At 47.1% G+C, this 141987-nt stretch overlaps 8 protein-coding genes and 1 non-coding gene across 19 annotated transcripts; 7 read left to right on the top strand and 2 right to left on the bottom strand.

The window, feature by feature from the left end:
• Positions 1–15948: 15948 nt before the first annotated feature.
• On the top strand, positions 15949–17986 carry LOC120692807. Its single transcript, XM_039976202.1, has 2 exons — positions 15949–16326; positions 16749–17986. The coding sequence occupies exons 1-2, from the start codon at positions 16054–16056 to the stop codon at positions 17655–17657; spliced, it is 1182 nt and encodes a 393-aa protein (XP_039832136.1). The 5' UTR covers positions 15949–16053; the 3' UTR covers positions 17658–17986.
• Positions 17987–20532: 2546 nt separating this feature from the next.
• On the bottom strand, positions 20533–22302 carry LOC120687260 (growth-regulating factor 3-like). 2 transcript variants are annotated; one of them, XM_039969246.1, is made up of 3 exons: positions 21750–22302; positions 21396–21511; positions 20533–21272 (listed from the first exon to the last, which is right to left on the bottom strand). In XM_039969246.1, exons 1-3 carry the CDS (start codon positions 21858–21860, stop codon positions 20909–20911), a joined length of 591 nt encoding a protein of 196 aa, XP_039825180.1. In that variant the 5' UTR covers positions 21861–22302; the 3' UTR covers positions 20533–20908. The 2 variants fall into 2 exon arrangements, with proteins under 2 accessions (XP_039825180.1, XP_039825179.1); XM_039969245.1 differs by having other exon boundaries at positions 20533–21275; positions 21750–22292.
• Positions 22303–23132: 830 nt separating this feature from the next.
• LOC120688899 (rubisco accumulation factor 1, chloroplastic-like) lies at positions 23133–24771 on the top strand. Its single transcript, XM_039971251.1, has 2 exons — positions 23133–23288; positions 23990–24771. The coding sequence occupies exons 1-2, from the start codon at positions 23133–23135 to the stop codon at positions 24494–24496; spliced, it is 663 nt and encodes a 220-aa protein (XP_039827185.1). The 3' UTR covers positions 24497–24771.
• A 1448-nt stretch (positions 24772–26219) lies between these two features.
• LOC120690707 (pentatricopeptide repeat-containing protein At5g14080-like) lies at positions 26220–30086 on the bottom strand. 3 transcript variants are annotated; one of them, XM_039973474.1, is made up of 6 exons: positions 28509–30086; positions 27896–28429; positions 27600–27735; positions 26931–27017; positions 26704–26811; positions 26220–26618 (listed from the first exon to the last, which is right to left on the bottom strand). In XM_039973474.1, the coding sequence occupies exons 1-2, from the start codon at positions 30043–30045 to the stop codon at positions 28122–28124; spliced, it is 1845 nt and encodes a 614-aa protein (XP_039829408.1). In that variant the 5' UTR covers positions 30046–30086; the 3' UTR covers positions 26220–26618; positions 26704–26811; positions 26931–27017; positions 27600–27735; positions 27896–28121. The 3 variants fall into 3 exon arrangements, with proteins under 3 accessions (XP_039829408.1, XP_039829409.1, XP_039829407.1); XM_039973475.1 differs by having other exon boundaries at positions 26220–26621; XM_039973473.1 differs by having other exon boundaries at positions 26220–26811.
• A 7733-nt stretch (positions 30087–37819) lies between these two features.
• Positions 37820–44389, top strand: LOC120690839 (actin-related protein 7). 2 transcript variants are annotated; one of them, XM_039973683.1, is made up of 8 exons: positions 37820–38134; positions 38233–38445; positions 39381–39522; positions 42201–42445; positions 42657–42840; positions 43718–43785; positions 43860–44040; positions 44119–44373. In XM_039973683.1, the coding sequence occupies exons 1-7, from the start codon at positions 38057–38059 to the stop codon at positions 44010–44012; spliced, it is 1083 nt and encodes a 360-aa protein (XP_039829617.1). In that variant the 5' UTR covers positions 37820–38056; the 3' UTR covers positions 44013–44040; positions 44119–44373. The 2 variants fall into 2 exon arrangements, with proteins under 2 accessions (XP_039829617.1, XP_039829616.1); XM_039973682.1 differs by having other exon boundaries at positions 37844–38134; positions 43860–44036; positions 44119–44389.
• Positions 44390–49617: 5228 nt separating this feature from the next.
• On the top strand, positions 49618–52250 carry LOC120690761 (E3 ubiquitin-protein ligase AIRP2-like). The gene is made up of 5 exons (XM_039973554.1): positions 49618–49953; positions 50139–50280; positions 50393–50459; positions 50550–50772; positions 51737–52250. Exons 1-5 carry the CDS (start codon positions 49892–49894, stop codon positions 51948–51950), a joined length of 708 nt encoding a protein of 235 aa, XP_039829488.1. The 5' UTR covers positions 49618–49891; the 3' UTR covers positions 51951–52250.
• A 538-nt stretch (positions 52251–52788) lies between these two features.
• TRNAI-UAU lies at positions 52789–52862 on the top strand. Its single transcript has one exon. It is a non-coding gene; the product is annotated as a tRNA-Ile (tRNA).
• Positions 52863–56832: 3970 nt separating this feature from the next.
• Positions 56833–58917, top strand: LOC120693183 (atherin-like). Of its 7 annotated transcripts, none has more exons than XM_039976605.1 (4): positions 56833–57220; positions 57321–57449; positions 58312–58385; positions 58493–58917. In XM_039976605.1, the coding sequence occupies exons 1-4, from the start codon at positions 56931–56933 to the stop codon at positions 58528–58530; spliced, it is 531 nt and encodes a 176-aa protein (XP_039832539.1). In that variant the 5' UTR covers positions 56833–56930; the 3' UTR covers positions 58531–58917. The 7 variants fall into 7 exon arrangements, 3 of the variants coding, with proteins under 3 accessions (XP_039832539.1, XP_039832540.1, XP_039832538.1); XM_039976606.1 differs by having other exon boundaries at positions 56834–57220; positions 57330–57449; XM_039976604.1 differs by having other exon boundaries at positions 56834–57216.
• A 2031-nt stretch (positions 58918–60948) lies between these two features.
• On the top strand, positions 60949–61341 carry LOC120688901 (ethylene-responsive transcription factor ERF096-like). The gene has a single exon (XM_039971252.1). The coding sequence runs from the start codon at positions 60949–60951 to the stop codon at positions 61339–61341; it is 393 nt and encodes a 130-aa protein (XP_039827186.1).
• The last annotated feature ends 80646 nt before the right edge of the window (positions 61342–141987 follow it).

Consider the following 141987-nt stretch of genomic DNA (forward strand, 5'->3'; position numbering starts at 1 on the left):
GCAACCAATGAGGTACCATTACCATCATTTCTAAGCATAATATTTGCATCAATTGAAATAGGCTTAGAATTGTTACCTAGGGGACATGAATTAGCCATGTGTCCCCTTTCCCGGCATAAGTAGCATCTTCTTTTTTGTTGAGCCTTTTATTCCTTGCTCATTTGATGCTTCTCATTGCCTTGCTTCTCATTGTTTGCTTGAGCCTTCTTTTCAAGCTTGTTTGGGCAACCCGAAGCTAGATGCCCCAATATTGCACAACTATGGCACTTGATGTGAGCAACCTCCTTCATCTTCTCTTGAATCTTGTTCTTGCTCACCATCTTAACATCTTGAATATGCATTGGATGCCTTGCTCTTTTTCCACCCCTTCTTATTCTCTTCTTCTTCATCTTCAAGTCATCAACTTGATTTTCATGGTTGATATTGACTTGATCTTGGGGTGCCTTCTCTTGCTCAACTTGTGGCTTTAGTTGAAGCTTCTCTTGTTGCTTCACCAATTGTTTGGTTGGGCACATTGAGGTGAGGTGACCCCAAGTGCGGCACTTGAAACATTTGACATGTTTAAACTTCTCTTCTTCCTTCTTCAACTTGAGCTTTTCTTTATTGGGGCAATTATTTGCAAGATGTCCCATCTCATGGCATTGAAATCACATGAAATGAGAGAGCTTTATTTCTTCTTGCTTATTCATCTTCTTATTATATTTATTCTTGACCTATTTCTTGCCTTTTACTTTGCTCTTGTTGGAACCAATACCACTCATGTCACCGAAGCTTCTTTGATTTTTTATTATGCTTTCAAGGGTGACTTTTGATTTTGTCTACCTCTCTATCTTGTTGCTCAAATACTTCACTTCATTTTTAAGCTCATTGTTCTCCTTCAAAAGGTTAGTCTCACAAGACATAGAAGTAGAACAAACATCTAATTGTGAAGAATATGGCATAGACAATAAACTATCACAAGAGATGGATACATGCTTCTTGTCTACATCACAAGGATTAGCAATATTTTGCAATTGATCATTTGATCTATGTGATGAGCTCTCACTAGTTTTAATTTATTTATTAAAAAGCTTATTAGTGAGTAAAGCATGATCTTGCACCAAGTTCTCATGAGCAATACTAAGCTTTTCATGAGTCAATTTTAGCTCCTCATGTGAACAACTGATGACATAAAGTAGATACTTTTTTTGTTCACATGTGTCTTTGAGAAAGGATATTTCTTTTTCCGATTTGGTTGTTTTAGCTAACACTTTCTCAAATAGTTTGGTCATGCTAGCATATCTACTCAAGAGCTCGTCATATGAATCAAGATAAATCACATTGTAATTTAATACCTTTGTGTCACCTTATGACAAGAAGCAATGTGCTGATGGAGATGAGCTTGAAGTAGCAATATCATCCATGCATGAACCAACTTAATCATCAAGTGTGCTTGGAGTAGAATCATCATTTGTAACACTTGAATCATCACCATCAATCTTGTCAAGTGAGCTTATTGTAGATTGATCATCATCATCACTTGACCATGAGGTGGAGCAAACTTCCATAACCACCATATCATGGATGTGCTCATCATCCTCATGCACTTCCCCCTTGGGCTTATCATCATCATCATCATCATCATCATCATCATCATCATCATCATTGGAGGCCGCCCCATATTTCTCATTGAGATAACTCCAAATCTCGTGGGCGATTTTCATGTCTATGACCTCACAAAGTATGCAATCATGCAAAGATCTAAACAAGATGTTAGTAGCTTGGATGTCTAAATCTAGGCATTTCTCTTGTGTTTGAGTTAGATTTTCTTCATCCAACACATGAGAAAAACATACATCTACCATCCACCACATTTGAGGGCAAATAAACTTAAAATTGCATATCATCCAATTTCTCCACCGTGTAAAATGTGTGCCATCAAAAATGTGTGGACACTCAACATCTAGCCCATAAGTCGCCATCCTTTCGGGTCGGTGAGGACCACAAATGAGAGACCACAGCTCTGGTACCACTTGTCGGGTCAAGATGGCGGACTAGAGGGGGGTGAATAGTCCTTTCTAAAACTTAAAACATTGCCGGCAAACCGAAACGAGTGCGGAATTAAACTAATCAATCTAGCTAAGACTACACCCCTCTATCTATAATTTTCACATTACAAAAAGATTCTAATTGAGCAACTAAGGTGTCGGGCTAGGTAGAGCTCACTACACAATTCTAGTTTGCAAGGTCACACAAGCCTATGCATCTAGTATTCAAACAACCGGGGAGCTCCTACACATACTAGTATGCAAAGTTCACAAAAACTAACACAACTAGTAGTTCTCAAAAACAATGCTACACAAGCCGAACTAGAGAGCTCAAAATTACTTAGCTACACAAACTAAGCACGACAACTAATTGAGCTACACTATGATCTTTACTTCTATGCTACACAAGCAAGAAGATGATTAGCAAGCTACACAAGCTAACTAATCACTAGAATGACTACACAAGCACAAGATATATATGAAAGTAAATACAAGGCTTGTGATTTGGAGAATACAAACCACCGAGAAGAGTAGACAAAGTTGACACGATGATTTTTATCCTGAGGTTCACTTGGTTGCCACCAAGCTAGTCCCCGTTGAGGCAAGCTTCAAGGTTGCCGCCGATCCTCTTGCTAGTGGTGACTCTCAAGTCACACTCTCCCACGTCGAGTGCTCACACCGAGCTCTAGCACATGACCTGGCCGGACCACTTGTTGCTCTTTGCGTCTCGCTCAACTAGAGTTGCTCTTCGCGACTACCGTGGGATGAGCACAATACCCATCACAATCACTTCTCTGGAGCACCACACAATCTTCTTGCGGGCTTCACAACGGAGACACACCACCAAGTCGTCTAGGAGGTGGCAACCTCCAAGTGTAACAAGCACCACCAAATCCAACGGCTATATTCTCAATAAATGCTACTCATAGTCGACCATTACAGCCCGGGCGGACGGTCCGCCTCACAAATGGCGGATGGTCCGTAGTTCATTTGGACACCCCATATAGAAAGACCAAGTTTCTATTCCTGTTTTAGGATTTAAATGCGGACCGTCCGCCCCCAGGGGCCGGACGGTCCGCAGTTCATTTTGGACCACCATCCAGAGCCAAAAACGGTTCTGTTCGAGCTCAAACAAGACAACGGCGGACCGTCCTCCCCCCAGAAGCGGACCGTCCGCAGGTACATTTCCAGCAGAAATGAACCTCGGTAAAATGCTCATAACTCTTAGCTCTGATGTCCAAATTAGGTGATCTTGAACTCTATGGAAAGCTTATTCAGAGGGCTACACAACCCAACTGAATATTTGATCAAAAACACAATAGATCAAAGTAGTATTCCACTCCAAGAGCCAACCTAGTTACCGGAGAACACCAAAAAGCCTTTCTTGCTTCCCCAAGTTGATAAACATCAACTCCAATTCTTTCTCCTTTGCAAATGTGCCAACAACACCAAGTGAACAATACCATGTGCATGTGTGTTAGAATTTTCACAATAATTTTGAAAGAATTTTCACTTGATCTCACCATGCCACTCGATCCTAGCAACACCGCAATGTTAGATCGCTCAACTGGCACTAGATGACCGATATGCAAATAAGTTTGCCCCTCTTGATAGTACGGCCATCTATCCTAAATCTGGTCATGCACTTCTCTACACAACCTTTGACCAGTGAAATGAAATGTCCTACAAGTCATACCTTTGCCTTGCACATTCCATTTTATCTTCCCAAATTGTTGATGCCACACAAGACCAATTTCCTTCAAGCCTTTTGATCATCATCATGAGTCAACACTTGGCTTGATCTTCCTTGAATGATATGATCCACTCAATATTATCACATGACCTCTTTGGTCCATCGATCTTGACCTTGCTTGCTCTCCACCGTCGCATCGGTCCATCGGTGCCAAGTCTTACCCAAGCTTCACCGCCTCGCGGTCCATCGCTTCAAAGTCTTGACTAGCCCTTCACCATTGCAACCGGTCCATCAAGCCAAGCCTTATCTTGATCTTCTCCACTTTGGTCCCATGACTCCATGTCATGTCTCATATGCAATGAGTTCCTCCATCACACTATATGAGCATATTATCAACCCTTAGCCATTTCTCCTCCATGGCATATGTTGCTCATACTAGTGTCTTTGTGTGGACTAATCACCTATGTATCTCAACATAAACACTTTTTAATCCATCTAAGTTGTCACTCAATTACCAAAACCAAACAAGGGCCATTCACCCGTCCGCGCCGCTCACCCGGGGAAAACCCTAGCCTCCCCCCACTCCTGTCCTCGCGCCTCCGCCCGCGTCTCGAGTCATCCGCCTCCTCCTCCTCGCCCTCTGCCTCTTCTGCCTTGCCTCGCCTCCTCCTCTCTGCCGCCGCCGCCACTGGTGGCCTGCAGCCACAGCCATCTTGTTTCCTCCCCCCCCCCCCTCGCGTACCTCCTCTCCTCCTCGTCACCTTTATTCTTCCAGATCTAGAGCTCCTCATCTTCTCCCTATCCGGCCGGCAGTCCTCCGCCGCAACTAGCCTCCCCGGCACGGCACGACTCTTCCTCTTCTAGTCTTGTGCTCCTGTGTCCTGTCCATCTCTGGCTCGGCCCTCTATCCTAAAACCCTAACCCTAACCCTAGCCTGTTGAGGAACCAGAGCTCACTGGCAAATATGGTGCTCCGGGCTTGCACTTCTTCGACCTCGTCGGCGACTCTGGTGCTCCGGACTTGCAGGTTTGTTCACCCTCCTCCTCTTTCTTGTTCTTTCTTTCTTTTCTTTGTTGATTTCTTTCTGATTGTTCTTGATTTCTTTCCTCAGTGCCATTGAGCAACCAAACGATGGTGATGGCGGATGACGGCCACTCCATGACCATCAACGATGAGATTCGGTTGATGCGGGGGGTCGGAGATGATGAAGAAGACCTCCTCGCAGGGCAGGATGAGCTCTTTGGCCATAGTGCTACTGCGCCTATCGACCTTGATGGTGATGGTGATGGTACCAGTGCCAGTGCTGGTGCTGAGCACGAAACTGAGAGCACTGTCACTGGCATTGGCAAGAGGAACCGTCCATGCACCTCTGATGTCTGGGATGAGTATGAGAAGATCTACAGGGTGGTGGATGGTAAGAGAATCCGATTCCAAGCTAAGTGTCTTCATTGTGGTAAGGTCTACACTACTCTATCTACTTTTGGTACTAGAACTCTGAAGCGTCATATTAAATCATGCTCTGTTTGGAAGCAAAAGTCTCGTTCATCGCAGTCCTTGCTTCAGTTCAACTCAGATGGTAGTGTAGGTCACTGGGAGTACAGTCCCGAGGTTGCACAACTTTGTTGTTTGATTGCTAGACTTGATTTTCCTTTGGGGTTTGGTGATTCTGAAGCATTTGAAGAGTACATTAAAGTTGCACATAACCCTCGGTTTGCTACTGTCTCATGGCAAACCACCACTAGAGATCTTGTCAAGTATTATGCTGATCGTCGTAGTAAAATTATGGAGACTTTAGCTACTGCTTCATCTGTTGCTTTCACATCTGATATTTGGTCAGGTAATGGTAAGGAAGATTACCTTAGTGTGGTTGCTCATTTTGTTAGTAGTGACTGGCAATTAGAGAAGTGGATGTTAGGGCTGAGGCTCATTGATGTTTCCCACAGTGGTGAAAACATTGCTGAGCGTGTGCTTGCTGTGTTGGATGAATTTGGTTTAACTGAAAAAGTGGTATATGTTTTTTTGGACAATGCATCTGCTAATACTACTGCTATTAACATTTTATCTCCTAAAATTTCTAGTTATGTTGGTACTTTGTTCTTGCATCAGAGATGTGCTTGCCATATAATTAATCTTATTGTGAAGTCTGGCTTGAAGAGGATATCCGCTTACCTAGAATCATTTAGAACAGCAATCTCCTTCTTGAATTCTTCTAACCAGCACATTGCAGCATACAAAACCTATTGCATTGCTGTGAATGAGCGTCCAACCTCACTGGTACTGATTACTCTCCTTACTTAACTGAGGTAAGAGCTGAACTTTCTACCATGTTTAACAAATATGATGAGAAGTTTGGTGCAGTGAGATTGCAAAGGCCTTCACAACCAGTAAGCTCTGGTAAGAAAAAAAACTGTCTGGGGTAAGATTTTTGGTGGTGATGATCATGGTTTTGCTGGTGCTGGTTGATCCAGTTTTGGTAACTCTACACCCACTCCATCCTCTCTATCTAGAAGAACTTCTGTCAGTGCATTGTTGCAAGCAGCAACAAGTGGTGCTTCTCTTGGTATTACTTCTGAACTATCTTCCTACTTGGACAGTGACACTGCCAATCAGTTTGATGATGATTTCAATATCTTGAATTGGTGGCAAGAGCATAAACACACCTATCCAATTCTTTCAATCTCAGCTAAAGATGTTTTATCTGTGCCTGTGTCTACTATATCTTCAGAATCTGCATTTAGTCTTACAGGCAGGATCATCGAGGAGCGTCGCCACCAACTGGCTCCAGAAACGGCGGAGATGCTCTCCTGCATCAAAGACTGGGAGGCTGGTGATGCAAGAGCACAACATTCTGTGAAGGACAAGGAACTTGAAGCTGCTTTTGATTATCTGTAGCTTGATGTGTAACTGATTATGTATTCATGTACTTGTTGGACCTTGGAACATTTGAACTATGTAATAATGAAATTTTAATTGAGCTGGGCTGTACTCTTTTCCTATCTAGGGTTTCTCACAAGGTGTGAGTTTTACCTAGATAGGTTTTTAATGAGGCAGCCATTGCACCAGCTCAAACTTTGAAAATGTGTTCTGTGTGCTCTGTGTGACTATGTCCTGTAATCCTGTTATGTGGGGAAAATTTGAACTTAGCATGTTTCTATGAACTGATAAAGTTGTGGCTTGCTAGTTGTAGTCAGTAGTGTCTGGGTCGGCACTAACCCTATGGGTTAGCCGTGCTGATGGGCCGACACGGCATGACTAATTCTTAGTCGTGTCGTGCCTGGGTCCGCGGCCATGCACGCAGTGCCGACACGGCACGACACAACTAACTAGTCGTGCCGGGTCGTGTCGTGCCTGATTCGTGCCGTGCCGGATAGGGTTAGGGTCGGGTTGTGCCGTGCTGGCCCATTTGGCCATCTATAGTGGCGGAACAGCTTCTCCTTGAGGACCATGCACTCCGGTTGTCACGCCGTCGTGGCGCTGCGCGAGGCAACTAGGCAGCAGCAGACGTGCCCATCCTCCTTGTGATGGAGGTCGACCTACGCATCGAGCTCGCCATTGAAGTAGGCCTGGCCCTGGACTGGCAGCGTCCACCCCCCCCCCCAGGTCCCGCCACGCGCCATCGCCGGTGTCCAGCGAGTGGGTGCCCCAGTCGGTGGACATGGGTGCAACACGTACGAGGCGATGCTCTTCTCGTGGCCGAACGGGGGTAGCGCCTGCGCGGTGTACCACGACCACGCCATGGCCGGATCCCATGGGCCATGGCTCCTACTAGTCGGTCTTGGGTTCCCACGCCAAGACCTGCATCCACATGGTGGGGTACCGATAGGAGCCGTCGTCGTCGCGGACAAATGTTGCTAACAGGGCGTACAGCTTCCTGCCGACGTCCATGGCATCACGGAGGTAGCCGTCCGGAGGAGGCGGGCCGACGGTGAGCGCCGCGGTCCCCGCGTCGTAGACGAGGAACGGGGTGCCCGGTCGCGGCTGCAGTCCGGGTTGGTGGAGATGAGGATGCTGGTGCCCAGAGAGAGGTGAAAGACATGGGCGCACCGGGCTGTAGCCACCCTTCCCGTCATCGAGCACCAGGTACAGGTACTTCTTCTCTGCACAGTCCCTGCATCGCTCTTCGTTCCGCTACCGCCGCTTAGACGAAGAAGACTCCATGACGATTGATGACAATACTACTACATACTACCCACGACCGAGGAGAGAGATCTCCAGAAAAATGGATCTTTTGGGGGGGGTTTGATTTATAGATCGAGTGAGGCAGGAGTGCAGGCAGAATCCAATCAAAATCGACGAGACGAGGAAACATCGATTAGAATTCCAGGCGGTTCGGTTTGGATTTCGGGGATCCTACCGCCCGGACGTTCGATGGAAAATTTCTCATCGGATGTTCCGTGAGAATTTACTAATGTAACATCAGACATCATCTATTGCAACATACGAAACTATATGTAAAATTGACTGTGATATCTGATTCCGAGATCTAAAATTCTCACAGCAACATGTACAGCATGTCTCATGCAACATCCACTCAAAATGGTAACATATAGAAATAATATTTGCAACATTGATGCTTACCTTTTGGAACATTCAAAATTATATATTACAACATCATAAATCACAAATTGAAAACATCGAATAAAAATCGATCACCCGTTGCAACAGCATAAATAATCCCCTGCAACATCCAAAAACAATCTTTGCATCATCTCAGCTCAGCGCCCTACAGCTGCAACCCGGGGTGTGCCCAGCCGCGCACAGCGCGGCGCGCAGGGGCGGCTGTGGCCTCACTGGCGGCAAGGGGTGGCGAAACGGTAGGGGCTGCGCAGGGACGCGACAAGGCTCGTCAGGGGGGTCGCGGGGTGAGGATACTCGGCAACGAGGACGTTCCAGGGACAGCTGACACCGGCGGCGGAGCTCGTCGTCGGAGTAGGTCCTACAAGGCGGGGAAACGGAGGGTGGGGGCTCAAATCGGTCAAGGAGGACGAGGGGAAGTTGTAGCCGCCAGGAATTGAGGAGTGGCTCAGCGGAGACGGCGGATTTGATGGTGGCCCCTGTCTCCGCACCACAATGGGGTCATGGTAGCCTTTGCCGGGTGGGGCCATCGCATCGGTGGGAAGCAGGAGCATCGGTCGGAGGGGAGCAAGAGCACCGCGAGGTCGCGGAGAGCCGCGTGCGCTGGGCGCGGTGCGTGCGGCACAGATTCAGGCGGCAGGACGGCCGGGGACGAAGCTGGAAGCGGCATGGAAGCAGGCGGGGTGGGGTGGGTAGCTAAGGGGGTGTTTAGATGGTGAAAAAGTTTGGGTTTTGATACTGTAGCGCATTTTATTGTTATTTGGTAGTTAATGTCCAATCATGGACTAATTAAGCTTAAAAGATTCTTCTCGTCCAAATTAGTTAAACTGTGTAATTAGTTATTTTTTTCAACTGTATTTAATGCTCGATGCATGTGCCCGAAAATTCGATGTGACGGATACTGTAGGAAGTTTTTCACCAACTAAACACCCCCTAATTTAATCAGTAGGATTAGGGTCGGTTTGGAAAGTGGTACGTTGATGCGTCCGAGGGATGGGACGTCCAATCCCTAGCATTATTATTTGAATTTTGAGGTCTCCCAGCAAAACAGGCGAAAGTAAGGGAACTAGCTGGCTATATACGGGCTTGATGACTCGATTTGGATTTTGGAGTTCTCCCACAAACAGGATTCTTCCTGCCTTGCATTTGTCATTTTCTCTTCCTGCCTTGCATTTGTCATGAGGAGAGACGCTCAGAAATTTCATGCGAGTATCCTTGAACAGAATGCATTAATTTTCTCAAGTTGCAGTTGTATTCCAGGCGACAGCGAAGCGCGCACCGGGGGCAGGCTGTAGGATGCGGTGCAACAGCCAACAGGTAGGCGGCGTGCTTTTGTGGCCGCGATGTGGCCACACGTATGGGTGGGCATTCGGGTAACCCGAAAATTTCGGGTCGGATTTTTCGGGTTTTGAAAATTTCGGGTTTTGAAAATTGTTATCCGAAATTTGTCCGAAATATTGAAAACCCGACATTTCGGGTACCCGAAAATTCGGGTTTGGGTTCGGGTAACCCCGAACTACCCGATCTTGCCCAGAACGAAAACTTCACCAGCACTGGCAGGGGCGGGGCGTCGACGGGCGCGGCGCGGAGACCGGCGGGGGCGGGGGCGTCGGCGGTGCGGCGCAGCGCGACACGGAGACCGGCGGGGTCGGGGTGTCGGCGGCGCGGCACGGAGACCGGTGGGGTCGGGGGCGTCAACGGCGCAACGGGGAGACGGCGCGGCGGCGCCAACTTCACCGGCGGGGGCGGGGCGTCAGGGGGCACGGAGGCGACGCGGACACCGGCGAGGGTAGCGGCGGCGGCGACTTCATCGGTGAGGCCAGGGGTGGGGCGTCAGGGGGCACGAGGCGAGCTCGCGAGGAAGCGGTCAGGCGGGGCGAGTCGCGAGGAAGCGGTCAGGCGGCGACGCTCGATCGATGCTCCGAAGCTCCAAGCCTGCGTGGGGGGCTGGGGGCTAGGGTTAGCAGGGGGAGGATGGGCTAGATGCCTGGATGGCAAGGTAAGGTGGCTAGGTGGGCTGGGCTGATTGCAAATTATTTGGATTGGGCTGTTGTTCGGGTAGTCGGGTACCGTGATTTGAAACTCGAATTACCCGTAATAATTTCGGGTACTGTGGGTTAGAATCCGAATTAGCGTTCGGGTTTTTCGGGCTCGGGTTTTTCAGGTACGGGTTCGGGTTTTTCGGGTTCGGACTTCGGGTTTCAGGTAATCTGCGCACCCCTAGGCCCACAGGCGTGGCGCGAGCGTCAGCGTCCTCGTATGCATCCAGCCGGCGGGTGGCGGGTCCGCACTCGGGTCACAGCGGCGAGCCGGCGGGTGGGGTCGCGAGCTCACACGTACGCTAGTGCCAAAATTCAAAAAGTCAAGGAGTGTGCGGCTGCATGGCATCCAGCAACCGCCGAAGTGCGCGTGGCCATTGCCGGCTAGGGATGAAAACGGATGGGAACGGGCGGAAAAACCCATCAACCATTTCTGTTTCCATTTTTTATTACGGAAAATGGGAGCGGGAGCGGAATAGCCGGGTACGGGAGCAAAAACGGGATATAACGGTTACGGAAATGGGCGGGAACTGAAAAATCTACTGGAATGCATTATTAATTAATCACTATTCATTGTGCATGAATATAACACGGCGAGGGAGCCCGAGCGGCGCGTGCAGGCAGCAGGGGCTGCACACACATGCACGGACGATGGGCTCAGCCTGCATACGTGCGTGGTGCGGGCCGAATGAGCCCAACAAAGCGGGAGCAGCAAAGGGCGAGCAGGCGGCCTGGTGCCTCTTGGGCTGGATCTAAATGGCGCTGCGCGGCTCGCAACGTTTGATGTGCAAGGAAGCAAGACGGAGTTTGAACAAAAAAACGAGTTCAGGCCCATGAACCGCATGTGATTTTTATTTGGAAAAAGTGTACTTTTCTTCCCTCAACTATCGCAAAAGTCTGATTTTCCTTCCTCAACTGTAAAATTGAGTATCCAGCCTCCTCCAACTATCAAAATAGTTTGTTTTACCTCCCTCATCAGTTTTATAAGCGGTTTTTATATTCTTTCATAGATTCTCTATTTTTTCACTCAATTGATGTAGCAAACATGGATAAAATTATAATGATTAGCAAAGTGGTAGAGGAGAGTATAGAGAACCCAATTTTACAATACTTGAATTTGAAACTCAAACAGAATTAAAATTTGAAATTTTGAAGGAAGAAAGAATTCAAACTTCAATGAATTTTTAAAGCATCAAGATGAGCTCCATATTTAACAAAATTTGAACTGTGTGATACATATTAGAGGTGCATCAATAGAGAACTTTTCTGAGTATATATTATATAGCAAAATTTTATGTTTCTTAGGAAGCATTAAATTTGAGCCAAAATTATTTTTTATTTATTTTTATAAAATTTAAATTTTACTCAAAACTTTGAAAATTTGATTTGTACATATGCAAATTCTTTAGTCTAAATTATGTGAAAATAAATAAAAAGTATAATTTTTTCTCAAATTTGACCCTTCGTAATAAACATCAAATTTTACTATAGATCCTATACTCACAAAAATTCCGTAGTGATATACCTCTAACATGTGTCACACAGTTCAAATTTTGTCAAAGGTGGAGCACTGGATCTCATCTTGATGAAATCTTTCTTTCTTTAAAATTTTAATTTTCAAATTTCTTTAGGTTTAACCTTTGTAGAATTGGGTTGTTTGTACTCTCCTCTACCACTACGCTAATTTTCATAAATTTTGATTCATGTTTGCTCCCTCAATTCAGTGCAAAAAAAAAAAGATAAGGGAGAAAAATCTATGAAAAAAAATAGAAAACTACTTGTAGAACTGCCGAGGGGGGGTAAAACAAACTATTTTAATAGTTCGGGGAGGCTGGATACCGGATTTTGCAGTTGAGGGAGGAAATCAGACTTTTGCGATAGTTGAGGGAGAAAACGTACATTTTTTCCTTTTTGTTTTGTTTCACTTGCTCTCCGGGTCATACGCGATCCAGCAAAGGAAAATGGTAGTTCTATCTCGCCCCGTCATCTTCATCTGAGGACAACGTGAGATGGCATGATCCATATCATACTTGGTTGGAGTGGGGATAAGCTGGTCATGTATGATGTTTGGTTGGATGTATGGTATGGTCATATATCTTGTTTTAAATTATCAAATTAAATAAGAAATATAATTTTATAATAAAACTGCAAAAAGTTCCTATGCAACTTAATATGACAAATAATTTATAAGTTCCTACACCAAAAAAATTAGGAATGTTAGTTGTTTTTATAAATTTTAGAAATTGTTTCAATTCCTTACAAATTCAAACAAAGTTTCAAAGGAGCCTATTTTAATGCATTTTACTTTAAATTTAACAAGGGTTGAGTGTTCTTAAGCAAAATATGGGTTCGTCTTGGCTTGTACTGTGCAAAAAAATCAAAATTTCAAAATTAGAGGTGGTTTTGAGAAAGAAAGGATGAGATGATAAAATAAGGAAAAATAACCCCCCCCCCCCCCCTATCGGCCCACCTATCAGCCACCTACCATCCTCCTATACTTTCTCTCCCTCATGGTGGCAGCAGTGGAGATGACACCCTCCCTCCAAATTTTGGGTAAAAGACTATCTCCACCCTGTTCGGCTTGGTCGAAGCGGCTGGGCTGGACTGGGCGTCGCACCTACCTGTCAGACTCTGCATGCAGCGACGGGGCAGTTGGGCGTGGCAGCCCCAGCTAGCCATTTCGAGCCAGCCGAACAGGCTGAGATACTCTCATGAAGATCTTGCCCCTAGTCGATCCCAAACCAACGCAAGCAAAATTAAGGATTTCTCGTCATGTATTTGAATTCCAACCAAACATGCGGTTACCGATTAAACCTTAGCACATCCTCGCGCACCTTGAGATGCCATCTCACCACCGTTGGACAAGTGTAAAACGCTGGCAGGGCGCATTTAGCAGAGGTAGATCGTTTAGGTCGTACATTTAGCCAACAAGCACAAAACCTTAGGTGTGAAAAATAAAAACCTTAGGAAAAATCAAGATAATTAAAAAAAGAGAGAGAGAAAGTGATCTATGAATATTTTAGATGGGTCATGGAAAACCTTCATAGGTAAAAGTTCATGATAAGAAAATTGCAGCAGGAAGAAAGAAATAGCATCTAATAGCCTCATCACTTCTACTATATTCATGCTAGTATTTTAAGGACATCAAACGAATCGAGATATAGAATGAAATACAACGTGATATGTATTCTTTATTCATCTAACCTGAAATTTGATTAAATATTGCTTGACATTTAGGTAAAGAATTAAACTTATATTTTCTATCCATAGTATAATTCTAGTAATTAAAGATACAGATCTAATTTGAAAAATAGAAAGGAACTTAACATATTGATACTGGCTTTTATATTCATCCATCTTGATACTTGAATAAACATTAACTCTAAACCCTATTTGAATATTGATTTAATGTTCGGTTAGTATACTAAATAAAATAATAACACTATCTTTGTTTAAAATGTTAGTTTTCATGTACTTGCATAAATTATGAATTATGTTTAGTCTAGAAATAAAAAATAATAATTCTTATTATATATTGAAGGTGCGTGAAATCCGAACTCGGACTCGAATTCTAACGATACAATAATTTGCACATATTCAAGTACATTTGAATCCATATGGTATCCATTTCCACCCAACGCTTGATATCGGCATAGAGCTTCAATTCGTTGCCTTGCACCAGTGACGCGAGCGCTAAGAGCACAAATCCGAACTCAAAAGTATTTGTAAAATATCACTTCTTTGTAGTGGTTTGCTTTATCAATATAAGTTTTTTTTTCAGAAACAACTTAAGTTTGACTATGTTTGCATAATTTTTTTGAATAAAACGAGTGGTCAAATTTAGTGTCAAAAATGTCAAACGAACTCTAATATGGAACGGAGGGAGTACCACCTATTCCGTTCCGTTTCTTGCTTCTGATACCGTCGCTGAGCGGCGGAGCCCACACGGCATCACTAGTATTGACAGATCCCGCATGCGCGTCAGGGACACTAGGACGGGGGCGGAGCAGCGCCCACACCACTGGCCACAGGCAGCACGCAGCAGCCAGCGCACCAGCGCAGCAAAGCCAAACCCAAAAGAAATACAGAGCCAGCCAGCCGAGGGAACCAAAGCCCACCGCCCATCTCCCTCTCCCCCCTCCTCCAGTTTCCTTCCGCCATTTCCCTCGCGTCCTCCATGGCTGGCCGGCTCCCAAATCACGTCACCCCACCGTCAGGCACGTCCACGCCATGCGGATCCGGAGGAGCGCTGCCCGCTTCCTCAGTTTCTGCCTCCTCCGCCGCCTCCGCCGTCCCGCCCCTCGGCGCGGCGCCCTCTCGTTCCTGCCATCGCCACAACTGGCGCTGTGTTCCGCGGCTCCACGCCCGAATCCAGACTCCAGAGGCGGGGGCGGCCTCTCGAGCCCGGATATACTGCCTCGCCCACTTGGAGCATTGAGTAAAGGGAAGAACCAGAACAGAAGGGCCGGCAGGCGAAGAAGAACGCATGCAGAGGTCAAGCAAGATATGAGCAGGAGGGAAGGGGCGGCAAGGGTGTCAGGTGTGAGCTGCAAGAAGATTAGAAGAACGAGTACTACTTGATGCACAATTAGATTCGGGAAGAAAGAGAAGGTGCTGGTGGCGCCATGGCCAGGAGCGTGGAAACCCTCCACCAGCTCCAAGCCACGAAACAAGTACGGCAATGACTTGAACGCGATCGAGGGCTTCTACTACGACTGCGCCAGGTTTGCTGGCCTGGGTTCCGCAGCAAGAGGCGCTGCAGGAGCAGCGTGGACGGTTCTGTACCTCAAAAGCAAGAAGAAGAGGAGGATTCCATTTCCATCAGAGGAGGAACAGCGCCGGCGTCGAAACATGCTTCTCATGCATCCCAGTCAGTCTGAAGCTGACAAACTCGTGATGATGATTTCAATCAGGCTGCAGCTCGTGATACTGCGGCGATGACATTTCAGGGATCGCGGCCATGCATCGACGCGGATAGCAGCGACGACGACGACCGCGACGGGATTGGTCTCGCTGATTCGCTGGCGTCAGCAGCGACATGGATGGAAATGCCGCATGGTGTACTTCCCCAAGCTGCTAGTAGCTAGCAATGGCGGCATGCAGCAAGAGGAAGATCCGGAGCAAGCGGGGGAGGAACGAAACCCGTGGAGGCGCGGTCGTCGTTCTTAGTCTCTGTTGCGACTTGCGAAAGCGCGCCTACGTACGTGCTCTCACATCCGTGGTGTAGAAGAAAAGCTAGCTAGCTTTGCTTCGCCGTTTTGCCGTTGACTTGTCGCGCTGTTTGACTTTCAGATTCTTTTTTTTTCTGCTGTGCATGCTCGATAGCTGTTCCTCCTTGCTATTTTTTCTGGTTAAGTACTGTGCTAGCTCTGCTGCATCTTGAGGTCGATTAGTACCAGCTGAATTCCACCGTGTTCAGCTTTCGAGCCAAGTGGATTCAGACCAGGCGAGTTGAAGATATACAGAGGAGTGTCGATTCGCTCCGTCCGCCCACGACGAGCAGGGCCGCAGGCAACAAGCTAGAAGCGCACCCGCACCACGCCAGTAGCAAACAAGAAAAAAAAAAGAAAAAAGAAACACCCACACCTCTCTCTCTCTCTCTCTCTCTCTCCAATATCTCTCTATTCCACCTCCGACTCCCCAGTCCCAGCCCCGCGCCTCCACCAAAAATCCGAACCCTAGCGCCCCGGGGGCCGCCAGATCCCCGCCGCACCCCGCCATGCGGATCCGCAAGAGCGCCGCCCGCCTGCTCGGCTCCGCCTACTCCGCCTCCACCTCCGCGGCCCCCGCCCCCGGTGCGCCGGCCCCGCCCGAGCTCCTCCTCACGACGCCGCCGCCGCCGCCGCCGCCGCACCTCGCGGCGTGCTCCCCGCCGCCCGAATCCAGCGGCTGGGGCGGCTACTCCGGCCACGCAACTGCCTCCGGGGAGGCCTGCGAGCTCAGCCGCTCGCCGTGGGACCTCATCGCCGAGCTCTCCCTCTCCGACCCCCAGGTCAGCGCTCCCCGGCCCCTCCCGCTCCCCTCGCTCCCTCCTCTCGGTTTCTATTCCGGGTCTCTCTGCGAGGCCCATGCTACGCAAGCTCGCTGCGCTGGTCAGGCTCCCGGCCTCCCGCCTCTCGCCGCGTCCCCCGCGCCCGGCTCGTGCATGCCTCTAGGGTTGGCCGGCGGGGCCGAATGGGCGGCCAGCGGGCGCCTCCGCCCGCAGATGCCTGCCTGGTCGGGGTCCACGTCGCCTTTGCTACCCTTCCCTCGTGGTAATTTGGGGGCGCCGCCGCTGCTAGGGTTGGAATCGCAGGAGCGGCGGCCGGGTCGAACCCTAGATCCGCGCCGCCCCATTCCGGGGCTATAGCGCCGTATCGGGTAGCGTCTGCTCGTGCTGCTGTCTCGATTAATTAACTTGTCTCATTCGATTAGGAGGAGGACGACCTCGTCGACAGGTACTTCGTCCATGTCAGGACTCGCGCGAGCTGGCTCTTCTCGGCCAGCATGCCGGTCTCCAACGCGAAGAAGGTGGCCGCGGCTGCCAGGGAAAGAGCCAAGCGGCGGCGCGATGAGGCGAGGAGGGCGCTGAAGAAGGCGGCAGCGAGCAAGGAGAAAGGCAAGAAGGAGGATGCCGCGGCCTGGAGCAAGGCCAAGGTGAAGAAAGAGGAGGGGGAGCAAGTGCAGGCGGCGCGGGTCTGGAAGTGCAAGAAAAACGACGGCAAGCGGTGGCACTGCCACCGGACAGTGAGCCAGCCCAACACCCTCTGCAAGTACCACTTCGTGCAGAAGCGCTCGTACCTGAACCCGGACTACGAGTTCCCCGGGGTGTTCGAGCCGGAGGAGGCCGCGCCGGCGCCGGTTCCAGCCGCCGCCTCCAAGCCCTCCAGCAACAGCAAGCCACGGAGGAAGAAGCCCACCAGCGACTTCAACGCAACTGAGGGCTTCTACTACTACGCCGGCTTCGGCCCCTTCCGCAGCAAGAGGCACTGCAGGAGCGGCGGCACGAACGAGCCTGTGCCTGTAAAGCAAGAGGAGGAGGACAACGAGCCTGCGCCTGTAAAGCAAGAGGAGGAGGAGCAAGTGGCCGAGCATGCTTCCCCTCCTGCCGCAGACCAGGCCCGAACCGCCGAAGATGCCAATCGTGCCGCTGCGCCTCATCACAACGATGTGTCTACCTGTGACGACGACATTGCAGGGATCGCCGGCGTCGACGAGGATTCCAGCAACGACGACTACGACGGGATCGGGATCGCCGGCAGCAGCGGCGGCGGGAAGAGGAAGACCCCGTGGAAGCGGTGGAGGAAGCCCGTGAAGGCGAGGTCGCTCAAGTCCCTGATGTGATGGTGAATGATCATCAAGCAAGCAAACCCCTTCTGCAGGTGGACAGCAGGTTGGTTAATCAGCTAGCTTTTGGCTTAGCTTAATTCTTCCTAGCCTTTTCATCCGTCCGGTTTCGCTGGTGACTTGGTGTACAAACTGTCTGGTGGTGGGGGGCTTCTGCCATCTTGATTTTCGCCTGTTCCAATCTTTTTTGCCATCGAGCTGATTAGGGCAGTTTTTCTTCATGTTAATTCGGTGTACCAATCTGCCGTTCGCGTAGAGATCCATGTATTTGTGGTGTTGGGCTGGCTCCTCGAAGGAATAATGCGAGCTTGTTTCCCTGCGGTGTCTGCGAATATGGGTTTCGTTCCGTACGAGCGCGTCGCAACTGTTTCTCGACTAATTAAGCCGGTCGTTACATGCATGCTGGTCAAGTTACGCCGGCGGGAACAGGATTAAGTAGTAATAAGTAATAGTATATAGTTACACGCACGTGCCCGGAGGATTAATTTGCTTTAATAGAGCTCGCGTGCGCGCCCACCCGTTGCTATATTTGCCGTGTTTTCGATTCGATTGGATTCGATGCGGCCGGTCACGAATAATCATCACACGGACGGGTGGAGTCGGCTGCGCGCCGACCCAACTCGCTTTTCGCTCCAGTCACCTAGCTTCGGCCTTTTGGTTTTGCAACAAAACTAGCATGCACATTTTTCGAAAAGAGAATCTCGCATGCATGAAGTACTAAATAAAGTCTATTTGTAAAAATATTTTAGGGATGGGTATAATTTTTCGCGACGAATCTAATGACAGTAATTAATCGATAATTAGATACAGTGATGCTACAGTAACTATCCTCTAATCGCGCGTCAAAGTCCTCGTTAGATTCTTCAGAGTCACACTAGCGCGAGTTCTGAAATTAGTTTTATAAACTGATTTTGTTTGACACCATAATTAATAGTTAAAATTATTATTATTCCTAGCCCGCTACAATTGTTGTAACGCCAACCAATCAATGACCTTCGTCGTCAATTACTATGCCGAAGGGCAGCCCGCGGCCTCGTGGAGTCGTGGTCTCGTCGGCGTCAGACCAGAGGGTAGACGAGTCAAGAGAGCCGGTGAAGGCCGCGCGCATCCGTCGGCTGTCAAAGCGTGGGACTGGGCCTGGGGATGCTCGGGCTCGGCCCGCAACTGTACCCCGCCTGCAGCGCTCCGGCAAGATGAAAAAAACTCTGAGTTGACTTTTCTTTTCCCGAATAACGGGGTTGACTGCTGCTGTTGAGGCCGCGTTTAGTTCGCGAAAAATTGGGTGAAAAGCCATTGTACCACGTTTCATTGTTACTTGATAAATAATGTCCAATTATGAATTAATTATGTTTAAAAAATTCATCTCGTGCTAATCAGTTAGACTGTGTAATTAGTAATTTTTTTCAACTACATTTAATGTTTTATGTATGTGTCGAAAGATTCGATGTGACGGGTACGGAAAAATTTTGGGAACTAAACGGGCCTGAGTAGCACTAGCACCAGTAGTAATCACGCTGCCGTACTGTTGGCCTGTAGACACTCCAGGTGGCTGCGATCCGAGCGCACGACATGGGAAAAAGGTCGTCCTTTGCGCGGGGCGGGACACGTGAGGTACCCCTGTACCGCACGTGCGCAGCAGCACCGCAGCTCCATGACTGCGCTGGCCATGGGAGTGGGACCGAAGGAGAACACGATCCTCGCGTACAGCTTGTACCTTGTAGACCCTGGCCAAGTGGCCAGTCGCCCGCCAGGCCGCGACGCGTCTCCGTTCGCGCATGCCTTCCACCACTCGGCTGCACGTTCCGCAAGCACGCCAGGGAGAGGAGTGGCAGCACCAGCGCGCGCACGCTGACGCGGTGGCGCTTCGTTCGGTCGTCGCCTCGCCGCGCCATCCTGGCGGCCACACCATGTCGGGACGGTGGCACCGCCTGCCGCGACAGATGCATGACCAGCTAGGTAGGGGCGCCTGCATTGTGCTCGCTGGCACGCTGGTGGTCTTGGACGAGCTGTATCGTGGGCGGCCGGCTTGCTCTAGCAAGAATGTGACTCCCATATCCTAATAAGTTGGATGTGCTCGCACCTGCACACCCGTAGCTGCGTAGCGACGCCTGGTTGTCGGCGTGCCAACGCAATGTCTAGTGCAGGTGCAAGCCTCTAGTTATGGAGCTGCGCAGCAAGTTTGTTGCTTGTTGGTGTAGTAAGCAACTACCTAAGCATGCATGGTGTTCAGCAAGCAGATCTGCAGCCGCTGGGAACGCCTGCCGGCTGGTCCGTTCGGGAGCTCTCACGCGCGCAGGGTGTTTAACGAGCCACGCCTGCTTGTTTGGTCCATGCCCATAAGGTGTTTGATGAAATACCTGTGAGGATCCATGTTGGCATCTAATCCCACGCCTTCACGATAACGGCACCTTATTTTGCGCCCCCCCCCCCCCCCACTTTGCGTACAGTAGCGGCACGTGATACTGTTAGCAATACGCAGAGCAACTCCAACAAATTGGTTTTCCCATTTTCTCTTTTTCATCTTATATGGGAATCCTCAATCACAATTTTAGTTTATTGGGGAGATGTGCTCTAGCAGATTGATTTTTCTATTTCCTCTTTAATTCATGAGTGACCAGGATCTTCTCATACATGTGCATGTGGATCTTGTGGCTAGAAAAGAATGGATAGAAAAAGAGAAAGTGGAATTCCCCCTTTAAAAGGGGAGAAGGGAGGAAAATAAAGGGGAAAGGGAAAAAGAAAATTCAATCTGTTGGAGCTAAATTTTTCCCCTAAATTCCTTTTATGGCTAAAAAGTGAAGAAAAAAATCAATTTGTTGGAGTTGCTCATCCTTTGTGAATCTTAAGCCTTACGGAGATCATCTAGATGTAATTTTTTTCCCTCGACTCCACCGCACTCGGCAAAGATATCATACTATAGTGCCAGAGCAATTAGAAAAACCTCGAGAAGAACGAGGCGCAGCCAATGATCAATTCCCGATTTCTCATTGTCTGCTTTCGCATCTGGTCCTGGATTCCCCCCTGGAAAGGCATCACGGCATTCGCCTTCCAAAGTTGCAATCGCCTGCCGTCAGAATCAGATGAACACTAGAACTACTAGTACTACCAGTAATACTCCTATATCAGCATCAAAATCGAGGAGGATTTGTGGACGCGACGCGAAAATGCAGATGCACCTACGCGGTCGTGTCAATCAGTTGCAGTCGGAAAAGCAGAGGAGTTTCCGGAGCAGAGCACGACGGCCTTCATCACGCCGCCGGCCCAGGCCCGCCGCCCCTCGCCCGCTTCCGGAACCCGCCGAAGAACCCGTCGTCGTCGCCGCCTCGCACCACCATCTGAGGCGCGTCCTCCTCCGCCGAAGCCGCAGCCTCGTCCTTGGCTGCTTGGGGCAGGAGGACGCCGCCGCCGCGGTGCTGCTGCAGCAGCTGCTGCTTGTGCTTCTTGGGCCTGCGCTTGCGCTTGCGTGTGGACCACGCGATGTGGCGGTCGCAGAACAGGTACCCCGGCACCGCCGCGCCCTTGCAGCGCCACCGCTTCCCGTCGTTCCGGCTGCACCGGGCGCCGGCGTCCTGCGGCTGCGGTTCCGGCTTCGGCACGTCGTCGTCCATTGCGCTGCTGCGTGGGAAGGCGCGGGGGAAAGAAAAAGCGATTTCTCAGCTACCCGGCCCACCCCAAGATCTCGAAAGGACAGACACCTGAACAGAGGAGAAGGGGGTGGCTTCAGTCCACACGCACCTGCCGTCGGACGCGGCGGCGGGGACCCGGCCGCCGTCTCCTTCTTGGACGCGGACCCCGGCGACCAGGATCACCCGCTTCTCCTCCACCTCTTCCTCCTCCTCACGGGATCCCTCCTGCGGCAGGAACGGCAGCCAAAAGGGTGAGGCGAGCACGGCAGGAAGTTGGACGACGATCACACACCACCCGCATAACCAGGCTCGGGTGACGAGCGGGATCCCGAGCCCCAAGAGCCGATTGGGAACCAGCACACGTCAACGCTCGCAATGAATCCCCCCTCGCGCCGGCGCGTGCGGTGGAGATGCACGGCCACGGGGCGGCAGTAGCAGGTAGCGGTAGCAGCCGGCGTCTCACCTCGGGCAGCTGCTGCAGCAGCGGCGGAGGAGGACGCGGCGGCGAGGCGGCGAGCGCCGGCGCGGGCCCCGGGTCTGCGGCCCTGGCCGGGGTGCGCTTCCGGATCCTCATGGCCCCCCACCCCGGGCTGGCGGCCCCGGCGCTCCCGCTGCGCTCCGGAGATCGCGCCCGCTGGCCGCTGCTCCCTTGTCCCAGCCCTCCCCTTTCCCTTTCCCTCCGTCTCTGTTCCCCCCACGCGTCTCGCAGGGCTTGGCCGCTCGATCTGCCGCACTACTAGCCCCTGCCCGGTAGACGAGACCGTCCGCGCGGACCCTTTTCTTTCCCCGTCCAGACTCGAGGCAGGCAGGTGGAAATTTCCCCGATCTGTCCCTCGGTTGGGCGCCCCCGTCGCCGTCGGATCTTTCCCGCGGGCTCCGGCCGTGCCGTGCGCGTGCGGGCTGCGGCGAGGCGGCCGGCGAGGGGGCGCGGAATGTTCCGTCGGGCCGCGGCGGCAGAGAGGATCTGGGAGTGGAGGGAGGAGAGCCGAAGAGGACTGGTCGTGCGGGAGAGGGCGCGAGCGACCCGAGTCGTCGGTTGCTGGCTTGCTGCTGCTGGCTTGCGGCACAGCGTTCCAGTCGGTGAACGTGTACGTGACCGTTTGGTGATTCTGTTGCCGGGGGACCGGCTTGGCGGCCGCCTTCCCCCCTCTTTTTTCTCACCCCTCTGCCTTTCCCGGGGAACGGTCTGTCTGGTTGAATCCGGGACAATACACACTGAATTGGGACTGATGAAAAGAAAGAAAAAAAAAGTACAGCACCGAAATCTTGTGGAGGGATGCCTTTCCTCCTCGTTTGGGTGTAGACAGTGGGAACCGGTCCGGTTTGACCGGTTACCGGTCCGGACCGGTTCCGGTTTCGGCCGGTACCCAACCAGCCAAAATTTAAAATTTAAATTTAAATTCAAAAAATGAAAATTTTTTAAAAAATTTCTTAAAATACTTCAAGTTGCGATTAATCTAATGGTATCAAATTTTCTCAAAAATTTGTTCATTTTGTATAGTTTGCGGGGATTTAAAGTTAAATCAAAAAAGAAAAAGAAAAAAAATGGGCCGGCCCATTAAGTCAAACCGGCCGGTAAACCGGTTGCACGGGAGCTTTTGAATTTGGATTTGAATTCAAACCGGCCAGTAAACCGATCAAACCGGCCGGTAAACCGGTCGAAACCGGTTGCACGAGAGCTTTTGAATTTCTTTGAATTTGGATTTGAATTCAACCGGTTCCGACCGGTAATCGGTCAAACCGGTCCGGTAAACCGAAACCGGAGCCCGGCGGTTACCGGTTACCGGTCGGGAAATAAAACGGTGGGTGTAGCGCGAACCATACGTGCGATACAAAAGAACGATACATGCGCGGCGTGGCCCGTCCGTACCACCGCAAGCGTACGCGGGAGCGCGGCGGCCGCGACCGGGCATCTCAGACCCCGGCGTCCAGGCGCGCGGCGCCGACCGTCGCGTGGCCCTCGAGGACGCGCTGGTCGGCGCAGCCGCCGCTTCGCCCGCCTGTACAGCGCCGCCAGCCGCCGCCGGAGGCGCAGCGGCCTCCCCGGGAACCTGCGCCGCGGCCTGCCGTCGCCGCCGAGCCTGGCCACCGCCATCTTCCTCCTCCCCACGCCCTTCCCTGGCAGCGCCGTCCACGGCGCGCGGCGCGGGACGACGTTGCCGCCGGATACCATTTGCCGCAGGGCCTCCCTCATGTCCTCCGATCCGCACACGAGGCCGCGGCTCCCTTGCTACTTGCTAGTGTTGGGCATTTAAGGGCTCTCGTTTTTCTCTTCTTTTTGGATGATTGCGTCAGCGGTCAGGTGACGAGATAATGCTAGCCAATCATGGAAATTGGGATTAGCGGGTTGATTCGTGGGTCGATGTCGAGGTGGTTTGGCTGCGGAGGTCAGCTGCGCTCTGTTACTGACAGCAACTGTGCATCGCTGCATGAATCATACATGCACCAGTGTGAGACAGGTTTCATCAGATCATGTTCTGAACCTCTGCTACTTGAGCTGAGCAGATGCTTCGTTTTCTCTGGGAGGATCGATAGTGTACGGTCAAGATCGCTCGAAAGTACATCTCGAAGCCCACCGGAGACGGACAGGCTGGGCTTTGCCGCTGCGTCACGGCATAGTGGGCCGGGCTCGCTTCGCGGTTTGGGTAGCCCACGATTCGATTTTATCGCACGCTGGAGCCGCCTTTAAGCCAAACCCGATAGCGATGCGCCACCGCGTCGTTCCGCCGCCGGGCCACCCACATCGCCGCGAGCGCCATCCTGCTCCCCGGCGGCGGCAGCACGGGCGGCCCCGGCGACTGGAAGCTCCCCTTCACCCCGCCCCCGATGGCGCCGCCGGGCCTGCTCTACCAGCCCTTCCACCCGCCGCCGTCCCCGCTGCCGCCCAGCTACCGCACCCTCGACCTCACCCAGCGCCTCGAGGTCCTCCGCGACCGCATGGGCCGGTGGTACGAGTACGCGCCCCTCATCGCCGCGCTCTCCCGCAACGGCTTCACCCCGTCCTCCATCCAGGAGGCCACCGGCATCTCCGGCGTCGAGCAGAACTGCCTCGTCGTCGCGTCGCAGGTGCGCGACTCGCTCCTCAGCGAGACCGCCGCCTTCCCGCCCGACCTGCTCCCCTACTTCGACTCCCTGGGCGGGCCCGAGCTGCTGTACGAGCTCCGCTTCCTCAACGCAAATGAACTGGTTCAACAAGTTAAAAGTATTTGATTAATCCGTCATTTTCAGTAGTAAAGCTAATATACATGCACTTTAGAAATCAACAAATATTTTGGGAAAGAAAAAAAATCGGAAGAAAAAAATTGATAGAATGAACACGCCGAACACATCAGCTCTATCTTCTGTTGGGCCGCTAGATTGCTCGAGTGGCCTGTGACCCTGCCGAAATGTCTCCTGTGCTCTTTGTCTGGCCGGTGGGGCTGCACAACAGCACGCACAGACACAGAGGTGCTCATGCAGATAGACCAACAGTCCAACAGGTAACGTCTAGTAGCTCTCAAGTTTAGTCCCACCTCGTCACGGAGCAAAGAGTAGCTCAAATGTGCTATAAAAACAAGCCAGACCACCTGGACAATGCATAAGCGGCCGCGCTGGGCTGGCAGCTTCGTGGGCCTGTGGGCTGCAAGTGCTCGCAGGATAGATGCAAATATAAAAACGGGAATACATACGGGAAAATTCCCGTTAAAATGTGGTAACCGAAAATTCGGTCAGGAAATTACCCAAACCGCTCCCGTTCCTGAATTCGCCGGATTTTCATGTATATTTTCCTGATTTCGTTTTCCCCTGTAATTACGGTATTTGATTGGTATATACGATATATGGTTTCGGTCGGTATGGAATTTTTCTGTTCCTAATTCATCCCTAGGCATCACCACTGCCGCCGAGGTGTTGATCATCGTCCGGCCGCCAGTGGCGGACACAGTGGGTGGGCCAAGGCATACCTAAATTTTCAGTCTAAGGCCTAGGAAAAAAATTCATAGCCCAGCTCTCCGGCTACGGGGACGACTCCGCTTCTTGGTGGTTGCGTCGTCCGCCGTCCGCGGCGTCTCCGGCTCTCCGCGGGATTGGCCAGAGGCGAGCACATTGGACGCGGCCTCCGTCCTCGGCGTCCGGCCCTCCACGGCTCCGCCCATTTGCCCGACGCCGCCACGCCAGACACCCTGCAGCAGCCGCATCTGCATCGACGTTGCAGCACGCCGCCGTTGTTTAGCTTGGCTGTGTGGCGCCGGTGGGCCGGCGGGCGGCGGCACTCCCTTCTCACCGTCGCCACAAGCACGACCTCTTCCCTCCACGGCTCCACCCCTCCAGGCTCGAGCTCCACATATTTTCTTTGAGGTGGATGAAGATGATATAATTGAGAGTTTCATGAGTTCTAGAAACCGTAGGCCAGACAAGAAGTAGCATGGTAATAATCTGTTAACTTTCCTATGTAAGTTTCTTTTTCATTTGAACTTAATATGTTTGAACCATTCGCATTATAATTTACGGAACCTTGGTACTTAATTGTTGAATTTAAGATATGCAATGTTATTTACCGAATTTTAAGAGTTTTTTACTGAATTATATAAGATAATATACCGTTTATATATGGACAATATACCGAATTGCAAGTGAAAAATATCACGGCATACCCTTTACTCAAATCCTAGGTACGCCACTGCCGGCCGCCCAGGGACGAGGACGACATGATCAGCGATGAGTGGGACTGATCTGGAGGGGTTTAGGAAGGGTTTCGGAGATGTTAATCAATTTCTTCATTGGTTAAGTTTTCCCCCTCCTCTTCAGTCTTCACACGTACAGTTGATGAATAAGAGGAACGAATTGCCTCCTTGCTCTGGTACATGTCATATAGGAACATTCTGTAGTCCCTTAGCCTTGCATTGCTGGCTATTGTTATCTCTCAATTTTTTTTTGTGGATATTCTCTCATTATATTAGCTAAATATAATATGATCATATACACTCATATTACATACTGAAAATATGTTTTTACCTGTGTTACAGTACTCTGCAAAACCTTAGCCCAATAGCCAAATGAAACAACATGCTGGTACAAGGCGTAGACATCTAAATTTTCAGTCAGGACTCAGGACATAGCCAGGGTTACGCTCTCGATCATAACTTTGGGTCAGAGAAAGCAGCCATCTTCAAAGGCCGTCAGCGGCAACCGAAGGGGTGAAAGTTACAGGTCCTCTTATATAGGTCATGTTCGCTGTGCTGGTGCTGGAGACTGTTGCTGGAGTGGTGTGAGAGAAAAACACTGTTGGCTGGCTAGTGGCTGGAGGCTGCTGCTGGAGTGGTGTGAGAGGAAAACACTACTGGCTGGCTGGAGGCTGCTGGAGCAGAACAGAGTCATAGTGTTAAGATATCCCAGTGACCACCAACTAGGCAAATGATGCAGCATCAAATTGACCTCACCTCGTCTTTGATTTTGAGGTCTCCTTCACTGTTGGACTGTCTGCCTCTTATGGATGGGTTGGTTCTTCATGCCCAGGAAGACAGAAGGTGCCCAGTAAGCGCCCAATTCTACATTCATCAGAGACTATTACGGATCAATGCAATTTGGGCTTGCTCACCCTCAAGTGTGACTTTAAATTGCGCGCAAACATAAAAAAGTAGGAGTTTGCTGCGCCGTCTGTGCCAACCTGATGAAGAGCTGTGGAAATATATCACTCTCAATGCCAGGTGATGAAACTGTACATAATATATTTGATAGATTCGAGGTTAAACAACTGCAAGGAGAAAATGAATTTATCAGGGCAATAATCATGATATATATAACATTTGTGAAGATTAATAATGTGAGTTACACAAATCATACAAGAGAAGGCCCGTGGAGGATGTAACTAGAGTTAAGCAATTCAATGAGTCTATTCAATGAGTCTAAGCCATATACTAAGGTAATACTTTCACAGCAGTCTCCAAGGATACTCCAAGGAAAAAAATTATCATTTGAATCGTTTCAGTTATTGGTAGATTCTTCAGAAGACACATTATTGTTCTACCTTACAAATGCACGGTACTCGGAGCCCAAACAAGCAAAAAGGAGAAGGGAGATCACATAATTATAGAGAGGGCCTCGACTCCAATACACAGATGATTTTGGTAGTATTGATGGAGATGATAGGTAAATGAAAATAAAAGAGCATATCCAGTTTCAATTCAATGTGCCTCTATAAGTATAAGCTCAATTTTTCTGTGTCATTACTTGCACAAGTTTTTTACTGGATTTACTGGTACAGGTGACACGTAATAGTAGGGAAATATAAAATGTACAGAAAATAAACAAATGTTGTGGTAAGCCAAGTATGTACCAAGACATAAGAATGTGTTCTATCAGATGAGCCTAACAAACTAACAAGTAACAACTACTGGACCAGTTATTAGTGACCCATGATTGCAGAGACAGATGAAATCCACCAAGATGACTGCAGAACAGCAGTTCAGGACCTGCAACATGAAGAAACAAATATGAGATTGATCATATCTCCATCTCATGGTATAATGCTCACAATTGGATGCAGTTTCTTCGAACACGCACATTAAGATACCTTGTTGCTAAAAACTAGCAAAAAGAGGACAAAAATGACATGTTACATAAACATTATACCTTTTCTTGTAAGGAAAACTGCTAGGATACGATGTACACTTTCCAGTGCCTTATGTGATATGGCCATTCTGTGATAGGCATAAACAGAGAGGCTGTGATACTTCATAACTGTAATATAGACCTTATTTTTGTAATACGGGTTTAAGCCTGAGCAATCCACATAATATTGTCAATCATTCTTTCCTCATTTGCAAGGTGGATGTATTACTCATCGAAAAATTTCAATTCAAGCATACACATTTTGCATCAACTTCATCCATGGGTTTGCATCATCAACAAGCCTCTGTGAATGTAGACACTGTATCAACTTTGTCACATGTTGAAGACTGGCAGATGTGGATAGAGAAGCCATGAGCTCATTCATTATGTTCTGAAAATTAGAGCTGCAGTTGCTCCTAATCCATTTTAGGTGCTTCATGACCATTTCTACTTCTCCAACATCTGTTAGATTCTTCAACAAGATGACATGTGAATTCAAATTATCAACATTAGATGGAACAGAACACATAATGCTCAATGCTGCTTTGAAATTACCTGCAAAATATTATGTCATACAAATTGTTCAACGAGATATAAAAAACAATCTGAGCAGCAGCCAAAACGTCATTTATACCTTTTTTGCAGAGTGCAAGGATAAACATATTCAGCACTGAACTAGCCACTTTAGCATCCTGTGTCAAAGATCTCTTAAAGATCTCCAGGGCCTGTTCATATTTATTTTCCTGGCACAGCATAGTGATGAGGGATGTGTATGTTGCATAATCTGGAGCCACTCCTTTTTGGAACATATGATCAAATAGCTGTTGGACCTCTTCACTTTCACCCATTTCTGTTAACTTTGTTATGAGTATATTGTATGTATGCAGATTTGGGCTACACCCACTGGTGAACATCTCATCCCACAACTTCTTGGCCGGCCTAAGAAGGTCATTTCTACATAGTGCTTCCATGAGAGCATTATACGACGAAATGTCAGGTTCTAGTCTCTTTCTTTTCACCTCCTTGAGCACATCATATGCCTCCCTAACCTTGCCAGCCTTGCCCAAGAATGACACAACCAAATTGTAGTCCCTTGCATTCTTACAATACCCTTTTTCCAGAAGCACCCTGAAAACTTCCCACATCTCGTCACCCTTCTTGCTCCTGCAAAGGTTCTCGCAAAGGTTCACAAGCACCTCAATGCTTGGAAACCTCCCCTTCCCCATCATGAACTTGCAGAACATGGCAGCACTATCAACATCAATGTCAGACACTGAACCGACCAAAACATTAAGCACATCATCATCAATCGGGAAATCGCCCAACACAACAGCCTCTGCCATCTCCTTCGCCTCTGTAACCAGCCTGTTGGACACCAACTCAAGCACACACTCCCTGTACTCAGCCTTCCTCGGCGCGACCCCGAGCTTCCTCTTTTGCTTCAAGATCAATCCTTCCTCCTCCACTCTCCCCGCCACCCTGAACTTCTCCGCCACTATCCTGTACGCCATGAAATCCGGCTTCCACCCGCGCAACCTCAACTCCTCCAAAGCACGCCAAGCACCCTCAATTCTCCCCTCCCTACACATACCGTCAATGACCATTGCTGCCACCACTGACCTGTTAATCCGGCTCCCCTGACGGCCCACCACATCCACCAGCCGCAGGACCCCGGCCAATCCGTCATCTTCCCTGCCCAAGGCCTTGACGAACACCCCGAACCCGACGGTGTCCAGCTCGACGGCCCCCGCGAGCATTCTGTCGAGCACATTGCGCGCGTGGGCGAGGGACCCGGCTGACGACGCGAGCGCGGCGAGCAGGGAGTTGCAGAGCGGCGCGGGGAGCGGGGAGGTGGGATCAGATTCCGGGAGGAGTCTGAAGTGCGCGAGGGCGTCCGGGAGGCGGCCGTGGCGGAGCAGCGCGGTGGCGGCGAGCGCGCGGGTGGCCGGGGGAAGCGGGAGCCGCGCGGCTCGGGCGCGGGAGAGCGCGGCGAGGAGGGAGGGGAGGTGCGGCGCGACGGACGCGAGGTGCGCGTGGAAGGCGTGCGGGCTGGAGGCGGGCGCCGCGGCGGCGGGAGAAGGGCAGGGCGTCGGGTTGTGGGGACGAGCGGAGATGGAGATGGCGCGCGCGGCGGTGAAGCGAGGGAGGAAGGCGGAGGGCTGTGGGCCCATCGTGGCAGTATGCAACTGAAGAATTGTTGCAAAACGACGGCGCTACGGGGATGATTGGTTTCCCGCATCAACCAGGCTCGCCGGGTGCCGTATCAACTTGTTTGGTTATCTGCACGAGGCCGTGGACCTGGCTCTACCGGTGCAAAAAACGTCCTCGAGCCTGGCTCTGGAGGAACGCCAAAATTGATCGTACGTGACGTGCCTGGCTGAGGCAATGCAGGTTGACCCGTAGGCAGACAAACGAAAGAAGCTGGATCTGCTGGTGAAGCAGCTAACCAATCAACTTCTCTGATTGACCTGCACGGGTGGAAACCTGAACCAAACAAAAGCCTGGTGCAGCGCCGGCCAGGATGGCGGGCGTGAGGCAGGCTGCCGAGAGCAGAGAACCAATCAGCCCTACGCGACTGGGGGTTGATTCTTCCACCACCTCGCTCTCCTTCGGCGAGGCTATTCAACGCGCGCGGCTGTCAGCCGAGGCGTTGCAGAAGTTCCCCCGCTCCTGTTCATCTTCTTCCTGAAGCCAGGGGAGAGGAAAGTGGCCGCCGGCGAGCCAGATGAGGGGGAGGGGGTGGCCGACGAGAGCTGGGAGGTGGGTGGGGCGGTGAGGTCGCCGGCGGCCGGGGTGGTGGCGGGAGGCGGCAGAGCTTATGATTCCAGGTTGTTAGGGGTGGGGGCTCCATGGTCACCGGACTTAGAGGAGGGCCCCGTGGCGGCGGCGGCCCGGCGACGGAGGCGGTTCGGTGGGCGGTGCCGGCAGCGGGGGCGAAGAGAAGACGGTGCGACGGTGGCTGGGCGGCACGGAGGCGATATTGGTTAGCGTGGCGGCTGTAGAGGGCGGCGGCGGTGGCGCCGCCGAAGCCAGGGGCGGTGAGGGCGCAACTTGCTTTTGCGATTGAACGGTTTCCAATCGCAGAATGCGATAAATAGACGCCCTCTCCTTCTCTCTCGGCTCTCGCTGCCACGATGGGGTCAAAATGGTATTTCACATATGAACTATATCTCACATAACCGACACTCTTTTGAGCATCAAAACCCCATAAAACTAGCACGTAACATTTGCATAAAGTGCCTAATTCACTGCATAATTGATGCATTTATAAATATACAAAAATGAAACAAGGAGTAAAGTTGGACCCCACAAACCCCTCGACAACGCACGAGAAGGTAATAAATGCACTAGCTTGATAGGACATGCAAACGCACCCCCTACCCGACAACTAAGGTAGGGGGTGCCGCCCACGAACCGGTGGGAGCACCCCCGATCAATTGGAACATCATGACACCATGACTGACATCCACGGTCGTGCCCCCTCCCCCCTACTGAGTCACCCTTCGCCGCTAGGCGTAGGGCAAGAAGGACGCACTGGGTTAGCACTTAGCAGGCCTCGCATCGTGGGAACGGGAGCAGTGATGGACGGCCGACCCTGTGTAACGAACATGGCCCCATTTAGGCCATTTCGAATGATTTTGGTGATCAAGTGACAACACAATCAATGGGACTAACGAGTTTGCAAGATCATATTTGTAGGATTCTTTAGATCCCTTGGATAGTGTCCAAGCAATATCCGAGACGTCCAATGCATCGTCGAGAAGAGATATCCAATGCACCGTCGAGACGGGATGTCCAATACACCGTCGAGACGAGGTGTCCAAATGACCGCTATGACGAGTTGGACAAGTGCAACAAAGAAACATAGAAAACTCAGTGAGTTCGGATAATCTGAATACCCCTTGGTCGGATAAACAGGACAATACACTCGGATTGTCCGACCCTTGAGAATGTGCGTCGGATTTTGAGTAGTAGCATTCTACAGAGAGCATGTGTTTCAAGGGCTGAAAATTGCCTATGGGATCGGATTTATCCGACGGTGAGAAAAAGAACGTCGGACAAAGGCTCGGGTGATTCTGCAGAGAGCATATTTTCTCGAGTTGAATTTATTGCTTCAGGATTGGATGATCTGACGCTGTCAAGGTGGACCGTCGGACTAATGGACAGGAGCAATGATCAGAGACGTTGGCTCAGAATTCAATTATGACGGTTGGTTCGGATGATCCGACGTATGGTTTGAAGACCGTCGGACAAACTGGTCAGACAAATGATGTTAGCAATTGGTTTGAAAGTTAACGGCTACCGTGGAGAATACAGTGGGGTCGGATGATCCGACGCCCTTGGTCAGGTACCGTTGGATTATCCGACGCTTACGCAGAAAAAGGCATAACGGCTACTCAACGGCTAATCTGAGTTGGTAGCCTATATAAGCGGCTCTCTCCGGCCATTTTGGAGTTGCTAGAGTTCAGATAGACCCTAGACACATTGAAGAACATCTCCAAGCCAACCAAAGAGCAAATTGATTACATCCTTAGGTTTAGTGCTAGTTTAGCTCTTGAGTGAGTGAGAGAGAAAGGATTGTGCCTTGTGCCTTGGTTCTAGGAGAGAACCACATCTTGTACTCGGTGTGTCGGCCCCTTGGAGTCTTGGTGGCTCGCCGGTAACATCATCGACCCTCCGACTTGGTGTGGAGCGGCGACGACATCTTTGTGCGGGGTACGTGGAGACCCTCACCCTTCTTGGTGACGCTCCTTAGTGGAACCCGGGGCTAAGGTGACCGTGATTGTGTTCACGAAAGAGACTTGGTGGCCGAGAAGCAATACTCTTTGTGAGTGCTTCAACAATATGGATGTAGGTGTTCCTTTGTGGCTAACCAAACCACGGGATAAATCCTCGTTGTAATGATCATCGGGGTGTCCGACCCTAGAGGGGGAGGGGGTGAATAGGGTCACTAATCGTTTTCTATCCTAGGGCTTAATCTATTTGCATAAGATAAACCTAACACGTCCTATACATGCTAGTTATGACTAAGGTTTATCTATGCTACTCTCTACTTACCCCTAAAAGACTTGCAACCTATAGCCAATCCTAATCAAACTAACTAGGAAAGTAAATGCACGCAAGATAGAGCAAATGCGGAAACGTAATACGGTAAGTAAAGAGGTAAGAGAGAGAATATACAAACTCCCGTGAAGACACAAAGACACACGATTTAAACGTGGTTCGGTTAGGACACGAAGTCCCTCCCTACGTCTACGGCCACTTGTCCCACACGAACAAGTGTGATGCCAAGTCTCTTCGCTTGATCACCGTCTTGCGTTTGCCACCAAGGCTTCCGGCAAGCAAAGGCTAAGTGGCGCCAAGTCACCAAGACAAGGCCACCGCCACCGTCTCTCTCAAAGAGTCACCAACGGCACCGTCTTCACTATTGGAGCTTCTCACCAAGTGGGGTCTCCTTCCCCACACAAAGTGTCATTGCCGCTCCACACCAAGTCGGAGGGTCACACGACGAGTACACAAGATGCTTGCCACAACAAGACTTTCTCTCAAGCTAGTTCTCTCAAGAACTAAGCCTAATCAAGCACTAAGCACTCTCATAAGTGTGCTTAAGCCTATATGATGTACAATGAAGCTCTAAGATGGTTGGAGATGATCTTTAACTCTTTTATGCTTCCATAGTCTACAGCAACCTCAAATGACTCGGCCTTGGGGGTATATATAGGCAGCCTAAGCAAATAAAGCCGTTGGAGAAAAGCTGCCAGAAAAACACTTAACGCCGGTTAATCCGACGCACCTCCAAAAGCTATCGTCGGTTCAACCGGTGATACTAAACTGCCCGCCTCAAAAACTAGCCATTACGTGTACGGGCAATCAACCGATGATGCGTCGGTTTAACCGGTGAGTGTAGTTGTCCTGTGAACTCTGAAAAACCAACTCTCTGGACAACTGCACCGACGTTCACCAAGACCCAATCGTCGGTTCATCCGGTGTATAGACCTTGCCTCAGCTTCTGGGTCCATTGCACCGACGTATTCAACTTTCCTAACGTCGGTTCAATCGGTGAAACCAGAATTCCTGGTGTGCTCCAAGTCAATGCACCGACGTATGTAATTTTCTCAGCGTTGGTTCAACCGGTGATACTAAAATATCTCTGTCTTGATTTCTTTGACTTGGATTTCTTCACGGTCTCTTCAATTCTTGTCCTTTGGACCGAAGAGGTTTCAGGGCGCTGCCCTGAGACCCGCGAGGGGTGGCTCCCCCTCGACCCCCGTCCGCACCGTAGGGGCGGCCCTTCGGGCTTAGCTACGCATATCTTCTCTTTGTCATCACTTGAACCTAAAAGCCTAAGAATGGTCATCTTAACAATCATATTAGTCCAAGTGTTGTATTGTCTATATCAATCACCAAAACATTATATTGAAATATGGCATGAGAGACCATTTTCGTTACACTTGTGTCAAACAGTTTGTTTTCTCTCATCCCTCCTTTAAGCTTCCGCATTTACTCATTGCAATCTTGTGTGTCTTTACTTTCATAGAGTAGAATCTTGATAGGATTGGCCATATGTTGTATAATTTTTTTGGGATGAGGGTTTTTATAATAGAAGAACACTAGTTGCACATCTAGATAGTATGACTTAGTTTATTTTATGTGCAAATAGTTGGAGCTTGAGGTTAAGATTTTTAGTTTGCCTAATTCATCTCCTCTTTCTCTTAGTCTACGAGCACCCGATTTCTTTTAGCTCGCAAAGGAGGATGACCTTGCCGCCCCCGACGGACTTGGACGGGCATGTTGCAACTTGCAAGGCAAGTATGACGATACCACGTCCTGCCACAGGGATGATGGACAGGACCAAAGGCCATGTCATGTGGCGTTGTAGATTGTGCGAATAGAACTTGGTTCCCGAATGCGATAGAGAGCAGCTGGCCGAGGGCCCCGACAGGACACGTGTAGCACTTCCGACCTTTTCACCAGGATGTCAACCATGGGGTGAGGCATCTCTTCTTCTCGCAATGTAGCACAACCCACCGAGATATGTGAGGTGAAGTTGGGCCTTCTCTCTCTATGTTTTGCACAATCTGAACACACATTCTAACTCACTTGCAAGCGCTCCCGGTTGTAAGCACTCAGTACTCAAACGCAAGAACACGAAGCATGCCAACCCCATACTAAACATAGGGCGATGGCCAGCGCCGATCTAAATCTCTTACTTCTAACTGTTAGTCATTAAGCTAAGAAGAAGCATGGCGCAAATTTACTAGCCGGTGAACAAAATACCGACAATGCTCGCCCGAGTCTCTGATAACGACTCGCCCTGCCCCAAACGAAGAACCATGCACTGGAATTGGCCTTAGGTTGTACTCCCTCCATTCCAAAATAATGTAGGTCGTGTTGGCAAATGTAGATACATAGTTTTTGTTATGCATCTACATATACGCTATGTCTAGGTATGTAGCAAAACCTATGAATCTAAATTTGCCAAACCGACCTATAATTTGGAACGAAGAGAATATATATGTAATCCAGTAGCAGCCTATAAGGATATCTCCAAAAGACTAGGTATATTCCTAGCTAAAAATAGATTCCTAAACTAAGGGGTAAACCAACAACCTAACTAAAACTGGACTCTTCATATTCAAAAAGAGGCCACGTCATCTCCCGAAGTGTTGCTGCGCCGCCCCCTCATGATTTGGTGCGCCGCTGCGCCTCGCAATTCATCTCCGACGTCGCGGCGCCGGCGACTCGCCCTCTCTGACGCTGCAACACAGAAAGAAACTGATGAATTGTATTGATTTCAGTTAAGGGATCAAGTATTAACAATCCCTAATCACCACTAGTGTTCCCGGATCAGCTAACAACATGAGTTTATAGGGCGCCACTAGATTCTCTAAGACCATAACAGGAACCTACAACCACAAGGTGGGTGTGCAGAGCACAGATCTGGAGCTGGAAGTTGCAGAAATTCTCGGGGCACGACCGCACGAGAATGCGGAGGAGGGCGCTGCTGGAGATGGCGGGAAAGAGGAGGAGGGCACGCGGGAGATGGCGGGAGGACGGCGAGGGCTTCGCCCTCAACAAATTTGGCTAGCGAGGCCGTACAAATAACGAGTGTGATGGTGAGGAGAGGTGCAGGCTAATTTACGGTGACCCATCAGTTTCTGTCAGTATGGTCAATTTCCGACAACTACAATCATACCCTTTTTGATATATATGCACCCACCAAATTCATTCTCTTTTTAGGAAATATTTGTGGTTTTCTAACAAAATTTTTTGGAGAAACTTTTTAAGGAAATATTTGGAGAGAACCGGAAAACTTTAATGAGAAAAAATTGAAAGAGAAAATTTTAAGAAAAACTAAAAAATTCGGAAAAAACTTTTACATCCAATATAAAAAAGTGTTCACTGAAACTTTTGTAGCAAAAAAATACGATTTTTTTTTGCAAATTGTTTTGTAAAAAACTTTTGCCGCAGAAATAGAAAAATATTGCAAATGTTTCATGAAAAACTTTTACATAAAAAATAGAATAAAAAATCAAAACGTCGCTTCATCTGGGGTGGTCGCCGTCGCTCCCCTCGGGGAGCGCACCGCTGCCGCTGGGGAGCTCGCCCACCGCTGCTCCCCTAGGGAGCGCATCGCCGCCGTCGCGGAGCTTGCTCAAAGAAGGGTCATCACCTTCCTCCTGGGGAGCGCGTCGCCGCCAGAGAGCTCTCCCGCTGCCTGCCCCTCCGCCGACTCTGAGGAAAGGGGATTGTGATGAGGAAAGAGACGAAGGAGGAAGGGGAGGGAATGAGACGGAGAAAAAGAATGGAGAAGGGCTGGATGAGGATGGCTGGACAGGAGAAGATAATGATTGGTTGTGGACCCCACACATATGAATCGGCTCTGTGCCTTTACGGATCCCGAGCGGTGGAATTGACCGTGAGTTCCCAAACGACCAATCACCTTAGAACCAGGATTGGGAGAGGTGCAAGCCAAGTCTGTTGGAACCCTTTTTCACCACCTAATTTTTATTTTTATCTGTCTAGATTTTTTACCTAGTCCTTTAGAGATGCTCTAGTAGGCTATGTTACACAGATACCGGTATGGGTATCGAATACGATACGTATCGTGAATACACACTTTTCCAAAAAATACTGATACGGGATACAGCTAGGATAATTAATAATTATATATAAATTTCATATGGATATTCAACAACAGATAGGGTTCACATATAATTTATCATTTTGTGCCATCTCGTACTACCAAAACAACAAAAGAAAGGAGAAAATGGGGGCATTGATTCCGAGCACTAGAGCAGAAGGCGCAAAACATGGCGAGGGATAGCTGCCCAGGGAAGAACTTACTTGTTTTGAAGGGAGGGTCTCGCCGACCACCGATGTGGATCCAGAGAGCGATAGGAGAAGGTCGGGAGGTCGGGCGAGAGGGAAAAACACAAGCACAACATTAAGACGGCTGCTGCTAAATCACAAAGGGGAGTAGTAGTCTCAAGTCTAGTCTAGAGTGGACTAATTGGGTTGATTACTGCTTTGGACCGTATCCCATCTCGCTGAACGCTTCGCGACAGACGCGCTTATTCCTATCGCAGTCGCGGACAGAGTTTATTTTTCAAACTGAAACGCGGCTTACGCGGAATGCGAGAATATCGGCGCTTATCTCCATTTTGCCTATCGCGCGGCTGGTGGCCACGGAAATAATAAGGGCCTAAGGCTGACCACAGCGGAGGGAGCAAGAGCAAATTTGCTCCCTCCTCGTTTCCCACGCCCTCTCTGTCTACAGTGCCAAACAGTGCATCTACAATGTCAAACAGTGTATTTGCTCATTCATTTGTTTCTTTCACTGTGGACGGTCTAAGCCACTTTTGCCCCGGGCCGGGCCATTTGCAGCGATATGCAATTCCACAAACGCCCTACGAAGACGGGAAGCATACCTATACGTTATCATCCTTCCGTCGACGCGTTCTCCCTGCAGTCGCCGCAAGATCTTCCAAGCTTCGTCCTCCTCCCTTCGCTTGGCTCTGGGTCGCTGCTCCGAAATTCCCCAAAACCAGGAAAACCCTCCTCCCTTTTCCCGCGGCATCCACTCTTTCAAAATCCTCACGCATCCGTCCTAGCCTCTACGCCCTCCAGTCCTAGCGCCTCGCGTCGCCTCCGCACCCTAGGGTTTCCCCGCCGCCGGCCATGGAGGCTGTGGTCGTCGACGCGGGCTCCAAGCTGCTCAAGGCCGGCATCGCGGCGCCCGACCAGTTGCCCCCGCTGGTGAGACCGCGGATCTCTTGGCCGCCCCCCAGCGCGCTATTCTCAATTCTTTTGGTGAATTATTTGACCTTCTAGTTTTCCGTGGGTTTGCGGCTCAGGTGATGCCGTCGAAGATGAAGCTGGAGGTCGAGGACCAGCAACTCGCGGACGGCGCGGTGGTGGAGGAGGTGGTGCAGCCGGTGGTGCGCGGCTTCGTCAAGGACTGGGACGCCATGGAGGACCTGCTCAACTACGTCCTTTACAGGAACATTGGCTGGGAGATTGGGGACGAGGGTCAGATCCTCTTCACCGAGCCACTCTTCACGCCCAAGGTGATGGATCTTCCTGCTCAAATCCATCTTTCTGAGATGCTCTGCATAGCAGGCTTGCTGATGGGGGCAGCTTGGGTGGACAACCGTGCCCCCACATTGTTTTGGGACAAGTAAATGTGGGTCTGAATGTGCTGAATTACTAATGGACTTTTGAACTGGGGCTTATGTTTTGCTTGCCTTAGTTATTAATTGGTATTCTGGACTTGTGATTTGGTTTTAAATCTTAATTCAAATCATAAACTGAGTAGCATTTATTTAGTATTCTTACATGCTCATTTAATAGTTTCATCTGAAATCATGAGCTCTTAATTAGATGGCCGTGCCATATGCGTTCCAAACTATGATGTAAAACCTTTTGCTTTGATGGGATCATGGTAGTTTTTTTTCTTACCTGTGCTGAGTTGATGGACCCCAGTACATTTCGTGGCTGCTTCAGGCTATGTTCTAAGGTCAATGCAGATTTTAGTATTGTATTGGCGCCCGTTGAAGCTTAGTAGAAAACTGTAGCTCTAGATTGAATTTGATATGCTTCTAATGTAAAAATTCAAACAAGCTGATTTACTCAATACTTTTGCTCAAGATGAAATCAGTAGTTTAGCTGCATCTGTGTGCCAATTCTAAAGTAGCATTAAGTAATGGACTAATAGACTGCTTGGTGGCCTTTCTGGTGTGATGTTCTATAGATGCTGATAGTATAGGACTTGAAGGCATCGTTGCAGCACATGTTTGGATAGTGTATGATGCATCTCTTAAGCAATCTTTGTACTTCTGGAGCTGCAAAATAATATCTTCTACAGTTCTCCTTTCTTAAAATTTTCCCATAGGACATTGTTCATGTTTTGAGCATGTTTTATGCATTGCAATATCATTAGCAATTCGTTTAGTACTTTTAAATTTGATTATAATGTCCTCACACCTCTTAATGCTCTCTGCAGACTCTTCGCGAGCAATTAGTGCAGCTTATGTTTGAGAAATTCAACGTTTCAGGCTTTTATGCCTCTGAACAGGCTGTATTGTCACTCTATGCTGTTGGACGCATTTCAGGATGCACAGTTGACATTGGACATGGGAAAATAGGTAATATCACCAAATTGTAGCTTCTACTTTGGATGCTTAAGTTTTATATTTCAGTTCTGTTGATCCCGCACATGGCTTTTGGTTGTGCAGTGATAGTCCGAAGCTGTTAACCTTTTGCTTCTTTTATTTTGTGCGTGCTCGTTTTGTATTTTACTGTTTTTAGTGTTGTGCGTGTTCATTTTGTGCATTTTATGCCACTAACATAGTAGTCTCATAAATCAATCATGGTTTGTATTTTACTATTTTAGTGTTGTGCGTGTTCATTTTGTGCATTTTTTTCAGGCATAGTTGTGTTTCATTTCATTTACCTAAATATTGTTTACATTTTCTACAAATATCTATTGTTACCCCTCGTTGACCCATGTTCTAGACATTCTTAAAGTTAAAAATAACCAACATTTGTTTATCAACTTGGGTATCAGTTAGGAGCATAAATGAAACTAAATGTATTAAATCGAGTTTCTGACATGAGGCTATTTGAGGGAGTGGTGCTTATGTTGTACATGGTGATTGAAGATATGGAAATGTTGTGGAGTTGTTTCAAAATGAGTAAAATGCACCAGAGGTCCACCAGCTTGTAAGGGAGTGTCATTTAGGCCTAGGAACTCCAAAAGTGTATTTTTAGGTCCATCAACTTGTAATATTTTTAGGTCCATCAACTTGTAATATTTTTAGGTCCATCAACTTGTAATTTGTGTCATTTAGGTTCATAAACTTTGAAAACATAGGTCCATAAACTTTGAAAGTACATTTTTAGGTCCATAAACTTGTAATTTGTGTCACTTAGGTCCATAAATTCCGAAAGTGCATTTTTAGATCCATGAACTTCATCCATGAGCAGTCGTGTGGCCACAAACGCGCATACAAAGGTCGCCTCTATATCGTCGTCCATGAAATATCTTTCAATCCCTCACCGAGAACCACTTTGGGTTGACCCAAGTCTAACATCGTCACAAGATTTTTCGCCACAACACCTGGCACCACCATATTCGGCCACCCGCCAATGTTTTACAGTCGTCTAGTCGGACCTAGTCGCCATGGCACCGATAAGATGATTAGTCGAGATTAGTCGTCGATCAGGCCGATTAGTCGAGCCTAGTCGTCTGTATAGTCGTCCTATCATGCTAGGACCGATATGATTTGTATACTATACATTACATAGTGTATATCAAGCATGAACACCGCAATGATGGTCAGTTGGTCACTCACTTGTGAGATTTGGGTGACACCGGGTCTGAGGCACATGCATTTGTGCATATATACCTAAAACCTAATGGGTCTAATGCCAGCCCAGCAGCCCAACCACAGTTGACGCGGCCCATTACTGCAAATCTAATCGTTTTCCTACCTAGTCGAACGACTAATCGCGACTAATCGACGACTAATCGGACGACTAGAATTCTAGTCGCTCATACCTAGTCGTTGCTCCTTATCGGTGCCAAGGGAACGATAAGCCTGACTAATTGCGACTAATCGTGATTAGTCGGACGACTGTAAAACATTGCCACCCGCGCCATGGTGTACGTAAAATCCCCTACCATGATACACATGTTGTTGAGTCCTGTTGTGAACTCCTTCACCTTTCCCAAGTCATCAGCCCCTCCTCTCCACCCATATTATGAGGTCGTATCTAGATCTAAGCTCAAGAACTCACCAATGGCCTCCAAAATAAGTCTTTCATCCCTCCTCTCTCCTCTCACTATGCTCTTGATTCGAAATCAGGGCTCAAATTTCACCCTTCTGGTAAAACTCCAGCATTGTGTGGGCACCGTGTGGATTCATGTTGGTGCGATATTAGTGCATGAAGGCTAGGTGGAGGGGTATGGATCTAGGTGACACAAATTGCAAGTCTATGGACCTAGGAATTGTCTTTCAGAGTTTGTGGACCTAAGTGACACAAATTACAAGTTTATGGACCCAGAAATGCAATTTTGAAGTTGATCGACCTAAGTGACACCCTCTTACAAGTTGATGAACCTTTGGTTCATTTTACTCTTTTAAAATATTACAAACTTTATTAGTTTTATAAATATATCTCAAGATAAATGAAATGACAAAATTGGATTTGAATGACGAGCGGATGCTTGGAGCAATTCTATTTCCTTAACAAAGGGAACAGATTGTTTTATTAAGACTCACATCTAACAAAATAACAAATATCATTGTGCTATATATGCTCATATGAAGAAACAGTTTATTAATCTTAAATACTGTTCCTGCCTAAAATCTTGACTTCTTAGATGCTTGCAACTCCCAATGTGTGCATCTAGTTATATACGCATACGCTGCCATTAATTCCATCAGCTCAGCAAAGGAGGGATGACTAGAAGATTTTTGGTTCAGTTATGGAAATGTAACTGCATAATTGCTATGTAGAACTGTTTATACCTGCATTTATCTTGTTGTTGCTATTCTGTTGGTCTTCTAAAAGGTCTTATACAATTTCATTTTTGTTTAGTGCGGAATAGTTGACTACTTACTAAAAGACAAGATACGTAATGTACCTTGAATGGCTACCTTTTACTGAAGTAGACTCTGCCTATATTTTGGTTCAGTGTTGGCTGTTCAGTGCATGATTTGCTTCATTAACTAGGATTTTCTCTCACAAGCACCCCATTTTATATTGGCCGGCAAGTAACACTGTTGAAAAAGATTGTAATTTCCTTTTATTTTACCAGATATCGCTCCAGTTTGTGAAGGAGCTGTTCAACATGTAGCATCAAAGAGATTGGAGATTGGAGGAGGTGACTTGACAAATCTGTTTGCACAAGAACTGAAAAAATCTAATCCATCAGTAAATCTTGATACTTCTGATGTTGAGAGGCTGAAAGAGCAATACGCATGCTGCACTGAAGATCAGTTGGCCTTTGAAGATATAGAAAGCTCATGCCAGCCAGAAAGGCACACTCTTCCTGATGGGCAGGTTGGTTAGAGTTATTCTACATTGCTTTCGTGTAAATTTTGTTTGGTTGTGCCAAACATACATATTGGTCCTCTGTTAACTTGTGATATTGACTGTGTACATAAAATGCTCCATAATTGTGTCCTTTATTTTGTTGACCAACTTGTCTTGGGCCCAAATATCATAATGAATTTATGCAAGCTAATCTATTTATAACCACTTCTTTCTTCAGGTTATAACAATTGAAAAAGAGCGGTATATTGTTGGTGAAGCTTTGTTTCAACCAAGTATTTTGGGTTTGGAAGATTATGGTATCGTTCACCAGCTAGTTACCAGTGTCTCAAATGTTTCATCAGAATACCATCGGCAGCTGCTAGAAAACACCATGTTATGTGGTGCCACTGCATCGATGACTGGTTAGTTATCACTTTCCTATGCTCGATGCCTTCTTTTCTTGATGTGCACCTTTGGGGGTGTTTGGTTCCTTGGCTAGCCTGGCCTTTGCCTTGCAATGTGAGTGAATCCTTGCCAGACCAGGCGAGTGAGATTTGCTCTCCCGTATCAGCAAGGTAAAACCTTGCCTGTGCAGGGCCCGAGGCAAGCTTGCCATCAACCCAAACTTGTAGCCTCATCTGTATCCTTGCTTGGCAAGGGTAAATAGTGTCCAGCAAAGGATCCAAACATACCCAATGTTTTCTTCAATCTTTTCTTTTACATGGTAAATGCATGTCGGTTAGGTAGAAAGGGTAAACATATCTTCAGTTTTGATGTTTCGTGGATGCTACATATGTTTACTAGTGGAACGTAGCATCATTGGTGTTGAAAATCTGCCCTATGCAAGAGCTGATTGTGTATATGCCCTATTGTGTAAGTGTGTAACCTATGCTCGGCTTATTCTGGTACTTCAGTTTCCATGTTCTCCTGTTTGAGAAGCTGTTTGAACTTTGAAATTCATTTGGTTGATATGAAACTGGAATCTGTTATAGCACTTGGAAATATCTTGTACTTCTGATATTATGTTTAAGTTTAGTACGTGGATCACACTTTAAAATATGCTGGTCAAATAATACTTGGTGGCTGAAACTGATTGTAAATGTTGTAACCAGCAGTTTGTTACACAACTTTCATGACATTGTTCCAGCTTTGCATGTTGAAAGGCTTTCTCTTGCCTAGTTGTGTATCAACTCAAACATCTTCCCGTCTTTACATAACTAATACATCATAAATTCTTGTTTTTGTTCAGACTGTTCTGTAGAGTAACCACTCAAGTTCATATTGCTTTCCTTTTTCAAGGTTTTGAAGACAGATTCCAAAGAGAAGCAAATCTTTCTGCTTCAGCAATTTGCCCATCTCTTGTAAAGGTAAGCTCCTTGCCACTAACCTGAAACTCCACCCTTTTCGTACACTGCTTGACCATTGCTAACTGCTCCAACAGCCCCCAGAATACATGCCTGAGAACCTAGCAAGGTACTCGGCCTGGATGGGTGGTGCGATACTGGCCAAGGTTGTCTTCCCTCAGAACCAGCATGTCACCAAGGGCGAGTATGATGAGACTGGCCCATCCATTGTGCATAAGAAGTGCTTTTAGAAACAGCCGCCTTGACTTGGCACGGTTGGTGCGCCATTTGCTGCTGCCGCTCATCTCACTGATGCGCTTTGTGTATGCGACTGTAGTTCATACCTGATTGCTGCAGGTGCTGATGCTGGGATCTACAACTTACTGCACTGAGCTCACCCCAACCTGCAGTGCCAATGCCCTTCGGCGCTGCTGTTCTCAGCTTTTCGTGGTCTTTTCGTGCATCCGGCCCTCTGGCCAGGTGAGGTTGTATTGCCCCTAGGTTATTTGGAGTGCAGTAGATTGTAAGATTAACTCTATTTGTTTGGTGTTGTAGCCAATTGTTCAATTGTACCTGTAGTATCAGAAAGTTTCCTAAAATAATTATTTGCAATTTGCATCATCATCCATTATCTGTTTAGCTGCTAGTAATCCCTCTATCCTAAATTATTAGTCGTTTTAGCTTTTCTAGACTAGATTCACAAGATAGACTAGAAAAGCTAAAACACTAATAATAATTGGGACGGAGGGAGTACTACTATACTAGGAAAAGAGTTAGAGTTGCTTTTAAGACACGCATGAGACACATCGACTGGTTGCTGGACGCATATAATTTTATATAAGATGATGACGTGTTATTAAATTGTAGTTTAGGTTTTGTCTCTTTTCTTGCAGCAACATTAACCTATGAATTGTCTTCGGAAGATACCAAAACCGGGGGCAGGCTTGGACTTTTGGCGCACAGGTTTTTGACCTTTTTTTTTTCCTAGACGGCGTTGACAAGGTTCAATGTTTGGCGGAATTTTGTACTAGTTTAGGTTCTGCTGTTATGTCGTGCAGCTAAACAAGCGGTCAAAATCCATTTGCCAAGCCGCCAGACTGATGAAGACCCCTCGCCTGTCTCACCGAAACTAACTACCATTCCTCCGCAGATGTTACCATATCCTTGGCTTATATTAGACAGTAAAGCCGTAACGGTCGAAACCGTGCACAAAACTAGGGGTGAGAACGATGGAAATGAAGTTGTTCTGTCATTTCCTAAACGACATCTTTCTCAAGGAGGTGATAAATGCCGGCAACAAGAACAGATACGAAAAGAGCATATGATCAGGAAAGACAGAAAACCCAGGGCAATAGACGGCGCTATAGCGGCGAACGATGCTCCCTCTCTGCTGTTCTTTTCCCTCACCTCTCTTGTTCATTATATCTTTCTTCTTCCCTTGACACAACAGCAATACACCATACCACCCCCGCCACAACCCACCTCTACCGCCGCCGCCTGTGGCAGGTGGCGACCTTGGTGTCGACCGTGTTGCCCACTGTCCGCCAGACCGCCACCGCTGCCTCTACCCAGCTACCCTGTCCGCTTGAGTTGCCGTGCGCCCGTTGCCAACCCATCCCACTAGAGACCTGGCGTCGTCGTCACCGCTCGGCCTCACCATCCATAACCCGCCTCCACCTCCCGCGACTATCCGTCTAAATCCGCTGGTCATTGGAACCCAGTCTGACACCACCATCGGTGACCTTGCCGTCGTGCCGCTCCATCCATCGACCTCCATTGCCGCCCCACAACTTTTGCTCACATAAACATTAGAGTGTTAGCCTAAACGTTAAACGGTGAACACCGACCGTGTAGCAAATAGTCGGAATACATGGCCTTATAAATGGTCGAAACAGTTTTATACAGTTTTACACGGTTAATCGGCCTACACGGCTACCCATCGAATAGCGTTTATACGCCATGTAAACAGTGTAAACGGCCGTGTAGGTGAACAGTGAAATATTATTACGCTATAAACAACATATATTGTCAAATTTTCATGTAAATATGATATGCCTACCGTTACTTACATATTGTTCTTGTCGTGGCTCAAGGAGGAGGGCCACAGCCGGGTGGCGTAGTGCACCCGCCTAATCCCAAAGGGTGGTTACTCGGGAAAGTGCAAGCGATTCCTCAGATCTACTCATGAAGCAAACACACAAGAACACTCAAGGATTTAGAGTGGTTCGGGCCGCCGGAGCGTAATACCCTACGTCCACTGAGAGTTCTATTGCTCTTGTGTTCGTGGATGAGTCTATCCTCTGCCTCCCAGTCTCTTTTTAGACTTGAGTCCTTCTCTAGCGGGCGTCCCCCTTTTATAGCGCAAGGAGGACGCGTACACAAGCGTTGGACCCCGACAGGTGGGCCCAACAAGGATGTATAGTTTACCATGAAGAAAGACATTAACAGTGCTTTGTGAATCTCTTTCCGAATACGCTTCATCGCCATGTAGACTCTCTGACCGAGGGGGGTCTTCACCTGTCCCATCGGCGAGGCGCCCGTTGAGGCGGTGTAGGTTGCGGCGTAGACTGTTGGGTCTACCGCGTAGGCGTTATGATACTCCGTCGCCGAGCTATCGTGTCTAACTGGCGTTGCAGACTGACGCACGTGGCGTGGGTGGCACCAGCGGCTGCACTGTGCGCCTTGGTAACGCGCGATCAACAGTACAGCCTGGCAAAAGTCACATCGGGCTCTGCTGTGGCAGAGCGCACTTAACGCCTCCCACATTGAATGCGGTAGGTGAGCGAATCTTCCAGAGGAAGCCTCGCAGCCGCGCGCGTGCCTGCGCCTGCGGATATGTGGCGGCTCCGGACCCCCCCAGGCGGGGTGACTGTTCCCTCTCCGCTGAGGGGTCCGGATAGTATATGGGAGTCCGGGACCCGTGGGAGGTCCGGGGCCCCCGGCTGTTTTGGCTGAGCACTCCCTTCTCCGGGACACGCGGCGTCACCGGACCCTTCCCTAGCAAGGAATGGGTCTGGGGCCGCTGACTGGGTGAGAAGGGCTTTGAACCGCGGGGGTCCGGCTGCTCAGGCCGTTAGCGCGTAGTCAAGGATAACTGCGAGGTTCTCGCCTAGACACAGTAACACCTCTGGGACACGTGGTGACACCGGACCTGCCCCTGAGCGGGAAGCGGGTCCGGGACCGTTGGTACGGTGAGATGGAGCCGGACCACATGGGTCCGGCTGTTCAGCTGCTTAGGGCGTAGTTACGGATAACTACGCGAGTCTTGACACAGCAAGAGGGGGTACACTAGTCCAGAGGTACCGACAGTTCTGGTCTTTCTTCCTCTCCTCTTGTAATCACAATGATACCGACATAACTCACTAGTACACTTGGAAGGTACCCCAAGAAATCGAAGCAAGAGTTTGTTAATTGGTTTAGGCGAATCCTTTGTGGTTGAGTCCAAAAAGAGAAAAAATATTGCGAGAAATTGACAAGGTAAGATTTCCATTTCTTCTTCAAAAGAAGAGTTCCTTTTGATGCAAGAATTGTCTTTCCTTGATATCGAACATAATGTATAAGAGGATCCATAAAGAACCATATGGTTTTCCGAAAAAAACCTAGGTACATTACCCCAAAATGTTCCATCTTCCCAGAAAAGTGGATTCGTTCCAGAAGATGTTAATCGTAAGCAAGAAGATTGTTTATGAAGAAACAATAAGAAAAATTCATATTCTGATACATAAGAGTTATATAGGAATTGAAATAGTCTTCTATTTTCTTTTTTAAAAAGAAAATAAGATTTCATTGAAGTAATAAGACTATTCCAATTCGAATAATAGTTGAGAAAGAATCACAATAAATGCAAAGATGGAACATCTTGAATCCGGTATTCAAGGAGTTGAACCAGGATTTCTAAATGGATAGGATAGGGTATTTCTATATGTGATAGATAATGTAAATGCAAAAAATTATCTTCTAAAAAGGGAAATATTGAATGAATAGATTGTAAATTTTGAAACTTTGGTATTTCTTTTTCTTCCGAACAAGATGGTTGCCCTAGCGAAAGTGGGATTTCTACAACGATCGCAAACCCGTCAGATAGAATCTGAGAATAAAACTCTAAATAAAAATAATTGCTGTGATCTATCCCAATGAAAGAATGATTAACGGTAACTACGAACATCGGTATTGAGCCAGACTCGAACTGTTTGTGTTGAAGTAAAAGAGAAAAAAAAAATCAAAGTACACTCCATACTCTATTTCTACCGTGGAAATGATCCTCCGCTGCTTCACGAACTTTCCTACGTATACTTTAGAAAGTGGTAGTACCGTATAGTTGCTATATTTTTTTCTTTCAGTTTTTAATGAAGGACGTTGCTACTAGCTTAGCTCTTGTATCATTCTCTTTTGCGAGTAAGTTTTTGAATACTTAGGATTATTAACTTACCACAATAAATTGGTCTTGTTTGGCAGTACATTTACATGACCGGCCGAAATACTCCTCGAAACGGAATCTCGCTTGTCCCCTTGCTGAAGAAATAGCCGTCGCTCAAAGCTCCGACCTAATCTCATTCGACGGCCAGACAGCCAGCGATAAGCACGCCAACCAGGCCCTACTCTGCCCGAGACGTCCCCATCCCGGGCCCCACGGATAATGCCGCAACGGGCCCACCCGCCCGGGCACTCCCCACCTCCTATCCTAGTCGGCTAGTCCCTCCCCCAAGTCCCGAACGAAAGAAAACCACCGGGCCGGGCGGCGCCTCACGGAAAGCAAAGCCCACCGGTTTCCTTCGCGCGGCGTCAGTGCGTCACGCGCGTCACCCCCGCCGCCGCCGGGCTGGTGGGCCAGTCGGTCAGCCCATAAATATCCGGGCAACTGCCAAGTCGGCCCGGAGCCCGGCGGGCCCCGCGCGTCCGCCCCGCCACGTCCCCAGCAGGAAGCGACCCGCGCGACCCGCCGCGTACCTATGACATCAGGGACCCACGACGCTCCGGCCCCACGTCCCAGGGACGAGCGCTCGTGTCCTCGGGTGCGTTGGGATGCGCGCAGGCCCCGCAGTCGCCGCCGCGTGGGCCCCACCCCAGGGAGGGAGCACCGTTCCTTGTCGTCGCTCTCGGCCCCGGCCCCCGGGCTGCTCTTACCGGCGGCAGCAGCAGCCAGCAGCAGCGAGCAGCCCACAGCAGCCCACCGAACGGCAGCCAAACAGCCCGCCGAACGGCAGCAGCAGCCAGCAACTGCCGGAAGCAGCCCGCTCCCCAACCGCCGAACACGGTGAAAAGGGGGAAGGGGAGTGGGACTCTCTCGGGTGGGGTGGGGTGGGGTGTAGAGATGGCAATGGGTATCCGATACCCGGATATCCGACGGGTTTTACACGATATAAAGGTGGGTATTGAATGAATTCTTCACCCATGGATATGTTAACGGGAATAATCCTCTACCCGTCGGGTAGGCGGGTGCGGGTACGGGTGTGAACTACCCATACCCGCGTACCCATGGGTAATTTATACCCGCAACAATCATGCATAGAACATAATAAATTAGATCCATATATGTATATATATTCAAAAAATTGATCAATTTGTTTGTTGCAATGTTATTAATTATTGTCTTCCTCTTATTTACTTATATTTGATGATTTGTGATTGTATTTATATCATATATTTATTAGTTTTGTGTTATTTAATATGTGCATAGCGGGTATCTAATCGGGTACGGGTTACCCATCGGGTTTATTTTACCCGATGGGTACGGGTATGGGAACTATTTCGTACCCGCACACGGGTATAGGTATTGTAGCGGGTATAATTTTTTTCGCGGGTACGGGTATGGGATAGAACTACCCGGCGGGTATCCGTTGCCATCCCTGCTGGGGTGGGGTTGGACCTGGACCCGGGAAGAACAATCCAGCGAGCGAGAAAAAGTGGGACGAATCCAATCCAAGCCAGAGCGCCGAGCGCGAGCTCAGGGAAGGCAAACCGTTCCGGCCCAATCCAGTCCTGTCGGATCACCGAGTCGCAACGAGGGAGGAGGAGGAACGCGGCGAGCCGGCGAGGTTTAAGCAGGGTTTGTCCCGTCTTGTCTCCTCCCGTGCGATTCAGCTCTCGCCGTGGGAGGAGGAGGAGGGGTCGCCGGCGGCGGGACGCGCCGATGCGGAAGTTCCAGGACTCCGTCAAGGCCCTCGAGGCCGACATCGAGCACGCCAATGCGCTGTGAGCCCCCCCCCCCCCCCCCCCCCCCCCCCAGAAACTTCTTGCCCCTCCGTTGCTTGCTAGCGCTAAAGCTGGAATCTTTCTTCTTTTTCGTTATCATTATTACTTGTTCTTGCGGAAACTTTACCGTTCGGTCGCTGAGTCGCTCGCTCGCTCGCTTTTGCCGGCGCGGCGCTTCCTTCCAGGGCGTCGGAGTTCCTGAGAGACTACGACGGGTCGTTCATCCAGATGCGGATGGCGTACAGCGCCGTCGCGCATTTCCTCGTGCAGTGGACCGACTGCAAGCTCGCCGGCGCGCTCGGCCTCCTCAAGGTCATGCTGTACAAGGTCTCGTCCCCCACCCTGTGTCTCCTGGCCTCGCTTGATTCGAATTTCGATTTCACCACCGCTCGAGCTGATTATCGATTGTTGAACTGCCGCTTCTCCGGTGACACGACAGGTGTACGCGGACGGCTCGTCGGCGCTTCCCGACTGGGAGAGGGAGGCCAGCATCAGGGAGTTCTACGGTAATCGACCAACACCCCCTCTGTTCCCGTCAAGCCATGGGCAATTTGCTCGTCACTGTCGATTTCTGACGGCGTCGCGCGGAATGGCAGGCGTCATATTCCCGTCGCTGCTGCAGCTGCCAAGCGGGATCACCGAGCTGGACGACAGGAAGCAGAGGAGGCTCTGCCTCAAGAAATTCAGGAGCAGGGACGAGGAGCTCTCGGAGGTGGACACGGAGAGGGAGCTCGAGTGCGGCATCTGCCTCGAGGTCAACAGCAAGGTCGTGCTGCCCGACTGCGCCCACACGCTCTGCATGCGGTGCTTCGAGGATTGGTATGAGCTCTATTGCCCTCTTGCTTAAAATCGTTGGCTGTAAGATCCATTACCATTGCAGAAGGGCCACCGTTTGTCGTTACTGACTTACTGCAATGGCACAAAATTTGGCGATGTGGTTATATCTAGCACAAAAAATAGTGCTCAGAGGTTCCGGAGCAGCATTACATTCTGATGAATGTTGTTTGAAGCTTTGGATTGGGACTATGGAAGGTTTGGATTTGGTGAAATCTAACTGCTTTGCAAAGTGCTGTTGTGAATGACGCAACCCTGGTCGGTAGGCTGTCACTTCATACCCTTATTAGTGTCCGATGGTCTCTTTAGTTTGCTATATATATATATATATATATATATATATATATATATATATATATATATATATATATATATATATATATATATATATATATAGTTCGTTGATAGAATTCAAACTTCTTGATGCAACCTGCAGCGACACTGCCATTATTATGCTAGGAAACTGTAGGAAGCTTTCTAGTATCAAATTAGTAGTCTGTTTCCGAGTTGGTAACTCGGTACCACAATGACCATCTGTACTTGAAGCATCACTTTCAAATTTGGTTGCATGACTCTCATCCTAACAGCTAACCTCTGTGCTCTTTTTTGTTTTATACCGTGGGTTTATGTTTACGATGAGTAATCGAGTATAGTTGGTTAGTAACAAACGGAGTCGTTTAATAATGTGATGATATGCTCTGTCAGTGATTCTGCCATTAAACTTATCTCATTGTTGAGTCAGGAATTCAGGATAAGCTTCACTTTCTTGTGTCAATATTTAATCAACAGCAGATACTTTGCACTTTGCCTTGTCATCAAGCACGCAAATCTGTCCTTTCCCCTCAAATCTATCGTAATCCTTCACGGACTTATCAAACCGTGTAATAAACTATGATAGCTGATCATCCTAGCGGTGGGCCATAACAAAGCTCGCTCACTCTCATTGCAGGAACGCCAAATCCAAGTCCTGCCCGTTCTGCCGCGCCTGTCTGGAGGAGGTGAAGCCGGGCAGCCTGTGGATGTATACCGACGACAGCGACGTTGTGGATATGGATACCTTGACAAGGGAGAACATCAGGCGGCTATTCATGTACATAAATAAGCTGCCCCTTGTAGTCCTGCATGTAGTTGACCTTGACATTTACCAGTACCGTATCAAGTAAACTTGACTGCTCCTTGTTCATAGCTTCATACACCAGCTCTTCCTTTCGATTCCATGGCCTGTCAGTGTCATGTATACGGCCATGATAGTGCACGCAAAGAGCGTAGAATGGTCTGTTAATTTTAGAGATTGCCAGATTCAGCCATTCAGATGTGTTGCAGTACTCGCGCGTGGTGGTGTTGTGGAGTGGTGGAGAGGTCTGTTACTGTTAAGGTCCCGTTCAGGAGTAGAAGAAACACAGCAATAGATTAGGATTGCAAGTGTAAAATAGAGGAATGAAAAATACGGGAATTTTATAGTCGATCTTGTTTGGATGAGTACATTAGGTGGAGGAAAAACACAGGAATCTTGCAGAAGAAATGGTAAATCACATTTGTTAACCATTATTTGCAGAAAAAAACACATTTATTAATTATCAAGGAAAAGCATTGGCATGTTAGCAAACAAAACCATAATACCACCCGTTACTTGTTAGCTTGTCTCACTGCTGTAGTCGTTTTCTTTTTTTGAAACGAACTGCTGTAGTCGTTTTCGATGCGCAGCACCGCTGGTGCACAGTGGTCCTTAAGCAGTGCACTAGCTGCAGCGAAGCTCGTTCTGCTTCCATCCTACGCGACGGCAACAAAAACAAAGAGGTCGGACTTTTTCCCCAGCTGTTTTCCTGTGAAATCAGCATGGTAGGAAACTTTCCCCATTGTTCCTAAGAAAGAATCTTCCATTCCTAGTAAAAGAAGAATTTTCCATTCGAAAGGGATGAACAGTACATTTCCCATTAGGATTTGATTTCCTCCAAAAAAATTTCAATAACTAATAAGGTAACATCAGAAGCTCAACAGGTAGCTCCCGTAGCTCAGTTGGTTAGAGCGTTGGTCTTATGAGCCGAAGGTCGCGGGTTCGAGCCCCGCCGGGAGCACTTTTTTGTGAAACGATATTTTTGGCCTTTTTACCTCATAACAATAATTTTCAAAAAAAAAAACCTCACAACAAAACAGAGATGCGCTTGTTCAGTTGTCACTTGTCATCCGTTGCCGCCTTGCCGAGCATTTTTCTGATCTCGGCTGAGGCTTCAGAGTGGAGCCACATCTACATCGCTAGTGCGCAGCGCGTCAAGAAAGCTGCCTGCACTCCAGGGCAAGTGCACATGGCCAAGAGATGGGTCATCCCATTCGGTCCATCTGTATAGGCCGGCCCACGAACGACGATGGTTGTTTCTCTTTTTTTTTTCTTCAGTTTTTCATGTTCCCATAATTGTCCCGTGTGATTAGGATTGACAATATTCTTTTCTTTTTATCAAGGATTGACAATATTCTGCTTCGTACACGCTGAGTCATTCAAAACAGAACACTCACTAGTCACTTGCAGAGCATCCTCTTAAACCCATATCCATGCCAGATTCACATCAATGGCCTTCAATTCTGCGAAGGGTGCGGTTCGGAGACCGCTCGTCCAGCGTGAGAAACAGGTCCAGCAGTCCCATAAAAAAAGAAACAGGTCCAGCGGTCGAAGTCGAACCGCCCTGTTGGTACAACTGCCCCGTCAGACCCATTGCGCTGCAAACTGCTGCCTGCCCACGCGAAATGGGCTTTGACCTAAATGGCTCTCTCATGCATACAATTTCTAGGACATATTGGTTGCACAGTATTCTACAATGGAAGCTATTTTCCATTGGAAGCGGTGGCAATGCCAATTTGCACCAAGCATGATGGCTACTTTATTATGCGCTATGCACTTAATTTATTGTTCCTTTTTTTCCTTTGGTTCATCATGAGCTAGTATATTTTTTGTAGAGTACTCCCTCTGTCCCTTTTTAATGGTCGTCGTCGGTGTACGTGCCATAAATTTGACTCGATTTATAGAAAAAACGTACAACATTTGTATCTCCAAATATTTTTTAAAAAAAACTAGATTAAAAGATCTATCTAATTATATTAATTATGTATCATAAATATTAATATTTTTTATATAAAATTAATCAAAGTTATTTCTCGGAAAGCGAAAGCGACAGTTATTTAGAGACGAGGGAGTAGTAACGAACATGGGCTTGCCTGCTCCTGCAGTCATGCTCGAGATGCTTCCGAATCCGAAGGAACAGTACTTCTACACCAGAACACGATAAGTTCCGTTGGTCGTCGAGAGGACGGAGCGATTTCGCGCCGGCAATAGATTTCAGAATTTGTGTTTCAATTCATAAGTCTTTCAGCAGTAACGCGGGGTCAATTTGAGTCATTAGCACACTACCAGAACGTGGGTTAGGGTTCCAAATTCCAAATATAGAATGCTTACGAACCTGCTTACCTAGCCATAAACGGGGGAGTCCACAGCCGCATCCATGATGACAACATCATTGCCAAGTAGTCCAGCTGAGGAAAAGTCAGTCACGTCCGTTCGCATCGCCAAAGCGATGGCTAGATGTTAGAGCCCTAGGCACAGGGTCTATAGTCTATACTAACAGTGTAGGTAGTGTACATATAACCAAATTCTAATGATGTAGTATCTAGGCCTTCTCATCAGAGAAGAAGAAAATGTCTCTTGTTGTACTTAACATGTTGCAATTAGTTTTTAATTCGAATCTCGATCTCTTATATTGTATCTATAACGAGTCGCTTGTTCTACCTTTCATTTCCAGCTTGTATAAATCCTATATAACCGAACAAGGCCTTAATATTTTTTAGGACCGGTATCGTCTAGTTGTATCATAGAGAGAAATTGGATATTAGTTAATTTCTATATCGGTGGCTTCTTTTTATGGATATTAATTTATATTAGACCTTATTTTCACCCGTTCAAAAAAAATTAGTGTGGAAAAAACTCTATGGTATAAAAGTTTACACACACTACTTAGTGTCTTTCTTTTCGGGAGACAAATTTGGGAAAAGCACCCCACATGTTCCTTTGATTTCACCCATATCTTGGTGGGGCCTTTGTGCAATTGTGATGTTGTTTTGCATCATGGCCAGAAAAAGGATTCGCATGATGTTTTCATGCAGTCCCCGATCGCTGTTGCTGTGTTTGCGAGTGGAGGCAGACGACGGCATGTGTGCCTGAACTGCTATGCTGAATCTTCGTCATATCTACCATTTCTATATATGAAAGCCCCGACGCTCCGCGCCGTCTCAGGCAGGCCACGTCGGCCAAAAAAATTTTGCCCGTCCGATCATGATCCGATGGTTACGGATGAAAGGGAATCTTGCTATTTCAGAATACTAAATAAAATCTATTTACAAAATCTTTTGTATGGATGGGTTGCAAATCACGATACGAATCTAATGAGCATACTTACTTCATGATTAACTCATAATTAGTGAACGGTTACTGTAGTATCATTGTATGGCTACAGATGAAAGTGAATCTTGCTATTTCGGAGTACTAAATAAAATATATTTACAAAACCTTTTACACGGCTGGGTTGTAAATCACGAGACGAATCTAATAAGCATACTTAATTCATGATTAACTCATAATTAGTGAACGGTTACTGTAATACCACTGTATGGCTACGGATGAAAGAGAATTTTTATATTTCGGAGTACTAAATAAAATCTATTTACAAAACTTTTTGCACGGATGGGTTGTAAATCACGAGATGAATCTAATGAGCATACTTAATTCATGATTAACTAATAATTAGTGAACGATTACTGTAGTACCATTGTATGGCTACGGATGAAAGGAAATCTTGCTATTTCGGAGTACTAAATAAAATCTATTTACAAAACCTTTTATACGGATGGGTTGTAAATCACGAGACGAACCTAATGAGCATACTTAATTCATGATTAACTCATAATTAGTGAACGATTACTTTATGTATGACTACGGATGAAAGGGAATCTTACTATTTTGGAGTACTAAATAAAATCTATTTACAAAACCTTTTGCACAAATGGGTTGCAAATCACAAGACGAATCTAATGAGTATACTTAATTCATGATTAACTCATAATTAGTGAACGGTTACTGTATTATCACTATTGCAAATCATAGATTAAGTAGGCTCATTAGATTCTTCTCGCGATTTACAACCTATCCGTGTAAAAAGTTTTGTAAATATATTTTATTTAGTATTCCATGCCTGTGCTCAAATATTCGATGTGACGTTTTTGGGATAAATTTTTTGAATCTAATCACGACCCTAATTTCTATATGTGAATGCCCCTAAGGTCGGCGCAAGGGCAGACTGGCCATGTCAGTAAAAAAGATTCCTACTATTCGATCCTAAATTGACAGGGCATGTGATTGGCCGTGCCATCGTTATCTTTGAGGCCTTGAGACACGAATGGTCCACGCGTCAGCTATCCATTCGGTCACTGCAAAATATCTGAATCTAGAACTCTCGATCGGTAATTTTGGTGGCCTCCGAATGGGTGTGTGCTCTACTGCAACGACAGCAATGAAGGTAGGCCGGAGAGCCATGCGGCGAGTTTGGGCGGGCCGCCGGGCACGCCCTCGACGGGTGCGGCGAGTTCATGCCGTCACCGGCGGGCGACCCGGCCTCGCTCCGGTACGCTGCGGTGCCGCGGGTCGGGCGTGATAGCCGCGCATTGCATGGTGAGGAGATGCCCCAGGACCGCTCCCGGCCGCCTTCGACAGTGAGATTGAGACGTCGGATTTTAGCTACTATTTTTTGCCTTCTTTGCTTTAAAAATAAATATCCTATTTCTATCTATGTATATCCATTTGTCTATATATCTACTACAAACTTCTATATAAACTTATATTTCCAAACGGAAACAAGTAAATAAATTACACGCGCCAAGGCGTGCGCAAGGCACTCGTATTCTCTATTTATGTATACCACTTCTGTACCCTCGCGCGGCCACATCATCGGCAAAAAACTGCCCGTCCGATCTTACATCCAAAGGCTACCTGCGGTTGCTTGGATCAGCTTCCACCCGAAGCGGCTTCACCGGACTCTTCCTAACTTATCCTGCTTCTGCCCTCTCTCCACGCCCGACCTGTCTCGCAGACCCGATGCTTCCCGATGCTTCTTCAGTTCTTCTCCCACCTCCGCCGCTCCTACCCCGCGGAGCGCCGCCCCTTCCTCCCTACTGGCCGTCGTACACCCCCCCAGGTCATGGCGCCACTGCTTGGTGCCGCCGACGCTGCTGCTTGGCGCCATCGACGCCGCCGCTTGGCGCCACCAACACCGCCGTACCGTGGCTCCGCCTTCTCGGTCTTGGCTTCGCGACGTGCCCCGCCTCTCCCAGCAACGGCGCTCCACCCACTCCTTCTTCCCGGCTTTGTCAGCCCGACGTCTCGCCGCCGCCGTAAGTATGTCCTTCATTTTCGCCTGCCCTGCCCTGTTTGCATCTACCATTGCTTCTATTTCCAATGTCTCCTGCACATGAATCGTCGTCATCCGGTTTTCTAGCTGCTGCAGAAGAAGGCCAGAGTCGGAGCCAATCGCCGGCCACGTGCCACCACGTCAAGGGACGGACCAACAGCCGCACTACCATGGCACGGCGCGACGAGGTCATACGTCTCCGACATCTATCACCAGGTCCCGATCCATTCCCTCCCATGTGTCGGCGTTTACTCGCGTTAAATGTGAATTTTTTTTCCCTGTGAATTTTTTTGGTAAGCCCTGCTCCACACCTAGATGAAAATCAGTTCTACAACACGGCTGATGTAAATTTGTGAATTACCAACAACTAAGTACTGTTGCTCCATCTACGTCATCTTCAGGTTGAGGAAAGCCAGTCTCAGAACCCCTGCTTCCACCACAGAGAGTGTTCCGACGACAGCTATGTGATTCCATATCTATATGTTTATTCCCCTGTGATATTGTGTGCTGCTATGTATACTACATCTTATACTTTTCTGCCTCTGATGATATCAAATTTCTAGTATTCATAAACCGTTAATTACCGTCCAACAAAAGGACAACAGTACCCAAGAGATTTTGTATGCTTGCAATTACATTCCCTATTACTATAACACTGCACCTTTAAAAAGGTACCACATAGATCAGATGTGTGGACAGCAGCAGCCCAGCCTGCTAATGATAGTTCCCTACAAATGTTAAAAATGGATCAACACATGCATGAAAAAAAAATTCTGCTTCTTGCCCCAGCTGTTACATTGCCATTGCTTTACCCAATTCTTCGGGTCTCTATCTCCAGATATGGAACACCTACTTTTCCTATGATCAGTAAAATTCATCCATCTATGCCTGCCCAAACTATGTTTGACATCATACTGACAAGTCTCTGTTCTTTGCCTGCAACACACTGGGGTATATATCCGCTCGGGCTTATTTGGAGGCACTACAGGTGAGAACAATATGGTGGATCTATTGATTATGTCAGGTGTATTCTTCTCTATTCATTTTGAATGGTTGGATTGTGGATGTGTTGTTGCAGGTGCATGTATTTTATTAGTGCCCGGCCTTTGTGTTGTTTCCTCCTGTTGAGATTCGACAAGCACTTCCTTCTTGGTTAAATCATCTTGCTCTCCCCCCACTGTGGTTGGACTGACAACCTTTTAGGAAGATCAACAAAAATCGTGCCCTATATGTATTCCTTTTACATTTCCTTGCTGCAGTGGAGCTGATCTACACGAACGGAAGCGTAGATTTCTGATGCCTCACCTACTCAGTCAGCATTTGCCAATATGTGTTTCCTTGCTGCAACAACACGTACTCATCAACCAGGTGCTTAATTAGACGTAAACTGCATCTCCATGAATCAAGCCAAGTAGTACTTTCTTTTTAATATTTACGGACATTGCTCACTGTCCTTGCTCCTTTGTTAAGAGATATGGACCTTTGGTGTATAGGTTCCTGCTAATATTGAGAGGAGAGATCCAAATGTTTCTTCATGTACCTTTTTTTTTGAAATTTTTCATGTACCTTTGTTGCTTGGATTTTTTTGCGACACATATCCAGTTTATTAGATTTTAAAACATTTCATATCAGGTAGCTTATTTCATTGGGTGAATACGGGAATAAACACCTGCTCTAATAGCTTACATTTGTAAGTGCCTATCCTGATCAGAGGCATGTGGAAAGCTCCTGATATCTTCAGCTCAAAATTGTTGCTGTTGTTGTGCGATGTCCCAGGGAAAGAGGAACTTCAGATGCTACATATAATTTACTCCTCATGAACTATGATTCATTGCAATTTCTACGAAAGGTTTTTAGGTTCAATTGTTTCAGAAATTCTGTATGCCATATTTCGGACTTCCTGCCCCGTGCACGGGGTACCTTCTAGTATCAAATGGAACTACAGCAGCTCTCGCACTGCTTTTTCAGGGCGAGCATTCAACGTCTAGTCAATCCTGAAGCTACCGCGCTCGCTCGCAACTATCGCCTTTTGGGGGGCCAGTAAAATTGCACGTGCAACGCACGTGAACTCGCCGCCCCGGCTTTAGCGAGCGGGCCGGGTGGCTAGCTGTCAGCCACCGCCGGCGACGCGGCGGCACTTGAGCTAACTTGATTCTCAAGAGGACAAACGAATAGACGTTTACGATTCTTCTGCATCCTGTCCAATATTCGTCAGAAAAGAAACCTTAGGTATAGCTTGCTACCTAGCTAGCACTCGTGCCCTACTGCCCTCACTGCCAAAATGGTTCATTCCTGTCAGTTTTAAACAACCCTTAACTACGAGTGAAGTACATATGGTTCCAAACCTCAGCCTTGAGAAATTTCGGGTGATATGGCTTTGATGTAGGGAAGTGACCCAGGGCAAAAACAACATTTTTGAATTATAAAAATTCGTAAATGACTACAATTTTTTTTTTGTAAAAAATCACTCAAACTGCGAAGTATTTGTAAGGTAAATATGTATTTGTATGATTTAAATAAAGTATAATTGAGCGGCGAGAAGGTAGTGTGGTATAGATTAATATTTTAAGAAAACCAATCTTCACATATTTGTTATAGTCCAGTATAGTCCGGACCAAATTGATTTAAGTTCTAGAAACTCTAACATGAAGCAAAGATTTCTACACTATAAATATGTTTAATACTTTGGAGTGAATTCAAGCTTTTTTCAGTCCAGTTATATTTCTTTTTGGTTGTATAAAAATTATATGGGTGGGGTGTAAAAACTCATTTGCTTTCTATAAAGCCAGGTTCTCCTTTGTCAAAAAAAAAAAATTGTGTGGGTGGGCTTTACATATTTCATATTAAATGGCTTTATATTGCATATTTCATATTCCATATTTTCCCCTTGGGCTATGCTCCAAAACCACATCACTCAAGTCCACCCTGAACTTTAGCACGAGGGTTAAAGGTGAATGGTTATATTGTATTCAAAGGAAGTATATATCCATGCCAAAAGACAAAACTCTTAGAGCATCTCCAGCAGTCCCCCAATCTCCAATCCAACTAGAGGTGATAAGAAAGTAGTGCTTAAGCAGTCTCTCTTAACCCTTCCCTTTCCCCAATAATTACTGGAACAACCCAATAATTCACCCCAAACAACTCCTCTCCCAATAAGGTAGTTAGATTAGGATGAGATTATTGGGAGATGGTAAAAGTAACTCCCTTCTAAAACTACTGTTGAGATATCTCCTAATACCCGTAATTAGGGAAGAATTATTGGGGAACTGCGCTATAAAATTTGTATATTTCAAGCAAATAAGCTGAAAGCTAGCTGCCTGCATGCTAAAAGCTACAGTCCTTTTCAAAGGAAGCATCTCGAATATAGCACTGGTGGTTTATGCAAGCCTGTGGCGCGAATGAGCAGTTTGAACTTTCAGCGGTCCAATTATGCTCCGTTTTGTTTTTTTTTTCTCAAGAATGCACGCTAGAATTTTGTTCGTCCTTAACAAACCATATTATATTTCGTACAGAGCTACGTATATATACGTATGCCACTGCCACTGCAGACACGGCACACCTGCGCTTGGCCACTATAAATAGCCGTGAGTTCTTCTGCAGGCAAGCATGGACCGCTCCCGGTCTCGCTATAGCTAGCTGCACCGGCGTGCAGCTCGATCACTTCCACTCTAGGCTCAAGGCCTCAAGATCACCGAGCGAGCTAGGGGGATGATCCATGGAGGACGGCAGCAAGGACGCCGGCGGCACAAAATACCGCGGCATCCGGAAGCGCCCCTGGGGCAAGTTCGCGGCGGAGATCCGCGACCCGGAGCGCGGCGGGGCCCGGGTCTGGCTCGGCACGTTCGACACGGCCGAGGAGGCCGCGCGGGCGTACGACCGGGCGGCGTTCGCCCAGCGCGGCGCCGCCGCGGTGCTCAACTTCCCCGGCGAGGCCGTCGCGGGCGGGGCGATGAGCAGGGGCGGCGCCGGCGGGTCGTCGTCGTCGCCGCCGCCGTCTACCACCCCCGCCGGCGCCTCGTCGAGGGGGAGGGGGAGGGCCCGCGGGGACGCGGAGAAGATCGAGCTCGAGTGCCTGGACGACAGGATCCTCGACGAAGTACGGTCGTAAGTGAGGGGCGTTCGCGTGCATGTGCTTGCATGCATGCATGCCGGAGCTCATGATGAGGAAACGACCTATAATTGAATTTAGTTAAATAAACAAACGCAAAATATAATAAACGACTGAAAGTGATCGGGTGCTCTAGACTAAGAGGGGGAGGGATGAATTAGGCACTAATAAAAACTTAGACCTATGGCTCCAACTAGTTTGCACAAAACTTAAACTAAAACATGCTATCTAGATGTGCAACTAGGTTGTTCTAGTGTGAAACCCCTATCCCAAAAGAGTTTAGCAACCTATAGCATTTCCTATCAAGAAACTATTTTATGAAAGTAAAGGCACACAAATTGCTAGTATGAAATGCGGAAGCTTAAAGAGCGGGATAGAAGATAGCAAACTCTTGACGCGGGTGTTTATCCCGTGGTTCGGTTAGCCACAAAGGCACACCTACATCCACGTTGTTGTAGCACTCACTAAGAGTATTGCTACTCGGCCACCAAGTCTCTTCCATGAACACAATCACGGTCACCTTGGCCCCGGGTTCCACTAAGGAGCTTCTCCACAAAGGATGGGGGTCTCCACGTCCCCCACACAAGGATGTCGTCGCCGCTCCACACCAAGTCGGAGGGTCGATGACGTTGCCGGTGAGCTTCACGCTCCAAGGTGCCGGCGCACCAAGCTCTTGTTTTAGTTCACTAGAGAACCACAGCACAAAGGCTCAAGGCCTTGCAATCACACTCACTAAGAGTTAATCTAGCACTCACACTTTACAAAGCTAGTGCTATAAGCTAAGGATATGATCTATGAGCTCTTGTATGGTTTGGAGATGTTCTTGAATGTGTATGAAGTGTCTTGGGACTCCAGCAACCTTCAAATGGCCGGGGTGAGGCGTATATATAGGCCACCAAGTCTTGTAGCCGTTGCTCCAACGGTCAGCTGAAAATCTGCGTATCACCGGAAGAACCGATGCCTCTGGCAGGGGTAGCGTCGGTTCATCCGGTCACACACAACCCAAAGTAGCCGTTGAGCTTCTGACAGCTGACGCAGTGATCACCGGTTGAACCGATGCTTTGTACCGATGCATCACCGGTTCATCCGGTGCTTAAGAATCTTCTCCTGGGCGCTGACGTCATTGCACCGATGCCATACTCCGATGCACCGTCGGTTAAACCGGTGCTGAAAAAACTTCTCCTGGGCACTTGACATCGTCTCTGGAACATAGGACGCCCAATGCACCGATGCCCTTTCTTGGACCGTCGGTTCAACCGGTGCCTATAGGCTGACTTGGCTTCGATTTCCTCCTGCACCAAACATCAAGGCGTCGGTTCTTCCGACAAGCGTCGGATGCACCGATGCTTAGGCATCGGTTCTTCCGGTACTCCTGATCCGAAGAGCTTTCAGGGCGCTGCCCTGAGACCCGCGAGGGGCGGCTCCCCCTCGACCCCCGTCCGCTAACCGGGTAGCGGAACCCCCGTAGGGGCGGCCCTCCGGTCATTGCTTCGCCTATATTTTCTTTCTCTTTGTCATCATTTGAACCTAAAAGCCCGAGAATGGTTATCTTAACAATCATGTTAGTCCAAGTGTTGTGTTGTCATCCAATCACCAAAATCACTCGAAATGGCATAAATGGTGCCATGTTCGTTACAACGACCCATCCTTATATTGAAGCAAAAAACATTACAAGTTGGTCACTCTAGAAAAATAAATTAAACACCATAATAATGCATGCATGGAGTAATAAATTGCTCACGAATTTGTATATATGTACAAAATTATCATCGGGGTGGGTTGTGCACCACCGTGGCTTATTATTAAGATGATGATTGTAGTATGCCAAATAAATAAATGTTTTTGCTCGGTGCCGAACGAACATAGAAGAAACTAATAAGGCCACGATGAACGTCATGGGTACCATACACAGACACGGGCGGATTCAGCGGTCCTCCTTAAGCCCCTCCTCTATTTTTGAGGGAAAAAAAGGAGAAGGAAGAATGAGGAAGAAGAAAGAAAATAAGAGAAATAAGAAAATCAACCCCCCTAATCTATTCGCGGATCCGTCACTGTACCAGATGTTGTGATGGCATGAACTTAAAATGGAGTGTTGGGTTGCAGGCTCGCAGCTAGGGGTGGTAACGGATCATGACTCTAGTAGTCTATTCACAAACCAATTTGATTATTACATATCAGTATTAGTTTAAAATTATATAAGATTAGAGCTAGTTCAGGTCTTTTAGAATTGATCCTTAGATAATCTAAGTCAAAATTCAAGATCCTTTACCAAAGGCCACGATGGACGTCACCTGCAGAGACGTTGTGAAATGAATAAAATGGAGTGTGTTGGGTTGCATCCTTGCAGGGCTGCCGCTGCATGTACGTACACATGGACTGATTACTTATTATCAAGCCTTAATGCGTGCGGCACTGTAATAATGGCAAAACTGACCAACATTTCTGGTATTGTTCGATCTCCTGGGAAGTTTGGATCCTCCACAACTTACTGACGTGCATAGGTGCATGAACCGCAATATTCCTCTTCTTCTATTTGTGCTGCCAATGGAGGACAAATATATGTAGCACGTGATGGATAATTTTTCCAAGTTTTTTCATTGCGCCGGCATGCATGCATACATTTGTGTTGGTTGGTTGACTAGCATAGATGCAAAAGTGTATATATGCATCGTCCTACATGACATATATAAGATCGAGTTTAATTGCACGAAAAGGTTTATTGTAGTATGATATTAATTAGCTAGATCAAGTGGATGACCCCGCAACTTTCACAAAAGCATATTACGTATATTTTATTTTAGAACAATGGAGCAAATATATCTCTCTCTCTTCCCCAGTACTCGGTTTAAATTAAGCTTATTATTCATTTTCCTTTACGTATAGAATTTCGAGAGTTTAAGTTTTTGAGTCGGTACAAAAATTTGTATTAACGGTTTTTACTGTTTGAGTGGTGAAGATTAGATCGATCAAGGAAGGGTACGGTAGCCTCGAGGGCTCGGCTCACGGCCGCTCCAACCCCTTACATCCAGTACCAGAAAACTTAATTTAAACTCTAAATCCTAATATTAGTATGCCGGGTTCATCGCGCTAGGCTCAGTTTGAACGGCGTGCATCAGGCTAGGGCCCCCTTTGGGAGGGCTCTTTGCACCGGCGAAGCCGAAGCTGGAGCAGGCGATCTCTGCTGAGCACCTTGGAAAAAGGGCTCTAGCCCCACTCTGCACAAGCGCTTTGTGCTGCACCCATTTGGCACGGTTACTATTGGAGCTGCTTGTGGAGCCCTGCAAAAGGGATCTAGAACTCAGCACGTTGCTTTCACATAGAACTACAACGGGACACCCTACTAGAGGGCTACATATAGGCTATAGCTAGGGGTGGTATCAGATTTCATAATCCAACTTTACGTTTATATACATTGGTTCAGAATTATATAGATTCTTAGATTATTATCTAGCTAAAATTTGCAACCTTTTACCACCCTACGAATACAAATAGTCGGATAGCCAGTTAGCCACCACAAGGCAGGCAGTCAAGCGACCTGCACGCGGACTGGGGTCCCTAGTGGTCAACTCAGTCCATGTGCCGCGTGCGCCACTTGCTGTGGTGAGACGCAGGATGTCCTATATGGGCTGTGCCTGAAACGGCCTGAGTGCTGACCGATTGACTTTGCTGGGCTGCTCTCACTCTGTCTAAATTTCTAGTAGACAACGAGGCGTCAGTGCTTAGTCCTTTGGGGGCGCTCATAGAGGTAAGATTTGCGTACGTGTGTTCATAGGGGTGAGTAGGCGTGCGTGTGTGGGCGTCTATATTATACTGTGTAATTCTCAAAAAAAAGAGAGTAGACTTATCTATCTTTCGGAAAGTGGGAAGTGTCCACACTTTTCCACTATAAGATTCGTGCGTGGACCAAAGTCAACTGTCGCAATTGTCCTTCCGTATGTCTTTGGTCTCGTGCTCTCGTGTTGTGGGCTCAAGTGGAAGTGAGGTGGAACAGGTTCACAGTTAAGCACGCAGATAGCATTATTTGCAGGCAGATGGAAGGTTTCGATTTTCAAACGTTGAAATGTTCTATCTCTTTAACGTTAACTATATTTTTATTTTTGTTTAGACTATTATATAATTATATTCCTTAGAATTTTTTTAACAAAAAGAGACCTAATATGCCTACATATTTATTTTGCAATAAATTTCAACATTCCAAATATTCCAGTTCAATATTTTAGATATTGTACTTCAACACTTTAGATATACTATTTCAACATTATCGTATAAAACATTGAACTACTTTACCTGAAATGTTGAATTTAATTTCAAGAAATGTTGAACGTGCTATTTTAGAAGGTTGAATATCATTCCTCTTGAGTTGCGGAAAAGTGAATATCAATACCATAAAGGCGTAATCAGAAGCAGGAAAAGTAAGTGAAAATACCGTACCTGCATAACGATGCTCATAGTCTGTCTTTATCCGTCACTGCACTGCACTTTACGCGGCTCCTACGAATGTTCTGCCTGCATTCTGACCAGCACTTGTGTTTTGGGCAAACAACACGCGCGGTGGACAGAAAGTATATTATTGTTTGTAGTTTGTGGGCCGTTTTAGGCCTGTTATATGTATAGATGTTGGGCTGTTGGTGTGGAAGATAGATAGGACGCTCCAAGTTGGTAGGCCTGATTTATTCACAAGGCCCTGCGGCCTATTATTGATTTGGAAAAATCTATGCGACGAGTGTTTTTAATTGTTTGAGCTTAGAAAAATGATAATTTTCTCCTGGTTAGTCCGGTATCAAATCCGCTTGCAGCATTGTATTCTTCTCGATGAGATCTACGAACTAGACCCGTAATGCATATGTTTCGAAATATTTTTTTTTATAAATTCACGACTTATATTGAATGCATTAGCTACTTATGTGTTAAGTATGTAGTAATTTATGTATGAACAGACAATAAATTATGTAGATAAATTTCTATAAAAAATAATTTTACCTTTCATGTTATTTACCTCTATGAAGTATCTATTAAATTACCATATTATCTCTATATAAATTGTTACCTGTATGAAGTATCTACATAACTTACCATACTGTCTCCATATATATAAGTTGTTAACATATACTATATGATATTGTCTATAAATAATTTATTACCTAATATTGATGCATTTAAATCAATAAAAAATCATATATCAATCTGCACATAAATTTTATGCATAAGTTGCTATATAGCTGTACATAAGTATAATCTGTAGATAATATAACTTAACTGTCGCATAAAACAACTTCAAAACATATTAAGTATGGATCTTGTTTCGTAGAATTTATTCCAAAAAACACAATGGCGCGAATGGATTTAAAAATTGACACTCAATTAGAGAATAATGATCATTTTAAGAAAAATATATTCTGTTCCATTGCTTAGATGTCACTATGAAAGCGACATCCTCTCACTGCAGCATGCCCTTTCCGTCCTTACGTTGATCACTTGCAAGCAGTAAATAAGCTAGCACCTAGCTGCGTAAAAACGGAGCAACAGACATATAGCTAGAGTCACGCGCTACTCATTTAGCGCGAGTGCGCGACCGATCCCACGTTAACCTGATCCTATCGATTTAGCTCAGGCTCCGTCTGCTTGTTTGATCCGACGGCGCCTCTCTCTCTCTGTGATCGAAGCATCGCGCAAAGAATTGACTAAATTGGTAAACTTCCGCATGATTGATGGTAAAAGAACTGCTTGCTTTCAAGTTCCAACACAAGCCATCCTGTGGGCTCCATATATTTTGTACGGCTCACTCAGAACGGGATGGTCGACGCCGTTGGTGCGGAGCCACGTATCAGCGGTGCGATCAAGAGTTCAGCGCTGCAACAATCATAAGAGGAGTGCGAGTCGCTTGCCCTGTTTCGAGGATCTCGAAAGTAACCTTTTGATAGATGTTTGCTCGCACGATGACTGATGTGCTGCTCAAGAGATTTTAGATATAAAGGGCACTAGCTTTTTTTTTTTTGGCAAAGAGAAACAAAGATTTCCGTGTTTCTATTTTTAAAGAAAAGAATTGCGTGTTTCAATAGGTGGACACCTAAGGTTATTCCCAATAAGGATTTCATTTTTTATTTTCAAGGGTGCCAAATAAGCACCAAATCATCTTTTCTACAAATCAATGTGCATTCTTGCACTAGAAAGGTGGCCACGTCACCTCGAATCCTTAGACCGTCGGATCGGCCCATCCGACGGTTAGAAATAGATGTGAATGTAAATTTTATAAAAGAACCCCTCAAACTTTGGTGAAATTAACCCGTAGTGTATGAACAACAATTTTGCAAAAGAGCCCTTTTAACAGAATCAATCAACCCGCAGTCCATGGATGGTAATTTTGCAAAAGAGTCCCCAGACTATGTGAATGTTAATTTTACAAAAGACCCCAAAATTTTAATGAAATCGATATGCACTCTTAGATGACAATTTCATGAAAAACTCCTAGGACTTTGGCAAAACAAATATGCATTTCACGACCATCAAATTCATAGAAAACCTCCAGACTTTTGTGAAACCAACCCCCTTAATGTGTATTGGTGATGGGTTATCGTTTCGCACATTTACACACTGCATATACCACATCATTGACACCTATGATGACTATCATATACAAACATTCTTGCTAAAGATGCATGGATGATCCATAGACATATTGCAACGGTTTAACAACCCAAATAAAATTTGGCTGAGACTGTAACATAAATTTACAAGCAAGGATATATACATGCGTGACGGGTCTCCCGGGGGCGCCAACGACGTAGCATTTTTCTCGTTTAGTACTAAATGGATGAAATTGCTCAAACAGTGTCTCTCTCTCTCTCTCTGTGTGTGTGTGATTTCATTTTGGTATTTCACAGCCAGTACATGCAAGCATACATAATTTCATCTAGATGAAACTGCTTTCTCCTCTCTCCTCGTTAAATCCTTGCCACATTGTTAAAAATGTTGATATGACAGACCCTATTTAATGTGCATGAAACCTCTATAGTCTATAAAATATGCACCAGACTGGTGTAATTGTGGATTGATTTGCAGCTTATTTTTGCATTAATGTTAGGTTTCCTTAATTGGTCTATATACAAAATACTGGGCATGGACAACATTTACGAAATATAGGAGTATACTCTAATGTTTGTAATAGTCAAAGCTGTTAGAAGAGAAACTGATTCATATATGAACTTGTTTATTGCAATCAAGAGTGACACACACATGCTCACAAATGCAATGAACAGCATTGCGTGCACGCTTGATATGGGGGCTATATATGTATATACCCCCCCTACATTATCCAACCAGCTATATGTTGAATAGATCGTCCAGATTCATAGATCAAAGTGGATTTGAGAAGGCTGACATTAGTTTTACACAATTTTGTAGGCCATGTAGCAATCGCTAAATTTATGTGTACAATTGGATAACTATCGCTAAATTGTTCAGAACTCCGATGAATACATACGCAATGACAACAGCTTGATTTCAGCACCTCCCCCCCCCTCCTCCCCACACACACACAAAACACCAATTAATATGTATCTCCCTTTTTTTTTGCCTTGTCCTTCCCCTACTTTTCATTTATAATTTGTCAGGAGTTTCTCATTTTCATTCCTCTATGAGCTAATGAATTCAAACTTCAAAATCTAGTGTATACAAGTCAGGTAGTTTCAAGTGTATACAACTTCAAAATCCCACGCTCCGACGCGCTGCAGGCAGAGGAAGACGTTCTGTCCTCGATGGCACTGACGGCAATCGTGGTGGGCACCAGGCCGTCGTTCTCCCCCTCGGCGGTACATCGGTTCATCGTGGAAAACTATCATGTCCCTGCTGATGGTTTCACCCTACACCGTTTCCACCCAGAGGATTTCCTGCTTGTTTTCAAGGAAGTTGTCGTTCTCGAGAGGGTCCTGCATGCTCCCCCTCTGCCGGTGGCGGACATGGTCCTGCGCTTCCGGAGATGGCGTCGCTTGGCTTCAGCTGACGCCGAATCCATGAAGTTCAGGGTTCTTCTGGAGATGCGCGGTATCCCATCCCACGTTTGGTCGGTCGATACTGCTCAACGCATTCTCGGCGATGCTTGTGCTGATCCGGTGCCCACCCCCGCCACCATCGCTCGTCGCGACCTAAGGCGCTTCCAGGCGGCTGCTTGGTGCGTTGACCCTGATCTCATCCCCAACGAGGTCGTCATTCGCATCCCGGAACCGGTGGACACAAACGTGGGTGCCGAGCTCTTCCTCCGGTCGACGGAAATCATCTTTCACAGTCAACCCCTTCTCCGGCACCGGGTCGAGATCGAGATTCTGGAAATCCAAGACTGGAATGACGACTCCGACTCGTCTGTGAGTCCGTACGACATCCCGGATCGTCTGAACAGTGACTCCAACGAGGAAGACGTGCATCCGGGTGTTCGCCGAAGTTCCCGCTCTCGCTCCTGTCCGCGGCGCACCGTCTTCCGCAAGCTCGACGACCCTGGCAGTCTGCCGGTCGGTGCTGGCGGTGGCGGCTCTGATGCTCCGGCGGACTCCATTATCGCTGACGAGGTGCGTTCGGAGGGGGGCCCACCAGCCCCAGCGTTGAGTTGGTCGCTCAAAGCCCCGCTATGCTTCGGGCAACGGTCGTTGGCCCGAGACTCGAGGCGTGCCCAGTGCCCCCATCCCCATGACGACCCCTCATTGGCCGTTGTCCTGCTCATGCCATCCCATGCTGTTGGCGGGCCCCAGGTTGAAGCTGTTGACCCGATGCTCGCCGAAGCTTCCCTCGGAAGCCCTCCCGGTCGGTCCGGTGGCCATGGGCAACACCCGCTCCTGGACAAGGCGGCGTGGCTTCTGTCCCCTGTGGAAGAGCGGATGCCGACCTCCTCACCTGGGCCGCATCGCTGCATTGGACTTGACCCAATGTCGCTAGAAGCCTCCTTGGGCCGCGACGGCCTCTGCGCCGCGCCGTCCCTTACTGGGTCGCCACATCCCTTGGGCCGGGACGTGCCTGTCGATGGGCGGTGCTCCGTTGGGCCGCCTACTCGGGATTCGATTCCTGACCCCGTCCCCTTCTCCTATGTGGATTCTGGCGTGCATGACCTGGGAGCCGCGGACCTTGAATTGGTACGTTTCGGCGCCGAGTCGCAGTTGCCCTCAATCGCCACCCCTCCCGGCTCTTCGCGACATGTTAGTTTCACCCGGGGATCACGGCAGCCGCTACCAATTGAAGCCCTCTCTGGTGCTTCCTCGCCGGTTAAGTTGGTCGCTAAAAACTTTGCTTCTGCATGCTGTATGGCGCACCCGCCCGCCGTCCTCTGCACTACTCCACCACGCAGAAGGGCAAAACCTCCAGAGCTCCCGGTGTCCATCCGTCGCAGCGAGCGCCTCGCAAGGAAATCTCGTCATCGGGCGACAAAACCAGCTCTCCAGGCGCAAAACGTCATGATGAAAAAATTTGGCATAACCTCTGCCACGCGCCCTCCGGATGCTACTGCGTACCAGCAGTTTGTGGATACTTTCTCATCCACCCTCACCAATTCCCAGTGTGAGGCCTTAGATGCGCTGTTGCCGGCCGGCGCGCCACACGCTGGTCTTGTGGTTGACGAGCTGGTCGAGTGAGCGTGCCTGCTCCTTTTGGTCGCTTAATTTGTGTATCAATGAATTCTGAGAACCTCCTTGTGTGGAACGTGCGTGGCCTCAATTCCAGGGCACGGCGTAATGTTGTAAGAAACCTGGCAGGGGAGCAGCGTGCGTCGCTTGTTTCCTTACAAGAAACCAAGTTGGATTCATGCTCTGATTCCATCGTGCGTGACATGTTGGGTCTTGATTTTGACTGCTTTGCCCTACCAGCGTCGCACACGTGTGGTGGGATTCTCCTTGCTTGGAACCGTGGCGTCTGGTCAGCATCTTGTCCGGTTTACCGGCAGTTCTCACTCTCCGCGCTTATCACTCTTCGGGCATCAGGGGACTCTTGGTGGATCACCGTGGTCTATGGGCCGCAGGGTGATCGACTCAAGATGCAGTTCCTGGAGGAGTTGAGGAGTGTGCGGCAATCTTGTTCCGGTATGTGGATGATATGTGGCGACTTCAACATCATTTACAAGGCGGAGGACAAAAGCAATGGTAGCTTACACCGAAGGATGATGGGCCGCTTTCGCCGCCTTATTGATGATTTGGAACTCCTGGAACTCTATCTAAAAGGGCGTCGCTTTACCTGGTCCAACGAACGGGACTCGCCCACGCTCGAAAGGCTTGACCGCTTTCTTGTCTCCGATGATTGGCTCGAGGCATTCCCGAATCACGACCTCTCCGCCCTCTCCACGGAATGTTCAGATCATGCTCCTTTGCTCCTACGTACTGATTGCGCTATCCCACATTTTAAGCGCTTCAGATTTGAGAACATTTGGCCGAGATATCCAGGGTATACGGAAGTGGTTGCCGAGGCTTGGAACGCTCCGTTGCCGTGTACTGATCTGGATCCTTTCCGAATTCTTGATATCAAGCTTCGCGCCACGGCCAAAGCACTGAAGAGCTGGAGTGCCAAACATGTTGGAAATGTTCAGTTGCAGCTGGCAATTGCCAAAGAGCTGGTCCTCCGATTTGATTGTGCGCAAGAGCATCGTGCCTTGGCGCCATACGAATTGGCTTTGCGACACAAGGCCAAGCTTAACTGCTTAGGCTTGGCTTCACTTCAGCGGACCATTGTTCGACAGAGGTCGCGCATCACCTACTTGGCGGAAGGTGATGCGAATACTAAATTCTTTCACCTTCAAGCTTGCCACAGGAGCCGTAAGAACTACATTGAAAGCGTACGTGTTGGGGATGCACGTCTGGTGCGTGAAGAGGAAAAGGCCGAGGCTTTTTTCAAGCACTTTGATGATCTTTTGGGGACCGAATGTACCCGTACTGCGCAGCTTGACTTCAACTTTCTTGGACTGCCCACAATTGACACCTCGTTACTGGATGTTTGTTTCACGGAGGAAGAGGTGTGGCGCACTATTCTGGAAATTCCGATTGACCGCGCGCCTGGGCCCGATGGCTTCTCCGGGCTTTTCTATCGAACTGCGTGGAGCATCATCAAGCCGGACATCATGCGAGCTTTTCATGCTCTTTGGTCGCTTGACGGTCGCAGCCTTTATCTAATTAACCAAGCCTATATTGTGCTGCTCCGGAAGAAAGGAGATGCTTCAGAGATCAGTGATTACCGCCCGATTAGCCTCATCCATAGTTTTGCCAAGCTCTTCACTAAGGTGCTGGCTACTCGTCTCGCGCCCCTCATGCAGCAGCTCGTCAAGCCAAATCAAAGTGCTTTTATCAGAGAACGGCTGATTCATGAGAATTTCAGAGCCGTACAGCTCTCGGCTAAGCTGCTGCATCGGAATAAGAGGCCATGTGCATTGATGAAGGTGGACATCGCTAAGGCGTTTGATACTGTCAGCTGGTCATTTTTGTTCCTGTTGCTTGAACACATGGGTTTCTCCCGCCGTTGGATCAACTGGATCTCCTTGCTCCTCTCTACAGCCAGCACACGAATTATCCTTAATGGCATGCCGGGCCGTAGAATTTGCCACGCTAGAGGTTTGAGACAGGGAGACCCGCTTTCGCCGCTTTTGTTCGTTATGGCCATGGAGGCGCTTAATGCGATGTTCAGAGCTGCTGACAACTTGGGTCTGTTGGAAGTTTTGGACGGCAAGATCAAAGAGCGTGCTTTCTTCTATGCTGATGATGTGGTCCTCTTCTTGGCGCCCAAGCAGCAGGACTTGGTGCTCGCTCGGGTGATTCTGGAAATTTTTGGCCAAGCTTCCGGGCTGCGAACAAATGGTAACAAGTGCCTTATCTCGCCGATAAGATGTCATTTGGAAGACACTGTTACTTTGTTGACCTTCTTTCCTGGCAAATTGGGCTCTTTCCCATCACATACCTTGGCATTCCTCTGGCTATCTCCAGGCTAAAGAAAACAGACCTGCAGCCACTTGTCGACAGAGTCGCCAATTGTTTGCCGGCCTGGAAAGCGCAACTTATCAGTAAGGTAGGTCGAACTGTTTTAATCAAGTCTAAGCTCTCGGTCATCCCCATCCACACTGCCTTAGCCATTGAAATTTCTCCCTGGGTCATTAAGTGCATAGACAAATTAAGACGATCCTTCCTATGGAATGGCGGGGCATCAGCAAAAGGTGGTTGCTGTGCCATTGCGTGGCCCAAGGTATGTCGGCTGCCCGAGCTTGGAGGTCTTGGTATTATTAATCTGGAACTGTTTGGCTATGCTCTGCGTCTGCGTTGGCTTTGGCTTCAAAAAACGGATACTTCCCGGCCATGGTCGCACTTACCGGTCAAGCATGACCCCATTGTCACTGGTATGTTCGATGCCTCCATCTCGGTTCAACTGGGTGATGGCTCAAGTGTTCTGTTCTGGCAAGATCGCTGGCTGCAGGGTCACTCTATTGCTGACTTAGCACCATGTCTTTACAATGCTGTTGGCGCCCGGGCACGCCAAACGCGGACTGTGGCTGCTGGCTGCTGCCAGAGGGCATGGGTGCACGATATCTCTGGTGCATTGACTGTTCAAGTGATCCTTGATTACCTCAGGATCTGGGACATGGTTGAATCCACGCAGCTGCAAAGTAGCACACCGGATCGTTTTCTCTGGAAGTGGACGGCAGATCATGTTTTCACTACGGCATCCGCTTACCGTGCTTTCTTTCTGGGTCAAACCGCAGTCGCGGGTGCCAAAATCCTCTGGAAAACAAAGGCGCCTGGGAAATGCCGGTTTTTCGGTTGGCTGGCCCTCCATGGCCGATGCTGGACAGCGGAGAGACGGAAGAGGCACAGTTTACAACAAGATGACACTTGCGTTCTGTGCTGCCAAGAGCCTGAAACCATCTCTCACTTGCTTATTGGCTGCTCTTTCTCCAGACAGGTCTGGTACCGGTTGTTCAGGCATGCTCGCTGGCAACTTGCGGCGCCTCAACTGCAGGATGACAACTTCGCCGACTGGTGGCTAGCTGCCCGGAAAAGATTTGGCAAAGTCGACCGCAAGTGTTTTGACTCCCTGGTGCTCTTAACCTTCTGGATCATCTGGAAGGAGAGGAACCGGAGAACTTTTGATCATGTCGCTGAGCAGATCGAAGCGGTTGTCCTTCGTATTTTTGAGGAAATCTCTGACTGGATTCAGGCGGGCTTTAGTTCTTTGAATACTTTTCTTAGCCTTTGTGGCCATCAGATACCTGATCGGCGAGGTTGCGTGCCTGGTCGCGCAATTGTTACCCTGTAATTAACGGAACTATCTGTACCCCACCTGTGTGTCATGAACCATGGTTCATGGCCAATCTGTCTGTTTGTTTTTTTTTCTTCTATCCTCTTAATGAAATACGTGCTCAGGCACGTTCGCTAAAAAGTATGAATTCAAACACCTGTTTATTTTTATTTGACACACAAACCAATTTTCTGTTGTCATTACATACGCGAAACGGTGTGTTTTTTCTCTTGATATTGAGCCCTAATTTAAAACAAGCATCATACATCCATATAAATATCCAATCCCACATCACCCTGGCTCGAATCAGCTAGCTCTAGTCCCTCAATTCGTGGGAACGCTCCAAGTGTTTGCCAACAAATTCAGTTCCAATATTCCCATTGCAATCACTAGGAGGGTAGTAGTACACGGCAGTAGCAATCACCCCCTGTCAATTACTAACAAAAGATTAATAATCCCCATCAATAATTAAGCCGCAGCTAACGCTAGCTAGCATGATCACCCTGGTCGTCTCCTCCAATGTCATTAAATTCAAGGCGACGCGTCCATAATTGACCCCATGCTATTTTTTAGTCCGGCTACGGCGGTCGACGTCAACGGCTGAAGCGGATATTCCTTGGAACATTCCATGCGCCGGTTGCCTTCCCGTTGGACGGGCACGATTGTGTACTCGTTGGTTTCGCATGGCAGCTCCTCGTGTCCTGCCAACCATTGAAACATAAACTGGCCTTCCCGTGTCGAGTGTGGAATCGACAAGATGGAAACTACTGCCCATCCGCGTTCATGGCGACCTCAGATGCACACGCTACGCGGTTAGACAAGGGATTGTACATGTGAGAACCGCCCAATTTCATACTATTTTAAACGAACCGCCGGTCATTATCATCCAGATGAGAGTTAACACGTGCTTGCCGGAGAGCGTGCCACGTGTTATCCCACATCTAGAGACACGAATAAACGACACGTCATTCATCCAAAATAATATCAAATCCGGTAGTCCCGGTATGTGCTCCAACATACGCCCAGAATCAGCATATGCACATACCGTTTACAATCGAATACATCGCCAATAATCCACAAAGAGCAGTTTTACACACTTAATATTACAAGTTCGATATAGGTGGGTTCAAACTTCCTTTACAAGTCTTGGGCTCACGAAAGACATATTAAACTGAAACTTAAAGTTTATTGTATTTACATACTCTCACGGAGTTCGGCTACGATAAAAACATACCTAAGATAATGGTGTCTTGCTCAAGGACACCATCATAGCCTCAACGATCTACTCCTCCCCCGCACCAGAATCGGCGGGGTAGAAGTGGCCGAACACCACTTCCGACTCACCTGCAACTAGGTTTAGAAAGCAACTTGAGTACAAAAGGTACTCGCAAGACTTACGCGATTAAATAAACAAGGATCATGCAATGGCTCAAGTAAAAGATTTAAGGTTAAGTATTTATTGCATAAGCATTAGCTCCCTACACTATCACCTATCAGAATTAATTAATCTTGTCCAACCCCAAACAATTTTAGTTGATTAAGAGAGTAATATAATCTATAACTGATCATAGCTGTAACATGAACCATTCCCATCATAATCGAAATTCTACGAGGAGTTCATGGGATAAAGAGTTTGCTCATAACCGAGAGCGCGGCAATTCGAATTGATTATAACCTTGCAAGGGTGTACTACTTTACCCACACGACGCAAGGACCATGACACTCACCCAACCCGCTAAAGTTGGATAAGAGGGTACTCGCGTCAACCGTTCCCAACAAGGCTCAACCGTTGAGGGTACGCCCAGCTTGCGCGTGGAGACTTAGTTCCACCGGGGACATCTCTAAACTTTCCTACACATAGTTCCACCCGGGGACACACTAAACCTCCCTGCATAGCCCTTGGCCACGTATCTGGGACCGGCCCCCCAATGATCAAGTCAAAGAAGGTAATTGGCTCATCCGTACCATTATATTGGATATGTGGTAGCACGAAAAGGTGCTCAAAACCGATGTCATCCACTCGGTCCTTAATCGATCCAAGCGGACTATGCCATGTGATTTCATTCTCTAGGCCCTACCATTCCGCTCGAATCTCGATACTACCAAACCCTTACCACTAAACCGAACCAGTGCGATCAAGGGTAACCGGTAAGTGTCATACTCCAAACTATCCTTTGTAGTAAGCGAAAGGATTATTCTAAGCATAGCTCAGCATCTAGTCAAGTTAAGTGAGTAACTGACTAATGTGTGGCAAGGACATGGTTGTACAATTCAAGGAAGGATAGTGCATTAAAGTAGGTACAAGAATGCAATACATACATAATATATAACCCAACATTACCCAAGTGAGATAACTAAGCTAGTCAAATTAGATAGGTGCAAGGAATTATGCTTACCTGCTTGCCTGGGTTAACTTCAGGCTCGACCACGAACTGGACTCCGGGTTCAGGCTCAACGGACTCGGTGGGCTCCATGGGTTCGACCTCCGACGGCTTGGTCACTATAATGCATGAATGCGATGCAAGAATTAAGAAATGAACTAAACAATAAGCATAAACCACCATTTAAAATGAGCATGCAAAGAACATTACAAGGAACTCATGAAAATTGGTTTTACAACAAAAGCATTTTCCTATAATTAATCATAAACAGATTAATTTTCAGCCACTCTAAGCAAGTAAATTCGGAAAAGGCTTGCAAACTTAACTAAACAAGACTAAGAAAATTATCATAGAAACTAGGCATGAACTCAAGGCTAACAAAACTGGTTTTGCCATTTTATCACTTTCCAGCAAGAAGTTCTACCCTAAACCGTTTTCAAATAGATTAAACGGAAACACACTAAAACCCTAACAAACAGCAGTGAAACTGTTATCGCCATAATTTATGGGCCGAAAGCAAGTTGGGCTTAAAACAGAAGATTAAGAAGGCTTGTAAATCGGCTCTTGCGTGAGCATTTGGGCCACATGAGCCATGTATCTTTAGATTTAGTTCAAGATTAGAGATATAGTCCGATCGGGACAAGATAGGTTTAGATTGTTTCCCAAGCTCCGGACTATAAATATGTACCCTATGTTATTCATGAAAGAGAGAACGTCATCACATCTCAGAAATAACAACTCTCGGCGCACCGCCACCTCTAATTCTAGGGTTTCATCCAAGTAAGCGCCATGCTGCCCTGATCGCTCCTTGCGATCAGGGCAGCGTTGTTCTTGCTTTTGCCTTGGTATTACTCGTACTGAAGCATTTTTGATGGCGAGTAATGCTAGTTATCTTGGTGTTCGTAGCATGGCTTTAGTAGATCTATCATGCTTTTATTGCTTATCATCTACGAATATCATGTTGTCTCTGTGCAGTCACGTTTCAATCTTATGCTAGTTCTTGTTGCATAGAATTAGTTGCACGGAGACAACACCCTGCTTCCTTTATATCTAGTAGATCTGATGTGTTACAGTTTGTTCTTGTACTTAAGAATTGGCGTAATATCTGTTAGATTTGGCCTTGCAAACGGGTTGGATGATCCGGTGACGTAGTAGATGCTTTATTTTAGCCTTGATAGGGATTGTTCCGGGAATCGGCTCTTGCTAGTTCTTAGGCCTCTGTTTTGGGTTATGGTTTAGTTATCTATTATGTTCATTAGGCCCAGTCACGTGTAGGATGTTCCGATCTAACAGTGAAGCTTTTACCCTCGTGGATTAGATTAACTAGATTTAATTGAAGCAGCTTTACAGTTATTTGCTTTATTTATTGATATTAGGATGCAAGCAGATCCAATCTGACACCGGGACTCGATCGGCTCTTTAAAGCCGATGCAAGAGACGTCCCGGGGAGCCGACCACGGCTCGGACTTATGTTTCCACATATTTGTGTATGCAGGCAAATCGTCGCAAGCACGTTCGCACCTTCCTGATCGGGTATAGGTCAGGTGGCACGCCCTGCGTCTTCACAAGCCGCGGTGTGTGCTGGAATTGCGGGCCGTTGACGAGGGAGCAGTGCCTGCCAGCGCCCCCGGCGACCTCCCGGCTCTTCGTGTTGCCTGTCGCTGCTCGCCGGTGGGTTTCGACCGACAACACATTCTGGCACGCCCGGTGGGACCTTCGTCAACAACAACGCCAATCGCAGAGATGACAGGAGCTCAAGACCAAGCATCGGTTCCGCCGGTCACCAAGCCTGTCACGTATGAAGAGCTGACTCCAGAACACAAGCAAAAGTACGATGAGGTCAAAGCTCAGTTCGAAGCCGATCTCATCAGCTCTTTCGAGAGGACCCGCAACCATGGCATCAGATGGAAGGGGTTCTCACCAGAGGGCGCTCTCGACAACGTTGATCTGTCTGTGCCATCAGAGGAGCGCACCCGAGCCCTATGCTAGGAGATGAACTACATGGTGGCTCATGCGCTTCATCGGCACTCAGAGAGCCTGGTGAATGAGCTTGAGCGCGTGGCACATCGCGTTGTCCAAGAGGTGATCAAGAACCAGTACTCCCCATCAGGACCAATCCTAGGGAGCCACAGGGGAGAAGCTGCATTGCAGTCTAGGCCGCCAGTATTGTACTCACTCGCGGCAGCAGGGCAGCAAAGCTCGCCGATCTACGTCGTCTACAAGATCGGCGGTGACCCCGGAGAGGGACAGTTCCTAAGCGAGCTGCCTAAAGACATCCCGCACAGCTACACGTGCGTGTACATACCTGACAATATCAATCCAACACGCACGGGACAGCTGGTGGGTACAGCAGCTTCAGGAGCAGACGCAGAGAAGCAGGCATGGTTGGCAAAGTACGCTACCGGGCCGAGTGCTGAGCCCTCAGCCCTAGGAGTTATTAGTATGGAGCAGGTCAGTGCAATACTGAGGGATCAGTTCGGCATCCTGCCCAAGAGAAAGGCGATCAGCTATTCCAAGCCATATCCAAGTGACTACGATTTGATCCCATTACCACCCAAGTATCGGCTTCCGGAGTTCACCAAATTCAGTGGATCAGAAGGAGCCAGATCCATCGAACATGTGAGCTGATACTTGACGCAGCTTGGGATGATCTCAGTATTGGATCCTCTGAAGGTCCGTTTCTTTTCCCAGTCCCTCACAGGTTCAGCCTTCGGATGGTACACATCACTGCCTCCAGATTCGATCCGGACTTGGAGGCAGCTAGAAGATCAGTTTCACACCCAGTATCATTCAGAGGCCGCTGAAGCTGGGATTGCCGACCTCGCTCAGGTCAGGTAGAAGCGAGGGGAAACTGTCTCAGAGTACGTACAGCACTTCAGAGAAGTCAAGAACCATTGCTACTCATCGCGCATCACAGAGAAGGAGGCGGTTAATTTGGCTGTTCTGGGACTCACTAAGCCGATCAAGGATCTGGCTTTCCAGTTGGAATTTTCCTCGCTGGCACATATGGTGTAGAAGCTTACAGCATATGAGCACTATCATCCGGATCTGTACCAGGAAAAATTCAAGCGCCATGTAAACATGGCCCAAGCAGAGGATTCTGATGATTCTGGCGGGGAACAAGAAGTGGCCGTGGCAGAGTGGACCCGGGGGGGGGGGGGGGGCAAACCCCATCCCGTGCAAGTGGGTCAGACAGCAGGGGCTTGTGAAGGGCTTTGACTTTGACGTGGCCAAGGCAGAGCAAATATTCGATCTACTGCTCAAGAAAAAGCAGTTGAAGCTCCCAGAGAATCACAAGCTGCCGACGGCACAAGAGCTGCAGGGAAGGCTGTACTGCAAGTGGCACCACTCGTTCACCCACGTCACGAATGACTGCAAGGAGCTGCGTCGGCAGATCCAATCAGCTATCGAGCAGGGCCGATTAATTCTGGCCCAACACACGATGAAAGTGGATAGTCAACCGTTCCCCCAAGCTAACGTGGTGGAGCTGTCAGACTTCGGATCCAATGACCATAATTTGGCGTTCCAAATCAACATGGCGGGACCCGTGCGCCGCCGTGACGAGCAGAGGAAAGAGGCCGTTTATGGCAAATGGCCCCAGGAAGAAGACAAGCCAGAGCAGCAACATGTCACTGAAGAACAAGTGCGTCACATCCGCAACCAGCTTCCAGCTTCTAATTGGCTTCTGGAAAAATACCAGTATCAACACAAGTTGCACCGCCGATACCAATCGGAAGAAGATGAGTACGAGCACCGCACAGGGAGGACGCTGGGGAGGCGCCAGGCTATACGTGACCACTGCATTGCCCATTCTTCAGGTACTGTTGGAATTCCGGCATTAGCCGATTGACTACTATAGATGATTGCTTGGAGTGCAGGCCTCGGGGACGCCAGCAGAACGAAACATCGGTGTTCCAGTGCCTAGGGCCCAGAACACGTCACGATGACCATGTGAGGCAGCCATCTAGGGATGATCTCGAGCCAGAGGAAGAAGACAAGTACCACCGTCCACGGTGGTGCCCTGATGGGCTCAGCCGATCACAGAAGCACAGAGTGCAGTGCCTACGTAATCTCGAAGAGGCGGAAACAAAGTACCTCGACGTGCTGAGGAAAGCGTGTCCGGATCTCGCGGGGCAAGTTAGCCGACCGCGAAGGGAGGAGAGGCGTCCTCCAAGGAGGGAGTGGCGCCCCAAGCAGACAAAAGCTGATGACAAGCCGTCGGCTGATGTGAACATGGTGTTCGTGCTCCCGTCGGAGTTTCGGGCACCCCAACCGGAGGAATTGGCCATTGCGTAGTTGGATCTCAGCCCATAGCCGATCATCTTCGAGAAGCCCAAGGAGAAAAGCTACAAGCACCTAAATGGATTGTATCTCAAGGGCTTCATTGATGGCAAACCTGTGAACAGGATGTTGGTCGACACTGGCGCCGCAGTCAACCTGATGCCGTACTCAGTGCTGCGCCGATTGGGTCGTTCTATTGCTGATCTCATCAAGACCAATGTCATGCTTAATGATTTCAACGGTCAACCGTTAGAGGCACATGGTGTCCTAAATGTGGAGCTGACAGTTGGCCGCAAGACCGTTCCAATGTCGTTCTTCATTGTCAATAGTAAGAGTACATACACAGTGTTGCTTGGGAGGGATTGGATTCACGCCGATTGTTGTGTCCCTTCTATGATGCACCAGTGTTTGGTCCAGTGGGATGGCGATGAAGTGGAGGTGGTCCGTGCAGATGACTCCAGCGAGGTTTCGCTCGCAGACATGAACGCCTGTGATGCAGAAGGGCAAGAGCCGATCTCAGGGATCGCGCTGGAAGATTGTGATCGGATCGAAGCGACAAAAAATGGACTGAGGCTGGTTTTATCAACTGGCCTCACAGAGTAAACACGTCCTGGCAAGCTATGGAACCTTGCAAGGTTAGAGAGGCCGGTCCCAGTGACCGGCCCCAAAAAATGAGTAATATGTACTTGGGATCTCAGTTGTTACATTATGTACAAACGATGGCCTTTGCTGAGCATTCAGTTCTGGATAGTAACGGAAATATGGGAACGGCCAGCTCATGCGGTTGGCCGGAAAATTTTTCTTGTCATCTCCCTGTGTTCACCGTCAATGTCGATCTTTCAGACGGCGGAAAGTTAGGGTACGGGTTTACGTCTGCTGACGATTTGGAGGAAGTTGATATCGGTCCCGGGGATAAGCCGCGACCGACATTTATCAGCAAAAAGTTAGACCCGATCTTGCGTGAGCAAATGATAGCACTGTTGAAGGAGTACCGGGACTGTTTTGCGTGGGATTATACTGAGATGCCCGGTCTAGATAGAAGTATCGTCGAGCATCGGCTCCCGCTCAAAAAGGGATTTCGGCCATTTCAGCAACTAGCACGGCAGATGAAGGCCAAAGTCCTAGAGGAGGTTAAGAAGGAGGTGCAAAAGATGCTCGATGCAGGATTCATCAGGCCATGTCGGTATGCGGAGTGGATCTCCAGCGTGGTGCCTGTACAAAAGAAAGATGGCCGATGGCGAGTCTGCGTGGATTTCAGAGACCTCAACAGAGCAACGCCAAAAGATGAGTATCCGATGCCTGTTGCAGAAACATTGATCAACGCAGCAGCTGGCCATAAGATGATGAGATTTATGGACGGTAATGCCGGCTACAATTAGATTTTTATGGCCCCAGAGGATGTACACAAGACCGCGTTCAGGGTACCAGGTGCAGTTGGGTTGTTCGAATACTTGGTCATGACCTTTGGATTGAAAAATGTCGGTGCGACGTATCAACGTGCCATGAATTATATTTTTCACGATCTCATTGGCAAGTTGGTAGAGATCTACATTGATGATGTCGTGGTCAAGTCCACATCGGCTGGGGGACATCTGGAAGATCTGCGTCAGGTCCTGGAGAGGACTCGGAAGTTTGGGCTCAAAATGAACCCAAAGAAATGTGCTTTTGGCGTATCGGCCGGTCAATTTTTAGGATTCCTTGTGCATGAACGGGGAATCGAGATCGGCCTGAAGAGTCAAGAAGCTGTGAAGACGATGAAGCCACGTACGACGAAGAAAGAGTTGTAGAAGCTCATCGGTAAAATTAACTTTGTCAGACGATTTATTTCTAATCTGTCTGGGCGCATCGAACCGTTCATGGGTTTAGTGAAGATCAAATCCGATGATGAGTTTCGCTGGAGGGCAGAACAGCAGCAAGCCTTCGATGAAATCAAAGAATATTTATCAAAGCCTCCAGTGTTTGTTCCTCCTCAGCAAGATAGGCCGTTCTATGTGTACCTATCCGTGGGTGACACTTCCATTGCTTCGGTGTTAATCCAGAAGCATGATGGCCAGGAGAGGGTGGTTTTCTATCTCAACAGGCGCATATTAGACGCCGAGACCAGGTATCCTGAAATCGAGAAGCTTTGCCTTTGCTTATTCTTTACATGTACAAAGCTTCGTCATATTTTGCTCTCGGCGGAAACAATTGTCATATGCAAATCGGATGTCATAAAGCACATGCTGTCGGCTCCTGTTCTAAAAGGCCGGCTTGGTAAATGGATGTTTGTATTATCAGAATTCGATATTCGATATCAGTCTGCAAAAGCAGTCAAAGGACAGGCACTGGCGGATCTTGTTGTAGACAGAGTCAACACTGATGTATCTGTAATTTTTGTACGTGCCTGGGCCATGTTCTTTGATGGATCGGCTTGTGATGATGGGTGCGGCGTGGGAATTTTGTTGGTATCGCCTCGTGGGGCGACATATTCTTTTTCCATCAGGATGACTGCCCCATGCACCAATAATTTGGTAGAATATGAAGCCGTTCGAAAAGGGATGGAACTGCTCCTCGAAGCTGGTGCAGAAGAGGTGGAAATATTTGGGGATTCGAAGCTTGTGATTTCTCAGCTCACGGAAGAATATAAATGTGAGAGCGAGACTCTTTTTCCGATATGGATGCAATGCCGTGAGTTGATGTCGCAATTCAGGTACATCAATTTCCACTGGATACACAGGACTCTGAACAATGAAGCCAATGATTTGGCACAGATGGCTTCCGGGTACAAGGGAACAGCCGATGGAGTCGACGTAGAGGTTCAGTTTCTAGAACCTGGAGACTGGAGAGCCGATATCTTCAATTACTTGAAGGATTTGGCTCGGGGGGCACCCAGGAGGATAAGACTCAAGGCTATGATGTATGTTCTGATAGGGGATGATATGTTTTACAGAACCTTGGAAGGACTACTGCTTAAATGTTTGGGACCATTAGAGTCAAATCGGCTCTTGCATGAGGTTCACGAGGGAACCTGCGGTACTCATCAATCGGCTCATAAGATGAAGTGGCTGATTAGCCGATCGGGTTATTACTGGCCCACTATGCTTGAAGATTGCTTCAAATATTACAAGGGATGTCAGGCATGTCAGAGGTTTGGCAAAATTCAGATAGTGCCAGCATCAGTAATGAATCCTATCATCAAACTGTGGCCATTCAGAGGTTGGGCCATGGACATGATTGGTCAGATCAACCCGCCATCTAGCAAGGGTCACCAGTGGGTTTTAGCTGCTACATATTATTTCACAAAGTGGGTAGAGGCAGTTCCCATGAGGTCGGTGGCGTCGAAAGATGTGATTAGTTTTGTCAAAGAGCACATCATTCACAGATTTGGGATTCCTCAAACCATTACGACCGATGGAGGTTCGGTCTTTATATCGGAGAAATTCAGGAAATTTGCCGATGACACGGGGTTCAAGCTAATCAGATCATCTCCATATTATGCCCAGGCTAATGGACAAGCTGAAGCATCCAACCATAGCCTGATCAAGCTGATCAAGAGGAAGATCGATGAATATCCTAGGCGCTGGCATGAGGTGTTGTCAGAGGCTTTGTGGGCATATCGTATTTCGTCTCACGGATCCATCAAGACGTCACCATACCATCTGGTCTACGGTCAAGATGCTGTGTTACCATGGGAGATCACAGCCGGATCGAGACGTGTTGAGTTTCAGAACGATCTATCGGCTGAACAGTGTGCAGCCTTGATGGGTGACAATGTGGAGGATCTGACAGAGCTAAGACTTTGGTCATTGGAGAAGATAAAAGAAAACAAGGCTAAAGTTGCTCGTGCATATAACAAAAAGGTTAGGCCGCAAGAATTCCAGGTTGGAGACTTAGTTTGGGAAGCAGTGTTACCATTGGGAACCAAAGATAGAAAATATGGCAAATAATCTCCAACTTGGCACGGGCCATACAAGGTTGATCAGGTTTTGCCTGGAAATGCATACATGCTTGAGGAATTGGACGGCATCAAGCTTCCTGTTGCTATCAATGGCCAACACCTCAAGAGGTATTTCCCGAGCATGTGGGAAAGCGAGTAACGAGAGCCGATGAGATCCATCTGGCTGTACCAAGAAAGGCCAACACGTTGAGTTGGCCGGTAAAAAAAAGAGAGATAGGCCAACACGTTGAGTTGGTCGGTAAAAAAAAGAGAGATAGGCCAACACGTTGAGTTGGCCGGTAAAAAAAAATGAATGAGAGGCCAACACGTTGAGTTGGCTAGTAAAAAAAAAGAGATAATGTATGTTAAGCGAGACAGCCGATGTGTGACCATCGACTTAAGACGTTTTAATCAGTTACAAGTTTCAGGGTAACAAGCAATGCTAAATGTTTCTTGAGCCTATCTATTGGTTCAGGAATTCTTCTATGGCATGGATGGCTTCTGTGCAAACGGCGTCTGCTCGTGCTATGATTGCTTCATCATCCTTGTCATCGCCTGTTACTATCTGCCGACTCAAGGTGCTTATCTCTGCAAACTCTGCTTGTATCTGTTCGACTATTTCCTGGGTTTCTTGCTTGGAGTTCGCAATAGAAGCTTCCTCGGCCTGGACGAGTTTCTTGGTGGTGCGAACCTTTTCTTCGAGTTCTGCCAATTCTTTCTTCAGGAGGTCGAGTCGGTCCATGCTGGTAGACACATCAGCTTTGATATCTAGAGTGGCCTTCTTTTGGTTGAGGGCCTTGCACCTTTGAGTAATATCAGCTTTCAGAGAAATTTGAGAACGACGTACTTCTATTCTCTGTTGTGCTCTATTCACTTCTACCCGGAAGAATGGAAGATTGTTGGCTGGCCAAAGCTTGATTTGAAGCGACTCTGGGTGTTGGGATTCTATTTGCTCGAAGATATTCTTTATTTTGCTGGAATCACCAACTAGAACAGTAATTGGAGCAGAGAGCAGGTCCTTGATGTTCTGAAGCTGATTTGTAATTGTAATAGGCTGTTGTGGTGATTGCACTTCTGCATTCGGTGCATTCGGACCCATTGATGCTGGATCAAAGGAGAGCAGGTCTGGAATATTAAAGCCCTGTTGATATGATAAAGATTTGTTGAGAGCGAAGTACATTAATAGAGTGATCAGCTGATTTAAATCGGCTCATAAAAGTTACTTGTTCTGAACAAGAAGTGATGATCGGTTCAGGTGTAGAAGATCCGGTTGGATTGGAGGTGACAACAGGGGCTTCGACTATGTCAGCCTGTTCGTCATGCACATCCGTCAGAGCATTTGAAGTTTCAGTTGCTCCAGTGTTAGCTTCATGAATGATGAATTTGTGTTGTGCTGGGCTACTAGTTTCAAGGATGTCTTCAGTTGCATCCTGGAAATAAAAATTACAGTCAACCAGAGTATATGTGTACGCAATAAGGAAGAAATTTTAGGGAAAATGAATTACTTGGTTGGTGTTAGACTCTGATGGACTCGGGGAAGCTTGTGCTGATTTCATGATGACTCGCCTTGTGATCATCTTCCTTTTCTTGGTTGGGATTCGGGCGGCAGCACCTGCAGAGGTTTGTCTTCGCTTGGAAGCCAACTGGAGTAAGTCTGGCTGAGCAGCCATTATTACTTTCTTCATTGATGGAGATCCCTTGCAAAAAAGGACATCAGGAGTAGTTGGAAGAAAGTGAAATGGTTCCCCATTATTGGCTACAGGTGTTGGACCATCTTGTTGCTGTAAGCAATGTAAATAAGGATTAGCCAAGAGAAAGGGATAGAGGACTCAGAAAGGATAAAGTGCACAGATCCAGTACCTCTTCATTGGGGATTACATATTCAGGATCAATTTGCTGCAGTAGAGGGCCTAAGGCTTTTCTGAAAACGTGAGTTTTCCACATGTCCCACCAAGTGTTAAAGCCGATTGATTGGGCGTGTCATGCGACCTGATCAAGACACATGCCTTTGCGACCCGCGCCGTGAAGCAACCAACGGAGCTCGGATGGAAACCGCTCCGTGATCTCCGGGCGACCTGAAGGCGACTCTCGAGGCGACCGCGATCCCGATCTAGATCGGGGCTTCTCCGGCCACGATCTTCCTTGCTCCACCGTCGACTGCTCTGGTCACGGTGTCCCCGCCACGCCGGCAATAGCTGCAGCCGGCGGCCACCGCAAATCGCCGGTTAGCCGTTCCGGCGCCGTCGACCACAAACCCTATTGGGACCTGCGCCGCTTAGGTTTCTAGTTGGGATCGTGGTAGTACGCGCCTACTCCTGGGTGAGGCGTGGTACTTCTTGAAGCCTCTCCGGCCCTGTGCCAATGGCGTCGACCGGAGGAGGAGATGGGACTCGGGATTCACGCCCGGCCCGAGTACAGGATGATGCAAACCCTAACGTTGCCGACATGCTAAAGAAACTCAACCTGACGGAAGAGGAAGGGGAGTATGTGGCCTTCAGCGATGATGAGGCTGACGGTGAGGAGACAGCAACCGAATGGGCACTGGTTGGGAAGGTGATCTCCCCAGGCGCCTTGAACAAGAGCACGATCATGGGAGCTCTGAAGCCGGCATGGGGGAACCCATATGGTTTGAAGCTCCGCTCGATTGGTGAGAAGACTGCTAACCTGTTTGTAGCCGAATTTGGCAGCAAGGAGGACAAGGACCGAATCCTGGGCGCATCGCCCTGGGTTTTCGGCAAGTACTCGGTGATTCTACGTGAGTATGATCACAAGCTAAAGCCGTCGGAGATTCGTTTCGACCGCATGGAGATCTGGGCAAGGCTCATTGATGTACCGCTGGGTTGGATGAACCAGCAACGTGGAGCTCGTGCTATGGGTCTTCTTGGAGAGGTCGTTAGGATGGATGTCGATGGAGAAGGTAAAGCCAGTGGCCCTTTCCTCCGCGCTAGAGTGGCTATTGATATCAGTAAACCCATTAGAAGGGGTGCCCTAATTAAGAGAAGCAAGAATGAACCTCCGGAGTGGTTTGATGCTCAATACGAAAGGCTGCCGTATTTCTGTCGTTCATGTGGAGTGCTGGGTCATTCTGACCTGGTGTGTGAGACGCCGGCTCCACGTGATGCTGAAGGAAAGCTGCCCTATGATGTCAAGCTACGGGTAGAGGATAAGAAGAAGAAGCTTCAGAGCTTTGCGGAAGCAGCTGCTGAGTCTTTGGGGAGTGCTGCATCGTCGGGCTCCAAACAGTCAAGGGAGTCGGCTGAGAAACCTGATGATCGAAAGAAGGATAACACGAGAGGTGCTGATGAACATGAGCTGGAGGGGGACGCCACTTCTCCACTCAAAACTAAATCTGTGGCTAATGAGAAAGGAAAAGACCCATCGACACGTATTACCCGTCCGTTGTTCCAGGCAAAGAAAGGCGAGGTACAAAAGACGGTCAGAAAGAGGAAATCCAAGACTAACGGGCCGGCGATCAACCCTGCTCCTGGCCTTAACCTGCCACCAGTGAATAATACAGCGCTAGTTCCGGCAGGATTGGTGTATGCGAGGGTCTCTCAGCTGGACCGGGGTGGTGGAGGGAATGAGGATGATATGGAGGAGATGATTAAGAAGCAGAGAAGGTCATCTACCACAAACATTGCGTCATCGGCGGCGGCTGCGGAAGGCAGTCCCCGCCGGGCACAATGAATTGCCTAAGCGTGAACTGCCGGGGCTGCGGGCGGCCTGAGGCAGTTCAAGAGATCCGTCACCTGGTGGAGGTGGCGAGGCCCGCGGTGGTGTTCCTCATGGAGACACGGATGAGCAAGGAGCGTGCTCTTGGTTTGAAGAATAAATTGGGCTTTCCGAACGGTGAAGCAGTGAGCTCGGACGGCCTAAGTGGAGGACTGGTGCTGCTGTGGAGGAGGGATGTCACGGTGGCTGTTCAGAGTGCTTCTAAATCCCATATTGATGTGGTTCTATCGTGTGCATCTTTGGGGGTCCGGGAGTGGCGCCTCACAGGTTTCTATGGTGAGCCGAGACGGGAACTGCGTAAAAACAGCTGGTACCTTATGAGATTCCTACGAGCTCAGCTAGATATTCCTTGGTTGTGCTTGGGGGATTTCAATGAGGTGTTAGCACCGGAGGAGCACTTTGGAGTAAATGAGAGGGAACACTGGCAGATTGCTGCGTTTCGGGATGTAGTTCAGGACTGCCAGTTTATGGATTTGGGTTTTAATGGACTCCCCTACACATGGGATAATAGACAGGGGGAGGACAGGAATGTGAAAGTGAGACTGGACAGGGCTCTTGGCGATCACAAATTCATGGAGCTGTTTCCAGACACTTCTGTAACGCATGTACCATTGGTGGAGTCAGATCATTGTGCATTGGTGTTCGAGATGCACAGGAGACAACGGAGCACTCAGAGGAGGAGACGGAGACGGGTGTTCAGGTATGAAAATATGTGGCAGCACCATGATGATTATATGGCCTTTGTGCAGGAAAATTGGGACCCAGGCCGGGGGGTGGCTGATCTGAATTCTGTTGCGAGTTCACTAACTAAAATGCAGTCCTCCCTTAATTCTTGGGATAAGGAGGTCTTTGGCTCTGTCAAAAGGAAAGTTGCATCTCTCAAGCAACAAATAGAGGTTGAGAGATCAGATACCCTATACCGGGGGCCGACGACACGTGAGAAGGAACTGATGAGCCAACTGTCGGAGGCCCTGGCGAGGGAGGAAGTCATGGAACGGCAGCGGTCTCGTGTCGAATGGCTGAGGGAAGGGGACCGCAACACCGGTTTTTTCCAGGCCAAGGCCAAGGCGAGGGTGCGGACTAATAGGATTCATGCACTGAAAAATCAGGATGGGAATTTAATTTCTGAACAGGAGGATTTGGAGGCGATGGCAAATAACTTTGACCAGAATTTGTTCACGGCGCAGGCTGATCTTGAACCAGCGCTGATTTGCCAATATGTGCCAAGGAAAGTCACGGCTGCAATGGCTGAAGTTTTGGAGCAAGCCTTCACGGCGGAAGAAGTTGAGAAGGCATTGTTTCAAATGGGTCCGAACAAAACACCAGGACCTGATGGCTTTACGGCGGGCTTCTTTCAGCGACACTGGAGCCTTGTTAAAGAGTCGGTGGTGAATGCAGTGCTTGGTTTTTTAAATGGGGGAGAGATGTGCAACGAGGTCAACAGGACTGTGCTAGTTCTTATACCAAAAGTGGCGAACCCACAGGAGCTTACACAGTTCAGACCCATATCCCTTTGCAATGTGCTATATAAAATCTGTTCTAAAGCTATGGCGAACAGGTTGAGGTGTATACTTGATGACATCATTTCAGAGGAGCAAAGCGCGTTTGTGCCAGGCCGTCTTATCACTGATAATGTACTCCTCGCGTATGAATGCATCCACTACCTGAGGAAGAAAAAGGGCAGGAACGGCGCGTGTGCAGTGAAGCTTGATATGGCTAAAGCATATGACCGGGTAGAATGGGAGTATTTACGGTCAATCATGATGGCTCTTGGTTTTCCAGTGAGATGGTGTGATCTGGTGATGAAGTGCATCACCAGTGTTTCGTTCTCGGTACGAGTCAATGGTGCACTATCCCAGCCTTTCACTCCGACCAGAGGTATCAGACAAGGAGACCCGATCTCCCCGTACTTATTTTTGCTGTGTGCTGAAGGTCTCACTTCTATGTTGAAAAATTGTGGCCCTCAGTATATAGCAAAAGGTATCCGGGTGGGAATTCATGCCCCGTGGATTTCGCACCTTCTGTTTGCTGATGACAGTATGATTTTCATGCAAGCGAACAAGAGGAGTGCTGATAGGCTTGCTTGTATCTTGGATACGTATCATAGAGGATCAGGGCAATTGGTGAATAGACAAAAATCTGCAGTGTTCTTTAGCACCAATACTGGCCCTGAGATGAAACAGATGGTCCAGCTATCACTGGGAATTGAAAAGGAAGCGCTGGGGGAAAAATACTTGGGCTTGCCGACTGCAGTTGGGCGAGTTGCTGATGGCACCTTTGATTATTCTTCAGATAGGATTAGGAACTTCATTCATGGCTGGGGTGCAAATAATCTTAGCTGCGCCGGCCGTGAAGTGCTCCTCAAGGCCAATGCACAGGCAGTTCCCACATACCCTATGAGCTGTTTCAAATTACCTGCTCCGGTATGCAAAAAGATGAAGTCTCACATATCCAACTACTGGTGGGGTAGCTCAGTGGATAGCAACAAAATTCATTGGCAGCGATGGTCTAAGCTAACTACGCCAAAAGGAGAAGGCGGAATGGGCTTTCGTGACCTGCCTTTGTTTAATGAAGCCATGCTTGGTAAGCAGGGATGGCGCTTGATTACACGACCAGATTCTCTGTGTGCCCGAGTTTTAAAGGGGAAGTATTATCCCAATGGAGACTTTCTGTCAGCAACAAGGAAAAAGAAATCCTCGGAGACCTGGATGGCGATTTTACATGGACGAAAGGTTCTTCAGAAGGGGATTATCAAGCGTGTTGGCCCTGGGGACACGATTAATATATGGAATGATAATTGGATCCCAGGTATCAGGTCTATGAAGCCGCTTGTTCATCTGGAAAATTCACTGGTTCAGCATGTGGATGAGCTCTTTCTTCCAGGAACAAGAACATGGGATGAGGACTTGGTTCGGCAGTCCTTTATACCGTCTGATGCAAATGAAATTTTGAAGATCAGACCTGGTTTACGAATGGATGAGGATACACTTGCTTGGAGCCATGAGAAGTTTGGGATGTATACTGTTCGATCTGCCTATCGCCTTCTCAAAGACGAACAGATTCAGTTGGAGGCGAGCAAACTGAATGAGCCAAATTCATCTGATGGCTCCTGGATTTGGAAGCGGTTGTGGAAACTGAAAATCCCGCCAAAAATACGGATCTTCTGGTGGAGGGTTGTGCACAACTTCCTCCCTACGAAGATGGAATTACACCGACGGCATGTGGACCCGGAAGCTACGTGCTATACCTGTGGAGCTGCTACTGAATCTCTGTTTCATATAGTCTTTGAATGTCCGGTGGCAAGGATGTTCTGGGACGAGGTGAAGAAGCTGACAGGGATTAAAATTCCAAAGCTCCACCAGGCGACTTGGGTGAAGGACTTGCTAACAGGTGATCACTGCTCTGTAAGCTCAGCTGAGTTGATCATCTGCGGGGTGTGGTCGCTGTGGACAGGACGTAATGCAAGGAAGCATGGCAAAGTGGAATGGCGTTCGGCGGCAGCAGCTAGGCACATATCTTCGTTGCTTGAAGACTTCATTGGCTCTGGTACAGATACGTCCTCGAGGCAGGAGGTAACCCGAGTGCGATGGTCAGGACCACCCTCTGGATGGATGAAAGTCAATACGGATGCAGCGTTCTCACTGAGTAATTCGACCGGAAGTACTGGGGCTGTACTACGTGATCACAGCGGGAGTGTCCGGGCAGCTGCAGCATGGTTCTACCCCTGTGTTTCAGATGCTCTGATGGCAGAAGCCTTGGCAGTGAGGGACGGGCTGATCCTAGCAGCCGAGCAGGAGGCCACAAGGGTGGTCCTGGAGACAGACAATGCAACGGTGGCTACCCTTGTTCGCTCAGATGATGGATTTCGTAGCGTTATCGCTGGCGTTTGGCATGAAATTAGAGAGCTTAGTCTTTCTTTTGCTTCTTTTATTTGTACTCATGTTAACCGGGAAGGCAATGAGGCAGCGCACTTGTGTGCACGTAGGCCATCAGCGTCTTCACCGGTGATGTCCTGGGTTGGTGATCTCCCGAACTGGCTGATGGAGGTCGCTAACAAGGATTGTAATGTTGAGTCTTATTAATGAAGCTCCCTGATTTGCCCTCAAAAAAAAAAGGAAGTGAAGGTTAGATCGGCTGATATGGGGATGTGGAGGTTGTCAAACATGCTGTAGCATCTTGAGCTGGTGAGACCATCAGGCAGATCGGCTTTACTCTCCACCAAGTGGTGAATATGGAAGTGGGGAGAGACTTGTCCTAAACCAAATTGCCGAGCTGCTATGACTGGTTGATAGGTTTCATAGCCTAGTTTGATAATTCTATTGGAGGTACTCATGCCAACAGAGAGGAAACCAGGTCGGATCATCAAGGAATATAGATGCCGAGTGCTGTCGTCATCGGCAAAACTGTCCAGTCTAAAGGCAGTTGGATTCTCAAAGGATTCAGATTCAGATTCAGTGAATGGAAAATAGAGTGGATTGTCTAGTCCTTTGTAGAAAACTCTGAACCAGTTTGTTGTATCTGTTGGATTCAGTTTGCTGCCAGGAATACTAAATAAAGCTTGGCCATAACTAGTACATCTAATTGGTTTGCCACTCTCATCAGGAAAGGAATTCTTGGTTAGGCTTTGGAAGTTTGGGATCTGGTGCTAAAAGTATAGTTGTGCCCACAACTGAATAAACAACCAAAGGGCCTCCAGTTCTCAGTTTCTTTTGGTTAAGCAAGTTAGATGTCATCAAATGGAGATATCTGTAGGTTTCTCCAAGGAAAAGTTTACCTAGGCCAGTGCGGTTGCAATGGGCTAGATGATAGGCCAAGGGAAGATAATTCTTAGTTGGAGCTAAAGAAGGACCACAGAAGATGAAGTGATCTAGCCAAAGATTTAAGAAGGTTGTGTGTTCTTTTTCAGTCACTGGACCTTTTGTTTTCATATGCTGGTTCATGTAAGTGCCCCAGTTTGTGCAGTTTGCCTTGGAAGACAGTTTAAAGGGGACTTCTGCCATTTTGTGGGCAGCAGGATTAGGAGATCCAATGTCTAGGCCAGTGATCATGGTGACATCTTGCAGAGTAGGGGTCATGGGGCCATGACCAAAGAGAAAACAGTTTAGGGCATCAGACCAAAAATAGCCGATGGTTTTCAGAAGATTTTCATCTTTGTCAAGAGGTGATAATGATAAGCTAAGTGCATCGGCTATGCTCAATTCCTGCCACAAGGGCATATAAACTTTTGCTACTCTGCTGTACCATGTAATCCAACTCTCAGGGGGGTTAGGCCAGGCTCTTAAGCAGTCGGCCCAGAGGTTCAAATTGATGTCTTGACTCATGAAAGGGATCCTATTTGCTTCACAAGAGATTAAATCTGTGGGATTTTCATAGGTTCGTGGGCCAAGACAGAAAGATTTTGGATTGGAAGGATACGACAGAAGAATGTCTGACACCTGAAGTTCAGAGAATCAGAAGTTTACATATGGTGTCATGTTTCAGAGTTTAATGTTTCAGAGGCTTAGTAAGCTGAGGAAAACCAAAAGAATTGGGCTGAATATTACCTTCAGGCCACAGATTGCCGCATCATCGATTGCAGAGTTTGTTGTCTGAGCTGCAGAGTCTGCCATGGTTCAGATCTGTTGACTTAGGGTTTGGTTGCTGTGGGCTCTGATTCGAATTCTGGATGCTTGGAGAAGTTCTTGCTCGAATTTGTAGCGCTGGCCTTTCGAATTACGCTCGGATTTGGGAGTTTGTTTCGAGTTCGGTTCAAGGTGGAAGTGATACTCTACTCTTGTGCGGGTTGCTTCTAGTTTGAATTTCGTCGGCTCTTGGATATTTATAGAAGCCTGATGCGTTGCCATCGGCTTTTTGGAAAATAAATCAAACACAGAAATTGAAGGAAATTAACTTCATTAGAAGGAAGGTTTTTACAGAGGAAAGACGATTTGACAAAGGAATTAATCCTTCAGCTTTACAATCCTACTCCTATAGTACTACGTCTACTGCTCGTAGGTACCTAGTACCTACGGTGTTTGGGACTTCGGGCCGACGCATCCCCGCCGCCGCTGTCGTCGTCGTCGTCGCCGGCGCTGCCGAAGGCGCTGCTGCCGCCCTCGGACCCGAAGTCGCTGCTCCGACCGCCGCCGCCGCTGTTCTCTTCCTCACTTTCCTCCTCGGAGGAGCCGAGGAACCGGAAGGGCTTTCCGCCCATCGGCTCGTCGTCGTCATCAGAGGAGTCGATCTCCTCTTCTGAGGAGGAGTCGACTCCGTCCCAGGAGAACTTGTCGTCGTTGCTACTTTCCAGTTTCTCCTGGAATAGGAACTGGAGGTCTTCCCCCTCGGTCTCGAGCTCATCCTCCTCGGAGACGGTCCCGAAGTCGAACTCCTCTGCATCCCAGTGCAGAGGAGCCAGCGCCTCGTAGGCTGCTGTCGGGTCCCACTCGGGAGTCGGCTCCCGACTCTCTAGGATAGAGTCGATGGAAGAAGCGGAGAGGGAAGAAGAAGAAGGAGAAGAGGAGGAAGAAGAATCTCCGAAGGAGTTGGAGCTGGAGGAGGAAGAGATCGCCATGGCTACTGGTTGCTAGAGGAGTGGGGGTTTTTTCTGTGCTACTTGGCTTTGGAGAAAGATGAGTTTGCCGTGAAGAAAAGCTGATTCGGGGTGAGATTAAATAGTAAAAGGATGGAAGACGGATCGGCAGTTTCACATTCTACGAGGAGCCAGTTGCAGAGACGTTGCGTCTTCCTTGGTGGTTGCAGTGTGTTTTAATGAGCATTAACGGGAAGATGGAGCGACGGAGTGGTTTTGGAATTATCATTGCCAAAACCAGGGGGCATGTGTTATCGCTATAAATTAACAGGGTTAATTTATGGGCCGAAAGCAAGTTGGGCTTAAAGCAGAAGATTAAGAAGGCTTGTAAATCGGCTCTTGCGTGAGCATTTGGGCCACATGGGCCATGTATCTTTAGATTTAGTTCAAGATTAGAGATAGAGTCCGATCGGGACAAGATAGGTTTAGATTGTTTCCCAAGTCTCCGGACTATAAATATGTACCCTATGTTATTCATGAAAGAGAGAACGTCATCACGTCTCACAAACAACAAGTCTAGGCGCACCGCCACCCCTAATTCTAGGGTTTCATCCAAGTAAGCGCCATGCTGCCCTGATCGCTCCTTGCGATCAGGGCAGCGTTGTTCTTGCTTTTACCTTGGTATTACTCATACTGAAGCGTTTTTTATGGCGAGTAATGCTAGTTATCTTGGTGTTTGTAGCATGACTTTAGTAGATCTATCGTGCTTTTATTGCTTATCATCTACGAATATCATGTTGTCTCTGTGCAGTCACGTTTCAATCTTATGCTAGTTCTTGTTGCATAGAATTAGTTGCACGGAGACAACACCCTGCTTTCTTTATATCTAGTAGATCTGATGTGTTACGGTTTGTTCTTGTACTTAAGAATTGGCGTAATATCTGTTAGATTAGGCCTTGCAAATGGGTTGGATGATCCGGTGATGTAGTAGATGCTTTATTTTAGCCTTGATAGGGATTGTTCCGGGAATCGGCTCTTGCTAGTTCTTAGGCCTCTGTTTTGGGTTATGGTTTAGTTATCTATTATGTTCATTAGGCACAGTCACATGTAGGATGTTCTGATCTAACAGTGAAGCTTTTACCATCGTGGATTAGATTAACTAGATTTAATTGAAGTAGCTTTACAGTTATTTGCTTTATTTATTGATATTTGGATGCAAGCAGATCCAATCTGACACCGGGACTCGATCGGCTCTTTAAAGCCGATGCAAGAGTCGTCCCGGGGAGCCGACCACGGCTCGGACTTATGTTTCCACGTGTTTGTGTATGCAGGCAAATCGTCGCAAGCACGATCACACCTTCCTGCTCGGGTATAGGTCAGGTGGCACGCCCTGCGTCTTCACAAGCCGCGGCGTGTGCTGAAATTGCGGGCCGTTGACGAGGGAGCAGTGCCTGCCAGCGCCCCGGCGACTTACCGGCTCTTCGTGTTGCCTGTCGCTGCTCGCCGGTGGGTTTCGACCGACAACAGAAACATACAAAACAACATTTTTCCAAAGTAGATCTCAGCGATACAAATCCAACAAAACAAGTTTCGCATTTTTCCGAGATCGGTACGATTTTCTACGCATTTTTCAAGTTTGCAGACAAAATAAATATTACAAATCTAAGCAAAATTGCTAGATCCACCCCGCAGAGCCGGCCCAAAGGCCGACAAGCGGGGCCCACGGGCCAGCGGCCCACCCAGGCCGGGTCAAGGCAAAGCCGGCCTTGACCGCGGTGTGGGCGCGGCCACGACGTCGCGTGGTGCGTCGCGCGCACGCGCGGCCACGGCGACGGCGAGCGGCGGTGCGAGGCGGCACGACGAGGCGAAGCCGGAGCAAGGCAGGTGAGGCGTGCATGGGGTGGAGGGGATGGCGGCGAGCCACACTAACGGCTGCGCAGGCGAGGAGCAGCGACGGACAGGCGGCGCGGCGGCGTTGGGCGGCGGTGGACGGCGAGCTCCGCCGAGAGCCAAGCAGGGAGGGGGAGGAGGCCGGGTGAGGGCCCAAACCGGTCGAGGATGGGGAGAGCTAGGTGGTGCGCACACTAGATTGGGGAGCACCTCACCGGCGGCGGTGAAGCTCGGCGGCGGCGGCCATGGTGGTTTGGGGCTAGGGTTTGAGGGGGATCGGGGGCCGGCCGGGCGCGGATAAGGAGAGGGGGCGAGTGGGTGGACTCGGCGCGGATAAGGACGCGCGCGCGTTGCCTGAGGATGGCCTGCGGCGGGACGACGCGTGTGTGCGGCGTACCGAGCAAAACAGAGAGAGGAGGAGAGGGAGAGGCTGACGGGTGGGCCCGGCGAGGAAAAATTTATTTATTTCTTTTTTTTCCTTGGGCTGTTACAACTCTCCCCCCCTTAAGAAAATCTCGTCCCGAGATTTAGGTAGACAAGAGGGGAATGATAAAACTCGGACTAGATTGGCCATATTCACCTAGACAAGATAAACATCTAAGAGATGATGCACCAAGGCAGGGATGATGTGGTGTGAGACATTCCTAGGGTTTTCTTGATGGTGACTGTGTACAAATATAACCATATCTAGGAAGATGAACTTCATCAAGAAAGTGGAGTGCGGTAGGGAGAGAACTTACTCATCGGAAAAGAATTCCGGGTAGTCTTGACGTAATCGATCTTCACGCTCCCAAGTGGCTTCATCTTCGGAGTGATTGCTCCATTGAACCTTGACAAACTTCACCATGCTATGCTTCACCTTTCTTTCAATATGATCAAGATGGCAATTGGGTGTTCCACGTAGGTAAGGCCCGGTTGAAGATCAAGTGACTCAAGATCGACGGCGTCAGCTGGAACACGATGGCACTGCTTCAATTGAGAGATATGAAAAACATTGTGCACTGCGGAGAGTGATTGAGGGAGTTCCAACTGATAAGCCACTGCTCCAACTTTTTTGGTGATTCGAAAAGGTCCAACATAGCGTGGCACTAACTTTCCTCTGACTTGAAAATGGCGAGTGCCCTTAAATGGGGAAGCCTTGAGATAAACATAATCACCAATTTTGAGATGTAGTTCTCAGCGACGACGATCAGCATAAGTATTCTGGCAAGATTGAGCAATGCGAAGATTCTCCCGAATAATCCTGACTTGATCCTCGACATCTTTCACCAAATCTGGACCAAAGAAAGGCCTTTCTCCAGATTCGGACCAATTGATAGGAGTCCTGCACCGTCTTCCATAAAGGGCTTCAAAAGGAGACATTTTGATACTTGTTTGATAACTATTATTATAAGAGAACTCTGCAAATGGTAAGCAAGTAACCCATTTCTTTTCATATATAAGAGCACAGGCTCGCAGCATGTCTTCTAAGATTTGATTGACTCTCTCGGCTTGACCGTCGGTTGGAGGATGATAAGCAGTACTATAAGTGAGATCGGTTCCCATGGCTTCATGCAGACTTCTCCAAAAGTGAGCAAAAAATTGAGGACCGCGGTCAGAGACAATTTTCTTAGGAACACCATGAAGACAAACGATGCGGGTAAGGTACAACTCCGCATATTGCTTGACAAGATAAGTAGTCTTCACTGGAAGAAAATGAGTGTTGGCGCTCCTTAAGTACCCATTTTACTATATGATTAGGAGTTATTTTGGTAAATTCTTCGGGATGATTCATGTACTAACCCGCCACTTGGCACCCGAACTTGACCGTTTTCGATTTTGTCCTGGATTTTGGAGCATGTTGCATTTTGACAGGAAATTGGACATTTTCGGAGATGTTTTGACGCATGGTTACAACTGGGCTAAGATGAGGAATAAGAAGAAGAGGCCCCACGCGAAAGATGGGACCGAAAAGGCCCAGGCCGGCAGGCCTGGAGCCCTTGGGCCGGCCGGCCTTGCCCATTTCGGAGCCCAATCGGTCTCAGTTTTCTTCAGCACGAAGTATGCGTCAACCCTAACCTATGTTTTACCAAAACCACCGACCATATCTGCCTATAAATACCCCGAAGCCGCCGTCAAAGAGGGGGAGCATCTAGAGATCGCAGAGGGAGAGCATCCTGAGACGGGTTTCAGAGATTCATTCGAGTTAGATACAAGAGAAAGGCGACACCGGAGGCCTCATCGTCCCTCGGCGCCGCTGCAAGTTGGAGGAGATTTCACCACCATGATCGACTATGCTTTGATTAGCTTCATGGGGTAAATTCCTCGTTTGTTCATGGGGTTGTAAGGAGATCTTGAGTTGTAATTGCCGAATCCTTTCTGAGATTGATCTATCACGATTCTTGTTGATGATGCTTTGATGCCTAATAGTTCGCGACTTGGCTTTGGGTTTGCTTTGCTCTTGCATGGTTTACTTAGATTACATCAACTATCGTGTTCTTGTTGATTTGTTACCGATTATCTTCGTGTAGTGATAGTATGCGGGAGGGAAAAGGTTTTGATCTTGGAACACACCTTTGGTAGATTAGATCCGTTCTTCGTTGCTTGGTGATTACATCTCTAGTGATCCTAGACCCTATGGACAAATGCTCTTCATATCTTGTGCACACATCTATCGTTGCTCACTAGTCTAGATTAGATTAGATTGGTTAAATTAGATCTATTTCACACTCAAACACTCAATATAGATCTTTTACCAACATCATTAGTGCTTAGTTAAGCATAGTAATACACTTGTTCCGTGGATTGATAAACCTTGGGGGAATACTCTAAGGGAAAAGCTACACGATCCGTGCGCTTGCGGTACATAAATTGGCGCTTTAAGAAGCGTCAACAAGCTTTTCTGGTGCCGTTGCCGGGGAGCAAGCGATTTTTGCTACGTTTAACTTTGTATTAATTTTGTTGGTTACTAACACCTAACCTTTTCCCTAGAAAATTTTTGTTTTTGTTTTTATTTTGATTGTCTAGATGGCCCATCTCATTCAACATGTGGAGGAGGGAGAAAAATCACTAAGGGATTATGTAAGCCCGCGATCGGAGGACTTCGACATGCAAAAATCAGATTCGGTGTTGCGAGCCACCGAGTACGAGATCAAGCCTCAAATCATCAAGATGGCGGCGGCAAACCCCTTTAGAGGAGATGAGACGGACAACCCATATAGACATATCAAGTGGTTCACAATGCTATGCAACACGGTACAACAAGACGGAGTTCCGCTAGCTTGGTTTAGATGGAATCTTTTCCCATACTCACTTGCGGAAGAAGCGAGAAGATGGTTTGCACTTGCATCCTTTGAGGTAAAAGAAAATTGGGATGACTTGATGAAGAAATTTTGCGAGCGGTTCTTTCCGTTAAGCAAGGTTCAACATATTCGGAAGCAAGTGATCAACTTCGCGCAAGGAGAAGAAGAAGGGATAGATCAAGCATGGGATAGGTTCAATGGATTGATTGAACAAGGACCGAAGCTCGGATTTTCCGGTGAAGTACTCTTGCATACTTTTTATTTTTCCCTAACCCCCGAGTGCATGCAGTTTGTTCAAATGTGTGCAGGAGGAGATCTCATGGAGAAAACACTCACGGAAGCTGCCCAACTCCTACAAAAAATCAGCAAGGGTGCGGCCATGCGAAGAGATTGGGAAAAACGATGTTCGGCAAGCTCCGAGGAAGAATCTCAAGTGCGGGTGCTTGCTGGAATTTTCAGAAAAGAGACATCGGAACTGAGGGAAGAACAACTGAAGCATGGGAAAGTCATAGAGACAAACCACGATGAAGAAGCATCGATCCGGAGTGCAATGAAAGACGACCCGGAAAAGAAAGGAAGAACCATGAGAACCACCAAATCGCTAAGGGAATTCGAGCAAATGGATTGGATACCAATTGACTTCGGAAGATTGTTCGATAAAGCAAGACCGCATCCAAATCAACGAGGAATGGCGAAGGTGATAGCGGAAGACTTCCCGCCGGATAATCACACGGGATATACATTTGGCAAGGAATCGGCCGGTGATATTATTCGGAAACTTTTCGAAGAAAAAGAGGAAGAGATTGACTTAGACGAAGTGCTGGAGATCAAAAGGACCCTGGGAGTGAAATCGGAATCATCATCCTACGTGCACATAGCCCAAGTATATGCGATTGGAAGCGATCAAGGCGAAGGTAATCCATCACCCACACCTCGTGTTGATTGCATGATAGACGGAACAAAATGTTGCAATGTTTTATGTGACGTTGGTGCCCATGTTAGTGTGATGAGTTCCAAGGTTAATGTTGAGCTTTTTAACGAAACATCAAACCTAGATGCCACAATCATTAAATTGATCATGGGAGATGGTAGATTAATCAAACCGCTAGGAGTGCTTAGAAATCTAAATGTTGCTATAGCGGGTAAAAAAATTCCTACCGACTTGTTTGTGATTAATGCTGGTGATGATGAGCATGAAGGCATAATCCTTGGAAAACCCTTTCTCAAATTAGTAAATGCTGTTCTTGATGTTGGAAAAGGGATTGTCACTTTTGATCTAGATGGAGAGAAGCGCTCATTTGAATTTCATTCAAAACCGTCTTTTGCTTCACCTCTACCTCTTGATAACGAAGAGGGAGAGAGCATTTGTTCCATTGATTCTTTCAGGGATCCTCTCCAACGCGCTTTGGAGAATGGAGACGCTCAAGATGATCAAGATGGAGAACTAGTGGAAACAATGGAAGAGTTGAAGCCGCAACACGGGAATTTGGAGGAAGAAAAATTTGAAGACATTGGAGAGTTAGATCAAGAAGAGGATGGTGCGCCCAATGTTGAGATGAAGCCACTCCCTAAGGGATTGAAATATGAATTTTTGGGAGATGGCAAGACTTTTCCTGTGATTATTAGCGACGAATTGAGCCCGGAAGAGACAGAGAAGTTGCTGAATTTATTGAAGAAGCACAAAAAGGTGATCGGCTACTCGATTAACGACTTGAAAGGTATTAGCCCCGCTTTTTGCACACATCGTATACAACTCAAGGAGCAATACAAGCTGGTCATAGAGGATCAAAGAAGGTTGAGCCATGCTATGCGTGATGTGGTGAAGAAGGAAGTTATCAAATTGTTGAATGCCGGAATAATATACCCCGTGCCACATAGTGAATGGGTAAGCCCCGTTCATTGCGTTCCGAAGAAAGGAGGACTCACCATTGTGAAAAATGAGAAGGAGCAATTGATACCACAAAGAACCATCACGGGATGGAGGATGTGCATCGATTATAGAAAATTGAATAAGGCAACGAGGAAGGATCATTTTCCACTACCATTCATTGACGAGATGCTAGAAAGGTTGGCAAAGCATTCACACTTTTGTTACCTTGATGGATACTCGGGATTCTTCCAAATACCTATTCATCCGGATGATCAACATAAGACCACGTTTACTTGCCCGTATGGAACTTTTGCATATCGGAGGATGCCTTTTGGATTGTGCAATGCGCCCGCTTCTTTTCAAAGGTGCATGATGGCTATATTTTAAGATTTCATAGAAGAGATTATGGAGGTATTCATGGATGATTTCTCGGTGCATGGTACTAGCTTTGAAAATTGCTTGGTAAATTTGGAGAAAGTTCTTAAAAGATGTGGAGAGGTTGATCTTGTGCTTAATTGGGAGAAGTGTCATTTCATGGTGAAAGAAGGAATTTTCCTCGGTCATGTTGTCTCCGAGAGAGGGATAGAGGTGGACAGAGCAAAAATAGAAACTGTGGAGAAATTGCCACCACCTACGGACATCAAATCTTTGAGGAGCTTCCTCGGTCATGCCGGATTCTATAGGAGGTTCATAAAGGATTTTTCAAAAATCACCAAGCCATTGACACAACTTCTCCAAAAAGATGTGGAGTACAATTTTGATAGTGATTGTCTTCACGCATTTCGAACACTCAAGCAATCCCTCATAAGTTCTCCTATCATGCAACCTCCGGATTGGAATCTACCTTTTGAAATCATGTGTGATGCAAGCGACTACGCCGTAGGAGCCATTCTTGGACAAAGGAAAGAGGGGAAGGTAAATGCTATCTACTACGCAAGCAAGACTCTCAATGAAGCCCAATTTAATTATGCAACAACGGAGAAAGAATTGCTTGCCGTGGTATTCGCCTTCGAAAAATTCAGATCATACATAGTAAATTCAAAGGTGATAGTTTATACCGACCATGCGGCAATCAAGTATCTCTTGTCCAAGAAAGATGCTAAACCACGCTTGATTCGATGGATCCTATTGCTACAAGAATTTGATGTGGAGATAAGGGACAAGAAAGGGGCAGAAAATGTTGTGGCCAACCACCTATCAAGGATGAACCATGGAGATGATGGAAAAGAACCTATCGAGGATCAAATGAGAGATGATCACCTATATAGAATTCTCGACAAAGATAGTTGGATGAACGAAATAATAAGGGCAATAAAAGGGATGCCCTTGGATCACTTGGACAAGAATGCAAGGAAAAGAGTGATCGCGGAAAGAAGAAAATACTATTGGGATCCACCATACTTATATAGATATGGAGAAGATGGAGTCCTAAGAAGATGCATACCGAGGGAGGAATGTGAAGAAGTTCTAAGGAAGTGTCACTCATCAGAATATGGAGGACATTATGGGCACTTTAGAACTCAAGCTAAGGTATGGGCTAGTGGATTCTATTGGTCCGAGATGCATGAAGATGCGAAGAGATTTGTTTCGACTTGTCCAGAATGCCAAAGGACGGGGAATATCTCGCAAAGAAATGCCATGCCATTGAACTACAACTTGCAAATCGATCTATTTGATGTCTGGGGAATTGATTTCTTGGGACCATTTGTGAACTCACATGGATTTGAGCATATATTGGTGATGGTGGACTATGTTTCAATGTGGGTTGAAGCTATGCCATGTCGGAAGGCATTAACGGAGGAGTCCATTAACATGATTAAATCGGTAATCTTTCCTCGATATGGCGTCCCGAGAATATTGATAAGCGATGGAGGAACACACTTCATGGGCAAAGACTTTGGTAAATGCTTGAAGAAATTGGGAATTGAACATAGAGTGTCCATAGCTTATCACCCCCAAACAAACGGACAAGCGGAAATTTCAAACAAGCAATTGAAGGATATCCTAAAGAAGACCGTGGTAAAAGGAGGAAAAGATTGGTCGAAGAGACTAGATGATGCACTATGGGCATATCGTACGGCACACAAAACCCCGATTGGTATGACTCCTTATCAATTTGTTTATGGAAAAACATGCCACTTGCCGGTTGAGCTAGAACATAAGGCGTATTGGGCGATGAAGGAGATGAACTTTGATGCGGAAGCTGCTGGAATTAAAAGGAGAATCCAAATAAGCAAATTGGAGGAGTTAAGATTGAAAGCGTATAATAGTGCATCAATTTACAAAGAAAGGATGAAGAGGTGGTACGACAAGCGATTACAAAACAAGGAATTCAAAGGAGACAAGGTCCTACTCTACAATTCAAGATTCAAACTTTTTGGCAAAGGAAAATTGCAAAGCAAATGGGATGGACCATACGTCGTACACTCAGTTTCACCCACGGGAGCGGTGACAATCATGGATGTGAAAGGTGACCAATATGTGGTGAACGGACAGCGACTAAAGGTATTCTTGGAGCCCGATGTCGTGCCCCTTCATTACATTGATATATACACCATGGAGGAGGAACCGGAACGTCAAGCCTAACGACGTTAAGCAAGGTAAGTTTGTACATACTCTCTTTTAGATTTTATTTTCATAGTTTTATTTTTATTCTGAACGAACTTTGAGTAAAACATAGGCTTCTAATTTATTGGTAAGCACCTCGGAAAAAGTTGGAGTCCAGGGGGCTGAAAAACCCCCTAGGCCGGCCGGCCCAATACCCCTAGGCCGGCCGGCCTGAGCCTTCTCGTATGCGAATCGGTCTCGATTTTTGGTAGGTGCGAGATAAGGAAATTTCAAATATGTGCCTTATAGATTTCGCATGCCAAAACCGAAGATATTTTGGACTTCTCGTCCAAGTCTTTTCGGGATATAAATAGAGGCGCGGGTTAGATCTATTCTCTCATACTTTTCAATCTACACCACAACCTCGTGAGAGACTTCGACAATGGCCGGTCTAGCGAGCGCAAGAGCCATGATTGCAGCAATGGAGATTGTGGAGAGGGGCTTGATGCCCGACACCCCCATGCCAAAGACACCTAGCCCCATCTTGGCAACCGGTGCGACACCCCACCTTGTCGAAGCAAAGCGATGTGAAGCGAAGGCCTCTCCAAAGAAATTCAATACCCAAGCACGGATGAGCGTCGGAGGGAAGGGCCTTCAATGGTGCAACAAGAAGCTAGCTCAAGCCCAAAGGGTGGTCGTCGTCATCAGCAGCGATGAAGACGAAGGCGAGAGGCGACAAGACAAAAAGCCACCTGCGCCTAGGCGTTCCTTGTGCCTCCTCGGAGTCAAAAGAAAGAACTACATCGAGCACACCCCAGAGCCGAAGGATTATGCGGGGGACAGCGATTGGGAGAGCATCATGAGCCCTAGTTCATGGGGCGCCACCGGTCGTGACTACGATGATGATTGGCCGGGGTGGGCCGAAGAGGAGAGAAGGGAGGAAGACGACCCCTCCGGAGGTGATAGTGGCAAGAAGAAGAAGGACGACGACGAGCCCGAGGACGACAGCCCCAACCACAGCGGGCATTACTCCGGGTGCTGTTTCAAGTGCCGCAATGAAATCGCGGATCTCCGCACCACCATCGATAGGTGTCACGATCGAATCGTGGCAATGGATCGAAGGATGGACGACATCGAGAACTTGGCCAAAAAAGACTACAACTTCCTTGTCCGCAACATAAGGAAGTTATTCGGGATGGTCGGAGATCTACAAAAGCAAGGAGGAGGGCACCCTAGATGCAATTGCCCTAGGTGCCATTGAGAATGCCGACGAGCGTCACACCCGTCTTTTATATCATTGCGACGAGGACGCCGCATAATCTAAGCATGGGGGGAAGGTGTGACGACTCGTAGATTGAATTTTGGTCTTTGTTTACTCAAAAGTTCGTCGTGTGTGTGCCTTTAATTCCGCATGTGTGAGAGTCATAGTCTAGCGTTGTGTGCTTTATTTTTCGCTTGTGTGAGAGTGAGTCTTAAATTAGTGTTGAGTCATGAAAATAAAATAAAAAGAGTCTTTGTTTTTGTTGGATCGTGCAATTTTATATATGCATTCAATTTTGCTTTATTTTCTTTAAAGCAATTGTTCACGAGCGTTGTCATGAAAATTAATTCCTATTTGTGGAGCTTAGTAATTTATTCGTCCATGTTAATACTCACACTTGAGTTTTGATCTAGCGCTTGGTTTTGATTATGCTTGCGAGTAAGGCATGATTTGGAGGACTTTAATTTCATAAAAATAATAAAACCCCTACAAACATAAGGTTGATCAAGTTCTTGACAAGTCGAGAGTAAAAATCCTATCATCCAAAAGCTATATTCATTCCACCATAAGCATTGGATGTGCATTGAGTTGAGTTAGGATTTCTTTCTCTTGGGAGTTTTAATTTCGAGCAATGATCATGTCCGTATTTTTTCATCTCTGAATTGCTAGCCACGTCAATATTCGGTAATGAGAATTCCTCATCGGAACAACTCATGAGATCTACCGGATTCCAAAACCCGAACCTGAGATTATCTTGTTTATTATCGTCTTCCTTGACCACAACCCAATTATGAGGATACGTTCTGTTTCTGCGCATGATTTGTATAAAATATAATTTTGGGATGAAGAAAGGAAGGAGTATTCGAAAGATGGACCGAATCCGACCTGGGAAATCCCCAGGCCAGCCGGCCTACACCCATTGGGCCGGCCGGCCTAGGCCCCTCTGGCCTCGGCTCGGGCTCCAAAAACTCAGGGAGCCACTTTGGAGAATTGCCTATCTATGTTTTATAGAAAGTGTCCTATGAAAAGTTTCGGAAAAGAGAAGAAAAATTCGGGAGAAAGAAGGAAAAGAAAAAAATATAATAATGAGAAGAAGAAAAAAAGAATAAATGAAGGGATTCTATGGTTAGAGAAGTGCAAAGAGATATCACCTTGTTGTTTGAACAATATCCTCAATTCCAACCATGTGCAATCCGACAACGAGGACGATGCTTGTGCCTTGAAGTCAATCTTTTTGTATGCCTTTGCACATGTCCATCATTCTAAATCTTCTTACCCTTGAACCCTTTACATTATGGAGAAACTCTCATGATCATTGGCTCGGAAGGTAAGCAACCATTAGAAGGTTTTCTTAATTTGATAATATATGTGTATACTTTGCTAGCCTCACCTATAGCCTCACTTTATACTTGAGAGACTTTTGGGAGATGAGAGCTTGCAAATAAAAATAGGATAGCCACTTATATTGAGAGACATGAAAGGACTTGTGCAAGAATTTTTGGTCTAACCTTTGTTGCAGGGTATTTTGCTTCTGAAAACTAAAAAAAAAGAGAAGAGGAAAAAAACCTCCAAGGATGGCAAGAAAAGCAAGTGTTGTCGATATTCAAGTTGCCGGCTAAAGGTAAGAGTCGTGGAGTAATATTGGATGAGTTTTTGAACGCCCATGATATGATTATCCTTGCTGCTCCTCTGACCTTTGTTTGAAGAAATATTGTTAGACTTGTTTGGATAAGTAGATTTTGCAGTTTGAGAACTCTCGAGCAACCCATGGAAGGACTTGATGATTTGATTTGCTCGAGGACGAGCAAAAGCTAAGCATGGGGGAATGTTGGCGCTCCTTAAGTACCCATTTTACTATATGATTAGGAGTTATTTTGGTAAATTCTTCAGGATGATTCATGTACTAACCCGCCACGTGGCACCTGAACTTGACCGTTTTCGATTTTGTCCTGGATTTTGGAGCATGTTGCATTTTGACAAGAAATTGGACATTTTCGGAGATGTTTTGACGCATGGTTACAACTAGGCTAAGATGAGGAATAAGAAGAAGAGGCCACACGCGAAAGATGGGACCGAAAGGGGCTAGAAAAGGCCCAGGCCGGCCGGCCTTGAGCCCTTGGGCCGGCCGGCCTAGCCTATTTCGGAGCCCAATCGGTCTCAGTTTTCTTCAGCACGAAGTATGCATCAACCCTAACCTATGTTTTACCAAAACCACCAACCATATCTGCCTATAAATACCTTGAAGCCGCCGTCAAAGAGGGGGAGCATCTAGAGATCGCAGAGGGAGAGCATCCTGAGACGGGTTTCAGAGATTCATTCGAGTTAGATACAAGAGAAAGGCGTCACCGAGGCCTCATCGTCCCTCGGCGCCACTGCAAGTTGGAGGACAGCAAGGGATCCATCTCTTGCCGGAGATTTCACCACCATGATCGACTACGCTTTGTTTAGCTTCATGGGGTAAAGTCCTCGTTTGTTCATGGGGTTGTAAGGAGATCTTGAGTTGTAATTGCCGAATCCTTTATGAGATTGATCTATCACGATTCTTATTGATGATGCTTTGATGCCTAATAGTTCACGACTTGGCTTTGGGTTTGCTTTGCTCTTGCATGGTTTACTTAGATTACATCAACTATCGTGTTCTTGTTGATTTGTTACCGATTATCCTCGTGTAGTGACAGTATGCGGGAGGGAAATGTTTTGATCTTGGAACACACCTTTGGTAGATTAGATCCGTTATTCGTTGCTTGGCGATTACATCTCTAGTGATCCTAGACCCTATGGACAAATGCTCTTCATATCTTGTGCACACATCTATCATTACTCACTAGTCTAGATTAGATGAGATTGGTTAGATTAGATCTATTTCACACTCAAACACTCAATATAGATCTTTTACCAACATCATTAGTGCTTAGTTAAGCATAGTAATACACTTGTTCCGTGGATTGATAAACATTGGGGGAATACTCTAAGGGAAAAGCTACACAATCTGTGCGCTTGCGGTACGTAAATTGGCGCTTTAAGAAGCGTCAACAATGAGCCGACTTCGTCAATCGATCCACAATTACCCAGATAGAATCATACCCTTGAGAAGACTTGGGTAACCCGGTGATAAAATTCATTCCAATTTCTTCCCACTTCCATGATGGGATAGGCAAGGGCTGAAGGGTACCGGCAGGTTTGAGATGTTCGGACTTAACCCTTTGGCAAACATCGCACTCATCGACATATCGAGCGATTTCTCACTTCATGCGAGTCCACCAAAACCTTTGCTTGAGATCTTGATACATTTTGGTACTGCCCGGATGAATGGAGAATTGAGAACTATGGGCTTCATCAAGGATAATTCGCCTGAGGTTATGATCCTTAGGCCCCATAATACGCTTCCCAAAGAATAGAACTCCTTCATTATCCGTAGAGAAACACTGAGCTTTGCCCTCCTTCATTAATTCCTGAATTCGAGCCATACCCTTATTCTTCTTTTGGGCTTCCTTAATTTGATCATAAAGGTTGGATTTAATCGTGAGAGTAGCAAGATAACCTTTCTTGACCATAGAAATTCTGAGTTTTCGGAGATCATCACAGAGAGTATGAAAAGGAGGGGCTATGGTCAAGCAATTACATTGAGCCTTCCGGCTTAGTGCATCAGCGACGACATTTTCCTTACCAGGTTGATAATGCACTTCAAGGTCATAATCCTTGATCAGTTCAAGCCATCGACATTGCCTCATGTTGAGATCAGATTGAGTGAAAATATACTTGAGACTCTTGTGATCAGTATAGATGTTGCAATGATTGCCAAGCAGATAGTGACGCCATATTTTGAGAGCATGGACCACAGCCGCAAGCTCTAAATCATGGGTAGGATAATTTTCTTCATGTCGCTTGAGTTGTCGAGAAGCATAGGCCACTACTTGGTCTTCTTGCATAAGGACACAACCCAGACCGACGCGAGAAGCATCGTAATAAACATCAAAGCTCTTGGAAATATTTGGCTGAGCAAGAGCAGGAGCGGTAGTGAGACGATCCTTAAGGGTTTGAAAAGGTTCTTCACAGGCTGGGAACCACTCAAACTTAATCCCATTCTCCAATAACTCGGTCATAAGCTTCGCAATTTTAGAAAAATTCTCTATGAACCGGCGGTAATATCCCGCAAGACCCAGAAAACTCCGAACCTCATGGACATTCTGAGGTTGCTTCAAATCAAGAACATCTGGCACCTTACTAGGATCTACAGCAGAGACGATCCTTAAGGGTTTGAAAAGCTTCTTCACAGGCTGGGGACCACTCAAACTTAATCCCATTCTTTAGTAACTCGGTCTTAGGCTTCGCAATTTTAGAAAAATTCTCTATGAACCGGCGGTAATATCCCGCAAGTCCCAGAAAACTCCGAACCTCATGGACATTCTGAGGTTGCTTCAAATCAAGAACATCTGGCACCTTACTAGGATCTACAACAATACCATCCTTGGAGAGAATATGACCCAGAAAAGATACTTCTTCAAGCCAAAACTCACATTTGCTAAACTTGGCATAAAGACGATGTTCTCTCAGTTTTTGAAGGACAATATGAATATGACGAGCATGATCTTCTTGGGTCTTGGAATAAATGAGAATATCATCAATGAAGATGATCACAAAGACATCAAGTTCGTCCATGAAGATGCATGAAATAAGCCGGCGCATTGGTGAGGCCGAAGAACATGACAGTGAATTCATAGAGACCATATCTAGTAGAAAAAGCCATTTTTGGAATATCTTCTTTCCTAATCTTGATTTGATGATATCCTAATCTTAAATCAATCTTGGAGAAATATCGAGCTCCCGAGAGTTGATCAAACAAAATATCAATCCGAGGAAGAGGATATTTGTTCTTGATAGTGACTTCATTCAACGGACGATAATCAACACACATCCGTAAATTATCATCTTTCTTTTTCACAAAAAGAGCCGGGCATCCCCATGGAGAGGAGCTCGGGCGAATAAAACCCTTGTCCAATAAAGTCTTGAGTTGTTTCTTCAATTCCTTCAACTCATTGGGAGGCATTCGGTAAGGCTGTTTAGAGACAGGAGCAGTCCCGGGCATGAGCTCTATGACGAACTCCACCTCACGATCAGGAGTCATACCCGGTAATTCTTCCGGAAAGACATCTGGATACTCACACACCACGGGAATATCTTCCAAAGCAGTAACTTTAGTACTCGGCAGAGCATATAAACCAGATTCCATCTTGGCAAGAGAGAGTAGAACTCTATTCCCGAAGGGATGCAAAAGATCGATGGTACGGGGCCCACACTTAATAACTCCTTCATGCTTACCCAACCAATTCAACCCAAGAATCACATCTAAACCCATCTGATCTAGGACAAGAAGATTAACTTGGAAAATAGCTCACTCGATGAGAATTGGAACCCTATCCACAAAGTTTCTAGAAATGATCTCACCACCCGGTGATTCTATATGGTATGGCACTGGTAGGTTTTGCATCTTCAGCTTATTATGCAGTATAAATTTCTTGCTGATGAATGAAAAAGTTGCCCCAGAATCAAAAAGAACCATAGCAGGGTAAGAATTGATTAGGAGCGTACCCATAAGAACTTCGGCATTCTCCGGAATTTCTTCGGCGGTGGTGTACTTGAGGCGGCCATGTTTAGGAGCTTGTTGTGGCTTGACTTCTTGACATGATGCTTGAGGTAGAGGGTTATTAGGCTTGGGTGCATTGAAGGCACCGCCACACCTCGGAGAGGGACAGTCCCTGGAGAAGTGGCCTGTGCCACCACAATTGTAACACGGCCCCTTTGCGGCAACACTTGGGTTGCTCCAATAGGCATTGACCGGCCTATGAGCTTGTCCTTGAGGAGGTTGAGGGTGACGCACAATCCACATAGGACGGGGAGGTTGAGCACCCGGTGCCCGAGGTGGAAAAGGAGAAGGCCCCAGACGTGGACGTGAAGAGCTACCGCCTGCCGAGGTAGGAGCGGGGCGCTTGTTCTTTGCCTCAAGATTCTTCATCTTGTGCTCAGCTCTGATAGCGATATTCACCAAGTCATTGAAGTCTTCAAACTTGGTAGTGGAGAGCTTGTCTTGCAACTCTGCGGAGAGCCCATCGTACAGGCGTTCTTGCTTCTTGGCATCGGTGGCCACTTCTTCAGGTGCATATTGGGAGAGGGTGTTGAAGGCATTGACATAGGCCATCACATCACGACTTCCTTGAGTGAGGTTCAGAAATTCCTTCTTCTTGATATCCATAATACCCTTGGGAATATGGAAGGAGCGAAAAGCGGTGCGGAACTCCTCCCATGTGAAGCGGTGGTTGGCAGGGTGAGATGCCTTGAAGTTCCGCCACCAAGCCCCAGGGGCATCATGAAGTTGATGAGCAGCAAAGAGGACCTTCTCATGTGGCTCACATTTAATAAGACTAAGCTTCTCTTCAATGATATTGAGCCAGAAATCCACATCCAGAGGATCCTTGGAACCACGAAAGATGGGTGGGTTTGTACAGAAGAATTCTCCGAACCTGTTCACTTGAGGCTCAGCTCTTGGACCATGGTTGCCGGCATTGCCCATCTGATTGACTAGGTGCGCATGAGTTCAGTTTGTCAGGCCAGGACATCTGTGAGGGTTGGGTGAATGGGAGGGTTAGGAAGGGGGACCTCATTGTTGTGGTTGGTATTGCCACCCGAACCATTAGCACCATCCCTTTCAGTTCCCGAACGCAACACCATCCTGTTAATAAACAAAACGGTTAGCGGTCAGGAATGAAAGTTAGAGAATGATACTCAAAGGCAGGGTGGAAAGACAATGTGTAGATAAAGATCTAACACATAACCAACACTAGAATAACATATCTAAGAGAAACGGTAGATTTGGCCCACTAAAATTAACAAGGACGAGTTCAACGAAATCTAGACCACGACACATTAGATTGGTTAGATGCAGGTTTGAAAACCAAAAGAAAGCATGCATGCATGCGAGGTATGAATGCAACATGACGTCTCCTCACATCGTGAGCACGCTTTAACGTTCTAGCACTCACGTACGACCCGAAACAACCGCATTGCCCAGCAGCGCTACAACCCTCCTACTAGCACTTAGGACAATGGGTGATCCCCACCTTCTCAACTTCGGTAAATGGCTCAAAAGGTTTCCAGAGGACGAAAGGGTTTTTCTACGCTCCCACTACTCATGAAGACAAGAGGGGTTAAGCATATCTTAATTAAGCAAGTGAAGCAGTAAGGGAGAATTAGCTCTAAGACGAAGAAAGAAAGGTAGCATTTCACCTTAGGTTCAAATTTTCAACCAAAGTAAATCTTAGTGCAAGTGATCAAATTTTATTTTACTCTCACCCCACTAAGCAAATTTTAGATTCACTTCATGGAACCTCAGCTCTGATACTCGTTGTGAGAACCGCCCAATTTGATACTATTTTAAACGAACCGCCGGTCATTATCATCCAGATGAGAGTTAACACGTGCTTGCCGGAGAGCGTGCCACGTGTTATCCAAAATCTAGAGACACGAATAACCGACACATCATTCATCCAAAATAATATCAAATCCGGTAGTCCTGGTATGTGCTCCAACATAGGCCCAAAATCAGCATATGCACATACCGTTTACAATCGAAAACATCGCCAATAATCCACAAAGAGCAGTTTTACACACTTAATATTACAAGTTCGATATAGGTGGGTTCAAACTTCCTTTACAAGCCTTGGGCTCACGAAAGACATATTAAACTGAAACTTAAAGTTTATTGTATTTACACACTCTCACGGAGTTCGGCTACGATAAAAACATACCTAAGATAATGGTGTCTTGCTCAAGGACACCATCATAGCCTCAACGACCTACTCCTCCCCCGCACCAGGATCGGCAGGGTAGAAGTGGACGAACACCACTTCCGACTCACCTGCAACTAGGTTTAGAAAGCAACCTGAGTACAAAAGGTACTCGCAAGACTTACGTGATTAAATAAACAAGGATCATGCAATGGCTCAAGTAAAAGCTTTAAGGTTAAGTATTTATTGCATAAGCATTAGCTCCCTACACTATCACCTATCAGAATTAATTAATCTTGTCCAACCCCAAACAATTTTAGTTGATTAAGAGAGTAATATAATCTATAACTGATCATAGCTGTAACATGAACCATTCCCATCATAATCAAAATTCTACGAGTTCATGGGATGAAGAGCTTGCTCATAACCGAGAACGCGGCAATTCGAATTGATTATAACCTTGCAAGGGTGTACTACTTTACCCACACGACGCAAGGACCATGCGACTCACCCAGCCCGCTAAAGTTGTATAAGAGGGTACTCGCATCAACCGTTCCAAACAAGGTTCAACCGTTGAGGGTACGCCCAGCTTGCGCGTGGAGACTTAGTTCCACCGGGGACATCTCTAAACTTTCCTAAACATAGTTCCACCCGGGGACACACTAAGGCTCCCTGCATAGCCCTTGGCCACGTATCTGGGACCAGGCCCCAATGATCAAGTCAAAGAAGGTAATTGGCTCATCCGTACCATTATATTGGATATGTGGTAGCACGGAAAGGTGCTCAAAACCGACGTCATCCACTCTGTCCTTAATCGATCCAAGCGGACTATGCCCATGTGATTTCATTCTCTAGGCCCTACCATTCAGCTCGAATCTCGATACTACCAAACCCTTACCACTAAACCGAACCAGTGCGATCAAGGGTAACTGGTAAGTGTCATACTCCAAACTATCCTTTGTAGTAAGCGAAAGGATTATTCTAAGCATAGCTCAGCATCTAGTTAAGTTAAGTGAGTAACTGACTAATGTGTGGCAAAGACATGGTTGAACAATTCAAGGAAGGATAGTGCATTAAAGTAGGTACAAGAATGCAATACATACATAATATATAACCCAACATTACCAAAGTGAGATAACTAAGTTAGTCAAATTAGATAGGTGCAAGGAATTATGCTTAGCTGCTTGCCTGGGTTAACTACAGGTTGAACCACAAACTGGACTACGGGTTCAGGCTCAACGGACTCGGTGGGCTCCATGGGTTCGACCTCCGACGGCTCGGTCACTATAATACATGAATGCGATGCAAGAATTAAGAAATAAACTAAACAACAAGCATAAACCACCATTTAAAATGAGCATGCAGAGAACATTACAAGGAACTCATGAAAATTGGTTTTGCAGCAAAAGCATTTTCCTATAATTAATCATAAATAGATTAATTTTCAGCCACTCTAAGCAAGTAAATTCGGAAAAGGCTTGCAAACTTAACTAAAAAAGACTAAGAAAATTATCATAGAAACTAGGCATGAACTCAAGGCTAACAAAACTAGTTTTGCCATTTTATCACTTTCCAACAAGAAGTTCTACCCTAAACTGTTTTCAAATAGATTAAACGGAAACACAATAAAACCCTAACAAATAGCAGTGAAACATACAAAACAACATTTTTCCAAAGTAGATCTCAGCGATACGAATCCAACAAAACAAGTTTTGTATTTTTCCGAGATCGGTACGATTTTCTACGCATTTTTCAAGTTTGCAGACAAAATAAATATCACAAATCCTAGTAAAATTGCTAGATCCACCCCGTAGAGCCGGCCCAGAGGCCAACAAGCGGGGCCCATGGGCCAACGGCCCACCCAGGCCGGGTCAAGGCAAAGCCGGCCTTGACCGCGGCGTGGGCGCGGCCACGGCGACGGCGAGCGGTGGCGCGAGGCGGCACGGCGAGGCAAAGTCGGAGCGAGGCAGGGGAGGCGTACATGGGGTGGAGGGGATGGTGGCGAGCCTCACCGGTGGCGGCGCAGGCGAGGAGTGGCGACGGATAGGCGGCGCGGCGGCGTTGGGCGGCGGCGGACGGCGAGCTCCGCCGAGAGCCCAGCAGGGAGGGGGAGGAGGCCGGGTGAGGGCCCAAACTGGTCGAGGATGGGGAGAGCTAGGTGGTGCGTGTACTAGATTGGGGAGCACGTCACCGGCGGCGGCGAAGCTCGGGGGCGGCGGCCATGGTAGTTTGGGGCTAGGGTTTGAGGGGGAGCGAGGGCCGGCCGGGCACGGATAAGGAGAGGGGGCGATGAGGCGGACTCGGCGCGGATAAGGACGCACGCGCAGTGCCCGAGGATGGCCGGCGCATGTCCCCAGGTTGGCCGGCGGCGGGACGATGTGTGTGTGCGGCGCGCCGAGCAAAACAGAGAGAGGAGGAGAGGGAGAGGCTGACGGGTGGGCCCGATGAGGAAAAATTTATTTATTTCTTTTTTTTCCTTGGGCTGTGACAACTCTCCCCCCCCCCCTTAAGAAAATCTCATCCCGAGATTTAGGTAGACAAGAGGGGAAGGATAAAACTCGGACTAGGTTGGCCATATTCACCTAGACAAGATAAACATCTAAGAGATGATGCACCAAGGCAGGGATGATGTGGTGTGAGACATTCCTAGGGTTTTCTTGATGGTGACTGTGTACACATATAACCTTATCTAGGAATATGAACTTCATCAAGAAAGTGGAGTGCGGTAGGGAGAGAACTTACTCATCGGAAAAGAATTCCAGGTAGTCTTGACGTAATCGATCTTCACGCTCCCAAGTGGCTTCATCTTCGGAGTGATTGCTCCATTGAACCTTGACAAACTTCACCATGCTACGCTTCACCTTTCTTTCAATATGATCAAGAATGACAATTGGGTGTTCCTCGTAGGTAAGGCAGTACACCATTTATTTTTGTGGTCAGTACACAGCATGTAAGCAGGGAGAGGATTTGCCAAGCCCTTTCCCAAGTTGCCATATATACGCGGTGAGGGAGGGTTTTTGCCATGTTGCCATATTTTGCCAAGTCGTTTGCCAAATTGTTGGAGGAGTGTTTTAAGTGTTTTTGCCAAAAATCAAGGATGCCAACTTCATTTGCCAAACTGTTGGAGATGCTAAGATCCCTTTTGGTATATGTAAGGAAAATGGTCCCATTAGGCCATTGTTCGTGATTTTGGTGATTAAGTAACAATGCAATCAATGGGACTAATGAGTTTGTCAAGTGAACAATTATAGATTCTAGGGTTGAGGCAAAAAGGCCAAGCAAAACAAAACATGAAGAAAGAACTCAAAGAAATATCGAATTGGACGAGTTCTACAAAAACTAGTGGGACCGGATACACCGGTGATGCCACACTAGTCTAACCAGTTGGCATCGGATGCACCGGTGCCCCATGACCGGTGCATTGGGGCCGAGCAATGCCCAGAACAAGGGGGAGTAGTTCAAGTTGCACCAGATGAACCGGTGGTGATTATTGAAGTACCGGTGCAAGCACCATGAACCTACTACTCAGTGAGTATGTCAAGTGGCCAACAAGCAACTCTTCAGGACCGGATACACCGGTGCCCCACCAGAGCAATGCACCGGTGCAATGCCGTGACAGTTGCAAAGGAGAATAGCTGCACCGGATGCACCGGTGACTAGGCACCGGTCTAACCGGTGACACCACGTCAGCTGTCAGAGACCCAACGGCTTCCCCATGGTGCAGAGTGACCGGATGCACCGGTGCTATACCTTCGGATACACCGGTGCATATGCAGAAAGTTGGGTAACGGCTCTAAATGGCTACTTCGACTTGGAGGCCTATATATATGCAATCCCCCGGCCATTTGAAATTTGCTGGAGTTCAAGGAAGTCACAAACACACCCAAAAACATCTCCAAGCCATTCAAGAGCTTAGCACTCATATCCTTAGCCCTTAGCACACTTTGAGAGTGTTGTGTAAAGGATTAATTCTTAGTGAGTGAGATTGCAAGGCTTTGAGTGAACCAAAAGAAGATTTTGGTGCGCCGGCACCTTGGAGCTTTGAAGGCTCGCCGGCATGTCATCGACCCTCCGACTTGATGTGGAGCGGCGACGACAACTTTGTACGGGGGACGTGGAGACCCCCATTCTTTGTGGAGAAGCTGCTTAGTGGAACCCGGGGCCAAGGTGACCGTGATTGTGTTCACGGAAGAGACTTGGTGGCTGAGTAGCAATACTCTTAGTGAGTGCAACAACAACATGGATGTAGGTGTGTCTTTGTGGCAAACTGAACCACGGGATAAACACACACGTCAAGAGTTTGCTTTCTCCTATCCCTCTCTTTAAGCTTCCGCATTTCATACTAGCAATTTGTGTCTTTTATTTTCATAGAGTAGTTTCTTGATAGGAAAGGCTATAGGTTGCTAAACTCTTTTAGGATAGGGGTTTCACACTAAAACAACCATAGTTGCACTTCTAGATAGCATGCTTAGTTTAATTTTGTGCAAATAGTTGGATCCATAGGTCTAAGGTTTTAGTTTGCCTAATTCACCCCCTCCCCCTCTTAGGCTAGAGCACCCGATCTCGGTCTTTCAATTGGTATCAGAGCCGGGACTCACACCTCTCACAAAGGAAGCCAATTCCATTGGCATTTTGTGTTTACCGGCTCACTTGATCGGTTAGGTTTCACCGCCTAGTGCGTTAGCTCTTTGGGGAAGGGATGGGTTCTCTAGGACCTCCTCCACGTTTCGATGGCACGGACTTAATGCAATCTCACCTCCAAGCAAATGGCCTAAATGTTTGGAGGGTAACTAGTGAAGGAATGAAGGGCAATAGTCAACAAGAGAAGCGATATGATGCTATAGCCAAATGTGCTATTCTAAACTCTCTTGGTGACAATGTGTTCAACTGTGTTTTTGCTTATAAAAATGCTAAGTAATCATGGAAAACTATTAGTGAGAACCATGAAGGCACAAAAGATGTTGCAAATGAAAAATATCATGTTCCCATTGATACACTTAATAGCTTCAAGCAACTTGATCATGAAAATGCCGAAACTATGTACTCACGGTTGAATATTCTTGTGAATGAGATTAATTCTTTAGATGTGAAGAAAATTGATGATTTGGAGCTCATTTGCAAGATCCTTCATTCACTACGAAGGCCGGAGTATGATTTGGTGATCACAATTCTTTAAGTCCTCAACAAGGTGATCGTCCACGAGCTACGCCATGACATCAAGCCAAGAGCGCCACTTTCTTCACCAACACATAGCGCACTTGCATGCAAGCAAGTCAAGAAGTTGAAGAAGATGGCCATCAAGGGTAGCTCAAGTGAAGAGGAAGAAGAGGAGGAATGCCAAAGCTTCTCAAATGATGAAAAAGAGCCAATGGACCTCAACCTCTACATGCAAGTCAAAAAGATGAACAAATGCTTGCAAGAAATCAACTCAATAGGGTATACGGTCTTCCTCAAAGATGGGCCTCATCACCAACTTATAAAGGTTGAGAAAAGATTCAAGAAGAAAAAGCAACAAAAGAAGAAAAAGAAGCCCAAGCATGAGTCATTTGCCATCTTTGGTGAATGGGTTAGTGGTGGTGAAGAATCAAGTGCTAGCTCAAGTGATGAATCAAGCAAGAAATTCACCACCGGCACTAACATGGGATCGTCATCCAACACTTGCCTCATGGCCAAAGATATGAATAGCGATGTAAGTGATAATGACTCCGATTCTCCTTCCTATGAAGAACTTCTTGAACTAGTTCATGAGCATCAAAAAGTAATTAAGAAGCAAATAAATGAAATTAAAAATCTTAGTGCTCTCAATGATCTTAATGCTATCTTCGCAACAAATTATGAAAACTTGTTATGTAAATTCAAATTGCTTAGCGAAGAGCATGAAGAGCTCAAGTTGAAAATTGAGAATATTAATGATAAAAATGATGCTTCAACTTCTTGTTTTGATTCAAATGATAAATCTTACCCTTACAATGAGAAATGCTATGCGAATGTATTTGTAGAATCATGTGATGATCTCATTGCCAATGAGAATGATGAACTCAAGCAAAAATTACAAAGGCTCATGAAGGACTTGGTTTAGATTGAAGGACAAAGGCATAGAGAGCAATGTCCAACCTTCTCAAGATAACAGTGAAGACATGGTGAAGAAGCTTGAGAAGGGGTCCACCATGACTTGCTCAAAGTGCCATCATAAAGGCTACAAGTCCAACAAGTGTTCTCAACCAAGGAAAAAACTTTCGGATGAGAAGAACAAAAAGAAACTCACAATCAAGAGTTCTCTCATCTACACCAAACCCAACTGGAGGAACAAGAGCAATAGCACCACCTATATAATCAAGAAGAAAACCAATGGCAAGGTGGTTGCTCACAAGATTGGGAAGCAAGAAAGGAGTTGGAATCACTCCGTTTGGGTGCCCAAAGATGTCATCACCAATATGAAGGGGCCTCAAATGGTGTGGGTTCCAAAGGAGACTTGAAGTCCAAGAATGGCTACGGGAGATTTGGAGGCTTGGCTACCTAGAAGATGAAGAATTCAAGCTAAGACGCCAAGCTCACATCTTGGACATTTGTTGCCCAAGTCCCCCATAAGGTAGTGGTAGTTAGATTTCAATTCAAGCATCATGTAGCTTCATTGTCTTTGCTAGATTGTTTGCATTGCATCACCTAGTGTTATATATGGTGGGTTGGTTATGTCATGATTCTAACCCATAAGCAACCTACATGGTTTGATAAGTGTGTAGAAAACTACACAAGGTTACCCTTCATGGTACATGGACTTCATGAAGTATGTATTTCAATTGTACCATGAGCACAAGCTATAGGGTAAACTCTCCATTGATTGTCAAAAACAATGTGCAAACATTTGATTAGTGATTTAAACACTAAATGCACATATTTAGGGGGAGTTCATCCTATGGTTTGTGATTTTGAGACTAACATGTTTACAAGCTTATCCTTTGTAGTCTCATATTGAGCCATGATCTATGGAACTAAATTCCATATCTAAGATCATACGCTGTGTGCTCAAAGTTCATCTTGATGTACCAAGTGTTCTTCAATTCAAAGACTTTCAATTGGCATTCAATTTCAATTGATATCATGACAAGTCACCTTTAAATTGGTACATGCAAGGTAACAAGGTCCCCGGAGGTATGCATGGTCTATAACCCGTTCAATTGGTATTCTTTTCAATTCTATGCTTTTTAGGGCTACCTCCGTGCATAATATGATCTAAGCTTTCTTATTCAATGTCCAGTTATGCACTTTATTTTCACATTATCATGTTGTGCACATGCTTTGATGATAGCTTATCTCATGTCATGCTAGTGTCATATTTTTATGATCCACCTTAATAATCACTCAATTGGTATCTTCATTGATATCATACAATTGGGTCATGATTCATGGGATTAACTCCCTAGGCTACTAACTTTTTCCCTTTGAGTTATTTTGGTTTGCCAAGCCTTTTTTTAGGTGATTTGATTCCAAAGGCGGAGAATTTTGGATCAAAGTAAGGTGCAAATGAATATCTTCTCAAGGGGGAGCAACTTTGATTCAAAAGGGGAAGAAAAGAAGAAAAAAATTGGGAGAAACAAAGGGGGATAATGGATTTAGAGGGAGGCCAAGTCATCATTGGATGATGGTAAGCATCCAAGCAAGTGTAATTGGTTTTCAATTGTTTTCAATTGGTATTAATTTGTCAATTTTTATAAATTTTATGCTTGCTTTGATTGTGTTGTCATCAATCACCAAAAAGGGGGAGATTGTAAGGAAAATGGCCCCATTAGGCTATTGTTTGTGATTTTGGTGATTGAGTAACAACGCAATCAATGGGACTAATGAGTTTGTCAAGTGAACAATTATAAATCCCAAGGATGAGGCAAAAAGGCCAAGCAAAGCAAAACACAAAGAAAGAACTCAAGAAAGTCCAAGAGACCACTCCCAAGAACATCTCCAAGCCATCCAAGAGCTTAGCACTCATATCCTTAGCCCTTAGCACACTTTGAGAGTGTTGTGTAAAGGATTAGCTCTTAGTGAGTGAGATTGCAAGGCTTTGAGCCTTTGTGCTGTGGTTCTTGAGTGAACCAAAAGAAGATTTTGGTGCGCCGGCACCTTGGAGCTTTGAAGGCTCGCCGGCACGTCATCGACCCTCCGACTTGGTGTGGAGCGGCGACGACAATTTTATGCGGAGAGACCCCCATCCTTTGTGGAGAAGCTCCTTAGTGGAACCCAGGGCCAAGGTGACCGCGATTGTGTTCACGGAAGAGACTTGGTGGCTGAGTAGCAATACTCTTAGTGAGTGCTACAACAACGTGGACATAGGTGTGCCTTTGTGGCTACCCGAACCACGGAATAAACACCCGCGTCAAGAGGTTGCTTTATCCTATCCCTCCCTTTAAGCTTCCGCATTTCATACTAGCAATTTGTGTGCCTTTACTTTCATAGAGTAGTTTCTTGATAGGAAAGGCTATAGGTTGCTAAACTCTTTTGGGATAGGGGTTTCACACTAAAACAACCATAGTTGCACATCTAGATAGCATGCTTAGTTTAATTTTGTGCAAATAGTTGGAGCCATAGGTCTAAGGTTTTACTTTGCCTAATTCACCCCCTCCTCCTCTTAGGCTAGAGCACCCGATCCCGGTCTTTCAGTATAGCTTATGCCCAAGCAGCATTACAAGAGTCTCTATCATGGAGTTTCATGTGTTTTGCTTTCTTATGATGGAGTTTATGATGAAGCAAGTGGTTTCTAAGATCCCTTTTGGTATAGCTTATGCCCAAACAGCATTACAGGAGTCATGTAATGTAAGGTATTACAGGAGTCTACAAAGTTTGTGATGGCTAGGGTAACTGACGACAGAGGAGAGGGATCAAGTCCCCCTTGCTCCACGCTTAGTAGATTAGATGGAGGAGGAAGATACTTTCATTGCTTGCCAAATAGAGTTTACATGACCAGATATATACCCGGCTAAGTTACCTCTCGTACAAGCCACGTGACCCAAATCTTAACCAAACCGATCTACTAAACATAATAGCTAACTGATATCTAACTTGCCAAATAAATTAAGATACATGTGTCTTTAACCGGCCACTTTCTTTGCACGCCTAACCTAGTGTTTTCCCCACATAACATCACTCTCCTCCTCGAGCAACAGCTTGTCCTCAAGCTGAAAAGAAGGGTAGCGTTCTTGAAATGCCAGAAGGTCTTCCCATGAAGCTGATGAACGAGGGAGGCCTTCCCACTGCACCAAAATCTGACGAACACCCCGGTAGAGACGCGCCTTGACCGCCTTAGCTGGGACTGCAACAATGGCACCATTGTGCATTGGAGGAAGTGATGGTGGAGCCACAGGAGGAGTACCCACAAATTTCTTCAGGAGACCGACATGGAAGGCATTGTGCAGACGGGTTCTAGGGGGCAAAGCGAGATGAAATGCCACCTCGTTGATCTTGTCCGTGGTCTGATATGGGCCAAAGAACCGTCGGCGCAGCTTGCCCTTGACAGAGTCCGCTAAAGAACCATGCGGCCTGTGATGTAAATGAAGCCAAACCCAATCTCCAACATCAAGTGAAAGCGGCCGATGAGAGCGATCATACGTGGCCTTGGTGAACGCCTGAGCTTGTTCCAGGCGCAAACATACGTCTTTGATAAAAGCATCACGTTCAGCCATGTTTTGAGCAATGGTGGCAACCCTGATCTCACCAGGATCATAAGAGCGCATGCATGGAGGGTCCCGGCCATACACCACTCTAAACAGTGTATCTTTGAGGATGGTGTGAAAGGTTGTATTGTAGATGTACTCCGCCCAAGGAAGCCAACGAACCCATTGCCGAGGATGGTCTCCTGTCATGCATCTGAGGTACATGCCAATCGCCTTGTTCTATTTGGGGGTGAAAGTCCGAGCTCATGTGAAGCTTCGAGCTGGATGCAGAGAAGAGTGCCTTCCAGAATGCCGATGTAAACACCGGGTCGCGATCCGAGACGATGGATGCCGGAATGACATGGAGACGCACCACTTCGGCGAAGAACACGCGCACCACCGATTTTGCCGTGTACGGGTGGCCGAGGGGAATGAAGTGGGCGTATTTGGAGAAACGGTCCACCACGGTGAGGATGACCGACTTGACGCCAACCTTGGGAAGAGCCTCGACGAAGTCCATGCTGATGCCCTTCCAGACCGCCGATGAAACAGGGAGGGGCTGCAGAAGGCCGGCCGGATGAAGGTGTTCGACCTTGTTCCGCTGGTAGATGATGCAGGCGCGAACGAAGTCCTGAACTACGGCGCGGGCGTTCGCCACATGGAAGTCGCGGCGGAGTTGATGGAGAGTGCGCTGGACGCCTTCATGGTTGTCTTCGTGCGCCATTGCGAGGATGGACGGCAGCAGGGGGAACGTGGCGGGCACGTACAGGCGGTTGTTGAAGGTGACCAGCCCGTCCACGACGCGCCACGGTTCACCCAATTCGCCATTGTCAGGCGCTCCTGCAACTTGCACAAGGCGTTGTCTGTTGCGGCCGCTGTCCGAAATGCCGTCAAGAGGTCGAAGGACAGCACGGACATGGCGTGCACTGAGGCCGTGTCTGCGTCACGGTGAGAAAGGGCATCTGCCACAATGTTTGCTTCCCTGGCTTGTACTCAACTGCGAAATCAAAACCCAAGAGTTTGCTCACCCAGTGATGTTGAGGGATTGTGGCCAGACATTGGTCGAGGATGAACTTCAATGGTTGATGGTCGGTGTGGACGACGAACGCGCGGCCCCATAGGTACGGGCGCCAGTGGTGCACAGCTTGGGCTAGTCCAATGAGCTCGCGCTCATACGCAGTAAGGCCGCGGTGGCGAAGGGGCAGGGCATGGCTGAAGAAGGCGATCGCGCCGCTGTCCTGATGAAGCATTGCGCTGATGCCGGAGGCGTCGCACTCAACGACGAAGGGCTTGGAGAAGTCGGGGAGGGTCAAAACTGGCACCGGCGTTAGGGCGTGCTGCAGTGCATTGAAGGCCACGTCCGCCTCCGGGGACTAGAGGAATGCATCCTTCTTGAGCAACACGGTGAGGGGCACTGCGATCGAGCCGAAGTCCTTGATGAAGCGCCGGTAATATCCCGCCAAGCCAAGAAACCCACGAAGGGCACGTACTGATGATGGCGTCGGCTAGTCCAAGATTGCCTGAACTTTGCTGGTGTCCATCGCGATGCCTTCTCCAGAAACCACATGTCCCAAGTACACCACAGACGTCTCACCAAAGGAACACTTGGAACGCTTCAAGAACAGCTGATGCTCCGCAGGACGGAGAGGACTGCACGTATATGGTTCATGTGCTCAACCCAAGTCGCACTGTAGATCAAGATGTTATCGAAGAAGACAAGCATGAACTGTCTGAGGAACGGCCACAGAACGTCATTCATCAAGGCTTGGAATGTCACCAGCGCATTGGTGAGACCGAAAGGCATGACGAGAAACTCGTACAGGTCGTCATGTGTTCTGAAAGCTGTCTTGGCATTGTCCTCTGGATTCATGCGCACATGATAATACCTAGAGCGGAGGTCGAGCTTGGCAAAAAACCTAGCGCTGTGCAATTCGTCCAGGAGTTCTTATACAACTGGAATGGGGAATTTGTCATTCACTGTGTGCTAGTTGAGGGTTCCGTAATCAACACAAAGGCGCCAAGTGCCATCGGCCTGCATGACGAGGAGAACTGGTGCTGAAAAAGGCGAGGAGGGGCGGATGAGACCCTGGGCCTCCATGGTGCGACATTAACGTTCCAATTCGTCCTTTTGCAACTGAGGATATCTGTAGAGGTGAACGGCCACTGGCGCTGTACTCGGTAGGAGATCGATGGAGTGATCTCTGGAGCGAGGTGGAGGGAGCCCGACTGGAGTAGCGAAGACGTCAGCGAACTTGAAAGCGATTGGGTGATCTAGCCTAAGAGGAGGAGGGGGTGAATTAGGCACTATTAAAACCTTAACCTATGGCTCCAACTAGTTCGCACAAAACTTAAACTAGATCAAGCTATCTAGATGTGCAACTACGGTTCACCTTAGTGTAAAATCCTCATCCCAAAAGAGTTTTGCAACCTATAGCCAATCCTAGCAAGATACTACACTAAGAAAGTAAATGCACACAAGTTGCAATATGAAATGCGGAAGCTTAAAGGAAGGGATGAGAGGAAGCAAACTCTCGACACGAGGATTTATCCCGTGGATCGGATTGCCACAAAGGCGCCCCTACGTCCACGTTGTTGAAGCACTCAAGAAGAGTATCGCTTCCCGGCAATCAAGTCTCTTCCGTGAACACAATCACGGTCATCTTGATCCCGATCTTCACTAAGGGAGATTGTCCACGAAGGAGGGGTCTCCGTCCCCCGCACAATGTTGTCGACGCCTCTCCACACCAAGCCGGAGGGTCGTTGACTTGCCGGCGAGCCACTAATGCTCCAAGGAGGCCGGCGCACCGAGATACAAGTTTGGTTCACTCTAGAAGCACAGCACAAGGATCTAAACCTTACTTGATCACTCACTCAAGAGCTAACTTAGCACTAACACTTACAAAGCATGTGCTAAGGACTAAGGATTTGATCTCTATGCTCTTGGATGGCTTTAACTCTCCTTTGGAATCCACACCATTTGAGGCCCCTTCATGTTGGTGATGATGTCCTTGGGCACCCAAATGGAGTGGTTCCAACTCCTTTCCTTCTTCCCAACCTTGTGAGCAACCACCTTGCCATTGGTCTTCTTTTTGATCACATAGGAGGTGCTATTGCTTTTGTTCCTCCGGTTGGGCTTGGTGTAGATGAGAGAACTCTTGATTGTGAGTTTCTTCTTATTCTTCTCATCAGGAAGCTTCTTCCTTGGTTGAGGACACTTGTTGGACTTGTGGCCTTCTTTGTGGCACTTTAAGCAAGTCACAGTGGACCCCTTCTCAAGCTCCTTCACCATGTCTTCACGGTTATCTTTAGAAGATTGGACATTTCTCTCTATGCCTTTGCCCTTCAATCTATACAAGTCCTTCATGAGCCTTTCCACTTCTTGCTTGAGCTCAATCATTCTCCTTGGCAATGAGATCATCACATGATTCTACAACAACATTCTCATAGCATTTCTCATTGCAAGGGTTAGAGCAAGATTCATCAATTAAGTCAATACAAGAAGTTGAAGTATCTATCCTAGCGATTGGAATTGCACAAGAGATAGTTTGCTTCAATTCCAAAGAGTCATTAGTATCATTAATGCTCTCAAATTTTAATTTGAGCTCTTCATGCTCCTTGCAAAGCAATTTAAATTTGCACATCAAATCTTCAAAATTTGTAGCAAGAGAAGCATTTAGATCATTGAGAGCATTAAGGTTTTTAATTTCTTTTGATTGCTTCTTAATGACTTTTTGGTGCTCATGAACTAAGTCAAGAAGTTCATCAATTGAAGGAGAGTCGGAGTCATCATCACTTACATCGCTATCCATACCTATGGCCATAAAGCAAGTGTTGGATGATGATCCCATGTGGGTGGTGAATTTCTTGTTTGATTCATCACTTGAACTTGCACTTGATTCTTCACCACCGCTTATCCATTCACCAAATACGATATATGATTCATACTTGGGCTTCTTCTCGTTCTTTTGCTTGTTCTTCTTGAACTTGTTCTCAACCTTCATAAGTTGATGGTGAGGCCCATCTTTGAGGAAGACCATATACCCCATTGAGATGATTTCCTTCAAGCATTTGTTCATCTTCTTTACTTGCTTGTAGAGATTGGGGTTTATTGGCTCTTTTTCATCATTTGAGGATTTTCTTGCATCCTCTTCTTTCTCATCACTTGAGCTACCTTTGATGGCCATCTTCTTCAACTTCTTGAGGTGTTTGCATGCAAATGCGCTATGTGTTGGTGAACAAGATGGTGCTTTTGCCTTGATGTCATTGCGTAGCTCATGGGCGATCACCTTGTTGAGGACTTGATTTGGTGTCATTGTGTCGAGCTCTTTCTCATATAGAATTGTGGTCACCAAATCATAGTCCGGCCTTCGAAGTAAGTGAAGGATCTTGTGAATGAGTTCCAAATCTTCAATTTGCTTCACACCTAAGGAATTAATCTCATTCACAAGAGTATTCAATCATGAGTACATGGATTCGGCATTCTCATCATCAAGTTGCTTAAAGCTATTAAGCTTATCAATGAGAATATGATATCTTTCATTGGCAACATCCTCTGTGCCCTCATGGTTCTCAATGATAGTCTTTCATAGCTCTTTAGCATTTTCGCAAGAATAAACACAATTGAAAACATTGTCACTAAGAAAAGACAAGATTATGCATTTAGCGGTGACATCATGTTGCTTCTCTTGTTGACCATTATTTTTTACACATTCACTCACTACTCTCCAAACGTTTAGTCCCATTGCTTAGAGATGGGCTTGCATTAAAATCTTACACCATTGGAAGCCCGTGCCGTCTAATCATGGAGCGGGTCTAAAAGGATCCATCCTTTCCCCCTAAGAGCTAACTCACTAGGCGATGAAGCCTACCGATCTAATGAGCCGGTAAACACAAATTTGCCAATAGAATTGGCTTTCTTTGTGAGAGAAGTGAGTCCCAGCTCTGATACCAATTGAAAGCGATCAGGTTCTCTAGCCTAAGAGGGGAGGGGGTGAATTAGCCACTATTAAAACCTTAACCTATGGCTCCAACTAGTTTGCACAAAACTTAAACTAGATCAAGCTATCTAGATGTGCAATTACGGTTCACCTTAGTGTAAAACCCTCATCCCAAAATAGTTTTTCAACCTATAGCCAATCCTAGCAAGATACTACACAAAGAAAGTAAAGGCACACAAGTTGCAATATGAAATATGGAAGCTTAAAGGGAGGGATGAGAGGAAGCGAACTCTCGACATGAGGATTTATCCCGTGGTTCGGATTGCCACAAAGGCGCCCCTACGTCCACGTTGTTGAAGCACTCATGAAGAGTATCATTTCCTGGCAATCAAGTCTCTTCCGTGAACACAATCACGGTCACCTTGATCCCGATTTTCACTAAGGGAGATTGCCCACGAAGGAGGGGTCTCCGTCCCCCGCACAATGTTGTCGACGCCGCTCCACACCAAGCCGGAGGGTCGTTGACTTGCCGGCGAGCCACTAATGCTCCAAGGAGGCTGGCACACCAAGATACAAGTTTGGTTCACTCTAGAACCACAGCACAAGGATCTAAACCTTGCTTGATCACTCACTCAAGAGCTAACTTAGCACTAACACTTACAAAGCATGTGCTAAGGACTAAGGATTTGATCTCTATGCTCTTGGATGGCTTGGAGGTGTTCTTAGATGTGTGTATGATGTCTTGGGACTCCAGCATGCTTCAAATGGCCGGGGTGAGGCATATATATAGGCCACCAACTCAAGAGAGCCGTTACTAGCCGTTAGCAGCTTTTCTGCATAGGCATCGGAACTTCCGGTGTATAGGGCATCGGTTCTTCCGGTGACACTACGCGCTGAAGTAGCCATTGGCTTCTCTGACACAGTAGCAGCCACTCCAGGAACCACCAGATGAATCGATGCTATGGCATCGGAACTTCCGGTGACACTAGATCTTCATGTAGCCGTTTCCCTTGCTGACGTCATTGCTCCGACGCTATACACCGGTGGGCATCGGTTCTTCCGATGCTGAAGGGCTAGCTGATTCACGCTTGACACCGTCTCTGGAACATAGTACATCAACTGCACCGATGCTTGGCTTGACACCATCGGTTCAACCGCTGCTATACTCTTTCGTCACCTGATCTCCAGAGGTGCTCTGTCTTGCACCAAAGCCAGGGCGTCGGTTCTTCCGACAACCATCGGATGCACCGATGCTACTGGTTTCTGCAGAACTCGTCCAATTCATTGTTTCTTTGAGTTCTTTCTTCGTGTTTTGCTTTGCATGTCCTTTTTGCTTCATCCCTGGGATCTAGAAATGTCCACTCAACAAAACTATTAGTCCCATTGATTGTGTTGTCATATGACCACCAAAATCACTCGAAATGGCATAAATGGTGCCATGTTCATTACAGAACTCGTCCAGGAGGAAGTCCAGCAGGTCACGCGCACGCGTGGCAGGAAATTGGGCACCGCCTGGTCCGGGCACGCCACGCCAATGGACACGCCTGTTGGAACGCCAGAGGGACATGGTGTGGCGCCCAAAATCCCAGGGGATCGGCCCCAAGGTGGCCAACCAGTCTGTCTCGAGGACCATGTCATGGCCGCCCAACGGTTGAACATAGACGTCGGCGCGGAACGGCTCGCTATCGATGGAGAACGTAGCATCACGGAAGACTCCCGGGCAGCGAACGCGATCGCCATTGGCGACCGTGACGGCCATATTGGTACGTGGGATGAAGCACAAGCCGGTTCGCCTCGCTGCAGCCTCTGACATGAAGTTGTGAGTGGAGCTGGAGTCGAGCAGGGTGGTCACCGTAGTATGGCCCAGCTGGACGACAACTTGCACATGGTGTCATGGGTACGGACACCCGTGATGGCATGGAGGGATATCAGTGGCGTCGGCTCTGTGTCGTCAGCGGCTGTTGGTTCGTCGTCCTCGTGGTTGGCGACTTCCATGGTGAAGAGGCGAGCGCAGACCTGGTTGTGGCCGCAAATGTACTTCTCATCACAATTGAAGCATTGGCCACTGTGGCGGCGTTCCTCGATTTCGGCTGGCAGAGGCGGCGCACAGTGCGTCCGGCCACCGTGACAGTCCCGGGCGGTGGCGCGGGTAACTCCAGGGGCGGTGCTGAGGTAGAAGCCTGCGAGGGAGGTACCGGTGTTGATGGCCCTAGAAGGAGGCCGCGAGGCGGTGGAGCAGCAGCACGCCCAGCACGCGGAGGTGGCGCTGTAACCTGCTCGCGACGCTCGTAGGCATGTGCCAGGCTCGTGGCGACCTCTAGGGACCGAGGCCGTTGGAGCTGCACGTCGATGCTGATGGGTTCGCCTAACCCGGCCGTGAAAAGCTGGATCTGTTGTGCTTCCGTGAGGGTGCCGGCGTGGGTGAGGAGCGCCAGGAGGCGGTCCTGGTAGTCGGCGACGGTGCTGGAGCAGCGGCAGGCCGCCAATTCGCCGAGCGGATTAGAATGGAGGAGCGGACCGAAACACATGTCCAGGAGGGTGGAGAAGCGCCGCCATGATGGAACGCCCTCGTCCCTCTCAAGGCGCATGTACCACTGCTGTGCTGCGCCATGGAGATGGAGGGCCGCCAGCCAGACTTGTTCTTCCTCAAGGGTGCGCTGCCCTCGGAAGTAATGTTCGCAGCAATTGAGGAAAGGCAGGGGATCGTTGGTGCCGTCGAATGTCGGGAAATCCAGCTCGTGGAAGCGGGTGTGGCCGAGGGGTCCTTCTTTGCGTTGCTGAAGGATCTCCGAACCTTGGGCGTGGAGGGTCCTCTGCTTCTGTGTGGACTCGATGCGATCGAGTCGATCTTCAAGCTTGGCAAGGACGTCAAGCTTCTTGAGGAGCGCGGACATGAGCTCTCGGTGTTCCTGCTCAGCGGCCGCCGCGGCTGCTGCGGCGTCGGCCGCCGCCTTGTTGGCATCGTCACCCATGGCGCAGGATCGTGGACGTCTGATACCAATGTGATGGCTAGGGTAACTGACGACAGAGGAGAGGGATCAAGTCCCCCTTGCTCCACGCTTAGTAGATTAGCGGTAGGAGGAAGATACTTTCATTGCTTGCCAAATAGAGTTTACATGACCGGATATATACCTGGCTAGGTTACCTCTCGTACAAGCCACGAGACCCAAATCTTAACCAAACCGATCTACTAACCATAATAGCTAATTGATATCTAACTTGCCAAATAAATTAAGATACATGTGGCTTTAACCGGCCACTTTTTTTGCGCGCCTAACATAGTGTTTCTGTTTTCCCCACATAACAAGTTTGTATCTGAATAATAAGACATTCTAGGAGTTTTTAACAAGTATTAAAGGAAATAATTTAATTCTCCATGACTCTGAGCTGCATACTTATCTTTTTTATTCCTTAATCTTAGAAACAGTTTTAACTACAGCGGGTAAATTAAGAGTTCTTGAAGGTACATGTATCTTTTATCCTCTCCCTTAATCTGTATTATATTGCTGCAATGCCTATATTATACTCCCTCCTTCCCCGTTTATAAGGCATGGTGGAACATGACACGGTCTTCTAAACAACACTTTGACTATTTATTTATCATATATTATATCACTTTTGATTATAAACTTATAATCATTGTAAAATATATTTGATTATGAATCCAATTATATGAAATTTGCATTATAAAAATAAATTTTAATAGTCAAATTATTGGTCAAAAATGACAAGGTTTGAATCTTGATATACGTGTATGCCTTATAAACACGGAAGGAGGGAGTATATTATAAGATGGAGTGAGCAGTACCATGTGAAAGGATCGTAGTCTTCATCGAAAAGCGATAACCGTTCCTGGATTTCCACAACCACACCAGGATGCATGCACAGGGAGCAGGCTAGAAAATGTATTTTGTATTTGCAAAACTGCAGCCGCCGCCAAAATTCAGGGCTACGGGACCCGCCATTTGAGAAATAACCTGAATATAAAAAGGTTTATTAAATTCAAAACTGATCGGCAGATAACGAAGTAAAGTCAAACAGAACTGCCAAAGCGATCTCGGAATCAATTAATCAGTTAACTAATACAATTTGGCAGCACTTGCATTGCAGACTGTTGTAGTAATCAAATGGACAAGTCTTCTCGTCGTGCAGGGGGAACCGTAGGAGCTCAGCAGGAACACCTGTGCGTTGCCGACAGCGACAGGCCAGCAGTGTACTGCTTCGGTACATGCACACCGCAGCAGATAAGGCGCCTCTACCTCTGCATCGTTGCATTCTTTTTCTTCTTATTTTTATAATGGGCAAGAAGCTATTGGGTGTTATCTTATGGTTACCATTTGCAAGCATTTTTTAACTCCATGTTTCCTCAAGAAACACGCTAAGAAAATGGACAAATGGGCTCCTTGATCTAAATTATTGGTAACAATTCATATTGGAGCTGAATTGCTTCTGAATTAGTAACCTCAGTTATTATGAAAAATAATCTAAGGTAATTGAGATAAGATTTGATATCTTGGGCACCACGGTACATGTGTAAAATCCAGAAAACAAAATCCAGGTCTAGAGCAAGAGGTACAACAAAAGCATGGTAAGGTTTCAAGTTAAAATGTGGGTGAAAATTACAGAAAAGAGAAGCTCGGCATGAGATTCTTGACGAGAAATTTGGATTTTTGACACTGTGTTCATTGGGCTTCGCGACTTCGACACTTTCAACATTGACTTCGCAAAAATTGACACTCTCCTCATGGACACCTTGATTTCCTTGACATTTTCATTGTTTTAATGTTTTTTACTTCCTTTTCCCATTAAAAGCCTAATGAAGTGACTAATTTGCCCCTAGGATATATTGCCTTGATTGAATCAGCAGCAGTTCCACGCGCCATCATAGTCTGCGCCAGCGATCCCGTCCGGCAGCCCGCCATCAGCACGTCGATCGATCAAGGTCTGCGCCAGCGTTCCCATCTGGCAGCCCGCCATCAGCACGTCCATCCCTCCGGGCTCCGGCGGACCGCCGGCTGCGTCGTCGATCCATCCGGCAGGCGCAGTCCGTACATGCTTCGATCGATCGTGACCCCGTCGCCGCATCAAGAACTTCATGGCCTTGAGCCTACCCTAGCAGCTGGCCGCGTGCATGGAGTGCCTCGCATCAAGAACTTGATGGCCACGAGCCTACCCTAGCAGTGCCTGCACACGTCGGAAACGAGTGCAAACTGAATGATGTTTATACATTTGGATGGAATGATGCGTTCACAGCTAAAGAAAATAATGACAAGTTCAAATCATTAGCCCATAGGCTCACTCAAATGAGTTTACAAATCATGAAACAAATGAGTTCACAGCCTTACTGAAAAAGATTCAAAGCTCACAGAAATTAAGTTCACACTAGCATAACTACTTGTGCCCAAACATCTCACGTAAGTGATTATTTTTTAATAGTCCAGATACTTCAGCTTCGATACATCACATAGATCATTCAACCGATTTGTAGCTTTCTCCTGGGGACCATCTTCTTTGCTGGAGGTGCAGACATCTTCTTTGCTGGAACAGCAGTAGGACCATCATGTCGGAAGTAGTTGTAGTGGTCTGAGAAGAAGTACCCTCGTCCAACAAGAAAGCAGCATGGCTGCACATATGTGTTAGCACATTTAGATAAATATTTCTGTTACTCATTTGTACATTGCTGAATATAGAACTATTTGTCATTGCTGCTTACCTTCTAGCGACCATACCGGGACTATCATGTATTATTTCTTCTCTATTTGGCCTTTGTGGGGTGTTAGGTTCACCTGGTCTAGCTTTAGTATTGTTCTTCCTAGGCTTTCTTTTCCTGCAATTAATCAAAAAAATAATTTTTGACACTATGTGATAATTTATGCTCTCAATGAAAGAACGATACTTGCCTTTTTTTTTGTTCCAATTGAGTGCACTACTACAAAAACGTTGATTTGTCCCGGTTAGGAAACCGCTGTTGTCCCGGTTTCCCAACCGGGAACGCCAGTCCGGGACAAAAGGGGGTGCCCTTTTGTCCCAGGTCTGGCAACCGGGACAAAAGAGAACCTTTTTGTCCCGGTTGGTAACACCAACCGGGACAAAAGGTGCAGCCAGCGCCCACGCGGCTGGCGCACCCTTTTGTCCCGGTTGGTGTTACCAACCGGGACAAAAGGTCTCTTTTTTTTCATGTTTTTATTTTCTCAATTCTTTTTCTATTTCAATTATACTTTTGCATTTCAATTAAACTTATGTATTGGAATTCAGTGTGTATGATCTCCACTAATATATACATATATATAGTTACTTATATAATATTTGTCCTAGATAGTTTTCATATATAAATTAATTCACTTATATATATATATGTATACACATATCTATACATGTGAATTCCTTTACATATGAAAATGTCTAGGACCAATATTATATAAATATATATATATATATATACACACATATATATTATTGGAGTGCTTATATATATAATACATACATACTCCATCATATTTGCATAGGTATATTCGTTCTTAATTACATAGTAGAATTCGCCTTTTGGAAATTTAATACATACATACATACTCATAAATAGAAATTTAATACATAGACACACATATATATTTACATAGTTATATTCGTTCTTAATTACATATATACGCGTATATTGTCATATTTGCTGTGATTGTCAATATTAGATATTCCATCATAGTAGAATTCGCCTTTTGGATCGAGGACTTGCTCAACAATAAATCCGGAGAATTGTTCTTGAATCGCCATAATCTTTTCCTCCGGTATGAGTTTATCGCGCATCTCCCCGACCTAAGGAAAAAGGGGATAATTAATTTCGACTAATTAAAATACGAGTTCAAATATTAACAAGTTTTTTACTTACTTCCTCCTCCCAATCTGTCCAGCCCTTTGGAGGACCTACCAGACCATGGATGTTCTCGCATACATAGTATGCGCACAATACAGTGCCTGGTTTCTGCCTCATACACTTTAAGAGAGAAGAAATTATCAGGTATTTACATGAATATATAATAAAACTAATGAATCGTGCAACGAATCATCCAAGTGCGTACCGGAAAATCTGTCTTGATCTTCAATTCCTTGTCAAATTTGCCTGGATGATTTTTAGCGAATTCTTTCCAAACCCTGTGCATGATTAGAACAATTATAGTCAAGTAACAAAGTGATTCAAATTATCGGTCACCGACAGAGTAGTGGTAGAATTACTTTTTCATCATGTTAAGAAGATTTTCGTATTGTTCTGGAGGACTCCTCAATGAGTCCATAACCACGAGTAGGCTCTTCTCGGGAATTATGACAATTAGGACCCAGTGTTCACTGCAAGATTATATGGAGGCAGTTCTTGGTAGTTAAGGTTTAAACAATTCGATTACAGAATAGAAAGAGTTAGACGGAAGGAATCACTCACGCAAAGTTGTAAGGAAACAATATCATTTGCTTGTTGTGATGAACGCTTATGTACTTGAACAAGTTTTGGAATATCTCATCGGTATTGTCGCGTAGAAGCCTCCAATTACAAGTAATTGGGTCGATGAAGCCGAGGTGAGAGTATCCCTTTCTTCTGCAAGTATGTATCTCCATTCTACATGATACCGAATAAATCAAGAGATCAGTATGTTGAGATCATGCAAAACAATACGTAAGGAGACTAAAATACTTACAGAACCCACAAGCTGACCATAGAGATGTCGAGGGCCTCCTGATGGAATAGTTGGCAAATTTCTTCCCAGTTTATCCATATAATGGCCTCCCCCCGTAAGAAATCGTCATCTTTAATCTTTGCGCCCTGCATGAAGATGCAATCGGCCATCGCACGCATGTAGTGCTGGTGCAGCTTAGACATTTGCGTTGGAAGCACAGACACTACTTCGGGGGGTACAAGAGTTTTGCCGATCTCAAACGTCCATTTGACGACCACATCGGCCTTTGGAATATCTTCTCCCCCTGCAATCTGAGCGGCCGTCAGGTTTGATTCTTTCAAAAAAGTAACAAAGTCTTGTTCTTGCGTCCTCTGTCCCACTACGAGAGGCTCTATTGATTGTTTCTTTTGGGCTCCGAGCTGTGGAACGTCGGACGACGACGACTTTGATTGTCGCTTCTTTTTCTCAGTAGTTTTGATAATTGTGCATTCGTAGTCTGAAGGGGGGTCTCTCGGAATGAATTTTCTCTTATTTGCTTCGCACATTCCCTTAAAAAATTTCAAATCTATCGGATTTATCACTTTCTCGGGCTCCGGCTTTGGCTTCGGCTTGAAGTGCTCTTTAACTCTTTCTTGAGTTATCCGATCGCATTCTTCAAGGCTCATGTCCCAAGGTTTAATAGGAGCCTCCTTGGTTTTCTTCTTCTTTTCCTTCTTCTTTGGAGGCTCCTTAGCCGGTGCAGCTACCTTCTTTGCCGGCGGCCATTTCTGCTTGTTTGCCGGCGGCGGAGGGGGTGACCATGGAGGCGACGGTGACGCTTGAGTGTTCATCGGCGCATGAGATGATGGTGATGGAGAATGTGCCGGTGAACCTTGCCGAGACAGTGCTGCCCTTGGGGAGTTTTGCGGAGATGCCGGTCTTGGAGAGGCATGCTGAGATGCCGGTCTTGGTGTTTCATTATCCGACTTTAGGACAATGTAGCGCTTATCCCATAGGATGTAGCCATGAATGGCTTCTGCTAGTGTCCTCTCCCCATCGCCTCCAGGAATATCAAGCTCGAGCGTCTCTCAACCCTGGCACACCTGCTCCACGCCAACTCTTGTGTATCTAGGCGGAATTTGCTGCCCGTGGTACACGTCGCCTGGTTCGGTTGGCATGGTGGTACCGTACGCAACAGTGAACGTTAAGTTCTTAACGGCAGCCTGCAGGTCACAAGGTGTCCGGTGGGTGATCTCATCCACTGGAAATCGCTGCGGGGCCGACGCTTCAATTGTGGCCTGGATCCCCGTGGGCTCGGCGGCGGCGATGTCTGTGGAAGCGCAGCTGCTTTTCCGCTGAGACATGTGATCGGCTGCGACACTAGGCTCTGGAGGCAACGTTTGCGCTTGCTGTTGCTGGCTCATTGCTACGGCCACTTGGCGTTGAACCTCTTCCTCCAGTCTTTGATCGTGTGACATGAGCCGTTCCTCTAGCCTTCGCAAGTGCTCCCGCTCATCATTCTTTCTTCTTTGCCGGCTTCTATATGAATCAATGTAATCCCTGAACCCATACTTCCACGGAACCACGCCTTTGCCTCTTGTGCGGCCCGGATGCTCTGGATTCCCAAGGGCGTAAGTCAGCTCGTCCCTCTCTCTATCCGGCTGGAATGTTCCCTCGGCCGCTGCTTGTATGGCCTCCTGTAGTCTCTGGGCTGCTCGCTGGATGTTTGGCCCATAGATGCAGTCACCAGTCAATGGGTCCAAGCTTCCCCCGTGACCATAAAACCAGGTCCTTGACCTTTCAGGCCAGTTCATGGTCGCAGGTTGGATGCCTCTGTCAAGCAGATCCTGCTCCATCTTCTCCCATTTGGGTACTGCAAGCTTGTAGCCTCCTTGGCCTAGAGTGTGATGGTACACTTTTTTCGAGGCATTGTCTTTGGCCTTCTGCACCTTCTAAAGCCCAAGCTCTGAAGACTTGTATTCCACAAATGCATCCCAGTGACCCCAGAGCTTTTCGAGCTCGCCGGTAAATACGGGTGTGGTCCCGGTCTTGATATATTTCTTCGTCAAAATTTTCTTGAATGATCGCAGCTGTTCAGCCATCTTACTCAGGGTCTAGCGCTTGCATATCTCTTCGGATTCAGCTGGAACCATGAAGTTTTTCTTAAGCTCCCACCAGCACCATTCTTTTTCTCTTACGGGTACCGCATCCCGTTCCTCACTTGGATTGGAAGCTTTCCAGAGCCTGAAGCTGATCGGGATGTGGTCCCTGACAATACATCCGGATTGTCTTATGAATTTTTTGGCGGCAGCTTCTGGAGCGATCGGTTCGCCATCTGGACCAACTTCCGTTATAATGAACCCCCTTCCAGTTTTTTTGTTGGGCCTCGCTTCGTCTTTTTCTGCTGCGACGATGATCCAGACGGCTATAAAAAAAACATTCATAGTATTCATATAGATTTAGATGAAAATATGATTGTCACTACAAATAATTATAGTTGTGATATGTACATTAGCACTTTGTTCAGCAGCAGCGTCATCCTGAATAGATGGTGCCTCAATTCCATCACCGGACATATTCAAATATATGTCGGTATTGCTGCCATCATCAGCTTGTTCAACGACATCTCCTTGACCTTCGCCAATCATATTCAACAGGAACTGTTCATCTTCCGCGTCTGTGTGTCGCGGGTCCATCATAACTAAAATATGAATACAAATAAAACCCTTAAAAAATTATTTAAATAATCCACATATTTAGATCGGTAACGATCGGAAACTATCGGAAACGATTCGGTCGGTATCGGTAACGATCGGAAACTATCGGAAACGATTCGGTCGGGATCGGTAACGATCGGAAACTATCGGAAATGATTCGGTCGGGATCGGTAACGATCGGAAACTATCGGAAACGATTCGGTCGGGATCGGTAACGATCGGAAACTATCGGAAACTATCGGAAATGTTTGTGTGTTAGTGCGAGTTTGCGAGCTCGAGACATAATTAAAGAATAAATACATGATAAATTGAACTCTTTGAATGACATAAAAAATAATAAATACATGATGAATTAAAGTCTTTGAATGACATAATTAAATAATGAATACATCATAATAGAAATTCTCTCTAATTCTATATTTCCTTCTCTATTTCTCTCGAAATTCTCTCTAATAATATATCCATAATTTGTTGCTAATAATATATCCAAAATTGAATTCTAATAATATATCCAAAATTGAATTCTAATAATATTTCCTTAATTAAATTCTAATAATATATCCAAAATTGAATTCTAATAATATTTCCAAAATTGAATTCTAATAATATTTCCATAATTGAATTCTACTAATATATCCATAATTGAATTCTAATAATATATCCAAAATTGAATTCTAATAACATTTGCACAAAATTTGCACCTAATTCTAATAATTGAATTCTACTTAATATATAATAAATTAAATTAACACTACTCATACATGATAATTGAATTCTACATAAACATAAAATTTGAAAAGAAAAAAGAAAATGCGGCCGGCCACACTACTCACACAGGGCGGCGGGGAAACCTAGGGGCGTGGCACGGCCCTGGACGACGAGGCGGGGAGCTGGCGGCGCGGTGGCGCGCAGCGGAGAGGGTGGCGGCGCGGCGGCGTGCAGTGGAGGCCGCCGGGGGCGGCGAAGACGAGGGCGTGCGCGCGGAGTGGAGGCCGGGGCGGCGAAGCCGAGGTGGCACGGGGCCGAGGCCGGGATGGCGGACGTCAACGGCGGCGGCGCTCGCAGGGGCTCTGGGCGGCGACGTCGACGGCGGCGGTGCTCGGGGACGTTGAGCTCGCGCGGTGGGGGGAGCAGGGGAACGGACGGCGGCGGCACCAAAAGAAACAAGTGTTTGGGAGAAGGGCGAAGGAGGGAGGAAGGAAATATAGGGGGGCCTTTTATCCCGGGTGAAGCCACCACCCGGGACAAAAAGGTCCTTTTGTCCGGGGTGGTGGCTTCACCCGGGACAAAAGCCCCCCCCCCCCCCCCCCCCTTTTATCCCGGGTGAATCCACCACCCGGAACAAAAGGACCTTTTGTCCCGGGTGGTGGCTTCACCCGGGACAAAAGGGGTTTTTGGGCGGGCCGGGAAAATTCCCAGCCCGCGGCCCACCTTTAGTCCCGGGTGGATCTACCACCCGGGACAAAAGGGGCCCGTTTTCCCTCGTTCCCGCCTAATGTTATGTTTGTTTTTATTTCTTTTTACTTCTCTTTTAAAATTGGCTTTTATTTGTTAATTCAGTTAATAAAATTATGATTCCAAAAATTATGGAACAAAATTTCTTATCTCTATATAAACTTGATACACGCAACAAAAATAATTAATTTTCATTCAAGTGATTGGGTCAATGAAATATCTAACTTTTTTGAAATCATATTTGTTATTTTGACCATGCAAAAATATATTAGGTGAATTTTTTTTCAAACTGTTGCTTTTCGACAGAAAGTGGATTCTATCACGATATTAACGTTTAAAAAGTGAATTTTAGATAAAATTAAGCAATTTCATGATATTAATGAGTAGTGTGTGAGTTTGAGAGATAGTGTGTGTTAGTGAGATTGTGTGTGTTAGTGAGAGAGTATAGTGTGTTAATGTGAATGTAATTTCATGAAATAAATAAAATTAGTTGAGTAATCCATTATTGAATGAAAATTATAATTGAGTCTAGTAATTAAGTGAAAAATATATAAAATAATATATATAACACATAAAGTATAATTGTACAGTACATATATAATAAAAGTATTCGAATTGCGATTATGTTTTTATACAATAATATAAAATGATTCAAGTACATGAAGGATTAGCGGTAACAGACTTTCTCTTCACAAATGTCCCTTGATTATGATCACGGCGCAAGTATGGAGCATCATCATTGGCTAGCAGGATGCATGGATCAGCATTTACTTCGAAAGGTGGAATGGCAACAAAATTATTATATTCTTCTGAAAAGTCTGTCTTGTCCTCCACTCCAACGATGTTTCTCTTTCCTGATAGAACTATGTGTCGCTTAGGCTCATCCTTTTGCTTGTTTATCCCCTTCTTTGGCTTGCTGGACATGTCCTTAATGTAGAAAACCTGAGCGACATCCTGGGCTAGGACAAATGGCTCGTCTCTATACCCAAGATTGTTGAGATCAACTATTGTCATCCCATACTCATCTTTTGTTACCCCTCCTCCATATAGCTTAACCCATTGGCAACGAAATAGAGGCACCTTGAAATTGGGACCGTAATCCAGCTCCCATATCTCTTCAATGTAGCCGTAATATGTGTCTTTTTTTCCATTATTGTCCGTGGCATCCATACGAACATCGCTGTTTTGGTTGGTACTCTTTTTATCTTGGGCTATCGTATAAAATGTGTTTCCATTTATCTCGTACCCTTGGTATGTTAAGATATTCCAAGACGGTCCCCTAGCCAATAAAAATAGTTGTTCACTTATATCCATGTTATGCATTAGATGCTTCCGCAACCAGCTGCAGAAAGTGTTCATGTGCTCACGTGTAACCCATGCCTCAGACTTTTCCGGGAAATTGGAGAGCAGAATTTTCTTGTGTTCCTCGATATATGGGTCAACCAAGGATGATTGTTGAAGAACCGTATAATGCGCTTTCTTGAATGAGAAATCATCTGTGCAGACATAAGATTTCTTTCCTAATGTACCCTTTCTAGTTAGTCTCCCCTCATATCGCGATTCAGGGAC

The sequence above is a fragment of the Panicum virgatum genome, chromosome 9N (assembly GCF_016808335.1).
Source record: "Panicum virgatum strain AP13 chromosome 9N, P.virgatum_v5, whole genome shotgun sequence".
In the NCBI taxonomy this organism is placed as follows: Eukaryota; Viridiplantae; Streptophyta; class Magnoliopsida; order Poales; family Poaceae; genus Panicum; species Panicum virgatum.

What these genes read in the sequence shown, in the direction of transcription:
- LOC120692807 (XM_039976202.1), top strand. Translation starts at nt 16,054, where the DNA reads ATGCGGATCCGCAAGAGCGCCGCCCGCCTGCTCGGCTCCGCCTACTCC. An exon ending in TCTCCCTCTCCGACCCCCAG is followed by an intron (nt 16,327 to 16,748) that starts GTCAGCGCTCCC and finishes TCATTCGATTAG; the next exon opens with GAGGAGGACGACCTCGTCGA.
- LOC120687260 (XM_039969245.1), bottom strand. Translation starts at nt 21,860, where the DNA reads ATGAGGATCCGGAAGCGCACCCCGGCCAGGGCCGCAGACCCGGGGCCC. An exon ending in TGCTGCAGCAGCTGCCCGAG is followed by an intron (nt 21,512 to 21,749) that starts GTGAGACGCCGG and finishes TTCCTGCCGCAG; the next exon opens with GAGGGATCCCGTGAGGAGGA. An exon ending in GCCGCCGCGTCCGACGGCAG is followed by an intron (nt 21,276 to 21,395) that starts GTGCGTGTGGAC and finishes CTTCCCACGCAG; the next exon opens with CAGCGCAATGGACGACGACG.
- LOC120688899 (XM_039971251.1), top strand. Translation starts at nt 23,133, where the DNA reads ATGCGCGGCGTGGCCCGTCCGTACCACCGCAAGCGTACGCGGGAGCGC. An exon ending in AGCCGCCGCTTCGCCCGCCT is followed by an intron (nt 23,289 to 23,989) that starts GTACAGCGCCGC and finishes CAAACCCGATAG; the next exon opens with CGATGCGCCACCGCGTCGTT.
- LOC120690707 (XM_039973474.1), bottom strand. Translation starts at nt 30,045, where the DNA reads ATGGGCCCACAGCCCTCCGCCTTCCTCCCTCGCTTCACCGCCGCGCGC. An exon ending in CCTTGCACTCTGCAAAAAAG is followed by an intron (nt 28,430 to 28,508) that starts GTATAAATGACG and finishes AATATTTTGCAG; the next exon opens with GTAATTTCAAAGCAGCATTG.
- LOC120690839 (XM_039973683.1), top strand. Translation starts at nt 38,057, where the DNA reads ATGGAGGCTGTGGTCGTCGACGCGGGCTCCAAGCTGCTCAAGGCCGGC. An exon ending in CCGACCAGTTGCCCCCGCTG is followed by an intron (nt 38,135 to 38,232) that starts GTGAGACCGCGG and finishes TTTGCGGCTCAG; the next exon opens with GTGATGCCGTCGAAGATGAA. An exon ending in TTTGCCCATCTCTTGTAAAG is followed by an intron (nt 43,786 to 43,859) that starts GTAAGCTCCTTG and finishes CTGCTCCAACAG; the next exon opens with CCCCCAGAATACATGCCTGA.
- LOC120690761 (XM_039973554.1), top strand. Translation starts at nt 49,892, where the DNA reads ATGCGGAAGTTCCAGGACTCCGTCAAGGCCCTCGAGGCCGACATCGAG. An exon ending in ATCGAGCACGCCAATGCGCT is followed by an intron (nt 49,954 to 50,138) that starts GTGAGCCCCCCC and finishes GCTTCCTTCCAG; the next exon opens with GGCGTCGGAGTTCCTGAGAG. An exon ending in TCAAGGTCATGCTGTACAAG is followed by an intron (nt 50,281 to 50,392) that starts GTCTCGTCCCCC and finishes GTGACACGACAG; the next exon opens with GTGTACGCGGACGGCTCGTC.
- LOC120693183 (XM_039976604.1), top strand. Translation starts at nt 56,921, where the DNA reads ATGCTTCCCGATGCTTCTTCAGTTCTTCTCCCACCTCCGCCGCTCCTA. An exon ending in CCCGACGTCTCGCCGCCGCC is followed by an intron (nt 57,217 to 57,320) that starts GTAAGTATGTCC and finishes CCGGTTTTCTAG; the next exon opens with CTGCTGCAGAAGAAGGCCAG. An exon ending in TCTCCGACATCTATCACCAG is followed by an intron (nt 57,450 to 58,311) that starts GTCCCGATCCAT and finishes GTGTTGTTGCAG; the next exon opens with GTGCATGTATTTTATTAGTG.
- LOC120688901 (XM_039971252.1), top strand. Translation starts at nt 60,949, where the DNA reads ATGGAGGACGGCAGCAAGGACGCCGGCGGCACAAAATACCGCGGCATC.